The following is a 144179-nucleotide window of genomic DNA, read 5'->3' as shown; positions in this document are numbered from 1 at the left end:
TCTCATAAATGTCCAGAAATATTATATATTAATGTAAACATATGATATCTAATATAGCAGTTTAGCTTTTGGGCCTGTGTGTTTAGAAGGAGAAAATGTATGTAATGTCAAAAGAAAGTTAAAAAGACATTCATATAAGCTTCCTTTATTAACTCTGGAGAGTTGTCCTTTTTCACTTTCTGATTAGTCACCAGCTCTAAATTCTCCCATCAGACTTTCCAAAGACAATTGAACAATTAGCCTTTGCCTTTGAGGTTAATTATCAACAAAACCCAGCTGACCATTAAGGAACCTCATCATCAGTATTTAGGTACACAGGAGTTTAAAAAAAAAACAAACCAACAACCAAAAAAAAAAAACCAAAAAAAACCCCAAAACCAAAAGAGAAAAGAAAAATAAAAGAGTCTGGACAAGGCAAACTTCCACATTTTAGGTGTATTATGTTCATTCATTTGCATAGTCATATTGTATGTAATATTCCACTAGTTACTCAGTTGTCCTTACTCACCAGGAGTGTGGTGAAGGCATTTCTAGTAATTAATTTTTGATGCTATTGCTAGGGAAAAAAGTGCTCGTGTTGACGAATTTTTCATTGAAAAGAAATTACCTCTCCTCCAAACTGTGACAGCAAAGAGCACTTGAAATTGAAAGTGAAATTTCCATATCAAGCACTTGCAAAGGAACAAAAGAAAACAAGAACCAGCATGAAATAAAAATGACTGTAGTTTTTATTATCCTAAAGCATTTATCCATGAGATACATTGCTAAAAAGGTTTGAATTCTATGTGACTAGGCACCAAACCAAGATCTTAGTGTTGCTCTGTGTATAAATAAGTATCCACAAAAGAAGGGACTTTAACCATGTGGTCTCCCACCTCTTACCCAAAGCTGCAACGTCATGAGCGCTTACATCAAACGGCACACACACAAAGTCAGTTTTAACTCAAAGAACTTTCCCAAACCTGTTTGCCCTGCAAACCAGAAAGAAGCAAGAGCTTGAGGGCTGGACAGATAGCTGAGGCAGGAGGATGGCTTAAGCCCTGAGCTCCAGTATGGTGGTCCTAACCATAATGGGAAGTGTTTATTAAATGAGACTGACAAAGATGTCTAACATGGCACTTAATAGAGTTTCATAGTCTAGATTTCCCAGACATATCTTGAGATCATATAAGAGTAGTGGTATGATGTGGTCATTTACTGTTAGATTATTTGTGAAACCTATCCCTTGCTTTTCTTGTAAAGGAAATTTCAGATGTGTTTTAGAAGAGAGGTGAAACCAGTTTGTTTTCAGAGAAGAGATACAGTGTGTTTCTGTCTAATGATTTATATAGATCTATGAAAGATTGGGATGTAGAGTGTATCATCGAGTAGTTTTGCATTTCAGTATGGATGAAACTGAAGCCTATCACAGAGCATGCTATATGCTAGTGTAAAGCATACTCTGGGACAGATGGTAAGCTTTAGAAGAGAGGCTACACTTCAGTTCGTCACTTTGTAAAGAAATTAAAACTGTTGAGTTAATGAATAAAGACTGGTTCTGATACTGTTTCATTTTGGTTTAGATTTTTTTATATATATATTAATCCTTACCATTAACCAATCCCAAAAACTTTCACTGTCACATTGACCCAAATTCAAGACTGTGATTTACTATTATAAAAAAGTTCCCTCCTGACAATTCTTGGGATTAATCCTTTGTCTGCAAAAAGGATGCATGCAACCTGAAAGTTTTGTTATTCATTTGCTTTAGTATCTGTTTACATTGTCAGATGGCGTAGATGCCCAGTTTGGTCCTAGATTCTGTGTGTGTTAAATTCACACAGGAATGAATGTACTACCTCCTGTAAACAAAAGCTTAGGTATGATCCTCCAGTTTATTTCTCCTGAGTTGTCTTGAAAGGCCGTATAAAAAAGAAAATAAAAATAAATTGCTTGAGATTTGTATATTTACTATCCTTTGAGGTTTTTTGACATGTCCCCATAAGAGTCTGCATTTCTGAGCACTCCAAAATGCTTCCCGAGAATAAAATACCTGTAACTACTTCATTCAAGAAGCTGATGTTTATGCAGTCAGACTGGTTTATGAAATCTGCACAGACTTTATCTACTATTAGACTTTCTGAACTTAAAACCCTCACAAATATAGAATGTGGGAGTCATAGAAACACAACATAGTGCTGAAGAAATCCCAGTGCTAAGTGCTATCTGTTGTAGGAAAAACAAAGCAAAACAAATCAGTCATCTCTGGGGAAATGGACTCTTCTGCACTGTTCAGCTTGTGTGCCTGGCATGTAGTTGTAAAGTACCAAAAAGTAAATTCTCAGCATATCAGTTCATGAGACAGTTCCATCACCGTTTTTATAAATCATAGAATGGTTTGGGATTGAAGGGATCGCCAAATGTCACCTAGTCTAACCCTGCTACAGTGAGCAGGGACATAGATCAGTTTGCTCTGAGCCGTGTTGAGCCTGACCTTGAATATGTCCAGGGATGGAGCCTCAACTACTGCCCTAGGCAGCCTATTCTAATGTCCCACCATTGTAACAGCCAATAAATCTTCTCTTCTCTATCTTAAACCATTGACCCTTACCATCATCACTACAGGCCTTCATAAACAGTTCCTCTCCAGCCTTCTTATAGGCCCTGTTCTGGTACTGGAACGCTGCTATCAGGTCTCCCTGGAGCCTTCTCCTGGCTGAACAACTCAATCTCCCTCAGACTATCCTTTTAGGGAGTAGAGAGTCTTTTTTTCCTTTGGTGACAGATGATGCAGAGAACAGCCCTTCTATTTTGGCATCTGATATGCAAGTAAGTAAATTTGTGGTTCAAGCCCAGCCAGCAGCTGAGCCACCTGCAACCACATACACAAGTGTCCCCTACTCCCCCACTACATGGTGGGATGGGAAGAAGAATTGGGAGAAAAAAGGCAAAGCCCCATGGGTTGAGATAAGGAGAGTTTATCAGAGCTGCACAAAGAGGTAACAGCAATCAGGGAGCACACCACCACCAATAAAATAGGATATGCAAGAGATGACACAAAATGCAACACCATGATGGCCCTGCCTGATCCTGCCCACTGCTTGTGTCACACGACAGTCATCTGCTAAAAGCACGTGTGCTTGCCCCAGCCAGCCCTTCCCTTACATAGTGGGCATCACATCAATATGGTATCAAATAATCATTGGCTGATTCAGCTTCCTGTCTTGGCTGTGGCCTTCCCCAGCTTCTTTTGAAGAGAAAAACAGAAACAGAAACAAATACAAAAAAAAAAAAAAAAAAAAAAACAGAAAACCCCCCAAACCAAACCAAACCAAACCAAACCAAACCAAACCAAACCAAACCAAAAAATAACCAAAAAACCCCACTTTACCCTATTGCAGCCAAACCAAGGACAATAAGTAATCTTGTAATTCTTCCCCAGACTTTTTGGTCCTGACATAACTGAACATTTTAATTTTTGTTTCTATTGTTCTTTTTAAATTACTATTAATCCTATTCCCACCTTTCTCTCTTTTGTATTTTTCTTTCTACGATTCACTTGCTATATTTGGTATGTAACTATTTTTTTCAGATGTATTGTTTTGGCATATATACTTTGTAAAAAGTAATGTGAACAGAGACATGCAGATGAAAAAATCCCACAAAAACTATTCTCAATAGCTTCCTGTTTCTATATATTTAAGCCAGAGGTTTTTATAGAGAGGAACAGTAATAACCTCTTATAAAGTGATGTTGTGTGAATAAATTAATGAATATGAATAATTGGCTTTATATACTGTCATGGAAAGATATATGCATAATTATGGCAGAAAAAGAGTCTTATTCTTCATTATCATGATAGTATTCAAAGAATTTATTGTGTGTTAAAGTGAGATAAATAACATGTAACAAATCTTGTGAGTAATAAAGAAAACTAAAGTTTTACAGTGTTGTGTGATTTTCTAGCATTACAATGTAACTTGGAAGTAATTAAAGTTGTTGAAAAATTCTGTTTTTTTTTTTACAAGGGGTCTTTGAGCAGGCAAATTATTAGGTTATCACAGGCTTTCATAATTGTTTTGTGTTTCAGAATCACTGAACTGATGAGACAGGTAAGAACTTGTGGATTTGTTTTCTGTTGTGGTTTTTTTGTTTGTTTGTTTTGGTTGTGGTTTTGTTTGCTTTCAGTTTTGTTTGGTTTTGTTTGGTTTCCTTTCTTTTTTGATTATGTACCTTTCAATTTCCCTTCCAGGATTCTGGACAAAAATGCTTCTTGATGAAGAACTAAGTATTATCTTGTTTATAAAGGCAAATAAGAAGTCAGATAACAAAGAAGAAACAATGTTCTGTGAAGAAAAACAACTTTTCTTGCCTTGTTAGCGTCTGCCATGGTTGGGCTTTCACAGACAGAGGCAGAAACAGGTGTGATAGCTAAGTAAAGAAGAATAGAAGTGCTAAAATAACATGACCAAGAGCAAGCATTAGTGGCAGACAGTAGGCTGCATACTGCTTCAGATGGTGTTGGCTGATACATGCTGTAGATAATCAACCTGTCCATTCTGTTAACATTTCCAGGAAAGGAGGGGTTCTTTTGCACTCTTTTTGCAACAGCACAGATGACAGCTAGAAATAAACAGTGTTTTCATGGTTGAAATGTCTGCCAAGCATGGTCATGTGCATGATGGGCCTGAGGTAACACAGCACTGAGCAAAAAGGTTACGGTAGTAAAACGACTTGATGAGAGGTAGCTGTAGCCCCCCTTCACATACACAACTTATATTACTAATGCACATGGTTGTCAAGCACTGCTACAGGTAGAGCTCATGGGATCAATTCACCCTTAATTCATGATCCATCCTTTTCTGAGACCTTATCCACTTATCCTTTTGTCAATTATTATAATGTTTATGTGAAATAAATAAAAACTGTAATTAGAAAAAGAAAAGAAAAGAAAAGAAAAAATCCTCACAAGTCCTGACCTTACTACAGAGCTGAGAATTCAACATTCAGCTGAGGATGATAGCACCCACTGTGCAGAGCAACTGGCCAGCTGGTGAGAAATTTAGGCTGTCATCACAGTGCAGGGAGTTAACATATTTATCAGATACTTGAGATGAAAAAGTAGTAGTTCATGGGGAATTTTTTTTTTTCCATAAACCATCTGGTCCTGAGGTGCCTAATACATCTATTACTGAATCATTAAAGTCAATGAGGTGAATAACACAATTAAACTTGTTTACTTGTCATGTATGAGTCGGTTAACAGTGAAATGTATCTTTTACTTTCTGGTTTACTTTGCAATAAAAATACATCTTGGCTCCCCGAAGTGATACCTAAAATTATTGCCTGATAAATATCTTCTAATTTGTGGTCTAATTTAAAAGTACAGTATTTTATTTTAAACTCCCTTCTACATGTTGTATCTCAGCAATTGCAAAGCCTGTTCCTTCTAATTAAAACAGTAAAATATAAGCAATTGGCAATAACTACAGATATGTACACTCATCATTTCCCTCTACTAATCAGGTAAGTGCACATTTATGGAGGCACTGCCCAAGACACAGTTTGCTCATGCAGAATTATAAGAAAGGCAACAAGTTACAAATCTAATAAATATATAAAAATCCTATTTACATAAAAAGGCTTAGAGTATTTCATTAGATACACTCATAAAAATGTGAATAATCAGCTATTGTATTACCATAAATGGATTATATTTCTTTGTACTAAGCTGATAGTTAAATAATATGGATTGTACTGTTTTAATTAATTATTAAAGCCAGGAAATCTCACAGTGGTGAAAGTGGAATTTAGTGTAGAAGTTTCAACAGCAATAATGAATGTCAGCCTAGAAATTAGGAAGTAAAGGTAGTCTTTTATGTTTATGTTAAGACCTCTTTATGGGATCTGCAAATTTTAATGTGAAAATATTTTTAGGCTTACTGTAATGTATTTCAAGTCAAGGGAATCATGTTCATATGCTTCAGCAGGCTTTCAATCAGAAAATTAGTGAATAACACTATATAGCAATAAGGGTAATTATTCCTACTAAGAAAAGATGATTAAATAAAGAATCAGAAAAACATCAATAATAATAGTTATACACACTGAATTTATTTCAGTTATGTCTACATGATCAGATGAAAGCAGCCTCAATGCCTCTCATCAACCTCACACTCTACACATCCAAATATCACAACACTGGTGTTTGTTCCAAGGCAAAAGGATAGTTTAAAATCTTACACTGAAGAAACAGATCTTCTCCTTCTCTTGTCCTTTTAGCTGATCTCCATCTACCATTTTATTCATTAGGTAAAGAAGAGATAATTGGCACAATTATAGCCCATTGATGCAAAAGTGAAATACACTAACATTTTTGAGGGTTGTTTAACTGATTTGACTTTACCTAGAAATACACTGGGAATGTTCACAAGGCTGGTGATAGTTTAAAGATACGTCCCACATACTCTGAGAACTTAATGCTGAAATACAGTACCCATCCTATCCCTGGATGTTTTTAAGGCCACACTGGATGTGGCTCTGGGCAACTTATCTAGTAGAGGGTGTCTCTGCCCATGTCAGGGGGTTGGAACTAGGTGATCTTTGGGGTCCCTTCCAACCCTGACAATTCTGTGATTTCACTGAAGGGATTTTCAACATACATTTATATGGTTCAAGGGAATATTTTCAAATGTATACATGCTCTGCTGAATTAAGATATTGTGGATCATGATGAACCACGTTTAAACATAATATCCATGTCAATTACCCCAAGGTTTATTTGTAGTGCTAGTCTACTATGATGTGTTCCTCACATAAGGATGTTTATGAACTTCTGTCTTTCTGTCTAATAAAGATTTGCTTTATAATAATAATGTCCTTGTTTTCTCATTCAAGCTTTTTTTTCCATGCCAAGGGTTTTGTTTTTTTTTTTTTTGTTTGTTTGTTTGGTTGGTTGTTTTTTGGGGGGAGGGGTTGTTTTGTTTTGTTCCTAAAATTTTCCTTTCTGAGTAAGTTTTAAAGAGTAATTACAGTTGCGAAGATGTGTACTTAAGGATGCATAACAAAATTTATGGAAGAGGCTATTGGCCTAAATTCAGATGAAAAGACACTACACAGGTGTTTGTAATGAATTTACAAATTTATAATTAAGATACAGCAAATATTAATATTAATAAAATATTAATAACTTCTTATTAATATGAAAAAATGCCAAAAATGTATCAAATAGGATTGATGTATGTTTGGAATATATATTTACAATGAGAATATGCAATATTTAGGCAAATATAAAAAAATTAACAATTTTAAGCAAACTGGGAGGAAAAACAGAAAGAGAGAATCCCCGGGAGCAATATGGCGCTCGACCACAGTGAGGGGGAGACTCGACAAGAACTGCAAGTACAGGAGACAATGAATTAATTGCTCATGAAAGGTTCTATCCCAAATGGAGGGGGTGCTGCTGCTGTATATTAGTTGTTGAAGCTTTTTGGGGCACTCTCGTGCACCAGGCATGGCTGGTTGCCAGCAGGAATGCCACGCGGTCTTCAATGCTGGTCTGCCTTCAGCAGGGTGGCAGGCAGTTTAGAGTGCTATTACTGTGACAGGCTCTTGGTTTGTCCTGGGTAAACTGAGGCATGGCTTGAATTTTACTTGCAAGGGGAAGCGAGGCTTGGATCCTAGGCTCGTGGCTTCTCAAGCTTGCAGTGAGTAGGCTTGTGGCTTCTATCCCAGGCTCTGGACGAGCCAACTCAAGGCAAGGCAGGTCCAAGCAGGCAAGGCAAGCAGGCAAGGCAAGGCAACTAGGCAAGGCAAGGCAACTACAAATCATCCTGTATGTATATCTAGCCCAAGATTCTACTGGGCCAATAGGGCAACTGAAGCCAGCAAATAGTTACCCAATGAAAAGGGACTCTACCAGGCTGTGGCCATAAAATGCAGAAACATAGTCTTGGTCTGGGAGAAGCAGTACATGTGCCCCATGTACCCCAAAAGGAGACTTGTTTACCAGACATGTTAGGGCCACCTTTTCTCCCTTTTCTCATGTTACCCCAACTTCTGCAAGAGGGAGGGGGGAGAGTGGGACCATGTCTAGGCATATCAGGGCCTGTCTGGGTTTGTGTTGGGACCGTTTGGCCCTAACACCACCACAGCATTCGTGGTTGTATTCAGAACATAAAATGTCTTATATCTCAGCTATTCTTATTTTTACTGTCCATTTCAGCACTCCATATGGGGACAAGAGAATGGATTTTATTTTATGATGTTGTATTGGTTAATTTAATTTTGTTTCAGTTTTAAAATTTTGATAATTTTCTTGATATTATTTGAAAATTTTTATGATTTATTTTTAAATGTAATACTACAACTAAATATTAGATTAAAGAAATAATTAACATATTGCATCTTCCACTTTGTTAATTATTTAATAAAAATTACACAGCAGTTAAAATATTTTTTAAATGACTTTGAAACTACAAAATCAGTAGAATCAATCTAGAAGTTTTACACAGCTGTGGATAAGTGATACAGAGAGTTAACTGGATTGCAAAAGGCTAATAACTTTCATGAATATCACCTAGAAATATCCACTAGTCTTTGCTTGTAACTTTGAACCATTATAGCATTACAAAATTGAAAGTGAGCACAGAAGTACCATTATAACAATCTTTTCTGGTTTTCCATTTTGAAGACCAGATTGAAAGGTAATATATGGAAAAGTAACACAGGTGAGCTAGAACTTTATGATGACTGAGAATTTGATGGAGGCAGGAGACTGACCAAACTTTTGACATTCATAATTGATAAACATTTATAAAACCCCACATTCTAATGGTTTAAGCTACAAGAACCATTATATCTGTTCCCTATTGCCTGGTAGGATATTTGATAGGTTTGAATTTTTTCATATACACTTTCTGAGAGGAAAAAAAGTTGTTCAGCATCTATTTATATATTTTCAAACCAAGAAAGTTCCATATTTTAGAGCTCCCTCAGTAAAAAAAAAAAAAAAAAAAAAAAAACACCAAAAATACAGTAAAAACCAGTTGACACAATTTGGCTTGTAGTCTTCCAGCACCCATATTTCTCCATTTCTTCCACCTGGCAGCTTGGGAAAGCTGCCCAGGCTATACCAGAATGCTTTGGAACAAAACCAGTCCTTCAGCATACTAGGTGTTGACAGGCCAACCTGGTAAACACATGGTTCTGCCAGGAAAGCTGCTCTTTGGATAAGCTGAATCATATTAGCTTTGAATGTCATATGATTACTGGAAGAATGTAGTTACATTCATAATGTGATCCTGTCTGTACTATGGACAGAACTGAATGACTGAAAAAAATACAGAATCACAAAATGCCAGATTGGAAGGGACACCAAGGGTCATCTGGTCCAATCTATCCAGGTGATAGCATAGTTTAAATGAGATAGCCCAGCACCCATTCAAGCTGAATCTTAAAACTGACCAATGTAGGGGAACCCATTACGTCTCTTGATAGATTATTCCAATGTCTAACTGCTTTCATAGTGGAAATTTTTCCTCTGGATTCCAATTGGAATCTCCCCAGGGTAACTTTTACCCATTATGTTTTGTCTTTTCCATGTGACTCTTCTTAAAAAGGGAATCCCCATCCTCAGGGTAGCCATCCTTTATGTACTGGTATGTGGCAATGAGGTCTCCCCTAAGCCTTCTCTTCTCGAGGCTGAACAAAATAATGTCTCTCAGCCTTTCCTCGTATGGTGTTTCTTCCAGTCCTCTGATCATTCTTTTGGGCCCTTCTCTGGATGTTTTCCAGCCTATCCACCTCTTTTTGTACAGCAGGGACCAAAACTGTGCACAGTACTCCATGTGTGCCTGACAAGTGCTGAGTAGAGTGGGACAATGGTTTCTTGATCTCTGCTGGCAATGCCCTTGTTGATACAACCCAGCATCCTGTTGGCTTTCTTTGCTGCTGCAGTGCACCATTCACTCCTGCTGAGCTTGTTACACACCAAGACTTCCAGGTCCCTTTCCAGAAGGCTGCTCTCCAGCCAGGTGTTATGATTATGGTTAATCATATTTAATAGGTGCAACAATTAATTAAAATATTAATAACTTTGTTAATAAAAAAGAATAAGCTTATTAATTTAAAAAAATCCCATGGAAAATATTAATAAAACCTATTTACTAGCTCAAAATATTAGGTTGTGGAAAAGATATCTCATGAGCAGGAATATGTAACAATTTAAAAAATATTATCAAAAAAACAGAAACAACAACCAGTAATTTAAACTGTAAAGAATAATCCCCAAAATATCAGCAAGATGCTGGCTTTGCCCACAAGGGTGGAGACTCTAGAATTCTCCAGGACAACAGACCTTTCAACAGATGCTTATAAAAATCAGACTTGCTGGATTACTCACTGCAAATTGCTCTTTAGTCCAGTATATTCAGTCCCTACATTTATAATCCACAGATTACAGTACCATGCGGCACGCGCGGGCATTGAAACGAAACCAAAGTGGCGTTAAACACGTGAAAGCTGAAAGAGTGCACTTTCACTTTCTGTTGGCTTTTCCAGCTTGTGCTGTAGCCCAGTCATGGGGAAAGCTTTTATCTCCAAGGACTTTGTAGAAAAGTGGTTGCTGCTGAGGCTTGTGGGGCTCGGCAGTGCCGCTGCTGGTCCCCAGGGCAGTGCTCCTTGAGGCGTGTGGAGGCAGCTCTCTTCCGTGGTTCGCAGGATGCAGCAGGTTCCGGGGTGCGCTGAATGCTGCTGAAGGCAGGGTCACCTGGTGCAGGCTACAGGTGCGTGGGTTTCCTGGTGCTGGTGGTGCTGTGGAGTTTGCAGAGCACTGGAGGGGAGCAGTCTCTACAGCTCTGGGCTTGTCAGCCTTGTAGCTTTGCTAGTTCTGGAAAGGTTCTTCAGCTGCAATCTTCACAGCAGTTCTTGTTGCTTCTTCTAATAAAACAAAACTGTCCTGGAGTCTTGGCTCCTCTAGGGTTCATCCCTCACCCTGGTAAAACACATCTGTCTGCTCCTGGGCTTTTATTTTCAACATGTTACTTGGAGGCCACTTGCGTCTTTCTGGGTAAACCGAGGCATGGCACGGATTCCAAACTGCGTGGCAAGTGAGGCTTGGCTTTTTGGGCTTGCAGGATAAGGCTCGTGGCTTCTCTCCCAGACCTTGGACAAGGCAAGGCAAAGAACTCACTCTTTGGGCTAGTATTTATAGGTTTTCCAAGACAATGATGGCCAGTGGCAACAAAGATTAAGAGATAGAATCCTGATACTTTAACCTACAGAATCAGGTGTTCTCCAAACATGGCCAAAGGCACACACACCTGTCCCACTTGCACCCCAGGGCATGTTCAGACAAGCCTGGGCAATGTGGGCGATCTCCTGGAAAACCTGACCTCCTGGCTTCTGCTCCATTGTCTGGTCCATGGCATATTTGAGGTTTTGTCCCTTCAGGACACCAGGTGGATCCCAGTCTGAACTGAACTCCTGGGTTATGTATTCTAGGTTCAAGACCTTACACCTGTCCCCTTTGAAGTTCATTTTCCCCTGTTTTGAACTTCTTGCTAGCCCATTCCTTCAGCCTGTCCAGGTCTTCCTGGAGGGTCACTACCCCTTCTGGAGTGTCAGCCTCCCCACTTGTTTTGGTGTCATCTGCAAACTTCATCAGGATGCCCTTGTTCCCAAATCATCCAAATCTCTTTATTATCAGGTACTTATGTTTTGGTTTTTTTTTTTTTTCCTCTTTTATTTTCTTTCCTCTGGAGAGAAAGAACTTGGGAATCAGCTCAGAGAAACAGATATTTTGCATGGTATCTATACTTTTATCTCTGTGTTTACCCTAGGGTAAATGCATCATGCCCTGGAACTGATAGACTGGAGTGGAAAATTTGAGGTAGCAATTTACACTGATGACTTCTACAACTTGTTAGACAAGGCTTATGTTTGCAGACTGATACCCATGAGAAATTATAGAATAATATATTGTTTTATCTAAGTAGTACCCAAACCAAGTAACTGAGTTCCAATTAGAAACAATAATGTCATAATATTGATCTAATACCTGCATAAACAATTTTGTGAGGGTTAGCTTTTATTTTTTTTCCATTATTGTTTTTATTATTATTGCACTATTATTTTGTGGTTGGATTCTCAACTATCTAGAAAACTCCTAATCTTTCAAGATGATCTTTAAAGGTTTAGTAAGGCTTTCAGTTTTTCATTAAGAAAGTTTATCTTATTAATGAGACTAAGAAATTCTCTCTCCTTATTTGTCAATATCTGTGGCTTTTGCAAGTGAATTATATCTTTAAGGACAATCAGAGACATCACCATTTTTATCCATCAGTTGATAAAAAACATATTGAAGCATCCATCAGTGTCTGTGGTGTTTAAAATGCACAAAATATAACCCTTTTTTCAGGTGCATGTGCCATGGTGACTTTCTGGCAGGAAAAACTATATGACTTGATTGTGCTGTGTCTCTGCTTGGGTGTTCTACATGATCAGAATGTCTTTAGATAACAGAACTGGAAGATTTAATGTGCTGTTTCTAGAAAGCAATGATATTTCTGCTGTTCCTAGTGAACAATTTCATAGTCTGAATTCTCTGAAGAAGAATCAGTTCATATTTCACTGCCTTTGGTAAAAAGTTTTATAGAGCTGCCAAAGATAAAGCAGAGAAAAAAAAAATTCCCAAATTGTTCTCCTTTTCTTTGATAGAAAGATGCAGTTTGAAAGGTGTGTTAGAGTCTGTCCTTGGATGCTGTTGAAAGTATGTTAAAAAATCCTTTTTTTTGCACACAAGGAGATATAAAGGTGATGTCCTGTGTAAGACCAGCATCCTGTATCTCTGTTCCATAATTTTTCAGTGAAAACACAGTAAGGTTTCCTGTCATCCTGTTCTTTTCCAGACTAAACAATTCCAGTTCCCTCAGCTGTTCCTCATAAGACTTGTTCCCTAGAGCCTTCACCAGCTTTGTTGCCATTCTCTGCACATGCTCGAGCAATTCAATGTCCTTCTTGAACTGAGGAGCCCAAAACTGAGCACAGTATTCAAGGTGTAGCTTTACCAGAGCTGAGTACTGGGGCACAATGACTTCCCTACTTCTCCTGGTCACACTATTCCTAACCAAGGCCAGGATGCTGTTGGCCTTCTTGGCTACCTAAACACACTGCTGGATCATGTTCAGCCAGCACCCCCAGCTCCTTTTCCACCAGAAGATTATAATGGCTTTGCCTGTAAGCCAGATGTTTCAGTTGAGAGTCTACAGAAAGGTGACACAAATGAAGGTCATAGATAGTGACACAAAAAGCAGTTACATCTTTAAAAGGAGGCTTGACTAAGGTCTCTTCAAGCATAGAAATAATTTTTTCAGCTTAGACAAATTTTCTGTGGACAAATCTGACAAAAAATAAGTTCCTCTGGTAAGCAACTATGATAATTAGACAGGTGTCTGCAAAATAAGAAATGGCTTCGAATCTAATTGGGAACCCTCAGCACATATTTTGGTTACTGTGGGGAACAAGGTAAATTAAAGTGTGTCTTGTCTACACAGGAAAAATGCTTTCATTTGACTAAATCAGTTTAAAAGTGGGCCTAGTGATAAGAGAAAAATGTAAAATGGGTTGATTGAAGATGGCTCTTTCTGGTTTTCACATCTTTCTTTTAGCGAAAGCATATGCAATCTAGAAGTGCTCAGGTGTTATTATTTTCTGAAGCTACTAAATATTTTTTTTCATAAATAATTTTCCTAACAAATTTTTCTGATATTTCTTGAATAATTTGCCACATTTCTTGATTTACAGTGGAGATGTCTAAATTCCTGCCACAAATTAAACCTGTAAATAGCTGGATTTTCCAGTTCCCAGTTAACCAACTCCAAATTTGTAAGACCAAATATTTTGGAACATATTTTTTTGTGACATTTTAGTATGTATAATTCTTAGAGAGAAAACAGGGATTGGGAATGTGGTAGATGGGGGTGTTAATAAATTCGTGAGAGCTTTCAAAATATTTTCTCTACCATAGCAGTGTATTAAAATAGTTTGTACAATACAGTGATTTTTCAACATAAAAATAAATAATTATCCATCATAAAAACACTTCTGAACACATTACAATGCTTTTCAACATAAAAGTAAATAACTATCCTTAGGCATAAAACCAATTCTGAAGACACTTCTCTTAGAGTTGGTTAGCAGGTTTCCAGAAAAAGATATAACATACTAATAGCAGGGAGCTTTCCTCTTTTGATCCTTTCCTTGTAATTTAGATTCTAAATTAATAGTTTTAATTAAGGTACACTTATAAGATTTATTTAATGTTTCTTATATGAAGAAAAACTCACATTTTTCTGGCATGCCTTGCGACTTCTGCTGCATTGAAATTGTATTCCAAAAGTGTTTGCCATGCCTGTGTTTCTGTATTATTTAAACTAATTAATTTGATAGTAACAGTAAGGCACTGGGTTCTATTCACACAGAAAGTTAATTTATTCTTTCCTACTCCTCTCATTCCATTCATCCTCCCTTGATTCCTTCTACTTTTCCTTTTTTTGTCCTGTTTTTCCAGTGTTATCATCATCATTCATCCCTTTACTATCACTCTTTGTGATACTCTTCCAACACTCCTTGTCTTTCTCCATGTCTGTTTTCATTCCTTGTGTATATGAGTTCCCCACACCCCATAGTTTCCACATGACAAAATATTCTGCCATCTTTTCACACAGCTGGTGTTCCTCTGACTCCTGTTCACATACAAGGAATGTCAGTTTTCTATTATCTTAGTCCCTAAATCAATATTTCACTGCGTTCTCCTTAATCATTCATCTGAACTCATCAAGTCATACAACCTTTCAGTTTCTCACAAGCAGTCACCTCCAAATAGCTTCCACTAATGACTACTAGACATTCAGCTTGATCACCACATCTTCCTATCTTATCTGGACTTTCTACAAGGAATCATTTCTGCAGCTTCAAGACAGAAAAATGTTACTGTAGTACTTTGCAGAGTCTCATATCTAACATGTTGTATGCTTCTGTTCCACATTTTTTCCTCTCTAGACCTCTACATAGATTGTATATAAAACTATGTGTCCAAATAAAAATAAAACTTTTCTGACTGCACATGGTATTTCAATATAAACTCTCCGCTTAAAAGCAAGTCTACAGTTTGAGTTCCTATAGGAACTTTTCCTCTCTGAAATATTTTGTTCATTCAACCACCATTCTCTCACAGCTATCTCAAAGGCATTCAATCAAATACTTCTTTCGAGTTCCAGTAGGAAATGACTCCTACTTTCTGATGCCAAATGAATCATTAATGGGAACAGTCTCAGATTTTCTTGTATCTTGTAATAACAAGTAGCAGATAAAAACACAAGTTGACTGCGTTTGCAAAGTCCTTTTTCATCTGCAACTGGAAAATGGGGTAAATCTTTTCTTTCAGGAATGCATGGTTAATTACAATTCAGAGCAATGCTAAACGTTTGAGTTGATTAAGCACTATTCAAACTGACATGAATAATTTAATCCATTTTAAAATCTGTAATATAACATTCCAATGCGTTAAAGAAGAGTGATCCAGCACACTTCATTTGTAGCAAATGGCCTTGAAAACAGATTCAGTTTTTCTTCAAAGAAATACTGAAAATTTTACATATAGTTTCCTGTAAAACACAGGTTCTCAATATGAAAGAAAACAATTTTCCAGAGATTGAAGTCTTCTTTTATGGAAGAAAACCACAATTCAGCCCAAACTTTAAGGGAAAAGAAAAACATAAAATCTCTAGAAAATATTTATATTTATTTTTAGTTTTATATAACTTTATCAATGTTTAAGTATCAAGTGACTAAGTGACTTTTCAGGAGTAACACTGTTCATCAGCCCAACTGTTTGGTGCTGAAATGCTGATAAGGTTATCAGTTTTTACCTTATAATTTGGTACATCCTGCAAGTCTAGTTTTAGAACCACATTGTTATAGTTCTGCATCAAAACATATCATATTTCCTATTAAAAAAAATTGTTGACTCCACAACCCCCCTGGGCAGCCTGTTCCAGTGCTCCATCACTCTCACTGTAAAGAAGTTTCTCCTCATGTTGAGGTGAAATCTTCTATGTTCTCATTTGAACCCATTGTTCCTTGGCTTATCACTGTGAACCACTGAAAAGAGCCTGGCCCCCTCCACTTGACACCTACCCCTCAGATATTTATACACATTTATGAGATCCCCTCTCAGTATATATACACACACATAGCTTGCTAGAATAATATGGAGAATATATTACATCTGAGAAATTTAGCGGATTTGTGGATATGGAACATCTGCCTATGAGGCAGAAAACAATATGTTCCTGGGCTGGGTGGCTGCAGTGCTCCAGACTCCACTCAGAAGCAGACCTGTCCCTCGCTTAGATACAGATAAGTTGTCTCCAGATTTGGTTGTTCTTGTTTGTTGGCAGTATTCTGAAAATGCTAGCTCTTATAAAATAATTACTTCAGATGTGATTGGCCTTGACTATTCAGAATTAGAAAAATCTTACTGAATGTTGAGTAGTAAAACTGTAGTACTTCATCTTGTAATTGTCTTCAAAATATTGACTTCATGTCTGTGAATGTTCATCATCACTACAGGATAAACCAGAAAGGCTGTCTTAATGAAGTTTTATCAGCAGCTGTTAATGCATGTGTTCGAAGAACCTACCCTAATATGAGAGTCAATATGTTCAAACTTCCTGCCAGTCTGTTTTTTAGACAAAAGGAATCAACTGTTCTGTCACATGCTTTCATTAAGTATTTTTGAGAGTTCACTCCCAGGCTGAAAAACTACTTTTGCAATTACATGTTACCAAAAAAAAAAAAAAAACCCAACCAAAAAAACCCCAAAACAAACCAAAGAACAAACAAACAAACAAAAAACATGTATTGGGGATTTATAGGATGATCAAACTTGTTCAGGAGGAAAATGAGGTGCATCAGAATTTCAGAGCTGCTATGAGGGGTGAATGCATATCATATTAATATATTAATTATATTAATTAAAAAAATTTGTAAATCTCACAGGATGAATTGTGTGAAAACACTGAGACAGCAAAACAAACATATAAAATCACAATTTTTCCACTGTTTCTCTGTAGTACAATACTACCTGTGTTACAAATATTTTGTCCCAGGTCTTTTTCAGGAAATACAAATTCTTCTGTGCAGGTCACCTTGGTAGATGATCCTTTTATAATATCTGTCTGTCTTGTGTGTTATTGATAATGGATGGGGAGATAGTAGAAGCCCCATCCCTCAAGGTTGGATCTAGTATGAGGTGTCCCTGCCCATGTCAGGGGGGTTGGAACTAGATGATCCTTGAGGTCCCTTCCAACCCTAACAATTCTATGATAATAACTTTTAAACTCAAGGTGCCTACATTTCCATTAACTTCTTCTATAAAGGGAAAAAAATTTGTACTGTTTCATCAAGTTAGTCAGCAAATAATTTTACTCTGACTTAATTAGTTCAACAGAGGTTAAACTGTACCACAGCATAGATAAAGTTTGATAATTAGGCAATTAGAAAAAAGAAGTGCTCATAGTGCATGAAATTACTAGTAATTTTCCTTTCTTCCTTGACACTATCCCTATTTCATTCAAACTGCATATATATCACCAGCTGGAGAAATGTGGGAAAAATAACTTCCACAGGGTAATATAAGTATCTGTTTAGGGCCATAAAGAGTGCTCATAAGAATTAAAGGAAAAAAAAAAAAAAGAGAGAGAGAGAATTCCAAACAAACAAAAAAACCCCAAAACCCATCAACTCACAAAAAAGGGGAAAGGTCATGTGACAATATCTACTAAAGCAGCTGCAATATTCAGGCATGAAACCAGACTAAAGTGAAAAGAAAATCCAAACATTCCTTCTTGACAGATTTTGTATCAGTTGCATAAATCTGTTACAAATCACTTGATTGCCATATAAATATTTGTGATTTAAGAAGGTAAAAATAAGTTAAGAATCAACAAGTAACATTTTATCGTGCTCAGCTGAAACGTGTCTTAAAATCATTCTGTTTTTATGGTTCTTAGAAAGCAGTAACATAAAACACAGCAGTGTGAGGAATTTGACTTTGCTTTCTGTTCTATACCATTTTATCTTTTCACTAAAGGTCAAATTCTAATTATCTATAATAATTAAGTAGCTTCACCACTAAGATGTTCTAACCTTCAGCAAGGGAATTATTCTATGACTTCCAGCAAAGGGCAACTTTCTATTGACTAGTTATTGATTAGGCTTTCTGTGATCTTGCAATGTGAAATTGTTAACAATTAAATGTTTTATGGGATTGTTGAATATCTTTTTGTTGTTGAGGAATGAGAAACACTTGGATGGAAATATATTTTTATCTCCTTAGGGCTTTTGAAGTGTTTTAGATATTAATTCAAACATCATTATTGTAAGACCTAATGTATACTTTATTGGTTTGAAACCCATTCTTGAACTCTTTTCTCCTTTTTAACCCATTTTTCTTTTCAGCTAAAAATAACGGTATTGAAATATATTCAAAATTCGTGAGAATCCTGAATTTTTACAGATAACTGAAGGAAACCAAAACTAAGTTATTCCCCTCACTTATTCCACCCAAAGACACAGAAGCTCTTAATCTGTGCTAAAGAAATGAGAATATCTATGGTAAGGGCCAAATAATTCTAATTCAAAATTGTGAAAGACAAAATATTCTCAAAATATTTTTTTGCCAATACTGGAAACTTTGGGTTTTTGATATACAGTAGCATTATTATGTAATTAGCTATGTCATTTTACCCATATTCCTTCCTGTTTCCAAATTTACAAGAACACTCTTTTAAAGATCCTTAATGATCCAAGTTGTCTCTCAGAATGCTTATTTTGACCATATCTCTGTCAAGACAAAATATTTTAAACCGAATAAAACTCCTTTATTTTTCACTTTCTAATTCTACATCTGTCAATAGGTAAATGAAGGCTGAAAATAATTCTTTTCATTTAAATAGGTATCTGAGACAACAAAATAATCACTGTAATATATGATCAGTACTAGTTTATAATAAGTAGTGCTATAAAATTACTCCCATTGTAGATATTCACTTCTATAATCAGCAGGTGATAATCATTCAGTTCTGAACCTGACATACTAGAACTGTCATCATAAGACACTTTTAATCATTATGTGAATGAACATTTAATCAAGTAGCTGCATATAATTACCTTTTGAATACACACACAATTAAATTCAAAATCTCAGAGAAACTTTACAAAGTCCTAGATCGTTTTTAAGAAGTAGGTACCAGATAAACAGCATTAAATGGGTTCAGAAATCTAACCTCACAACTCAGTTAATTTTCATCTGACATAAGTATAAATTCTATTATCTTTACAAGTAATAAATAGCATCTTTCCCCTGCAATAACATATTTTAGTGAGAAAATTACTAAGTGGTATATCAATAGCAAAATTTAATCTACAGTAAAACATTGGAAATAGTTTCTTAGTTCTCATTCCTCTAAAAAAGTGTTAGCCTGTAATTTGACACAAGAATATCATAGTGTTTGTCTTTGCTGACTAGGAGTGGGGGCTGATGGTTAATTCTTTCTTCCAACAGCTGCTGCTTGGCATAATCTGTATTTCCTCTGTAAATCACAGCATATTTGACCAGAGTGCTACTATTTCTATAGGAGGATAAATTTGCTTTGAGTCAGTCAACATGTTTTGTAAGTGTTTGTCTACTGGAATTATCACTTGTTATGGACAGTTGTGTATCATTTCTGTTGTGTAGAAGGTCACTCAGTCCCTTTAAATTGTGTGACCAGGTGTTTTCATTAGAAACTGAATTAGGGAAAATGGTAGACTTCTTGCAAAATGCCTGGAAGGAGGACATAAGGGATGTTTTTGAGTGAAATTTTGCACTTTTCAGAAATTCTTGATAACATAAGAAGTCTTAAATTCAAGAGGCAGACTAGAAGAAAAGTGCTCTCCTGGAAGATTATGTCTGTCTTTTAAACCTGACAGTTGCTTATTGTACTTACTTTCTAACTGGGCTAATATTATCCTCCCATTTTGCTTCACGTAGATCCTTTCAAAGTTAGAAGATGCTCCTAGGGGAATAAATCACTTGTAAAATATCAGCAGGAATAATTAGGGCAGTTTTTGTTGTTGTCGTTGCTTGGGTTGGGGTTTTTTGTGTGTTTTGTTTTGGTTTGAGGTTTTTTTGTGTGTTGTTGTTTTTGTTGTTGTTGTTGTTTTAGACAGTCAGAGTCAGAATCTGGATTCTTAACCTATCCTCTACAAGATTCTTTCATTCTATAATCACCTGCATCAGACAAATTTTAGCACACTTCCTGTGTCTTCTGGATTAAGACAACTCATTCCTTTAAAATTAATCACAGATTAAATTCTGTCTTTTTTTAGAGATCTCTTTCAGTAGGTAGCATGGATTACACTATATTGTGTTTATCTCCTTTCTTGCTTAATATTACTCTAAAGATATCACCCTTTATTTTACTCTGATATACATTCTCACATAGTATTTATACTGTAAAGAATCCACTCCAGTAGCCTACAACACAGACTTATTGCTACGGATACATTTAATGGCCTTTGATGATCTGATTACACCTGAAACGATTATATTAATAGGTGTGCCTGTCCATATGTGTGTACAACATTTCCAAACATTTGCTACAGTAAAGATTCTGTTCTAAATTATTACTGTCAAATGAATTTCCTGCTGTTCTAAATAAAACCAAATTGAAATGTTATTGATTTGGTGTTACAGATGTTTGGGTCACTACAGATGTTTATTCTCATTTGCTGTTTACCAGCTGTGAAGAACACTTCTTTGAGAAAAACAGTAGTGGCAAAGGCTTTATTATGTCAATGGCAATTTCATGATATCTTTACACATTCAGAATTCATTAAGGTTAGTAAAGAAAATTTCAGAAGAGTTAGCATTGCATTATGATTCTTGAAAATCTGGCTGAGCATGAGCTTTGTCCATTCTTACCAGAGCAGCAGTCGTCTTGAAATTGAGGCAGATAAAACTGTATGTTTACAGAGAACATAAATGACCACAGGATACCCACTGTGGGAAGCTCTCATTTTTCAGTCCTCGTAAATATTAAAGTGTCTGAGAAAATTAAATAGAAAGGTCTATTGATATGAACAGATAAACTGCAAGCCTTGTATAAATAGATGAAAAAGAACTCAGGGCAGAGTTAAGTGAAAAATTCTAATATAATATAAAGCACACTGCCATAAATCTTTTCAAGTTATTACACCATAAAAACAAACCAAAACAAAACAACAAAACTTACTTCTGACTGCTTGTTTCTCACTTCTTAATATTTATTCATCTTCCTAACTCCTAGAAGAGAATTAACAGAAAGTGAACCATGAGGGCTGAGGGACCCAGGGGAATGATGTATGTAAAAGAGCAGCAAGAGAAGTAACAGCAGTGATAAAATAACAACAGAATTTTGTGCCTTATGGCATAAATTTGTATCTCCTGTTCTGTTCTATCTGCTGACAACACAGCATATTCACATTTTTGGTCTTGGTTTAATTAATTGATCAGTTACTCACTTTCTCTTCCCATAGATGCACCAAATACAGGCTTCAATGTTGTGAAATTTAGGCATAATAAATTTCAGTCATTATGGAAGATAGAAGAGAGAAAATATAAACTTTTGGTTCCAAAACATTTTTTAATAATAAATGTAATCTCCTCGGATATACATATGAAGAAATGGTTTGGGATTTGTGGGGTTTTGTTTGGTTGTTTGTTGTTGTTTTGTTTTGTGTGTGGGTTTTTTTGTGTTGATTTTGTTGGATTTGTTTATTTCTTTGTTTCAACATTTGAAGAAACATTTGTCTGTTTGGTAAAATAGGTGTCCCTTTCATATTACAAACTGGTACAAAATTTCATGGCCTTGAATTATCAGTGGCTATGTTTCTTAATAAAATTGTCACAGTTATCATCTATTTATTTAGTCCTGGAAGCATTTTATAATTGAGAAAATTAAGATTCTCTCTTTTGTCTTTGTGTCTTAAATTTAAAATATATTGTGTGATAATTTTATCAACATTGCCACATCTGATGAACTTAAAACAGCTGAAGAAGTGCCATCTATTCAAGGCAATAGTTTGCATGTCCAGCCTTTCATAAATAGTTTGTAGTACAAGATATATGCAAGTCTTCTGAGTCAATTTCTCTGATGTTAGAGAGATGGACCCTACGTTTGGTGATTCATTTAGTTTGATGACCACAAAATTTGAGATTTCTAAGGAGTATAAGGGACTTACAAGAATTTAAACAATATAAAAATACACTATTTTTCTGATAAATATTGAAATCCATAATCTGCATTTTGAATATTACCAACAAATCAGAGAGCATGAAACTAAGTCAACAACAGTAAGTGTATTACTGAGAGATATAGATCTTTTTTGATAATTTTATCTTTTTAGTGCTGATGCAAAGATGTGATCAGGGTGCTGGTGAAACCCAACACTATTTTGTTTTTTATTTTGCTAGCCTTTTGAGACAGAGAGAGAGATTTATTACTTAAATAAAACTTAATACCAGTAAATAGAGGTTCTACTTATCATTTTTCTAGATGACACCAAATCTTCTTCTAGTTAATATGAAATATGATAATACATTTGCTAAAAAATGGCAATAGCTACAGTTTTGATTCTGTATCACAGATGGACCTAGATATAACAGCAGTTGAGTGTTGCAGCTTGATATGCAAATTCTCATTTATGTATTTCCTCTGGAATTTCATAAACATTTCTCAGTCATAGAATCAACTCATCACAGGATGGTTTGGTTTGGAAAGAACCCTTAAAGAAGATTTTTAAAGATCCTTCCCAGCTGAAAATATTCTCTGTTAGTACAAAAATAATTGCCCTTATTTAGAAAAATTAGTATCAATTTTGTATTAAAGCAGAACAGTTTGTGAAGAAAATGACCTTTTCAACCCAAATCATTATGTCATGAAATGATTCTATGACCATCTAGTCCAACCACCCCTGCCATAGGTTAGATCAGATTCCTCAAAACGAGACTGCCATTCGGCAAGAGAGTGACTTGGGACTGGGTCCGGTGAACTCTAGCTGAGCAATGCTTTATTTTGGTTTCTTTTAGGAGCTTTACCGGGGCGGGAGAGCACAAACAGACAGCGAGGACCAGCAGGGTCATCCTCTTGCATGCCTGCTCAGGAGGGTGATGCAGCTAGGGGTCAACCACAGGAAATTTAAGCATGGAGAGAACAGGAAAAACTCTGAGAGTACCATTCAGCAAGAGAGCTGTCACTGGATTGCAGCAAGCGGCGCATGCTGGGTTCGGTGTCAGAGTGGACAGCAATAGCCTGAGTAAAACATAGTCAGCAGTCAGGCAGAATATATATATTTTAAGAAAAAATTACTTTTCACATCTCATTCAAAATATAATGGTCTCTACCCAGCAGAATAAGATCATGCTTCTGATGCCAGCCGAGATGGAGTTGGGTACCCAGACAGAGCACCCACAGGAGGATACAATGATTCAGGTCACTGACTGTAGTGAATGCCTCAGTCTCTCCTTGGTAGTGGGGAGCTGTGCACACTGCGAGCAGGTAGAATATCTACTCAGCCATGCAGCAGAGCTTCAAAGACAGGTTGACAGATTGAAGACGAAGTCAATAAGCTTAGGAGCATTAGGGAAGCTGAGGACAAGACTGACTGGTGGAGCCATGCTCTGACTGCATTGAAGAGTCAGGAATACCTATTAAATAGTACTAAAGGGCAAATACCTCTAGACTGAAGGCAGTTACCTAAGCGAAAGGAGGGAGTGCAGGCAAGTCCATGGTCAAGGCAGTAAACAAACTCCTGCCTTGCCCACCCCTCCCCTCCCCCTCAGCAGAGGGGAGTGGCAACAAGTTCCTGCCCAGCATGGCAGGAGTGTTCAGTTATTCTTCCAGCCTCCCAGGTGCCTTTGCAGAACAGGTATTATGTCCTGCAAGTGCAGCCAGACAGTGAAAAAGATGATCCATCTGGCTTGGAAGTATTCCCAAGACTAAGGAAGTCAAGGCCAAGCATGCATACATCCATCAAAAAAAAGAGTCATTGGATTTACTGAAATATGGTGGGACAGCACCCACAACTAGAATGTTGTCATGGAGAGATATGTACTGTTAAGGAAAGACAGACCAGCAAGGAGAGGCTGTGGTGTTGCTCTCTATGTTCAAGAACAACTGCAATGTCTCAAGTTCTACTCCGGTGGGGGAGGTAGAACACGTGGAAAGCTTGTGGGTAAGAATTAAGGGATGTGGAAAGGGAGGCAAAACTATTGTGGGAGTTTACTATAGATCACCAGATCAAGCAGAAGATGCTGATGAGGCCCTTTACAGTCAACTAGAGACATCCTCTAGTGCACACTTCTTGGTACTCATGGTTGACTTCAATCACCCTGATATTTGCTGGCATATCCACACAGCCAGGCACAGCCAGTCCAAAAAGCTCTTGCAGTGTATCAATGATAACTTCTTGATGCAGGTAGTGGAGGAGCCAACAAGGAGAGGTGCACTGCTGGACCTTGTATTAACTAATAAAGAAGAACTGGTTGGGGACATTAAAGTAGGGAACAGCCTTGATGACAGCGATCATGACATGGTGGAGTTTAGTATTATACAAGGTAGAAGCAGGGCAGTAAGTAGGATTACAGCCCTGGACTTCTGCAGGGCTAACTTTGTACTCCTCAGAGATATATACTTGCAGGAATCCCTTGGGCTAAGACTCTGGAGGGTAAAGGAGCTCAAGAAAGTTGGACAATTTTTAAATGCCATTTCCTGCGATCCCAAGATAGGTGTGTTCCCTTGAGTAAAAAATGGGGCAGGTGTGCCAGGAGACCTGCATGGATGAGGAAGGAGTTTCTGAAGGAAATCTCATAGAAGGAAGATACTTAGAGTTCATGGAAGAAGGGACTTGTCACTTGGGAGCACTATAGAGAAGTTGCCAGGGCATGTAGGAAGGCAACAAGGAAGGCCAAAGCCCTCTTGGAACTGAAACTGGCAAAAGAAGTAAAAGAGAACAAGAAGGGCTTCTTCAAATATATCAGTAGGAAAAGGAAGAATAGGGAAGGTGTGAGCCCACTGCTGAATGAGGAGGCAGCCCTGATAACTGAGTATACAGAGAAGGCAGAGCTGCTGAATGCCTACTTTGCTTCAGTCTTTACTCCTAAGACTGAACTCCCCTCTAAATTCCAGGCTCTGGATGAAGGAGAAGAAGACTGGAGGAGAGAGGACTCAAGAGTGTTGAGAGAGATGCCTGATGTTGTCACTTTACCACTCACCATCATTTTTGCAAAATCCTGGCAGAAGGAGAGGTGCCTGAGGACTGGAGGAAAGCCAGTGTCACTCTAGTCTTCAAAAAGGGCAAGAAAGAGGTTCCAGGAAACTACGGAGCAGTGAGCCTCACCTCCATCCCTGGAAAAATGATGGAGCAGTTCATTCTGAAGGTCATCTCTCTAGGCACATGGAAGAGAAGAAGATGATCAGGAGCAGTCAGCATGGATTTACCAAGGGGAGATCATGCTTGACTAATCTGATAGCCTTCTCTGATGTCATAACTGAATGGGTAGATGCAGGGAGAGCAGTGGATGTAGTCTACCTTGACCTTAGTAAGGTTTTTGACACTGTCTCCTATAACAACCTTGTGAGTAAGTTCAGGAAGTGTGGGATAGAAGAACAGACACTGAGATGGATTATGACCTGGTTACAAAATAGAGTCCAAAGAGTGGTGGTCAATGATGCCAAGTCCAGCTGGAGACCTGTAACTAGTGGAGTCCCCCAGGGATCAGTGCTGGGTCCAGTCCTGTTCAACATCTTCATCAGTGCCTGCACAGCAAGTTTGCTGATGAGGCATGAGCCATGCTGGGAGGCTTGGCTGATACAGCTGAAGGCTGTGAGGCCATTCAGCAAGACTTGGACAGACTGGAGAGCTGGGCAGAGAGGAACTAAATGAGGTTCAACAAGGACAAGTGCAGAGTCCTACATCTGGGAAGGAATAGTAAACTGCACCAGTACAGGTTAGGAGGTGATCTCTGGAGAGCAGCCCTGTGGAAAAGGACCTGGGAGTCCTGGTGGTCAACAAGTTATCCATGGGTCAGCAATGTGCCCTTGTGGCTAAAACAGCCAATGGGATCCTGGGGTGCATTAAGAAGAGTGTGCCCAGCAGATCGAGGGAGGTTCTCCTCCCCCTCTACTCTGCTCTGGTGAGACCTCACCTGGAATATTGCATCCAGTTTTGGGCTCCCCAGTTCAAGAGCGACAAGAATCTGCTGGAAAGAGTCCAACGGAGAGGTACCTGGATGATGACTGCAGCATAGAATCATAGAATCATAGAATCAGTCAGGGTTGGAAGGGACCACATGTGCCCTACAAGGAGAGGCTGAGAGCCCTGACGCTTTTTAGTCTGGAGAAGACTGAGAGGGGATTTAAGAAATGTTTATAAATATCTGAGGGCTGGTTGTCAAGAGGGAGGGGACAGGCTCTTCTCTGTTGCCCCCTGTGGTAGGACAAGACGCAATGGATATAAGCTACAACACAGGAGTTTCCACCTCAACACAAGGGGGAAATTCTTCACTGTAAGGGTCACAGGGCACTGGAACAGGCTCCCCAGAGAGGTTGTGGAGTCTCCTTCTCTGGAGACTTTCAAGACCCATCTGAATGCGTTCCTGTGCGATTTCTACTAGATTCTATGGTACTGCTCTGGCAGGGGGATTGGACTCGATGATCTTCGAAGGTCCCTTCCAACTCCTAACATCCTGTGATCCTATGATCCTGTGATCCTCATCCAACCTGACCTTAAACTTTTCCGGTGATGCACTCACAACTTCTCTCGGACACCTGTTACAGTCTCTCCACTCTCACTGTGAAGAATTTCTTCCTTGTGTGCAATCTAAATCTAACTCCTTTTAATATAAAGCTGCTTCCCCTTGTTTTGACACCACATACCCTGGTAAAAAGTCTCTATCTTTCTTATGTCACCTTTAAGTATTGACAGGCTGTAATAAGATCTCCTCATGACCTTCTCTTCAGGCTAAACATCTCCAGCTTTCTCAGCCTTTCTTCATAGGAAGGGGTTTCATTCCTCTGATTATTTTTTGTGGCTATTCTCTGGACCCACTCCAACAGGTCTATACCTTTCTTGTGCTGTGGATGTCAGAGCTGGACTCAGTACTAAAGGTGAGGCCTTATCAGAGCAGAGAGGCAGAATCATCTCTCTTGACCTGCTGGCCGCATTCCTAATGATGCATCCAGGATACGATTAGCTTTTTGGGCTGCAAGAACTCATTCCTGTCTAATGTCCAACTTTTCATCCACCAGCACCCCTAAGTCCTTCTCCACAAGGCTACTCTCAATCTATTCATCCCCTAGTGTGTGTTGATACTGAGGATTGCTCCAGCCCATGTACAGAACCTTGCTTTTAGACTTGTTGAACCTCAAAAGATTCACGAGCCCACTCTCAAGCCTGTCAAGGTCCCTCTGAACAACATCTCTCCCCTCTAGCAGATATATCAGCTTAGTATCTTTTGTAAACTTCCGAAGGTGTCCTAATTCCACTGCTTATCTTGTTGATGAAGATACTAAGTATTACTTTTCCCAACAGGGACTCAAGGGACACCAATTGGTACTGCTTACATTTGGACATTGAGTGTAACACTTTGGACATGATCATCCATATAGTTCTTCATCTATTTAAAAAAACCCACACATATCAATCCTCTATCTCTCCAATTTAGCAGCAAGAATGTTGTGTTATATTATAATTTTGTGTAGTTCATCACATATGATACATAAATACATATTAGAAGTACAGCAGTACTTTTTAAATAGCAGATATTTTTTTTTCCAAACGTCACTTATCCTTTTTTCTCCTTCACAACAATGCAACTGAAAAGTGAAACTAAATTTATGAAAACCACATTAATTCTGGAAAAAAAATAATTGTGATTATTTTATTCTAACAGTTCTTGAGGATTTTATCAATGATATTTTCTTTGTTTATAGTTAGGTAGCAATAAGCAACATTGATGTGGTTCAACTGTGTTAAACACTCTCACCGGTTCTAATTTTTCATCATCCACGTTCAAGGTGTTATAAAGCAAAGGAAACACTTTATTTAGATTGTATTTGGCAACTGAATATATTACAATAGTATACCTAGGTTGGGAGCGGCTCTATGAAGTTATGAATTTTTATTCTCTAATAGTGAAATTGTTATTCTCTGATATATTCAATAGGGTAGAGATTCAGATATTTTTAATTCCTTAGTGGCTGATTTGGTTGTCCAAGGAAAATGCAAACCTTTGTGCCAGCGGTGTTGATGTTTGGTGAAATGGAACTACCAGACATTTTTGTTTTATGATGTGAACCAATTTGAAAACCTTCTTATAATGAAGAACTCTGGCAAAACAGAGATGCTTTGTCCTGAAAAAATTCAGCCAAGGTTGAAGGATGGAGAGAAATATTATTGTGAGAGGTGAAAGCTACAGAAATATAAAAAAGGGAATATTAAATGTTTAATTATTTTGCAATGTTTTAATCTGATTTATGTTTGTTACTACTTCCAGTAATTGTCGATTTGTGTTTTAATGACTATAATTAATAACTCAGCTCATGTTTTTCCAAACATGCATGAACTAATTTTTGGTCAGTATCACACTAATTTACTATGTGTCCAGTGTCTGGAGAAAGATTTATAATATTTCATTACACCTATGGAGAAAATGCTGATTAAGTCCTCCCACAGGGCACAAGTTTTACTTCCAAAAATTATGTGACACAAACTATTACAACAAAGGAATGAAATGGTAGGTCAAAAATGAAGCACAAAACTGCATGGTGGACAGGAGGTCACTAGTCTACCAGGTATGTAAAGGAAAAAAGAAACTAGGAGGAATGAGTATCAGGAAATTTTATTTTGGAGTGACAGCCTTATTTGGCCCTCAGCTCCTTCTGAAACTTCTCAGTGATCTGTTCTGAAATGCCTAAAAGACAGACTTCATAAAACAAAAATAAAAGGAATGTCAAAGAACTACTTCAGGTGTTACTAGTATAATAGAATAATAAGGGTGCAAGTGAGTTGTGGACTCCAGGAAAATGCACTGATTGTGAATAAAAACATCACAACCAAAGTCAGTTGCATTATTAAGGAGATGAGTTAACAAATACAATGTGAACTCTGAGTAGATGAAAAAATACAATTTCTTAGTGTAATACAACAAAATACATTGTTGGAGACCATGTAGGCAGAACCACATGCTGATGCTTCAGAAAGAAATTGTCATGATAGTCTCCACAATGTGGTGTCATAAAACACTGTACACCAGAAAGACAGATTGCAGAAGTTCATGGAGGTAGAAAGCATAGAATTATGGAGTGGCTTGGACTGGAAGGCATCTTAAAGATCATCTGGTTCCAACCCCTCTGCCATGGGCAGGGGCACATTTCACTAGATAAGGTTGCTGAAAGTCCCATCTAACCTGGCCTTGAACACTTCCAGGGATGAGGCATCCACAGCCTCTCTGGCTAACCTGCTCCAGTGCCTCATCACTCTTACAGTGAAGAACTTTTCCCCTACATCTAATATTTGTCCTATGTACATGTACATGCCTTTGTACAATGTCCTTCTTCAGCTTTCTTGTAGGTCCCATTTAAGTACTGGAAGGCTGCTATAAGATCTTCCCTTATTCGACATCTCCTATATAGGGCATCTACCCTTATAGAACATCTCCCCTATACAGTCTCCCCTTACAGGGCATCAAAGAACCATAAAAAATTTAAGAAGGAATATTAAAGATAACAAGTTATAATATGAGTCTTAGGAGGAAAATGGAGCAGAGGATGACAAGGCAACTAAGGTTTCCTCCTTTCAAATGTAGCTTTATTATTTCCAAACACTTTCCATGAAATCTAGGGACCTGCTGCTTTGGGTTTCATTACCTTTAACTAGCAAATAACCTATTTTTTTACTTGATTACAAATTTCCAAAACTATTAGATAAAACTTGCATTTTGTTACTACATGAAGAACAAACAAGAAAGAAAGAATGAAAGTCATGGAGAAGAAGAAAACCAAAGTACAAAAAAATGTTTGTCAAGGTAAGATTGCGCCATGTTGCTTAATGCTCCTCTCAGTCATTTCAGACCAGCAGTCTGAAAAATCTGTAAGGTAAATGTATATTTGATCCCTATAGCATGGAGCATGTGACAGAAATTCAGGCCAGTACATTCAGGTTCTGCTACAGGCATCTTAGCAAGAGAGCATAACCTAGGCAGTCCGAACAGAGGCTGCAATTGTCTAAGGTGACAGACGTGTTTTAAGTTACAAAATGAAACAAAGATGAGTGAGTCCAAGTTAAAATTTCCATATGGTAGAAACTATTTCACAGACTGAAGGACAAAAGATCCATCTCACCCTTCTCACCAATTGCATTTGCTCGAAGATGTTAATATTTTCCAGCTGCCACTGAAGTGAGAGTTTTGAAAACTCCTCATGACCTAATTAACTTTCATAGCTGAAGTCTGTTCACAGGCTTACAGGATCATAGGATATTAGGGATTGGAAGAGACATCAGGAGATCATTGAGTCCAACTCCCCTGCCAGAGCAGGACCATAGAATCTAGCACAAGTCTCACAGGAACACATCCAGATGGGTCTTGAAAGTCTCCAGGGAAAGAGACTCCACAACCTCTCTGGGGAGCCTGTTCCAGTGCTCTGTGACCCTCAAAGTGAAGAAGTTCCTCCTCATGTCAAGGTGGAACTTCCTGTACTGCGGTTTATATCCACTGTCTCTTGTCCTACCAACTAAGTAGAGCCTGTCCCCTTCCTCTGGACACCCAGCCCTCAGATATTTATAAACATTTATTAAATCCCCTCTCAGTCTTCTCTTCTCCAGACTAAAAAGCCCTACGTCTCAGCCTCTCCTCATATGGCACATGCTCCAGTCCCTTAATCATTCTTGTAGCCCTCTGTTGGACTCTCAAGTAGATCCCTTGTTATCCTGTTGAACCTCATTAGGTTCTGCTCTGCCCATCTCTTCAGTCTCTCACTCTGCCATTTAGTTCAATCAAAGATTAGAGTTTTTTGTTTGTGAATTGTAATAAAAAAATCTTTTTACAGATTTTAAAAAAATCTTTCACTACTGTATGCTATGCAAATTGCAAATATTACATCATTCATGGATATCTCACCTTACTAGACTGGTCTAGTTTTAAGAAAAACACAAAACAAAATGAAACAAAACAAAACAAAAAATAACCCCCCCCCAAAACACAACCAAAAACTTTGAATGGATATATTGTCTTAATGTTACTGGAAGACTGTATATTTCCAGTGCTAGAAAACAAGAATGTGCATTTTCCCATTGACTTCCCTTGCCCCAAACCAGCTCTTCAAGATAATTAGTGCAGAGAGTAATTGTAGACTATAAATGTTTATAGCCAGAGAGCTAAACTAGCAATTAGTGATAACACAGGTGTGAAAGGAAGTTAAGTGAATTTACAAGGGAGCTATGCTGGAAATATACATCTACGTTTGCTATAAAATATGACAGTGCATTTAGAGAGGTCTAGAAGTAAAGTTAAATATACATGCATCAAAAAACCAAAACAAACAAATAACCAAGACAAGACTGAAAGAGCTTAGAAGGAATTTATCAATAGCAACATTCTGGAATAAAGCTTTTGTACCCTTGACTTGGATTTCAGATCATCTGAATGAGGCAGTGCTCTACAGGAAACTAACTCAGGTTTGACACACAAAAAAACCAAACCAAACCAAACCAAACCAACCAAAACAAAAAAACAAAACAAACAAAAATGGTGAAGGCTGTCACAGGAACTTAGTCTTGGTTATGCTGATGTTTCAGATACAAAAAAACATCAACCTATGTAAATTCCATAGATAACTATGGAATTGAAAGTTAACTTATCAAGGCACTTCCTCCCTAAAACTGTGGCATAGCCTTATAATGGTAATTACCTTTCTAACACTAGAACCAGGAGTGAAAACAGGAATTGGTCTAACAGCTAGAATCTGTTTGGAAGCACAGAAATTGCCTTTTCAAAAAAAAAAGAAAAATCAAAATTAATGTATTCTGATTACCCTGTAAGAATTAGTTGATTAGGTCTTGATTGCAGTCATGACTACATAGAACTTCTTAGATTTCTAGTAAGTCTTGTTCCCTACTGTGTGGAAGGAACACACAAAATGTATAATCTTTACATCTAATATTATCAAAATCAATTAGTCTGAAAAATAATCCCTTTATACACATCAAGAATCACACAGATACATGCCAGACAAATTGATAAAGGGGCTGTCTATATTTGCATTAAACTTGACTTAGAAAAGATTGCTTTTAATTTCTAAAGTAAAATGTTTGAGTTTTAATTAATTTGTTTTAGAATGTCATGGGATTTACATAGTTCATGTAAAGCATGGAAGGTCATCGTGACTCATTCATTACTGGGGAGCCCAAGGTGATTTTCTACTTTTTATTTAGCTCTCAGAAAAGAAGATTCAGAAAACAACTTTGGGAGGAAAAACAATGAATAAGGGAAAAGAAAAGAAAAAAGAAAAGAAAAGAAAAAAGAAAAGAAAAGAAAAAGAAAAGAAAAGAAAAGAAAAGAAAAGAAAAGAAAAGAAAAGAAAAGAAAAGAAAAGAAAAGAAAAGAAAAGAAAAGAAAAGAAAAGAAAAGAAAAGAAAAGAAAAGAAAAGAGAAAAGGAAAAGAGAAAAGGAGAAAAGAAAAGAAAAGAAAAGAAAAGAAAAGAAAAGAAAAGAAAAGAAAAGAAAAGAAAAGAAAAGAAAAGAAAAGAAAAGAAAAGAAAAGAAAAGAAAAGAAAAGAAAAGAAAAGAGAAAAAGAGAAAAGAAAGAAAAGAAAAAAGGAAAAAACAGAAGCAAACTTCCTTTCCTCAGCTGACCAGCATTCTCTTATTAAAAAATTGTATGCAAGCATTTTATTGTTCTGGATCTGTGTACTTGAAATTGCAACTGTTTCATTTTTCAAAAAATTCTGCATATATACCAAAATATTCAATTAAATAAATATCTTCAGTATTCAACTTCAATCAATTATGAGACAATGAAGTAAAAATATTTTTCTGTGTTAGCTTGAAACTTTGGTTCTGTATCTTCTGTATTACAACAGAAAACTAAAGAAGTTAACTGTTTTTCAATAGTTATGAAATTATTAAGTGTTTTCTGTAACTATTTATTAAACTGTTAAAAGAAAAAATATATTAGACATATTTTATGCCTTCAGGCTAATCACATTCCAATTAAAGCTAAGCATTTAGAAGACATTTAATCTCTAAATGTCTTATGAGCTGTTATGAGCAGCTTATGTTGCAATATATGCCTCATCATGCTGGTCCTGGTAGAATTACAACATTACTTGAAATGCCCCAGAGGTAGCCTGAGGCAAAAGCTTTTGCTTTTCCTTCCACTGTTATAATCCTTTTCCTATATATGACCTACTGTGAGCTACTCTAATAGATCTGGCTCCAGGTTTTCCAGTTGCTTGTTCACACATTTTTGAGCAATACTACTGTATCCTCAAGCCCAGCTAAATGAAGCTTTATATAGGGAAGATTCATTATTCTTTATTTTACTAGGTAAATGATTGACTGCATTAAGAGCCTAGAATGAAGCTTTATAGCTTGCAGTACTTGAAGAAAGGAAAAGTGGAACAGCTGTTATAAACAATCGTGCCAGATTTAGTGCAATGAAATAAAAATCTACACAGAGAGAGGGTTGTTTTCTCTTTTATTACAACAGATATCATATGGTAAAATAATCTCTTTAACTGGATGTGGAATTAAGGACATGAGAAGCTAGAAATTGCAGAATTCCTTTCTTCTCTTTCTGAAGCAGTCAGCATAAATAAAGAAACTAAGCAAGAAAATATATCAATGAAAGAGACCTTTTCCTAGGATATGAATAAGGAATTAATTTGAAATTAATTAGAACAGTGATGACAGAACACATTTCAATTTATCTAGAAGAAGAGAAGAAAAAGTCCCCTATCATTATTATTATATTTAGGGGAAAAGTCATCAGGAATGCTCACATTTAGGATACATACAACAAAAAGTAGTATAAAATTTAAATAAAATATTTAAATTTTTTTTCTTTAACTCCCTTATCCTTCACAATTTAATACTGTAACAAAAGTATACTTAGAGTCAGTAAATAGTAACAAAAGTATTTAAATGTTATTGTTTTGGTCTTTTTTTTTCTTTCTTTTTTTTTTTTTCCAAAAAAATCTCTGACAGTGCCAAACATTTATTGGCTACTTTTCTGTTACATGTCATTATCATGATCAGAAAATTCTGATGATGTTGGGAAAGAAAGCACAGAATCACAGAATGTTAGAGGTCGGAAGGGACCTCCAGAGATTGTTGAGTCCAACTCCTCTGCCGAAAGCAGGATCACATAGCGTAGTCCATGGGTTCTGAGTCTCCAGAGGAGACTCCCCAACCCCTCTGGGCAGCCCATTCCAGTGTTCCATCACCCTCACTATAAAGAAATTTCTCCTCAAGCACCTTCAATGCTTTTGCAGCATTCTTCTGTCTTATTTTTTTACCAGTTAAATAATTCTTAATGTTTTGTGCTTTTCTTGAAAAGCTCAAAGAATGAACATCCTGCAATCCAAGTGATCTATTTTATTGCCACTGAAAGGCTCCCTTTACCTAATATCTAATCTGAATCTCCTCCTCTGTTATATATGTCCATTATTTCTTGTCCTAACCTCAATGGCCTTGAAGAATGCAATTCCTCTCTTCTTTACCTCAAAGATTTACAAGTCTATAGGTTAGAACTGAGTTCTCTCAGTCTTTGCTTGTCAGCTAGATATTGAAATCTCAGATTGTACTTGCTTCTCTGAATGTTATCATTGCAGTCATCAGAAACGCTACCATGCTCCAGATAAAACATACCAGAATTAAAAACAAAGTGTTCTTGATAAAAAAAAAATACATATCTTTCATATGAAATCGGTAGAATTCAGGATCTAAAGACTTTGCTAAATCCAGAGCTCTTATTAGCAAATTTAGCACATCTTGAACTGTTCTGTAGCACTGAGGCCAGCTGATACAGAAAAGTCTATGACAGCAATATTGAACCTTTTTATTCACAAAACAGTGTGATTGCAAACTGACTTTTGGAAATGATCCCTGTGATAGCTGAAGATAGATGCACAGAAATTCTTTAGAAAAGTGATAATTAACACTGGCCACAACTGTGACACAATACCTCTGACATGTTGCAGTAACCAGAAACATTCCCTATGGATTGCTTAATAACCTAGTATAAGATTAGTTTATATTTAAGAAATATCAATCATTCCTTATAAGAATTGATGAACATATAACATTACTGTGTATACCAAGAAAACAAATCAGTAAAGTCTTAACCTAAGTGAAAGCATGATCTTAAAAAAGACAGTTATGCTAATTAATTCTTTGACTCTCTAAGGATAACTGTAGTTATCCTTTCCTTGTGTGTTTAGTTAATTATCCAGATGTCAGTGAATAGGGGTCTGCTTGGGCCAAGAGTTTTCCTTTCTTTCCCCACAGGTCTTTTATTGGACTTCCTCTGAAGCATTTGTAATTAGAAAAGGAAATTTATTAGTGTCCTGTGACTATACTGATACTGGAAAAAAAAAATCGTGTCTTTTTCCCATATTCTTAGGACTAAAGAATCATTTCATTTTATATCAGGTAATATTTTTTCCTGATTTGTATTCATGGGATTTGTTCTTCCTTTTAATATGAAGAAGAGACATCTTCAGCTCCTTAACTCTGAGATTTCAGAGGCTAAACTATTGTTGTTTCCCAATCTAACCTTCAGCATTATCTGTGTTGTTTGGGGTATTTTGTTTGTTTGTTTTGTTTCATTTGGGTTGTTGTTGTTGGTTTGGTTTGGGGTTTTGTTTGGTTGGGGGGGGGGGGGTGTTCGGGGTTTTTTGTTTGTTTGAGGTTGGGTTTTTTTTATAGATTCTTGGCCTTCATGTTCTAAAGATCCTAGATACTAGGGGGAGAGCATTATCATAAGACATGTTCTCCAGACCCTTCACCATCTTTGCTGCCCTTCTCTGAACACACTCCAGAAACTCAATGTTATGTTATGAGGGGCCCAAAACTGAACACACTATTTGAGGTGTGGCCTCACCAGTGCTGAGTACAGGGACACAATCACTTCATGACTCCTGCTGGCCAGACTGTTCCTGGTAGAGGCCTGGTTGCTGTTGGCCTTCTTGGCCACCTGAGCACACTGCTGTATCATGTTCAGACAGCTGTCAGCCAGCACCCCTTTGCTGGCAGGCAGCTTTCCAGCTACTCTTCCATAAGCCTGTAGCATTGCATGGGGCTATTGGGAGCCAAATGCAGCACCCAGGACTTGACCTTGCTAAACCTCACACAACTGACCTTGTCCCAGCAATCCAGCCTGTCCTGATTCCTCTGCAGAGCCTTCCTGCTCTTAGACAGAACAACATTACTGCCCAATATGTGGTCATCAGCATCTTTTTATAGTTTGTAATATGTTACCAACCGCATTTTAAAATTTCTCTCCGAACATCTGTTCCCAAACCTCCGTCTCTGATCTTTTTTGCATACAAAATATTTGGGGTAATATCGTATTGACAAAATGAAGGGAAGAGGGAGTGTTAAACTAGACTTTCCTAAAAAAAGACAGCTGATGTTTTCCAGTTTCTTTTACAGGTAATTTTTAATAAGTGACAATGGCAGAGAGTCTGTTTCTGGTCTATTTTAAGACCTGCAGTCACTTGTCACTTATCTCAATTGAATGTTAGCTAGTTCCAATAGGTCAGTTAATTATCCTGATCATTAACCTTTAAGAGTACAGAGGCTATAGTAATCAATTGCACCCTTGGTGTGTGGCACATCATCTAATGAGTCTGTGTCAGAAAAAGAACTCTCTGACCTCCCAATGGTGCAGTTTTTCATCATTAAATTTCTTTGTCATTTGGTTTCTTAAAAGAAGATGAGAAAAAGTGGCACCTGGCATGAATCAGCTTGTTAAAAGGAATGCATAACATAAAGCTGATTGCTGAAGATAGAATAAAGGAAGAAATAATTTCCGAAAAGCTGTATGAATCATGGTATAATTTGAAAGCATCTGGAAGTTTTAATACTCAAAAAAAGCAGGAGAAGGTAGTGATTAGTGAAATATAAGAAAAAATCAGCTGTATGTAAATAGTTTATAATATATGTTTGTGATCAGGTGAAGAACATTGTCAAAAACATACTATTGAGCAGAGATTTTTAAAAAATCCACCTTTGATGAATTCACTACTGCAATTTTTTAAATACATCTTTTTATTGAGTTTCATGTAAGTCATAAGAGGGTAATATTCTCTGGTCCCCAAGGAATATGTAATGTAAGAATGAGTGCATAGCCTAATGAAGGGCATATAACACTTGAAGGAGAGCATATGAATCTTACCTTATCTAATAATCAAAGGAGTGAGAATGACAGACATCTCCAAGAGACAATTGACCCTTTAACTTACATTCAGACAAATCACTGCCTGGAAATATCTATATATCTTTCAAGTGTCTTTTGATTTTATGCAACCCTCTTAGTCTCAATGCCTATTTTTCAGTGGGCTGATAGCAGGAAGATGAAACCCAGCTACATGTGAAGAGAGAAACATTGCCACTGAATTGAAAGCTGAGCAGGAAACATTTTTCAACAGTTTTTGTAGTGTTAGACTCTAAAAATTTTTTCCTTTGACATCATGGACTGTTTTCACTGAATAGGCAGATAGGGCACTATCAGAACATCATGACTCTGAAAAATTTGTACCTCTGATCAAATAGACATTGATTCCATGAAGACACCTTCCAGGGGAAGGCATGGGCTACTGTGCTATCCTTCTTCCTTCCTAATGCCATATTATTTGTCAGTGTTGACATGGAATCCAAGACACTTTTGGAAGGTCTGTCTTTATTCTTAAGCCATGTTATGATCATTGACACCATCACAAAAAATTATGCAATTCTCTATACACAGAAACACCTCTTACCAGAGGATTTACCTATGATGAGGACTGGAAAATCAAAAATGCTATTTTCACTCACATGAGGAATGAGTCTAACAAAACTTTTTATTTTGAGGCCTGACAGCGAGGGTAAAGGAGTTGCTGTGAATCTGAATCTCAGCATAAATTCTTTGGGACTTAAGGATTGTAATGTATTGGTGGCATTCTTACTGAGCAGCTGCATGAGTGTGCAGGGTCTGGAACAGTGCTGAGAAGACTATGATTGACTACAGCAGAAGCTCACCCCAATCTCTGTCTAGACCCCTGACTCCTCTCACTCCAATTGCTGTTCACAAAATTAAACACTACAGCAAGATTCCAACAAGAGTTTTAATTTAAATAAGAAAGCTAGCAGCTAATGAGAAAATACTTCTAAAACCTGTAATAAGACATGATAGACAAATGAATGTTAAAAAAATTTAATGTCTTCTGTCTGGTCTTACTCTGATCTCATGTCCTATGCCTTTAATACTGATTCATGATGCCTGATTTATCACTCTTGATTTCTGATGTTGAAGCATATCTATAATTTGAGGACTTGAAATAGATCCATCTTCTGATCATAGAGAAAAGGTTTTGAGATTTTGCTCAGTAAGTGTAAAGACCATGTTATACTTTAGAAATATTATTTTTCTATATGTAAAACACCTGGAAACAGAGAGACCAAGTGAAAATGTGCACATTTCTATTGAGCATATTGAGTATAAAATCTCCTAGTTACTGTTTTGAAAAGCTAAATTATTTGCAACAAAAATGTTTGTTGTGTGAAATTAGTTAAATTGGAAAATGCTAATAGCTGCTAGAAATGCAAAGCAGTAAAAGATGACCAATATGTTAGAAAAGCTTCTGATGGAAACCTATGCATGAAACTTTATTTAAAGAGGATCATATACTAACAGATATATGTTAATAGACTGAGCAAACAAAATCAAGCTATGAAGTATGTGGGGCTTGCAAAAAAAAAAAAAAAAAGGAAAAAAAAAGACCTCCAAAAACCAAACAAACAATATAGACTTTGGCCAAACTACAAACTCAGCTATTATGGAACTGTATTTAAATATAATAAATGGTACTGTGAAGCTTATAAAAAGGTGTGTAAAAAGCATCACCACAGAACCCTGTTTGTGAAAATTAGGATCTGTCATGGAACTTTGGCATAAATTTGTGTAATTCCTGTTATTTAAATGCAGATATTACACAGAGGAACATTGGAAACTTCATTAGTATGGGAAAGAAAAGGAGATAAAATTAACAGAATAAAATGAAGCTTTGCAATAAGTAATCTGGCCTGTAAGATAGCTATCCATCTGATATAGAAGATAAGAAAAATACCACCACAGTCTATTCAATGATGCAACAATAGAACTGCTAAGAAAAAAAAAATCCTGATCAGTATAAAATATTTAAAAGAATCCTTTTACAATCCTCAGATGTGTACTAATAAAACAGTAGGCATTTTTATTTTTCATTTATTAGCCCATGTCTGTCAAGGCTGAAACATTTTGCTGAATGTATTTTTAGTAGTAACTTCACTAAAAATACACTTAAAACTATTTGGAGGCAAATGTGAATGTGTTAGAATTACCTTTTCTTTCAAAATATGGTAGTTGTTCTCTATCCTGGAATATACTCAATTTTATTTGAATTATCGTTCCTTGGCTCCTTCCCTTCAGATGACTACAAGAAAAATATTGAGTTGCTGGACTGTGTCCAGAGAAGGACAACAAAGCTGGTGAACATTGTGAAGAGCAGGTCTTATGAGGAATGGCTGAGGGAACCAGGATTGTTTAGTTTGGAGAAAAGGAGGCTGAGAGGAGAACTCACTGCTCTCTGCAACTACCCAGGGAAGTGGTGGAATCACTGTTTCTGGAAGTGTTCAAAAATACGTAGACATAGCCCTTTGGGACATTATTTACAGGGCATGGTGGTGTTGGGTTGGCATTTGGACTTGGTGATCTTAGAGATCTTTTCCAACCTTAGTGATTCTGTGATTCTGTGACTGCTGGTTCTTCAACACCAGCCAGCAGCTCAGCCCCCCATGGCTGTTCACTCACTCCCTTGAATTGGGATGGGGGAGAGAACTGAAAATATAAAAGCGAGAAAAATCATAGGCTGAGATAAAGGCAGTTAACAATCAGTAAGGGAAAATCTGTGAGTGTAAGCAAAGCAAAATAAGGAATTCTTTCACTACTTCCCATCACCAAGCAGGTGTTCAGCATTTTCCAGAAAAGTGGGCCTTCATCACATGTTAGTTGGGAAGAAGAATGCCTTAACTCCAAATGTTCTTCTCTTCACCTTATTCCCCATTGCTATTATTGCTTAGCATGATGTCATATGGAATGGGATATAGCTTTGGCCAGCCAGGGTTGGAGATCCTCTGTGTCTCCTTCAAAGCCTTTACACTGGCAGGGCAGCGTGGCAAGAATGTGATGCTTTACTGTCCCAGGAAAGACTGGTATGTGAGCTGAAAGAACGAGTCCTTCTGTATCTTAGTAAGCAAAAAATAAAATAAATAAAAAAAACCAAAACTAAACCCAAAACAACCACAAAACCCCCAACCAACCAACCAAAAACAAAACAGAAAAACCCAACCAAAGCCAAAACCAACAAAAAACCCCAAAAGATAAGAGATTAATTTCCAGTGTAGTTTACATGACATACAAATTTATATATATCTATGACCATATATTTTAAATCTGACTGCTGAAGGGAAGGAATACTTTAGAATATGAAGGGAAACCAAATACAAAATTGTTATGCATATCATAATGATAGCAACAAAAATAAGGATGTTTGAAATTGTCAAATAAAAATTTAGAACAAACAAAATTGGTTAACTTGTGTATGATGTATAATTACACTGTGGAGCTCAAGAATAGCAAATGTTGCAGACAAAAAGGAATGTTTCTTAAAGAATTAGACAAATTCAGAGAAAATAAGTCATTTTTATTGATTTAAAAAGAGGGTTAGATATAATCCCTATTTCAGGAAGCATTTGAAACATTGATTATTACAGTTGGAAGAGTGTATCAGTCAAAAAAAAACTTGTGGTTACATCAGTCATGGAATAAGTCTATGATCTATAACTCTGTATTTGTCTTGTTTCTTAATATCTTTTTTTTAGTTTCTCCTTCAGATTGCAATCAAGAAAGAATTAACTAGCTGACATGAGCATTTATCGTGAGCCAGTAATGCAGTTCTCATGTTTTATGGAAGTGTAGAATGGAATAAAATGGTGAAGTAGAGCAATTCCTGTTGACAGTCGAAAAAACTTGCAATTTTGTGACTATATCACAAATTGATGGCTTTATAGAATGATAAAATTAACAAAATAATGGAGCTAATTTGTAGTCATAGTAGTGGCAGAACATGTAAATGGAGGTTGGCAGTGAAGAACTATTGATATTCAGGGACAGTGCTTAACTAATAACAGTTCTCATGAATCCCAAGGAAATGTCTAGCAAGAGAATTGCATTTTATTGAAACAGTGTGATTGGAATACTCAGAAATGGAATTAAAATTAGGGCAGAGGTTACCAACTACATTTTTTAGCCTAAAGCCTAGATATTCTAAATCTTTGTGGCCTTAAATTTCTTCTAGTAAAGTCTCAAAAGACTTAATGCTTCTGTGCCTGGTAAATTAACATAACTGGGTTGTGTGAAACCCTGGGATAGATTCAGAAATAAGGATTACTTACCATCTGTTTGGTGTGATCTAAGCTATGTCATGGATCATAATTCTAAGTCTATAGGGCCTGACAAGATGTATCCCACAATCCCAAGAGAATTAGCTGATGCAGTTGCCAAGCCATTCTACATGGTATTTGAATAGTCATGCCAGTTAAGTGAAGTTCCTGGTAAGGAGTAGTCTGGAAACTACCTACCTGTCAGCCTCACCTCTGTGCATGGGAAGATCATGGAACAGATTTTCCTAGAAGCTCTGATAAGGCACATGGAAGACAAAGAAGTGATTTAAGAGACTATGGTTTCACTAAGGGCAAATCTCACCCTACCAGACTAGTGGACTTCTGTAATGAAAGGACTACATCAGCAGATAAGGAAAGAGTTATGAATGTCACCAATCTGGATTTCTCTAAAGTCTTTGACACAGCCACAACATATTTCTCTCTAAACTGGACAGATATATATTTGATGGGTAAACTTTTCAGTGGATGATAAACTGCTTGCATGGTCACATCCAGAGGGCAGAAGTTAATTGTTCAATATCCAGTTGGAGATCAGCAACAAGTGGTATCCTGCAGGGGTCTGTACTGGGACCAGTGCTCTTTAACATTTTTGTCAGTGACAAATAGTAGGATTGAGTGCATGCTCCACAAATTTGCAGATCACATTAAGCTGAGTGGTGCAGCTGACATTTGAGCAATGGGATGCCACCAAGAGGGACCTGCACAAACTTGAAAAGTGGGCCTGTGTGAATCTCATGAGGTTCAACAAGACAAAGTTGTCCTGGTTTTGAGCCAGCTTCTCAGTGGCTCAAGATGTCAGTGAAGAGCAGTTTCACACAGCTTGGCACAGCTTGGTGAATTCAGTACCATTGTACAGAACATAAAGGTATCATATATTAGACCATGTCAAGGACTCTGTCAAAGTAAATATGTGCAACCCTCACTTCTCTCACCTTCAGAAGACAGCTAAGAATCTCATCATAAAAGACAAAAAAGCAAACCAAAACAAACAAAAAAACCCAAACCAACAAACAAAACCAAACCAAATGAAAACAAAAAACCAAACCCAAACCAAAACAAAAATATAAAACCAAAACAAAACCTCCCCACATAATTGATCAAATATGATTTGGTTTTGGTAATTCCTTAATATCTGTTCCAAATCACGATCTCATTGTTCATGATCCTGGACATGGCTCTCAGGTATATTTTATCCATAACTTTTCCAGGGACCTAATTTAGGCTGATGAACCTATAGCTTTCCAAACAGTCCTTCTTGCTCTTCTCAGTGGTGTTGGCTTTTTTTCAGCCTTTGGGAAGTTTTTCTGACGTCATGACCTGTCAAAGATGCACAAAGTAGACACACAATGACATCAACCATCTTCCTAACCTTCAGAGACATCTCATATTCTGTGGTCTTGCATATGTTCCATTTGTTTAAGTTGGATAGATATATATGACTATAAAAATACAAAAGTATACCTTTAAGTATTTACTGACATACGTATTTAATAATATTCACATATTGTCTCTTACATCACTGTGGTTTCCTTTTGGATTCCTTTTGATCAAAACATGAGGTTGGCTCAGAGAAACCAGTTCTGCTTTCTGGAAAGAGAGAAAGAAAACAGTGTAGGGAACAACTAACTTCAGATAGATTTCCCTAGTATTTTCTCAAAACAAAGTTCTAAGAAGATTAAACAAAGACATTTTTGTAATAATACAAGAAACATAAATCTAAAAGTAAGAATTAACATTTTAATACATTTAAAATATGCTATTTATAATATGCAAAATATTCTAGTTGCCCAAATTTTATGTGTTTGTTTTGCTTTTAAGTTCATGACTAATTACTGAAAAGTTGAAGATTGGGGAGAGTTAAGGCTGTGTTTATTAAAGCTCTATTTTCATGTTATTTGGATGCACTAAATAATGATGTTTGAAATAACACACTAATAGAAGTTTTGAAGACAGAATTTCAGAATTAAATTTTGCTGGGATAATGAATGTTTTGCAAGATGGCTGAAACTGTTAGTAGGGATGTAGAAGTAGTCAAACAAAGACAAGTCACTGTCATCTTCTGTGTACAAGTACCAAGAAAAGAACGTATCAGAAAATGCTTCATATGTCAAGTTGCCAGCTTGCTGAACAGAGCAGAACAAAGACATCAAGATTCAAGAGAAGTTGCATTCATAACAGCTATTTGTTGCCTAATTTCTAGCCTTTCACTCTCATTATGTGTCAGCATAATGTTGATATAAATATCAGAGCATAGCCCCAAGGCCAAGTTCTTCTCCCTTGGACTGAACCTTAGGGGGTTGTCAGCCCCTTAGGCTGTAGCCTAAGACATACAATTACCTTCCTATATAGAAAACTACTAATATGGACTACTACTGACATCTGAAAGTGGAAATGCACTACAGCAAAAGAGTGACATGTATCCCACAGAGGCTACTATGCTCAGTAAGTTTTTCAATGCTCCTGAAAGAAAACAACAACATCCATCTCTCTCTCTCTCTCTCTCTCTCTCTGTAAAATAATACTTGCCTTCAATTAGGTGATAACACAGAAAATATTTTCTTTTCCACATCTTGGAATTAAATTTGGCAAATTTAATTTATTACATTTTTTTTTCTTCTACAAAACCCACAGTATTATTTTCCTTGTGGATAGGAACATTAGTGGCTGTGTCGGTGTGAGCTGAAATTCCCCCCCCACCGACAATAACCAGGCTAGCCCAGTCTGGAAGCAAATGAAAAGCTGTATTTACAAGCAAAGTCTAAAATCTACAATGAAATGCAATGAATATGTACAAATATACAAAATTCACAACATTCACAAATATATACAATCAACAGAAAAAGCACAATCGATCTCCCTTTGCTTCCCCCCAAGGGGACCCTCCCAAAGGGGGCCTCCCTCTCCCAGGAGCTTCCCCCCCAGACCCCCCTGGACAGAGAAGCAGAGTTAGTTAAGCAGAAAGTTGTTAACTTAGCTGCCAAGGTCAGTGTGTTATCTTCAGCCAGAAGAGAAGAAGAAACAGCAGCCAGACAGCCCAGCAACTGCCCCCACTGCCGAACGCAGAATGTGCAGAATGCCTACTTTGTTTTGGGTAATAGTTCTTAAACATTTCTATCTATCCAATGGAAGTGTTTAGAACAATCGTTATTTTGCTTTCTTACACCCAATAGTGACTTATTTACATTCTTTCACTTTCTCTGTTCTGAACTTTGCAAGGAAAAATTAAAAAGACAGTTTCAAACCATCACAGTCCACCCCTTCTAAACAATTCCATTGGCTGCTACTATCATTTATCTAATCTAAAATAATATCTACAACAATAGGTGAATAAAGACCATAGTCCATTCCGGCTATTTCAGATGTAGATGATTCAAAAGAGTCAAATCACAGGAAAAACAGCAAACAGCTTGTTTCCTCGCAGATGGAGCGAAGAAAGGAACAGGGACTCTCAGGTGACTCAGGGCTCTCAGGGTTCGTGCACCGTAGATCTCATGAACTCTCCTCTTGGGCGCGATGCTGTATCTGCGCAACACTCTGAATTTAACCTCTCTCAGCCAAAGTTAGATTTCTTTGTGGAATACACTGAATTTCACCATTTTCTTGCATCACCCAATAGGTGTGACCAGGACCTTCAGCAGAAACCACCCCTCGGACAGGTTTGGCCTCTCCTGAAGGAGAAAATACCCAAACAGTTTTGCCTAACAGATTCTTTTCTCTGATAACAGGAACTCTATCACCTTCTTCCTTTCGCAACAAATCTGATTGGGCAGGTCCAGCTCGATTCACTGAACCTCTACTATTCACCAACCAGGTTGCTTGTGCTAAATGTTTCTCCCAGTTTTTCAAAGATCCACCCCCCATGGCTTTGAGAGTGGTTTTCAGCAAACCGTTGTAGCGTTCGATCTTCCCTGCAGCTGGTGCATAGTAGGGAATGTGGAATATCCACTCGATGCCGTGCTCTTTGGCCCAGTTTTTTACAAGATTGTTCTTGAAATGAGTTCCGTTGTCTGACTCAATCCTCTCTGGAGTTCCGTGTCTCCACAGGATTTGTCTCTCCAGGCCAAGAATGGTGTTACGTGCAGTTGCATGAGGAACTGGATAAGTTTCCAGCCATCCAGTGCTCGCCTCTACCATAGTCAGCACATACTGCTTACCAGATGGAGAACGAGGTAGAGTGATGTAGTCAATCTGCCAGGCTTCACCATACTTGTACTTGGACCATCGGTCACCGTACCACAAGGGCTTGATCCGCTTTGCCTGCTTAATAGCAGCACAAATGTCACAGTCATGGATGACTTGTGTGATAGCATCCATGGAAATGTCAATGGATCTGTCACGAGCCCATCGGTAGGTTGCATCTCTGCCTTGATGTCCTGACGAGTCATGGGCCCACCGAGCTAAGAACAGCTCACCTCGGTGTTTCCAGTCAAGATCAGGATCAGGATCAGAGTTTGTGTCCACCTGGGAAACTCTTGCAGCTAGATCTGCCTGATGGTTGTGTTGTTGTTCCTCTGTAGCTTTGCTCTTAGGAATGTGAGCATCGATGTGTCTCACTCTCACTGGGATTCTCTCAATGCGAGCAGCAATGTCTTGCCACAGATCTGCAGCCCAGATTGGCTTTCCTTTCCTCTGCCAGCCATTCTTCTTCCAGTCTTTCAGCCAACCCCACAAGGCATTGGCTACCATCCACGAGTCGGTGTAGAGATAAAGCTTTGGCCATCTCTCACGTTCAGCTACGTTAAGAGCTAGCTGGACAGCTTTTACCTCTGCGAATTGACTGGATTCTCCTTCTCCATCTCTCGCTTCTGCAACTCTGCGCGTTGGGCTCCACACTGCAGATTTCCATCTCCGCTTGTTCCCAACAAGACGACAGGAACCGTCTGTGAACAAAGCATATCTCTTTTCATCATCAGACAGATCACTGTAAGGAGGAGCTTCCTCAGCACGAGTTACTCTCTCCTCTGGAGGTTTAGCACAGCTTGTGCCTTCTGGCCAGTTTGTGATCACCTCCACCAAACCAGGCCTTTCGAGATTTCCCATTCGAGCTCTCTGTGTTATCAGAGCCATCCACTTAGACCAGGTAGTATCTGTTGCATGATGTGGTGAAGAACCTTTGCCTTTGAACATCCAATTCAGAACTGGCAATCTAGGAGCTAGAAGAAGTTGTGACTCAGTTCCAATCACTTCAGAAGCAGCTTTCACTCCTTCATAAGCAGCTAAAATCTCTTTCTCTGTTGGAGTGTAGTTTGCCTCTGAGCCTCTGTAGCCACGACCCCAGAAACCAAGAGGACGTCCTCGTGTCTCCCCTGGAGCTCTTTGCTATAAGCACCAGGTTGGACCATTGTCACTCGCGGCCGTGTACAGAATGTTCTTAATGTCTGGACCGGTTCGGACAGGTCCCAGACCCATGGCTTGGACTACCTCTCGCTTGATCTGGTCAAAGGCTGCTTGTTGCTCAGGATCCCATTGGAAACTGTTTCTCTTTCGAGTCACATCATAGAGAGGTTTCACAATCTGACTGTATCCAGGAATGTGCAGTCTCAAAAATCCCACTATGCCTAAGAAACGCAGAGTTTCTTTCTTGTTGATGGGATTTGCCATGGTGGAGACTCTGTTTATCACATCCATTGGGATGTGACGGCGACCATCTTGCCACCGCACTCCCAGAAACTGGATTTCTCTGGCAGGTCCTTTCACCTTGTCTCGCTTGATAGCGAAACCGGCTTGCAAGAGAATGTCAATGATTTTGTTACCTTTCTCGAAGACTTCTTCAGCAGTCTCACCCCAGACGATGATGTCATCGATGAACTGAATGTGTTCTGGAGCTCCACCTTTCTCCAAAGCATCATGGATCACTGCATGGCAGATGGTTGAACTGTGAATCCACCCCTGGGGCAAACGATTGAATGTGTACTGAATGCCTCTCCAGGTGAAAGCAAACTGAGGCCTGCATTCCTCTGCTATGGGAATAGAGAAGAAAGCATTAGCAATGTCTATGGTAGCATACCATTTGGCCTGCTTGGATTCCAGCTCATATTGGAGTTCCATCATGTCTGGTACAGCTGCACTCATGGGTGGAGTTACTTCATTCAAGGCACGGAAATCAACTGTCAGACGCCACTCTCCATTCTGCTTTCTCACAGGCCAGATTGGACTGTTGAAAGGTGAATGAGTTTTGCTGATGACCTTCTGACTCTCCAGCTGACGAATCAAGTTTTGAATGGGCACCAAAGAGTCACGGTTGGTTCTGTATTGTCTGTGATGCACAGTTTGAGAAGCAACCGGCAGCTTTACATCCTCTATCTCATGTTGTCCCACAACTGCAGATTCGTCTGAAAGCTCAGGTCTAATGGACAACTTCAATTTTCCTCCATCAATTTCTACAGTTGCTATTCCAAAAGCCCATTTGTAACCCTTAGGGTCTTTAAAACGCCCTTCTCTCAGAAAGTCAATTCCCAAAATACAAGGTGCATTAGGACCTGTTACAATAGTATGTTTCTTCCACTGCTTCCCAGTTAAACTTATGTCAACCTCTATCTTAAACAACTCTTGAGATCCACCAGTGACTCCCTGAATAGTTATAGATTCTCCCCCTTGATAATTTGATGGTATTATGGTGCACTGAGCTCCTGTGTCAACCAAGGCCCTGTACTTCTGAAATTTTGAAGTGCCAGGCCACTGGATGTACACATCCCAATAGATTCTGTTATCTCCATTATCCCTTACCTCCCCCTGGCGGAAGGCAGGGCACCCCTAATGGTGGGGATTACCTCCACATGTACAGCTGGCACAATGTCCAGCACCAGAATTAGGATCACTGTTGGAGCTATCAGAGTTGTTCTGGGAAACTGAGGAAGCGACAGCTACCCTCCTGGTATTGCTACCTCGGGATCTGCCCCTCTGCAGCTCCCGTAACCTCTTGAAAAGATCAGAAGTTGGTTGACCATCCCATCTGTTCATGTTCTCACCAAACTGATCACGCAGAGTTATCCAGATACTGCCACGTGATTGCCTCTGCTGTCTGTTTTGGTTTGACCTATTCTGGAATGGCCTTCTTGGAGCACGTCTGTTTCTGACAGCTGAAACTTGTATCCATCTGGAGGAAGAGGAATTAGAATCATCCCCCTTCATCAAGTTGGATATGGAGGTTTTAAGTTCCTCCTTCAGCTCTTTCATGCAATTCTCCATCTTTCCAGACAGAGTTTCAATGACTGAAACCAAAGAAGTACGTGCAAGACTATCCTCCAACTGCCTCATTTGGTCAGTGAAATGGCCAACAGTGGGAGGCACTCCACCATAATTTCTTGCCACAATCCTGCTTGCCAGAATAGTAGCATAATTAGGAGGAGCAAGCTTAATGAGCTTTTTGGCAAGGCCTGTTCCAACAGGAATTTCATCAGGATTCAGAGTCTTATGATCTCCATACATTACTTCTCTCACAGCAAACTCTTTCAGACGCTTGATTCCCTCAGCTATTGTGGTCCAAGGCTTAGGGTTCCATGGTAAATCATCTCTGCTGGGGTACCTCAGCGAGACTGCCAGTAGGAGGCGTGCCCACAGAGAAACTTTACCAATGCACTTGCCTAGGTGCCTGTCTATGCCTGTATCCTTTGAGAGCATCCCCAACTGAGAGGCCGACTTGTCACCTACCACCAATGCTGGGGCTCCCATATCAAAACACCTGGCTAGCCAAGACAGGACTGGCTCATTATCTCCTCTGATGTAATCCTTCCTCACATGTCTAATTTCCTGTCTGGGTGCATTAGCTGACTGTATGTCATCCTCATCATCATCATCATCATCATCATCCTGAGGTCGCTGTCCCCATAATCCTATTTTAATCCTCCGTTGAATTTCTTTGAGTTCAGAGGCACTACCAGCAGTTGCTAATCTACCAGGGTCTACATCCTGACCTACATCTCCATCATCCATGTGGGGTCTCAAGAGGTCTACCAGAGTTTTAAGGCTAACCCTCTCTTCCTCATCAGAAGGATCTTTCTTAAGAGAGGGACCCTGAGTAGAAGGACCCTCATCTCCATCTGCACCATCTCCTGCAGCAGCTGCATCTCCTCCTGCATCTCCTTTACGCTTTCTGGTTACAGTGGCCACCAAATTTACTGGCTTGGTTTTCACATTCACAGCAGAGTTGGAAGAGCAAGTAGCCTTATGTCTTTCTTGACACAGTGCTATCAGTAGCCATATGATTATTCCAAGAAGCAACAAAATTAAGGCAAGCACAAGATATTTAGGGTACCACTGGTTCCAAAGACCCTCTGTAGTTGTAAGAGGAGTAACAAACTCATATGTGTCTGCTAGCAGATCCATAGTTGAGTTACCATAGCTTCTTAGCCCAATAAGACCATAACAGAATTCACCAACATTCAGTAACTTGTTCTTAACCCAAAGAAACGACTTATATGCCACATATCTCACAATCTTGTCTATCATGCAGGAAACAGCCCATCTGTAAACAATCACACTGATAACAGAGGAAATAAAATTACTCAAAATCCAAAACAGCTTCATTTTGCTTCCTAATCTGAGCAGAAATAAATCAAACAAGCAATCGAGCCCCACGTTGGGCGCCAAAAATAAAAAGTGTGTCGGTGTGAGCTGAAATTCCCCCCCCACCGACAATAACCAGGCTAGCCCAGTCTGGAAGCAAATGAAAAGCTGTATTTACAAGCAAAGTCTAAAATCTACAATGAAATGCAATGAATATGTACAAATATACAAAATTCACAACATTCACAAATATATACAATCAACAGAAAAAGCACAATCGATCTCCCTTTGCTTCCCCCCAAGGGGACCCTCCCAAAGGGGGCCTCCCTCTCCCAGGAGCTTCCCCCCCAGACCCCCCTGGACAGAGAAGCAGAGTTAGTTAAGCAGAAAGTTGTTAACTTAGCTGCCAAGGTCAGTGTGTTATCTTCAGCCAGAAGAGAAGAAGAAACAGCAGCCAGACAGCCCAGCAACTGCCCCCACTGCCGAACGCAGAATGTGCAGAATGCCTACTTTGTTTTGGGTAATAGTTCTTAAACATTTCTATCTATCCAATGGAAGTGTTTAGAACAATCGTTATTTTGCTTTCTTACACCCAATAGTGACTTATTTACATTCTTTCACTTTCTCTGTTCTGAACTTTGCAAGGGAAAATTAAAAAGACAGTTTCAAACCATCACAGTGGCAAAGCTAAGGAAGCTGCACATAATTGAATACTTGTAAGTGAAAATTTGTATTAGTTGAAGTTATCTTTTCTATATTTCAGGCTATAAGATACTATCAAATCTTCTGAATAAATTGTTCCCTTCATGATGTTGCTGGGTTTTGAGTTGATTTGGGGTCTTTTTGTGTGTTTGTTTGTTTGTTTGTTTTTTCCTAGCTGGCAGGTTAACCTTTGATTGACATAAATTTTTCTGGCAATTTTAGATGACCTAAATGTAGATTTTGAAGAAGTTAAATTGTGGCACTGCTTTTTCTCCAATGCTTCAACTGTAATAAAAGATAATCTGACACTTTTTTGGTTGGTGGGCTTGTTTTGGTTTGGTTTGGGTTTTTTTTGCTCAGAAACCCATGCATCTGATTTTTTTTTACAATTCAAAGATTCTTGAAGTAGAAAATATTTTGTCTTCTGCTTGAAAGTATAAAGAGGTCATTAATACTGATCATATATTTAGGGACTTAACAACTACTTCATTCATTGATATTTAGTACTTAACAAGGACTGTGTAAATTAAATGTTCAGAGCACTGGAGCGCATAGCAGCTCCCTGCAAAACCAGAAATTGATATTTGACTTTCTTCAGCTTGAGTTATTAATTTGGCTTATTAATGCAGTGGATGAAAGAAATAAAGGGGAACAACTAGAATTTCTCTATCAGCCACCACTACTTGTCCCTGAGACAAGAACTCAGCTCTCAGAAACCTGAATAGACTGATTCAAAGAACTGTGAAGATTCAAGGGCTGTGTAGGAAATGCAAAGCCCAACAATGCACCTCAGAGCATTATCAGCTTAAGCAGGCAGATTTATATTCATTGGGCTAAAAACCCAGCACATACTTAACTTCTGTAGTAACTTGAATACAAGTTGCTGCAAATGGTATATCAGAGGTGAAATGCATAAATGAAATCGAAATCACTAGCAGTTTTTAAATTAAGAAAACCAGGATGTATTTAGTTGTTGTTAGTAGCTTCCTTGGCATTGCATAGAATATATGTGTTGTGTAGATACTACTCTACATTGTAGATTTTCAAGGGCACTTCTGAACTCAGTCACGTCATTGTAGCTTGGAAAACAAACTGGAAACATTTCCTATTCAACAAATTAATTTTCAAAACAAATTGTTTCCCCACAAGGAGTCCCAAAGAGGTTGTTACAAATGTTCTATAAGCAACAATGGCAAGCAAATGAAAACATCATATATTTAACTCATTCTATTTTGCCTATTGTATGCGCCAAACAATACACTGAGATAGAAACAAACCTTTGATTGATAAACACCCTAGATTATTTTTTTGTGTCTGAAAACACAGGCTCAATGATTGTATCAGTCTGTATGGGGCTTGGCTTTGTAACTGGTAACAAGCATTATTCATACTAAAAAAAAAATAGCACTTTACAAGCAGAAAGTGCTTCAACTCTTTGAGGGAAAAAAAAAAAAAAAAAGAAAAAAATCTTTTAGCTAATCAGACCACAGAAGCATACAAGCATTCTCATCAGCATATGATTCTTTAACCCTGAGTTAACCTCTGTAAGAGACATTACTCAAAAAATGCCAATAACAAATGCATAACAACAGCATAAAATAAATGAATGAAACCGTAACACTTCTTTAAGATGAATGATCATTTGGGTGATAAATGTAAAGCTATGGGTGTGAACTTACACATTAAGATTGGTTTCTCTTGGACCTTATATTTTGGTAAGTTATGCTAAATTTTACTTTGTATGGCTCCTACAGTCAATGTTTTCCTTAATCGTTCCTGTATGAAGCTGTATACAACATGCATAGATATGTACAAAGTTTTGTGGGGACAGATGTGAGATTCACAGATTCATGGATTTACAGACTGCATTGCATTAGAAGGGACTCCTAAAGGTCATCTTGTCCAGCGCCCCTGCAGGGACACGTCCACCGAGATCAGGCTGCCCAGGACCATAGCAGCTCTGACCTTGAATGTCTCAAGGGACAGGGCTTCAACCACATCCCTGGGCAACCTGTTCCAGTATTTTAACATTCTCCTTGTAAAGAACTTCTTCCTTATGTCCAACCTAAATCTACTCTGCTCCAATTTAAAGCCATTGCCTCTTATCCTATTACTACAAGCCCTTCTAGGCAGTCCTTCGCCGATCTTCCTGTAGGTCCACTTCAAACACTGAAATGTAGTTTTAAGGTCTTCCCAGACACATCCCTTCTCCAAGATGAACAACACAAATTCTTTCAGTCTATCTTCAATGGAGCTACTAAGGGAATTCTCAAAATCCAAACCAGTGCCTTCCCTTCCTGTACAATGCATGGGAAGATGCTCATGTCTGAAAATATGGTTTATAAAAGGAGGGTTAGTATGGTTTTTTACAGTCAGATGTGAGATTATTATCTTTCTTGCAAGCACCAGCCCAGTAGAACCGTTAAGTGAACAGATGTGATTTTGCAGACAATGGATGTCAGTTCTATTAGACACCAATAAGACAGAGAAAGCAAGGTGAGGCAAAGTGAAGTGAGACAGGCAAGGCAAAGTGAGGTAAGGCAAAACAAAACTGAAGAAGGGATAATCTTAAAATAACTTTAAGATATTTAAGTACCAAAATGCATAATATTTCATTACGTCAGTATCTTGTAATTACAGGGCTGTAAACTGAGGGTCTCTCATCTGTCTTTATATGTAGAGTTCTCATTTCAAATTCTCCCTTTTGTAGTTTATTAAAAAATTGCATTTTTACCAAGATAACATCAGTCATGAGAGTTTTTGTAAGTAAAAGTCTAGTATCAGACTTTCAAGAAAACACAAAGTTTGTTCAATAATGAAACCAGTTATTCTTGCCTTTCAACTTTAAAGCAATTATATATTTATCTATTTTCCTCTTGCAATTAAAGAAAAATCTGATGAAAAGTTATTACACAAGAAAACTCTTTCACTCTTCCATTTCAGTTTTCTCACTCATAAATGCCACTATTAGTTATAGGATTAAAAAAAAAATCCTTTTTTGTTTATTTGTTTTTGTTTGGTTGGGTTTTTTCATATTTGTACTCACACCTGTGCTTCATTTTGCTTATTATTTCTACTGGTCTATAACAGGTCACAGGTTTTTACCTGGCACAAACTGATTCTACTAGGAATATGCCTGTGAAGTAGTAGTGCTCTTGATTTCTTGTAGCAATCAAGGTCAGCAAGAGAAGTGGCCTGAAGCTCTTCACCTCGAATCTTGACCTTCACTTAGTGATTGATTCTTTAGTGATTTGGGATGGACATGAAAATTAAATAGAATTCTTGCCTATTTTTAATAAAGGGCACCGAATTAAACTCTCTGCATGTTTGATGAAAAGTGAAGTGATTGTTTTCCTCACTTCAAATGTTTCAGTATGCCTTTCCATTAATGTTTTATCACTTGTGTACTTAATTAAGACACTTTTGAGAGATTCTAAGAAAAAGAGAAAAAACCCCAACACCCTTCCTACAAAACTGTAAATCTTCTTTTGATGGAAATTCTTTCAAAGATAGTCTTTACTTATATACACTTCATGCAGACATTTGGAAAAGGTGACAGTTTCCCTGATAAAACTAAATAAAAATCAGCCTGGAATCATAAAATATTTTAAATAAATTACAGTCACAAATTCTTTCAGTATTTTAATACAATAAACCATATGACATAATCAAACTTAAAGTGAATTAAATGCTCTTATGATTTAAATTGTTCTCTAAAGCCACTGAGTTACAAATGAGCTTTTGAAGAAGAGATGATGAAATATTTATTCCATTACAGCTGAAATGACAAACATCCTGCTGTTCATTTTATTTTAGTAAAAAGATTTAAGAAAGCAGTTTAGCTTCCAAACATGTCGCTGACAGCATTCATCAGGCAGGTCTCTTGCACAGCATATTATCAGTAGAACAAGAGGCGACATGTTATGTAATGAGCAGAAAAATGCCAGTAACATTGTCAAAATGGAGAAGAAACTGCAATTATTTTGAGGCTGAAATTCAGTAGAATCTCCTAATCATAGTGGACTCCTGATAGTGAAAATCAGTTGCTATCAGACACTTTCAATTTATGTGCATCCTCCTTTGTATTCCCTGTATTCTTTTCAGCTCATTTTTCAGTGTTCAATTAATGCATCTGTAGAGTTCCTTTTGGAACCTCTTCATAATCAGTGTGGTATCATATACAGCTTAATGTGCAGGTTTTTCCTTTGCATCTTGAAAATTCTGGGATGTGTGTCAAGTGTCCAAGATATTTAGAGTATTCTTCTATTCTTTGGGTTATTTAAATCAAGAATAAGCTTTAAAAATTAGTACAAGCTGTCTTCAGGATGGTTATTTATAAAATACACCAGGCAAAACAAACAATCCCAGCATTTCGTTGTTACTATAACTATTTATTTCCTGTAAACTCTGTAGGAGACCAAATTCCAAGAGACTGCCTTGAGCTTGTTGGTTTACTTTTGTCCCACAGGCAAATTAGATTGCTGTGTGTCTCTATTTCTAGCTCTTAAGTCTCAACTGCTGCCCAAGAACATAATAAAGCAACCCACCCAGAGAACACTGCAAAATCTCTTTCCAGCTTTCCAAGGGATGATGCTTAAGTGGTGTGCATTTATTGCTTCTCGTACTTTTTGGACATATCTGGAACTGGAGCACATTAACAGCTTGAATTTCTTCTATCTCTTGTGCCAGGTTTTATCACTGTTTGAACAAATGTCTGTCAGTATATTCTGCCTTCCAGTCTTCACAGTAATTTTAACTCATTTGCTTCATTACAGTCTCTTGACATTAACAGAGATGTTATTTCTGTGTGCCAGTTACCTTTCACTATTAAACTCTGCAAAACTTTGAGGTTTTTGTATTAACCAATGATCTATGTTACTTCTCTAGTCCACAGTCATCTACATGCTCTTTCACGGTATGTCTAGTTGTCCTGTATAGCCACAGTCTTTTCTATGGCCTTCAATAGTGAACTAGATAGTTTAGGAATATGACTCCAAAGACTTCCCAAAGCCACGTTTTGTAACTAAATTGATTCCTCACACTAAGGTTCATAAAGGCTTTGAGCTAACTTCTGTCTTCTGAAACTAGGCTAACCAAAGGTCCCAGTTCTTTAAGCAGACCGAATCCATTATCTTCAATTTATTTAACTGGCATATTCTTCAAAAATGTGATACAGCAACATCAAAGAAATTTGAGATTTTTGAGCTCTGGGAGATTTCTGACATACTGATTCCTGTACCATGTGAACCCATTTAACTTTGTGAAGCCTAGGGAGAGTTACCTCAGTTGTAAACAAGTAAAATGGGGAAAAAAAACTGCATTCAAACTAAAAAAAAAAAAAATCAAAGGTGTGTACTGTAAAGATTGTTAGACATCAGTGATAGAGGAGTAGGAACTGCATCCACTCCAAAAGAGACTTTGATAACAAAACCCAATGCATATTTTCTATTCAAACTTCTATTTTTGTTGTTATCAGTCTTCAATTAGACAAAAAATTAAAGAAACAAAACTAATCTTTCAAAACTTCCTACAGTAATTTCATAATTTTGGGTTAACTTGTCCATTTCTTTTACAAGAAATACCATACTAAAAATATTTTGTTTTATTTAAAAATACTTTACATAACAAGGCAGGAGGTAAAAGTAGATTTTAATGAAAATAAGCTGCAGAAATCTCAATCAGCTTTACTTTAAAGCACAGATACTCACTGTTTTATAGTCACCAACAGCAAAGAAATTTGTTCAAGTTCAAATTTGTATTAATTTGTTGTGTGTGTCATACACAGATATATTAGTGTCACTGATCAATGAGAAACTAGGTAAAGGTTGTGAAACATAATGCCTCTACTCTGCAATATCGAGCCAAGGATGCCCGGAGAAAAGAGATAAATGATTTCTACATCAAGCTTAAATAAGCAAGTGTGGAGCTCCTTCAGGTTGTCTGTGGCTGCAGCTTTGTCACCTTCACAAAATAACCATAAATGTGCTCTCACTCTCTTACCTTTAATGGTTAAAGGAAGAATGAAAATACAGTAGGCATTCTTGACTAAGGATTTCACCTAGCTTGAAAAATTCTGTGTGATAAGGGTAGCCTTGTCTCAAAGAATAGGGTACAGCTGCTTTGTAATTATCAATTTGCGAAGAATTACAGTGGTAAGATGGCAATAATTCTGAAATCCCTGTTTTCCAGGAACACTAAAGTATATTTGCTTCAGCACTTTCTCTTCACAACTGCGGTAAGTTTAAATTTAAGTCCTGCAGTCAGGGTGTGCTCTATGATGCTGCTAAACTTAAAACATATTCTATTTTTCATTATTTGATTCCTGAGTTTAGGTGGTATCATTTCCCACCAGTAAATCCAAAATATTGAGATTTTTTTTTTATATGTGCTAACAAGGAGCACCAAAGAACCCCTGCAAAGAACACCAGAGAAACTAGTTGCCTAATTTATATCTGTACTTTCTTTCTAAAATGTGGAGAATTTAAAAAACAAACAAACAAATAAATAAGCCAACCTGAAAATAAAAATAAAACAACAAAAAACCCACAAAACTTCAGTGTCTATAGTTGTATTAATAATCAGAAGTATTGTATTAGAGAGAAAGAGAAAGACATTTGTCTTTTTCATTTGTAGTCCAAAGTAAATATTGCAGCAGTGAGTAAAAGTGCCTTTTAAAAGGAACAGGGGGCTGGAGAACCTCCACTGTGATAACAGACTGAGAGTTGGGATTGTTCAGCCTAGAGAATGGAAGACTAAGGGGAGATAGATTTCTATTAGATGTAAGGAAAAAGCTCTTCATTGTGAGAGTGGTGAGACACTGCAGGGTGTGGAAGCCTTATCCCTGGAAGTATTCGAGGTGAGGTTGGATGTGGTTTTGAGCAACATGATTTAGTGGAAGGTATCCCTGCCTATTGCATAGAGGTTGCAACTAGATGTCCTATCCAATTCAAACCTTTCTATGATTCTGTGAACGTTAGTATTTATAAAACAAGTTGGCTTTGCTTTTTTTTTTTCCCCAAAGATGCTAAAAGAGTTATGTTTTCCCCTCCTTAGACTGAAATGAACTATGTTACTGAGGCATTAATGTTGCAAATGGGTCACATTGTGTAACTGTGATTTCTATATCCTGGTGCATAATACATATATGAAACTTAATAATGGAAAAGTCCATAGGGAATTTCTTCAATCTGACTGTTAACCTTCCCTTCACTACAAACTGACCTCTCTCTCTATGAAATGTTTTTTTTTCTTCTATTCTGTTTTGAAATATTTGTGAGATCCTTCTTTCATAAATTTCAAGAAAAAAGACACAACAAGAACTGCTGGATAAAAAAATATGGAAAACACTTTTAAACAGCTATTATTCTTCTATTTTTCACCCTTATCTGATATTTCCTTGGGGTTCATCAATGTTGATTGTAGTGATTTTGTAACATTGCTAAAGGTAAAAATCATAAGAGACTTTAAGATTTCAATTTCAGAGAACTCCATAAATTATTTAATTGAATTAATACACACAAAAGAGGTATACCAAAGATTTTATATGCATATTTCCATTGTCCTTCTCAGTGAACTGAGTTAGCTGTATCTTTATTTACACCAGGTCCAAACCACACAAGGCTGTAGAGAACAATAACTGAACAGAAGATAAAATCAGTAGCAATTTTATGTAGTTTCTAAAATTACTTAAGTAAATTGCATAGATATAGAGTAAAGGATTGCAGGTTCGTGAACACAATCTTTAGAATTCACTTATATAAGCGTCTTGTAAAGACCATGGTAAATAGCTTTGCAGTGCAGAAGAGCATTCACTGTCCTCTGTCATCTTCATATAGGCTCTTTCTGTTGACTTCCCAACAGTGATGAGGTCTTATATCCAGGTATATAATAAATTGTTTTGCAAGTAAATTCTGTACTCAGCATTTTTTTTTTAGCTAAGGACAATATACACGAGTACAGGTTTCTTGATGTCTTTAAATTATTGCGGGAAATTTTAACTGCCAGTAAGTGGATAATATTGTTCAGCATTAATATAGGCAGCCATTTACTTAGTCACTTTTGTTGTCTGGTTGTGATCCTTTTGTGCCTTTTCCTAGTTGCTTTTTTTATACACTTTTTTTATACATCTTATTTGTTCAAACCCTTGTATAAGAAATAAGAATATAATGTAAATAATAACTCAGAGGAAATTAAATTCATAACTCTTCAAAAATAAACCTGAAAAGGATGAGATTCATCAAGGTAATTTTAAATTCATATGAACTATTCATAAATATCACAAAACCACTGAATGTTCCCCAGTAGTTTTTTACTTTGGTTCAGACTCTGAATTTTATGATACTATTCCAGAGAAGTTTAACAGCAGCAAGACCCTGTTCTCTGTCTTCCTAGATAATAAAAAATATAAAGTTGTGATTCACAATCTACAGTCCACAGATACCCAGACTAGTGCTGACTCCACATACTAGTCTTCTGAGCATGTTGAAATAGAAAGGCTTGCAAACACCCCATAGAACCTTGTAACATGCTTGATTCTGATGATTTCCTATTATAAGTAGAATGAAAAATTTGAAACTGAGAAGTCATCCACGGAGTTTCTCCTAATAGGAGTATTAATGCTGAAAAATAGGAGACATTTTAATTGTTTGGGCTTATGTATCTTTTTTCCAGTTTAGGTATAATGCAACTGATAGAGAAGATGTTGCTTAATTTTCCAAGGGAATTTTGAAGATATACAAATTCCCACTCTAGCAATACAATTGATTTGTACAACTTCTACCTCCATTTTTTTTCCTGTCCACATATAGTCAGGATTCTATTTATTTATTTATTTATTTATTTATTTATTTATTTATTTATTTATTTATATATATATATCTCATTCCTTTTGGAGTCAGGATTCTTTTAAAGAATTTAGCATTTCTTTCCTCACAAGGGAATCTCTTTGAGAGTTTAACTCTAGTGTTCATAGGTTATGCAACACATTAAGGTTGTGTATTTTGTTAAACCATAATTTCTGTTTTGCTGTTTTTTACGAAGAAATATGTCTTACCACCTTGTGGATAAACTATTCAATATTTCTTGTTACAGGTCTTTTCAGTACATGCAGTGTTTAAGACAAAGTCATTTACCTTATGTTTTGACTGTCCTATAGCTGTAATTTGACATATGATATGGCATAAAACGTGTACTCATCATCAGATGTCTGATTGAATCCATGATGTGGATTAAAATTGCACAAAACATTCATAAAATGAAATGAAAATTTCATGTGCTATGCATAGAATTTTCCCAAGATCCTCCAGCTAAATAGTCATGAAGGAATACAGAAAGCAACTTACTTCAACAGTTTTATTGCTATTGCTCTATGGGCTTTACTGTTGCTATTGGTATTTATCTGTTAGTTAACATTGGTGGAGTAGCAGAAGTGATACGCTTGATTTATAACTGAAAGGCAACCCTGTACAAGATTGATTTCCCAAAAGGCTGTTCAAAAACTTGAGTGCAGTGCCCTCTGTCCGTGTGTTTATAGAGAGAAATTTTCCACCTTGCCATGTTATAATTAGCTATTGAACACACAAAATATGTGATATGTTGATCAATAGGATATGGCACAAGTTCATATATAAAATGTTGAAGATGTAGCACACTGTTTGCCAAAGCATCATATGTGTAACAGATTCATCAGTTTTCCTTTTTATTTCTTTTTCTTCCCAAGTGAAGCTAAGCCCAAAGACAAGCAAAAGACAGATGTCTGAGCTGACTTTCACCCTGTGAATTCTAATGGTCCGGGTTAATAACTTGGTCTGTATTTGTGAAAGAAAACTGAAGCCATTCTTTCACTTGGTTTTGATACAAACTGAAAAAAGGAGGGTATCATAAACAATGAACAATCCAGTCCTTCAATGCATTGCAATTCCAACTCAGAATTTCAACGTGACCTTAAATAAAGCCCACTATTCACTGGTTGTAGAAAACTGTAATGATGCTGGTAAGAAGACATCAAAGACAGTTAAGCCTTCTTTGGTAATAATGAAAGGAAAGTATTGATACAACATTTCAAAAGCCACATTCTTCAACAGACCTGGCTAAGAACTGACAGCAGCTGGAATTTAATCTGTTTCTCCTTTAGTGAAACAATACTTACAGGATGGGAAGTGTCAAGTGGAAGGGGAGAGCTCTAATTTTCACAGAACTGCAAATCTGGCTTTAACAATTCTTGCAATCCTTGTTCCTGCTTTGAGCAGCATCAATCATTTTTTTTCTTACTAGAGGTGACACTGTTTCCCAGACACTAGAAGTTTGAACTCTTCTTCCTCATAAAAGTAGATCTACCTCTACACCTTGTCATTCTTCTAAGTGACTTCACTAAGTGAATGTATCTATTTGAACATAGAGGCCAAACCTCATTTTAAGTAAAATGTGTGCATGCATGTACGTAGACATGCATATAAAGGTCAATCTGACCTGGGAGGCAAGCAAGAAAACTATCAAAAACCTCTACAAAGCACATTATATAAGAAATGCTGTAATTTTGGCTTGGAATATTAAGCTTTGCTTATGTTCAGGTTGAAACACCAACTTCAGCTCAAAATTAGGCAGCGTGGTCTAACCCCACTTTCTTGTTTTAACCTCAATCAAACTGTGTTTCCCAATTTATTGTATCTAGATGCATCTCCCTTAGTGTTTGACATGGATGTTTATTCTGCACTGATTTAAAATGTGTTAAGAGAGAGCTGGTACACAGCCATTTGTGTTTCCACTAGTGTTAATGAGAGCACTTTGTGTACATCTTCATACACCCACATGAAGCATATTTCTCTACTGCCTTCTGCAGAAAAGGAGAGACCCTCAATATTTTACAGAATTTTAGCCTGCCCAAAGGGAATTGTACTTTTTACAACAATCTTTTCCATATTTGTTGGGAATAGGAGGAGGATGGTTATTAATTTATGAATTATGAAATATGAATTATGAAAAGTAATGTTTATTAATTATTAAAATGATTAACAACCTATTAATCACCTTATATATATATATTGATTCTAATGCACGGTTGTGAAAATACATTCCATAACTGGTTTAATATATACAATTTGACCCAATTAGAATATTTACAGAATTAATTTAAATTAAAGGAACAAAGGGTGCAGTTCTGCTGCTTGTCCACTAGATGAAGACTCGACAAGATGCTTGGTGGCTGTAGCTATATACAGACATATTTACAATGCTATTCAGAGGCAATTCAAGCTGGAGAGCCACGCGGCTATGTGCTGGTGCTTTGAACTGAGTGTTGCACGTGTGAAAAAATGCATTGTGTCTTTCTTTGTAGCGAAGCAAGTTGCTGGATCATGCTAGCTGCTCGCTGCTGCTTGTCTGTCCAGGGCTAGTCTATCCGGGTGGTGACTTTCTTTCTTCTCCCGCCTCTGTGAAAGGGGTGAGGTTCTTTCTCCTTCCGCCTCCACGAGAGGGGCAAAGCTTTCTTTTTCCTCCCATGGCTGCGGAGGGGTGACTTTCTGCCAATTGGTGGCTTCCCTTGGCAGGGTGGTCCCACGGCACAACTGTGGTGACCGGGGACTGGCAGGATCAGTGTGGCTCCCTGAACAGAGTCAGCCCAGTAGGGCTGATCTGGGGGAGTGGTCCTGCATGGTGGGGCCGGGTCCTTTGGGGTCGGCCCTCGTGGTCGGGGTGACGGTTCCCAGTAGGAGGGGTCAGCCGTCTCCGATCCCTGAGATGGGCTTTGGGGAAGGGGCACGGTGGAGCGGTGATTCCCTTTAGTTTGAAGTGAGCTGACTATGCCGATCTCAGCGACTGCTACCCATTTAAGGTTATGATGCAGTCCTTGGTTTGCACTCAACGGAGAGGATATCTTTCTCTCTCCCTTTCTCTCAGGAAATCCCGGGTTACTTTGCCCTGATGGCTCAGGGCTTTGGAGCAGTGGCAGTGGGACCGTTTGTCTCCTGCAAACATCAGGGGTCACACAAGGCACGTTACTCCTTGGTTAGCTGCTTATGGCTGCTGCAGATGTGCTGGACCACCAGGCTTGGGCTAGTCCCTCCCCCTCTGGGCTAAAGCTTACTCTTGGGGTTCCAGTCCTCTTGAAGATACAACTGGGCTTATGACGCTGGCTTTCGTAGCTTCAGCGAAGGGATCTCCTATGTTGGTTCTCAAGCAGCTCAGGAAGCTGGCTTCTTTCTGTGTTTGCAGAGGCCTCTAGTATGCCTGCACGTGAGTGTGAGAAGACTTAGGTGCTGTGAGCTTACGTAGCTTGAGCAAAGCGAGAGAAAGCAAAAGGAGAGAGCAAATTGGTAAACAAATGGGGTAATGCTTATAGATTTCTTAAGGCTGGATCTGGCCAATGGGCAGGTTTGTCAACAACCTGCTTTACCCTATAGAAAGGATGAAGCTAGAATTATGCCCTTAGAAAGAGCATGATCATGACATGAGATGGGTGCATGTAGTTGTTTACCCCTTAGGAGACAGGTTGGTGCCTGGGCCTTTGTCCCCCACTCCAGGAAGGAGGGTGGAAGGGGTGACTTGCCAAAACATGTTGGGACAAGTTTGCTGGTATTTGGGGGCACAATTCTGGGCATAGGGTGTCTTCACCACAATATTAAAAGGAAAAAACCCCAGAGATTCAGCTGAATAGTTTTGTAAAATTTATTTTGCTTAGATTTACGACTACAAAGGGGAGTGTTTTACTCTTAAGCTCTAGACACCTTTTTATGCAGCTTAAAAGGCAAAATTTTGTTTATTCTTTTTTATTGGTTTTATAAGACAACAACTTTAAAGAAAAAGAAAAATTATTATACACATATTTGTTAGCCTGTTCCCTTAACAACAGTCTCTCAAGTCTGTTTAGCATGAGCTGTTGTCCTATAACTGTGGATAATTTGGGACTGTTTCTTTTTAATTTTTCAGTTAATTATATTGCTTTCCCCCCCACATCTTCCTAGATTTGTGGCTTCTAATTTTATTTGTTTTAAAAAGAGATTACCTACCTATCTATTAACATGTTGTGTCTTATTCAAAATGGAGAACAGGTGTTTTTTTTTTAATTTTTCTCTGATTATCTTGATGATTAAAAGAATATTCCTTCACTCTTCCCTCTTTCCCCTTTCTCATAACACTTGATCATAATTTGACAAAAATTTCACTCCTAATGCTACGGAAAACCCCATTGCCAGTAGGATCGGAAAAATAAAAAATCAGAGGTGGGAGGAGGAAATGACAAATCCTTGGTTTGGGCATGAATGGCAAGTTTAAGGAGAAGAGTGCTTCAGGGATTACTTCTGTTGAGGAGACCAGGAAATTCCCTGTCCTGGTCCCAGATGGTCCCATCCCAGTCTGACACAGGTGTGAGCAGGCCACTATCAGCCAAAACTTCCACCTGACATGATCCCCCTGGTACATCAACTCAGACATGCCTCAGAAAGAGCAGCAATCATGATGGACAGACAGGACACACATGAGAGGATACAAGAGGAAAAATGGGAAAAGGAAGAGGAAATGTTGTTGTGGACAAGGATGGAGACACACTCTTAGAAGCAGGCACTCCAGGTCAGAAGAGGAACAAAGATCATCCACAGCAGGCCAAGGGCATCCCTGAGGACTGCACCCTATGGTTGACGCATGCTGGACTAAAGAACGGATTTGAGCCTGGGGTACAGGAAGGAAAGTTGTTTCCTTATATTTTTTTGTTTCACTCTTTATATCTTTATTTCATACCTTAATTGCTAATTATATATTTATGTTAGTTGGATGTAACTTAAATTAAGTGAAATTCCATGCAACAGCCCCAGAGGAACAACAGAGAATAAATGTTATGTTTGTTGTAGCTCCATCAACAAAAGCTAGAAAGTAAAAGCAAAAGAAAGGTGACATGAAAGGGAACAGCCTTACTCTGAATTATTCTCCTGTCTACCTTTCCATCACTGTAAACAGAGCAGAAGATTGATTGCCTTGGTTTAACAGTCTGCTCTCAAAAGCAAGCACCTGCCTCCCCAGATGGGGAAGGAAAATAACACACACACAAAAATGAGCTGTGGTTGAAATAAGGAGTTTAATGGAAATGATACCAAGTACAATTACCTTAGCTATTTTACAGAAAAACAAATGCAGTAGCAGCAGCAGAAGCAGAATCCATGCATACCAAAAAAACAACCAAAACCCAACAACCCCCCCCCCGAAAAACAAACCCAAAACCAACAAACAAAAAAAAGCAACCAACCAACCAAACAAACAGAACAACAAAAAAAAGAAACAACAAAACCCGAAAATACACCTCACAAGTCCACAGCCCAGCAGAAATAAACTGTCTAAGACTGGAAACCCCAAACAGCAACCAGCAACCTCTCTTGTTCCAATCCAAACTACAAGTCCCATGTTGCTTTGCTCCAGCCAGCATTTATTTTAAAGCTGGCATCGTGTGAGCGTGGTAATTAATACTCATCACCAAATTCAATTGCTAAACCCATGACAATGATGTCCAGAATGGACTTGCAATTCCTGCTGCTGGGGAGACCTGCATCAAAAAGAACTGTCAAAAGAACTGGTTTTCTGTTTGTGTTTAATAAGTCTGGGGGGAAAAAATCTCTTTTGTACATTTAAAGATTCACTAAAGAAGACTTTTCTGCCGAGAAATTCGCTTGCTCCCTACATCCTTTTCCAGGCAATGCTTTTCAGACCTCGAAACATCCTTTACCCCTGCTCCATTTCTCTATTTGGCTTTTAACTTATGAACTATAACCATTAAAATGCCTTCATAAACATAATGCATTATAAAATATTTAAAATTATTGTTTATATATTTTTGTATTGTGTTTATTTGCATATAATTCACAAAGACAAAAATATATTTAAAATATCTAGGCATTAAATGTGCTAATTCATTTATGGACAGTGTTAGAGCTTTGGCCAGAAACAAATCACCACTGAAGTCTTCTTATCGAAGATTACTGAAGAGAACATTCACCTTCACTGTTCACTCTCACTATCTATCCATAAGATACTGTTACTCCTTTCCCAAAATCTTTTTTCAACATGTTTCATTTCTCCCCACTGTTTTTATCAAATTCGTTGTTCTCAGTAACTTTTCCTCTCCCCCGTGAATTCTCTGTCCTCCCAGTAACTACTCTAAATCTCTGCTTTTCTGCTTTCTTTTTTAAGTGTAAAACACCTTGAGTAACATAAGGAGGATAAAACATGTAGTAGTCTGATTTACGGAGGTTATATGAAGGATTTTCTGGTTAATTCTCAGAAGAATTACTGGCATTGCATTCTGCAACACATTGCATTCTGCAGCACATTGCATTCTGCATCACTGCCCAAGATTTCTGCTCTCTGAAAAAACCAAAACAACTTATTCATCTTAGGCACCTTTCATTACTGGTTGGTGCCATTTCATTAAGAATCAGTGAAAATCATAAAACAGCAACTTTGCACAGCTTGCACATTCCTCTAGAATGATGAATAAATCACCTGAGGATGAGGAATTATCATGCGAGATAATTCTATCAGCATTAAACCTGGCACACCTGGGTTTTCTATGTGTATTATCATAAAGATGGACACATAGGGATCAAATCAGTAGAATGACACTGTACTGAAAAATGCTATGGACTGGAAAATTGACTCTTTCCTGTGTCTGTGTACAGCTACATATTGCCTGTGAAAGACTTGCTATCAACAAGTCAAAATCATTCATTATTTCTCTTCAGGGCTTTCTTTTCTTATTTCTACTTTTTTAGCATTAGTGGTGATAAAATGTAGGTATACAAGAAGAGAGAAGGGAAACAAACTTTGTGAATTTAAAGCACTCAATAATTCTTGAAAATAAATGGTGAAACAATTATAGTTAAAAATTTCAATTATTTACAAATCGGAATTTAGACCTAAGAATTTCAAACCAATCACAAAACCTTCTGATAGCCATGAAAACTGTAGAATGTCCAGCAAATATTTCACAGTGTAAATAAATTCTAAAATAATAGGCTAAAACAACTAATTATATTGATTTAGAAATTTCTTCTTTATGCCAAACTAATAAAAATGATGGAAAAGAAAATAAAGGAGCTCCTATTATTCTTAATAAACTGTACATTTCTTTCAGCAACACATCACTATTCCTAGAAACAAACTTGCTGCATATTTTGATTTTGTTTTTAAATAAGAAAGAACAAATCTACCACTCACAGATAGAAATACAGTTCTTTTACAATTATTATAAAAAATACTATTTGAATGGGAAAATGCATTTTATGTATTTTCTATGCAATAAATAATTTCCTTCCTTCTTGTCTTTCACATATTCTTCATTGTTTACACACACACACAAAAATCCAACAACAAAAAGAATTAATGTTAAGATAAATTTCTCTATAGCAGAATATTCCATTTATCAATTAATTTCAGTTTTCAACTTCAAATTAAGAAAAATATTCTGTTTAAACATAAGAACATTTATTTCTAACATTAATTTAAAAAATAAAGTATTTTTATATGAGTACAAATATCTGGCTAAGTGATTTATAAACTGTATGTTGCGTATTTGCTTAGGACTTGTAGAAGTCCTAAGACACTTTCTGTCCCTGAGGCATTAAAAAAGATTTTAAAAATTTAATATGTTGTGAGTCTTGGTGACGTTCATGCAACTAAAGCACCAACAGATATTTTTTTTGTCGCACAACTTAGTGAGAAGTATTAAAAATGCTGGTGACTGTTGAGTGCTTGAAAGCAGGGAAGCTGATATTACCGGAAGTCTATCTGATCTCTTCTGCTTCTTATTACTGTGTAAATATTTAGGTTTACTGGGATAAAATGGAAACATTGCTCACTTAGTCTGATTTCAACATTAAAATTCACATTTCACTTTTTTCCAGACTACCTTATGTAAAGATGGAAAAAGTTATGTATTCTGCTGTCAAGCATGACCCTGACAGTCTGTTTCCTGATATTATGGGTAAACTTGTTATTGAAAGTTTCAGTTACCTATTACATTACTTTACAATATTTAAAAGGGTTTGAATGCTTCCTTTCCTTACTCTAAGTTTCTCTCGGTATACAAGTTCAAACATTTGTTTGTTTTGCTTTTACATATTACAAAAGGAAAAACAAAACCAAACCAAACCCAAAATTTAAAAGAAGCTAGACAAGATAGACAAGAGGGCTATCCTCCATGCTTCGAGTTTCTCAATAAATTCATATCTCATTTAATGAATAATCAGAATTAAATCAAATTGCTTTATCACATCTCTAAGAAAATTGCCTCTGTCTAAATGCATTTGGAATGGGATGGCACTTCTTAATTAGATGAGATCTTTTTCTCTAATAAGATGAGATTATCTTTTGCAGATAATTTTTACTTGTATTTAATTGTTATAGGAAACATATCAGCTGGGCCATGTGCTGGTAGTTAGGTAGGGGTAGAATAGGACAGAATTAATTTGAACCCTTTTAATTTCATTTAAACTGACATACTCTGTGATCAAGCTGAAGTTAACTATGTGGCATGGAACATAAGCAAGAGAAAAGCATTATTCTAGACATCTGTCTTATATCAATTTCCTCTCTATCTTCAGCAACAGGAAAAGAGCTACCTGAATTTTTGATTAATTCTTCCTTAAGCTTTTGTGTGAAGTAGGAGGTAAGACTTGTACAGGCCAAACTTAAGCCTCCCCTGCCTTTTTTTGTGTAGATCCCTATATGTAGATCCTTAAATGATATTCATAATTGCACCAGCTCCATAACACCAAACACATTATTCCCAGGTCTGAAGCTTTCCTTTAATCCTAACATCCTCTATGGGCACTAAAAAGAAGCTCCAAATATGATGTACTCCAAAACTCCAGAGCATCCCAGAACAAGAGAACAGGGAGAAATATTTATGTGTAAAGATACACTTGCACACACGCGTAAAGGTTAACTGAAATTTAGAACGTTAGAAAGAAAAGGTGGCTTAGTCAGGATACCAATTATATACAGAGCAAAGCTGCTCTTTCAAACTTACAAGAATACCTGAACTCATTTTGACTTCTTATACAACAAAGATTCATCCATAATGTATAATGAAAGGTACACCTCTCTACCATCTAGTTTAATCTATCCATCATTAATTTTCTCCTTATCAAAAAAAAAAATACAGTCTAATCAACTTTTATTTTTAAAACAGCACAGAATACAGACTGGTATCACAAGCATGCCACCCCAGTTATATGTCATTCAGTCAATATAAATTGTATGCATACCTAGATATTTTCTGCTCAAACTTATTAATGAAAGGACAGAAACAAAGAATTCTTTCAGAAGTGGCATAAAGCAAATAATCACACTTAACCAAAGCTTTTGTCCAATACTATTAAGCTCCAATTACTTCTGTTTTGAATAAGTAGATAGTCCAAAATTTCACTGTTGTTGAAAGATGGAGAGTTGCTATTCAGGGTGCATATAATATACGTGTCTGTCTTCTGATATGTATAAACTTATTGTTTTTCCAAATTCCTTTGTGCTATTATAAATAATTTTGTTATTTCTAGCTAAAGAAAAAGGTAAAAGCCAAAAATAATAGATTGCTGAGCCTTTGAAATTAAAAACTGGTAAGTAGTACAGGTCTTCATCCTGTTACAGTATTCATTCTTAACAGTTTGTCAAACATCCTAAACCACTTTTATCAGATTTCTCAACTGATAATGTTCTTAATTTCTCTTAGACGTACTGATAGATTGCACATCAGTTCTCAGCTGTTCATGATTTGCAGCAGCCACCTGTTTGGATGTTGATTTTGGCCTATTAAGTTTTTGTCCATTTTAGTAAAGTAGAAACTGGCAAAAATAATTTCCACAGGGGGAAGTTCAAAGTTAATAAGACAACTCAATACATATCTTGATGTTTATATATCTATGCCCTACAACACAGATATCTGCTTTTGATGCAATACATATTATGTTGAAAAACAATGTTTAATTGTTTAATGCACATTTTAGTAAGTGTTTTGATTTTATTTTGAAACATTTTAGGAATTACAGTTTTAAAAGAAATCATTTGTCAGAGATCACATACATCTAAATACTATTTAAGTACTATAAACCACACAGATTTTTCGTTGCCCAGTTCTCTACAGGAAAGATATTTGCATTTTTTTCTAAAAAAACCCAACAAACCTAAATCAAAACAACAACAGAAACAAACAAACCAACCTAAAATGCACATATCCAGTTTATAAAAGCAGTGAAGTTTAGCTATATTGTTCTAGGGTGCTTGTGCTCATATTGCGTCAGACTAAAGACCTCTACAACTGACAGCCAGTATCTGCTCTTCAGAAGTTGCTTTGAGTTTTTCTTTCTTCCTTTAGTCGACTAATTTTGCTATCCATTGTCTATGCCTTTGAGACCTTTCATGAGGATTTCTTTCCCATTAAAAATTATGAAAAATGTTCAGACTAGATTTCTGACTAACCATATCATCTTAGCAAAATGGAATTTTACAAGTCCTCCTATAAAGTTTTCATGTTCTTATCAAGAAATCTAAACATTTTTTTGGTTCACATTGCCTGTTACCTAATATCAAGGAATTCACTAAAAGCTTCTGTCTGAAACTGAGCACGGATTCACAGCAATAATTATTCCATTTTCATCAGACATATACATTTGTTCACAAATTTGGCTTTAAAAGTATCCCATGTATGATACAATGGCTTGCACCATATCCCTAAGTTTGAGTTACACAGGAGTCAAACATATCGGTGTCGGTTTCTCAGCTTGGTTAATCTCAAATAATCAATTCATAACCAATTTTTCTACTGCTGCCATTGTTTTCATTACCTAAGTCCTAAAAGCAACACAGCAATTTGCATGATTTTTCCACTAAATCATATGCCAGATTGCTTCAGATACTCTAGCTAACCTTTCTATCCCTAATACTGAAAAACAGCTGAAAAAAATCTCAAACAAAATCCTGTAGTGTTTCTAAGGGATTTGTAAAGCTTTCACCTACCAGATAGATTACATGGGTTAGGCTAGCTAGGATTGTGACAGTACAGATATATCAGCTTTTCCATGATAGCACCACTTGTGTGGCACATCACAGGATCACAGGATTTTAGGGGTTAGAAGGGACCTTCAGAGATCATCTAGCCCAACCTCCTTGCCAGAGCAGGGCTGTAGAATCTAGCATAGGTCACACAGGAATGCATCCAAATGGATCTTGAAAATCTCCAGAGAAGGAGACTCTACAACCTCTCTGGGGAGCCCATTTCAGTGTTCTGTGACCCTCACAGTGAAGAAGTTCCTCTTCATGTTGAGGTGGAACCTCCTGTGCTGTAGTTTATATACATTGCCCCTTGTCTTATCACAGGGAGCAACTGTTCCTGTTCCTGTTCCCTCCCTCTTGACACCCAACCTTCAGATTTTTATTAACATATATTAAATCCCCTCTCAGACTTTTCTTTTCCAGGCTAAAAAGCCCCAGGGCTCTCAGTCTCTCCTCACAGGGAACATGTTCCAGCCCCTTAATCATCCCCTTTTGGACTCTCTTGAGTAGAGCCCAGAACTGGACACAATATTCCAGGTGAGACAACATTCAAAATAAACATATACCTATAAATAGAATAAAAAATTATTGCTCAGAACAACCAACTCTGTTTAGATATGACTTCTGCTTGGACATTTGTTCTTTACTTCATATGCTAAGTAGAAAACTCCTGTCTTCTTTTTTTTCTTTGAAATGGGATGATCATATGAAATGTTTTTTCTAACAGAAGCATTTCCTTTTCCTGCGAAACGAGTATTCACAAATCCAGTAGACAAGACATTCCAGTTCATCACTGTTCTTGTAAGATTGTGAGTGTGACTGAGTAATCAATCTTTGACAGCAATGTGTTTTCATGTGTGCCTCAGCCATTTGGACGTCATCCAGTACTGGTTCTCTAGAAGTCAAAAGATTTTTCTGCACTTTTGAACATCTAGAAACTCAACTTGGTTTTGCTAGCTGCCTTGCCTGGCATTTCAGTAAAGAGTCTAAGAACTCTTATAAGTTCTTATGACAACTTGTCAATATTTTCTTAAATAGATATATCTGTATTATAAAAATATTCTACAGTTTGGTAGGTTTCAGAAAATATATGGGGTGGTGGGGAAAATGTGACCTTACAGAGTCAAAACCTTTCCATAAAGATGCATAGAGTCCTGGGAAAAATGAATCAAAGCGACCTCAAAGCTGTAGTTCTGAGTCATAACTGTGAAATCCACAAAATCATATGAACAACACCAGAAGATTCAATCACAAGATTACAAAACATAGGTAACAAGAAAAGCAGTAGTAGAAAAGAATATGGTCAAAGGAACATTTTTCACCTGTATTCACTGTGTTCCATATATGGTTTTTTTGTTTTGTTTTTATTTCTGTTTTATGATGGTTGTTATGTTGTTGGTTTGGGGTTTTTTGTGTGGTTTTGGTTGGTTCTTTGGTTTGGCTTTTCTCTTTTTTTTTCCCCTCCAATCCTTCTTTCCCCTTCTGTCAGCAACTGTTTACTTTCATGTCTTCCTTTAACTATCACCCTAATCCTTTTTGAAGGCTCCTTTTCTTTTTTTCCTAACTTAGGTACTTTTGACTTTCATTTTCTGTTTCCTTTTATTTCTTTTTCTCTGCCAAAATCTTTAGCCAACCACTTTGAAAGCCACCCAACTCTGCATATTCCTTACTTTGAATTCATTGTAGCTGGAATACTTCCCAAAATCAGTGGGTGTATAGATGTGTTTGTAGAGAGGAAAGGAGTCAATGAGCTCAGTACGTGTTAGAAGAAATAACAGCTCTTTTTCCAGTATTTCAGTGTCTTGTATCAGAGACAATAAGAATCAGCTTTGACAAACGGGAAGCCATAGGGTTACTGAGATCTCCAACATGAAAATAAAGTGTGTAACTGATCTTTCTTTCACTTTTAGTTAATAATTACTTCACACACCACAGAAACTTCTGATCAACTTAACTGTGCATACAATATTGCTTATAACTTCTTGAGAGTCTTGTAACTTCCTTAAGAGGAACTTCTGTTCTCCTACAAATTTGGTATGCCTGTGCAAGTAACAATTACAGGGGGAAGGGAGACTGTCTGATTTCTGTGACATTATCCAGGGGATAAGGCCAGCCATCAAATACACTCATTTATCCAATTCATGGAGACATTTGCAATTCTCCTTGTAAATTATGATAAAGTAGATGCTGACAGAACAGCATGGGAAGGGATATCTTATTTCTTATGGGATATTTAAAAGGTTGCATTAAGTTTGATCCAATTAATTCCAATTCCTGTTAGTGAATTCCATTTTGAATTATTTTTTTTTAAATAAACTCTTTCCTTTATGCCAGTAGCTGGTGAACAATTAATATTAACATAAAAACACTTAATGAGGGTTTTTTTTCAATTACTGGGAAAATTGCAAAAGAAAATGTTACCTGCAATGTAGCCATTAAGCTGTCTATATTTATGCACGTATATTTGAATTTCCTTTCCTACCCATTCTATGTTAACACGTATAATCAGTTTTGTCAACATTTTTTGTTGTGAAAATTATTGCAGTATAACATTGTTGTAATAGATTTCAAGCATTTGTAGCAAGTCTGGTTTGGGGTGGGTTTTTTTGTTGGTTTTGATTGTGTTTTTGTTTTGTGGAGTTTAGTTTGGTTGGCTGGTTTATTGTTGTTGTTGTTCTTTTTCCCTAAACATCAAATAACTGCAAAGGTAGGTAGGTAAGATAAGGTAGGTAAGATAAATAGTCTAAACTCATTAAAACAAGCACCACACCCACAAAAATAATGTTTGCTTTAACTAAGTGAAGTTACTCTTAAACAATCTTGGTTGTTAGCAGAATAATGAAGTTACTGTTAAACAATCTTGGTTATCAGCAGAATCATATCTTCCATATATTACTCTTGAAAAACTAATCTACAAAAAAGGCTATTCAAAGTTAAGAACATTCAACCCCCTAAAATCATTGTGTAAGTAAACAGACTTAAGTCATAAAAAAATTCTTCTAACAAGTATTAACCCAGCATTGAAATACATCCATTTTGTAACTTCCCAGTGTATAGATATATGCATTTTACACAGTCATTAATAAGTGGTGTTTAATTGTGATACTTTCTTAATTATTATTGCACACACACATATACATATATATAGAGAGAGGATAGGTTATGAATTTCTATATCAAGAATTGAAAAAAAAGGTTGAATTTTCTTGCATATTTGTTTGGTTTTAAGATTAATTCAATTTCAAGTTCAGCTGTAACTAAAGCCTCTCTGGATTAGATCAAGGAACATTCAATAACTCAGTAAGGGTTATCCCCACCATTTTTAACAGAAAGGAATATTTGGAACATTGGCAAAGGTTGACATTATATCAAAAACATTTCTGCAACTAGCACTTATATGACAATTTAGATTAATTCATTCATACTGTTTAGTACGAGAAAGTGGTAATGACTGACACAAGTATCACAACACATATATTTAGATGCTGCTCTACTGTCACAGCACTAGATCTTAAATAAGACTTGGTTTTGTTTTTGTTTTTGTTGTGGTTTTGTTTGGATATTTTTGGTTTGGGTTTTTTTGGGTTGGGTTTGTTTTTTTTTTTTTGGAGGGGGTTTTGTGGCTTTGGTTTGGTTTGGTTTGGTTTGGTTTGGTTTGGTTTGGTTTGGTTTGGTTTGGTTTGGCTGGGGATTTTGTTTGTTTGCTTGTTTTCAAATGGACTAGAAATTAATGTTAATGTGGCAACATGTTTACATTGTGCTTTACTGTATTTCAATTTTTCAAAGCCCTTCAGTTTCACAAAACAAGTTTTTTGAGCTGAGAAATTTCAAAATCAGTTATTTTCTATATCAGTAAGAATCAGAATAATTTTGTTCTCTATTTTGTCAAGGTTGACTGTTTTCCATTTGAAATTTAATATTCCCATCCTCTCTTGTTTGTTAAGTTCTGAGAATAGCAGATAAATGTAATATCTCAAGGGCTTACTTGCTAAATTATTTTTCACAATTTTCCACGCTTTCCACTCAAATTCTGTTCTCCCTGATGCTGATATTGAGTTTTCCAAATGACACTTCAACCTGCTAGAAGATCTCTGTAGATCTCTGACACTATAACATTTTGAAATTGCCAATTTGTCAGGTTTCTGAGCAGCTGTTAGTTCCTGTCAGCTGTCAGAACCTATATCAATTTATATTCCCTCACCTGAAACTCTTGCAAGCATTGAAGGTCTTGGCAAGCATTCTAGAGTTCTAAAATCTGTTCCAGTAGACTGTATATTTAATGTAATCTACTAGATCATCTCTAATAGTGTCCCACTGTTTATTTCTTATGGAATTCTCATGTATATCTAATGTTTTTGCCACAGAGTGACTATCCATCGTTTCGCCATTTTATCAGCTACTATTTTCAAAGTCATCAAGAACAACTGGACTGAATTCAGAGGGAACATTTTCTGTCTGTTTCTTTCTTTTTTTTTTTTTTTTTTCCTTCTTCTCAGTGATGTTTTCTTTCCTAACTTACAGGTCTTTCTGGATTTTGCTGTTGTGTCTTTACTAAATCAGATGGATCTTTGCTGGCCTTTAGCCTTAACGAAGAATTGTACTGTTTTCAAAATAAATCGTCCATTGATTGTTTTACAAAGTATGGCTGAATGTAATGAACATACTCTTTTAAAAATCAACAAATGTTTAAACACTCAGATATATGTTATTCCCATTGCAGTAATCCTGAGAATAATTTATCATAAGCAATGAACTAGGTGGTTCCTTTGAGTATTAATGTATCATTATGGACACAGATTTTTCACCTCAGAAAAACAGAAAACTAGAAAACTAATTCTGTTTCTTTGGACTTCATTCTGTGTCACACCATGTATGTTGGCTGCAGTTTTGAAAATGAAGAGTCAGATTCAGGTATAGATTCAAACATCTAAGGTTATGTATTTGCCATTTTGGCATCTCCCTTTCAAAAGTGGCTTGATCTGCTTGCTCTCGCATTTCTAGAACCACCTGCTGTGTCCTGGCTTTATCTTACTCTATTCTAATGCCATTATGCTCCTGTGCTTAAGATGTTGAAAACTGTAGTTTTTATAGGTTTATGGGCTATCTATTTTCTCAATTTTTATCTCTACTGATAAGGTGAGTGTCTTCCTACTGTGTGTTGCCAAGTCCTGCGTAAAGATCTGGAACTCTAATTACTCTGATTAGTTTGATGGAATTTCTTAACAAACACTAACAACAGGAGAAGAAATTTCTGTTTATTGGGATCCAGGTAAGTTTTGAAAGTCTTCAGAGAAGAAGACTCTACAATGTCTGGGCAGCCTGTTCTAGTGTTGTGTCATCCTCACCGTAAAGAAGTGTTTCACAGAATCACAGAATATTAGGGACCTTGATCTTCTAGTCCAACTCCCTTGTCAGAGCAGGATCACCTATACTAGATCACACTGAAATGCATCCAGGTGGGTCTTGAACACCTCCAGAGAGGAAGACTCCACAAACTCCTCTGGGCAGCCTGTTCCAGTGTTCCATTACACTCACAGTGAAAAAATGTTTCCTCACATTTCCATGGAACTTCTATGCCTCAGCTTCCACCCATTGCCCCTTGTCCTGTCACTGGGCATCACCAAGAAGAGCCTGGCTCCATCCTCTTGGCACCCACCCTTTACATATTTATAAACATTAATGAAGTCACCCCTCAGTCTCCTCCTCTCCAAACTAAAGAGACCCTATTCCCTCAGTTTCTCCTTGTAAGGAAGATGTTCCATTCCCTTAATCATTTTTGTGGCTCTGCACTGGACTCTTTCAAGCAGTTCCCTGTCCTTGTTGAACTGAGGGGCTCAGAACTGGACACAATATTCCAGATGCAGCCTCACCAGGGCAGAGTAGAGAGGGAGGAGAAACTCTCTCAACCTACTAACTACAACCCTTCTAATACAACCCAGGATACCGTTGATCTTCTTGGCCACAAGAGCAGATTGCTGGCTTATGGTCAACCTTCCACCCACTAGGACCCCCAGAGGTCCTTTTCCCCTTCACTGCTCTCCAACTGGTCAGTCCCCAACCTATACTGTTACATGGGGTTGTTCTTTCCCAGGTGCAAGACTCTACACTTGCCCTTGTGTGGTGGGTTGAAATCACCCCCAAACTAGTTTGAGAGAATTACCCCACAAAATAAAATTGCCAGACTATCTTAGTAGGATGGAAGCAAGCAAAACTACAATCTAGAAATATGAAATGCAATGAATATGTAAAAAGTATACAACACATACATGTATTTACAATTTATAAACAACACAAGAACTCCCCTGGACAAACCCAGGAGGCTACCAATAGCTTCCCCTCTCTTCCCCTCCCTGGACAAGGGAAAGAGGAGAAAATCAGAGTTAGTACTTAGCCACAATGAAGAAACGCAGCTAAGGTCAGCAAGCCAACAGAAGCAACCAGCTAGAATCTGCTAGAGTGAAGATCCAAGAAAGAGAAAAAGTTGGTTTATACAACTAACTTCATGTTAGGTATCAGGCCAATGGGATTATTTAGACCTTATAATTATTTTTGTTTGTCTCCAATGTTAATTTATTTACATTCTACCACTTTCTACTCAGTCTTGAAAAATTTCCTAGGCATCAGTCTAAAACTACTACACCTTGTTTCCTCATGTTGTGGTGGTGTTGACTACATACTCGTCTTCTGAAAAACATTTGTCAGTCTACTATTTTAATTCCTGATATGAATCACTGAGACTCTATTCAAAATACATAATGAATCCTCTTTTGTGATCTAGAAAGTCCAGCTTCTTCTCAGCTTGGTTCTTGTAGTCTCAGTAGTATTTCTATATATGCAAATTACATATAATGATTTTAACTTCACATTTTCATTGTAAAACTGTAGGCATCAATAATTGTTTCTAGACAGATTGTGACTTCCTGCATTTGTTCATCTCATCAGATCAAGAAGCTGTGAAACAGTAACACTGTACCATGAAAAATTTTAAGTAAACACATTTGAAATTGTAAGTGGATTTTCTTTATTAAATTCAGTGCCAATTTAGATTCAACAAATTCTTTAAAATAGTATTTGAACTTCAATGAAAGGAAGAAGAAGGAGCATAACATTACTAACAATAAGGGTTGAAGGACAGTGATTATGTAAGAGCAAGTACTTCAAGTGGTTGATTATAATCAGGAAAGTGTACAAGATTTTGAAAAACATTCAGTGTAGGTTACAGATCATCAGGAGAATAAGCTGGGCAGCTACAGTACTATTGCATGGACCAAAGCAACCAGTTGCAGACCCTTTTTTATGCTTCTCACTGTAAACTAATTTCATAGGTTGTCTTTGTTTGGTTTTTTGCCAATCCTAATTGTTAATAAATCATGACCTCAGAAACATATGGGGATTTTTCTAAAATGCTGTATTTGAGATACATGGTTTTGATGGGTCTTTTTGGGTTTTTTGTTTTGGTTTGGGTTTTGTGTGTGTTAGTACTTGAAGAGCCATATTTTCAAACATTCTCAGTTACAACATGGAGTAGAAATATATTTATTTTAAAATCAGAGTCTGTTATCATCACATGACTCCAAAACCTGACTCTCTTAGAAAAACATCACATATCATGAAACTAGCAAAAAAGATTATTCAAGTTGACACAGTACACTTGTTTATTTTATTTCCAAAAACTTGACTAAAAATGACTGTTAATCAAAATAAATGACAAATGTTTCTATATGGTCTCATTGGCCCCCCAGGACATTCAGGCAGAAACATTTGAATTTCATTTAAATGAAACCTCTGGTAAAATACTGATTTAAAATTGCTTTAGAGGATTCAACTTTAAAACAGTGGATTTTGTTTTGGACCTCAGTATCAGTATAAGTTACATCAAGATTCTTCTGGTTTCTTAACAATTCCTTATAATTTCAAATATTCTAAAATATAGTAATTTTCCGTTGTAAGTGCATTTACTTAAATTCATGCTCTATGTACAGTTCCATAGCTCTTCCTAAATTAATATTCTGGTGATATCAGAATGACAAAGGAAAAAGAAAACAGGAAAATTTGCTTGATGATGCACCTGATTCAGGACTGCTTATTAAGACTTGTGATTGTGAACTTTTTACCTTTACCAAAAACTGTTTGTTTTGCCTTAGTTAAAAATTCCCAAACATAAATCTGTTATAACAACACAACAGGAAACCTTTTGCTGTTTAACTAACAAATAGCAAGAATTCTTGTTCCATTACTGAAAGAAAGCAAAACAAAACAAACAAAAAAACAACCAACCAACCAACCAAAAAACCATAAAACTGAGGACTTGCTACCAATAGGTTCTACAGAATCACAGAATCAAAGAGTCACAGAATAGTAGTGGTTGGAAGGGACATCTGGGGATCATCTAGCTCAAACCACCTTCTAAAGTATATTTGCTTAAATCAGGTTGCACAGGAACACTTCCAGTCAGGTTTTGAAAATCTTCAGAGAAAAAGCCTCCACAACATCTCTGGGCAGCCTGTTCCAGTGCTCCATCACTCGAAGTAAATAAGTGTTCCCTCATGTTGAGGTGGAACTTCTTGTGTTCCAGTTTATTCCCATGCCCCTTGTCCTATCACTGGGCAGTACTTAAAAGAGCCCAGCCCCATCCTTTTGACACCTACCCTTTAGACATTTACAAGCATGGATAAGAGCCCCTTTCAATCCTTTCCAGACTAAGCAGCTCCAGGTTTCTCAGCCTTTCCTTGTAAGAGAGATGTTTCAGTCCCCTAATCATCTTTGTAGCCCTCCATTGGACTCTCTCTGGTAGTTTCCTGTCTCCCTGGACACAATACTCTAGATGTGACCTCACTAGGGCAGAGCAGAGGGATAGTAAAACTTTCCTCAACTTCCTGGCCACACTATACTGAATACATCCCAGAATACCACTGGCCTTCTTGACCACAAGAGCACACTGCTGGCTTATAGTTAACTTGTTCTCCAACAAGACTGCCAGGTCCATGTCATGGAACTTCTTTCCAGTATGTCAGAACTTAACCTGTACTAGTGCATAGGGCTATTCCTGCCCAACTCTCCAGCCTGTCCAGATCTCACTGAATAGAAGCACAGCCTCATGGTGTGTCAGCCACCCCTCCCAGTTTTGTATCATCAGCAAACTTGCTGTCCCTTCATCCAGTTCATTGATGAAGATGTTGAACAAGACTGGTCCAAGTACTGACACTAGGGGAAAACTACTACAAGCCTTCAACAAGACTCCAGGCCACTGATCATAATTAAGGAACATGCATAGATTTTTGAAGGTATTCTAATGCTGTTCCTAAAAAGAAAAAAAATAATGCTCAGTCTCCTGTGCAATGACCAGCTCATGAAAAAAAAGGTTTAAGATCAGATTGCATGTCTGATACAAGGAGTCCTCCAACTTGAGGGTGGTGCTCCTCACTCATCTATAAACCCTTGTCTTCTACTTGTCCACTAACCCTATGCTGCATACCTCTAGAAAGCATGCTTCTAAAACTGAGTGCACACAGTCATTTTTTCATATGCCTTTCAGACCATATCAGCTACTGTCAGCATCAAGGACCTCCTTCTCAAGTTTTCTCAGGTTGCCTGAGTACAGCAAGCATTTTCAAGTACACACTTGAAAATGTGCAAAAACTAAACATAACATACTTTAAGTAGCAAAAATAGCATTCTGAACGATGCACGATAATTTCTGGAGCACAGATGTCAAATGGTTTCCTTGTGAAATTCCTTCCTGTGCAGACAACCAATATCAGCTTTATAAAAAATGCAAAACCTCTCAAAATACAGTAAAATAAATTTAGGTGCTGCCTAAACTCTGTTCCAGATCTTTGTCTGGGAAAGAGTTGCATCCCAGATGTTATTGTTATAATCTGGATGTGGGCAGACAAAACAACAAAAAACTGACTGGAAATGCTTTGCTCTTCGTAGAATAATGGGGGGGAAGGAAAGAAAAGTAATCTACCTCAATTAGAATACTGACATCCAGTAAAAGAAATCAAACAGAGAGTGAACTCCAAACCACAGCATTTATTTAAACTGCACAATCATTAAAGATTTTTATTGTTGGTGGGGTTATTTTTGTTTGGTTTGGCTTGGTTTTTCACTTATTTATCATTATTTATGATGTTTCTTCAGACTTTTTTGAATTATCCACCCCTGCTACTCCTTCATGCAAAAATCCTAACATTTTTTAGCACATATCTTAACATCCAGCTTTCACACTTGCCTGCAGTTTTCCTGGAAGCTTAAGCGATACACCAAATATAATTACCATTTTTTATTTTGAAACACGAAGTTTCCCCTTTTTCTTTCTATTCTTTATCCAGAAATAATTGCAATTTTCATTAGATATAAATTGCACCCTCTATTAGATCTAATCTGTTAAATTATTGAAAGTTTATTACATTTCTTGATACCTATCCCACTGCAACTTGCCTATTTCCTGCTTTGTCCTATTCCACAATTATCTAGTTCATGTCTACGGATGTATGCAGACCCAATACCACATCTAGGTATTTAACTTTAAAATGTCTGTATTCCAAACAACTTGAAATTTCAAACTTTAACATTCTTGCTTTGAAAGTGCACAACTGGAAGTGTAACTTATTTCAGAAAAAAAAACACAAAAACAACAAAACAAAAAAATCATAACAAACAAAACCAAACCAAAATAACTCACCAAAGTAAACCAAAAAAAAAAAAAAAAAAAAAAAAAGCCCACCAAGTAAACAAAGAAAACTTACATGATGAAGCTCTCACATTTAACTAACATCTTTTTTCATGGCATTAACATGGCTATTAATGAGGTGGAGGTGTGAGTTGGAGTCTATTTTATTTCATTTTATTTACGACATAAAACTTCATCTTTTTATGCCTCTTTCCCCTTTAATCAGAGAAATAAGAGGTAAATGTTAACCACAGTTTTAATTCTCTTGGAATTTTGTGAAGGAAAAAGAAATCAGACAGGACTTCAATTAACAGTAAAACTTTATTATTTGCCCATAAGATGACATACAACAGGCAGGGAAAAGTAAGAGGAGAAAAACGGAAAGGAAAAATAAAGTAGGGTAAAGTGAAGAGAGAAAGGAGAAAGAGATTTTATAGCTACCACCAACGTGAGGGTCCAAAGCCCTGATAATTTCTTGATCCTGCGGGGAAAGCTCTTTGAGTCCCATTGCTAGGGAGACATCTTTTATTATCAGTTTCACCCCTGCCAATGTCCAAACTCTGTCTCTCTCTGGCCCTCATGCCCCCCACAAGTAAGGTTTCCACACATGCCTAAGGAGGAATGACAAAAAACAAAGCAATAACATTCCATGTGCGCCAAGAACAACATCCTCACATTGGCAGCCTTTGATTGGAACATGTTGCAGAATCCACCTCCTTGACATGGTGGAACTTCTTATTGGGAAAAGATTTTAGCTTATATATGTGCTTGTATTTTACTGGTAAAGGGATTGATAACAAAGAGTATAAAAGATACTCACTCTTGGGTTAGGGACTTAGGTAGGAACGGCTTTGGTTAGGGCTGCTAGGGACTTCTGCTTCTGTTCACTACTTCCTCTGGCAAGGGCTTTGGTGTAGGGATACTGCGAGGGATATGGTCGGGACTTCTACTTCTGTTAGCTGCTTCTTCTGTCAAGGGCTTCCAGAACTTCTGCAGTAAATGGGACTGTTATGATTTATAAATTTATGAATGAATTAATATGGCAAATATGATATTAATAAAATATTAATAACTTTTTATTAATATGAAAAATTGCCAAAACACACCAAATAGGTTCAATGTATGGCTGGAATATGTATTTACAGTGGTAATGTTCAGTATTTAGGCAATATAACAATATTAAGCAAAATGGAAGAAAACTGGGAAAGAGAATCCCTGGTGCGATATGGTGCTTGACCACAGGGAGAGACTCAGCACAAACCGTTAAACAAAGGAGGTGATAAACTCATTACTCACGAATGGGTTCCACCCAAGTAGGGTGGGTGCTGCTGCTACAAATTAGCTGGTAAGGCTGCGAGGGGCTCCTGTGTGCCTAGCACAGCAAGAGGCTGATGCTGGTTGCCGGCAGGGATGCCACGCTATCTCGATGGCTGCTCTGGCTTCAGCACAATGGTGGGATTTATGCCGTGTTTCCGTGAAGGGCTCTTGTGTCTTCCTGGGTAAACTGAGGCACAGTACGAACTCCAGTTGGAAAGCAAGTGAGGCTTGGCTCCTAAGACTCATGGCTTCTTGGGCTTGCAGTAAATAGGGCTTGTGACTCCTGTCCCAGGTCTTGGACAAGCGAGTCAAGGCAAGGTGACTCAAGGCAAGGCAAATACAGTCTGGCTTGCATTTATCACCTGCCTGAGATTCAGTTTGGGCCAATAGGGCAACTGAAGCCAGCAAAAGGTTAGCCAATGAAATGGGATTTTTCCAGGCTGTGGCCATAAAAGTCAGAGACATAGGCCTGGTCTAGGAGAAGCATAAGCAGTGCATCTGCTCTTACTTTAAAGAGAGATTTTGTTTACCAGACTTTTTGGTGCCTGTTCTTTTGTCCCTTCTCCCGTGCTTCCCCAGACTCATGCAGGAGGGAGAGGGGACAAGGGAAGCATGTCTAGGCATACCAGGACATGCCTGTGTTTGTACTGGGCCTGTTTGGCCCTACCACTACATGGACTCTGAGACTTTAATGTTGGGGATTCTACAATACAGCAATCACAGAATCACAGAATTAGCCAGGTTGGAAAAGACCGACTTATCACCCAACACCATTTAACTAACTAAACCATGGCACTAAGTGCCTCATCCAGTCTTATTTTAAACACTTCCAGGCACGGGGACTCCACTACCTCCCTGGTCAGCCCATTCCAATGGCCAATCACTCTTTCTGTGAAGAATTTCTTCCTAACATCCAGCCTATAATTCCCCTGGCACAGCTTAAGACTGTGTCCTCTCGTTCTGTCAGTGGTTGCCTGGGAGAAGAGACCAACCTTCACCTGGCTACAGCCTCCCTTCAGGCAGTTGTAGACAGCAATGAGGTCTCCCTGAGCCTCCTCTTCTCCAGGCTAAACAACCCCAGCTCCCTCAGCCACTCCTCATAGGGCTTGTGCTTCAGAACCCTCATCAGCTTTGTGACCCATCTCTGGACACGTTTGAGCAACTCAATATCTTTCTTGAACTGAGAGGCCCAGAACTGGACACAGTACTCAAGATGTGGTCTAACCAGAGCTGAGTACAGGGGAAGAATGACTTCCCTGCTCCTGCTAGCCACACTATTCTTGATGCAGGCCAGGATGCCATTGGCCTTCTTGGCCACCTGGGCACACTGCTGGCTCATGTTCAGCCTACTGTCAATCAGTACCCCCAGGTCCCTTTCTGCCTGGCTGCTCTCCAGCCACTCTGTCTCCAGCCTGTAGCGCTGCATGGGGTTGTTGTGGTCTCTTCCAACCTTCTTGATTCTTGATTCTTGATTCAATGTGTAGAACCTGGCACTTAGATGTGTTAAATCTCATGCCGTTGGACTCTGCCCATCTGTCCAGCCTGGCAAGGTCCCTCTGCAGAGCCCTCCTACTCTCTAAGAGATGAACACCTTCCCCCAGCTTGATGTCATCTGTAAACTGATGATGGACTCAATCCCCTCATCCAGGTCATCAATAAAGATATTGAAAAGAATTGGGTCCAACACTGATCCCTGGGGGACACCACTAGTGACTGGCTGCCAGCTGGATGTGGCACCATTCAACACCACTCTCTGGGCCCATCACTCCAGCCAGTTCTTAACCCAGCACAGAATGCACCTGTCAGCCATGGGCTGACAGCTTGGCCAGCAGTTTGCTGTGGGGGATGGTGTCAAAGGCCTTGCTGAAGTCCAGGTAGATTACATCCACAGCCTGCCCTGCATCCACCAGGCAGTCACCTGATCATACAAGGAGATCAGGTTGGTTAGGCAGGATCTGTCCCTCCTAAATCCTTGCTGGTTGGGCCTGATCTCTTGGCCATCCTCTAGGTGTTGTGTGATTGCCCTCAAGATGATCTGCTCCATAGTCTTGCCTGGCACTGAGGTCAGGCTGACAGGGCTGTAGTTTCCAAAATCCTCCATCTGGCCCTTCTTGTGGATGGGCATTACACTGGTCAGCTTCCAGTCATCTGGGACCTCACCAGTGAGCCAGGACTGTTGAAAAATGGAGAGCGGTTTAGTGAGCTCATCTGCCAGTGCTCTCATTACCCTAGGGTGGATCCCATCTGGTCCCATAGACTTGTGGCGATTCAGGTAGCTCAGCAGGTCTCTAACTTCTTCCTTCTGGATTACAGGGGGACTATACTGCTCCCTGACTCCATCTGCCAGCTCAGGAGGCCAGCTGTCTGGAGGACAACCTATCCTATTATTGAAAATTGAGACAAAGAAGGCATTAAGTACCCCTGCCTTTTCCTCATCTTCTGTTACTATATTCCCCTCCATGTCCACTAAGGACTGGAGGTTGTCCTTGCCCCTCTTTTTGCCATTAATATATTTATAAAAACATTTTTTATTGTCCTTCACAGCAGTGGTCAGTCTAAGTTCTAAATGGGCCTTTGCCTCTTGTCTCTCTAATTTTTTCCTACATGACCTAGCAACATCCTTAAAAATTTCATGGGTTACCTCCCCTTTTTTTCCAAAGGTGATATACCCTCTTTTTTTCCCTTAATTTGTTCAGAAGTTCATTGCCCATCCTGGCTGGCTGTCTACCCCATCGGCTCCTCTTCCAGCACATTGGGACAGCCTGTTCCTGCACCTTCAAAGTTTCTTTCTTGAAGTAGGGCCAGCCCTCCTGGACCCCTTTGTTTTTAGAGGCTGTTTCCCAAGGTACCTTCTGAATTAGTTCCTTAAGTAATCTGAAGTTTGCCCTCCTGAAGTCCAGAGTGGAGGTTTTGTTGATGCCCCTCTCAGTTTGACTGCATACCGAAAACTCAATTATCTCATGGTCAGTGCACCCCAGGCAGCCTCCAACCACCACATCTCCCACCAGCCCTTCTCTATTTGTAAAAAGAAGGCCAAGCAAAACCTTACCCCAGTAGGCTTGCACAGCAGCTGCGATAAGAAGCTATCCTCCATACACTCTAAGAACCTTCTAGACTGCCTCCTCTCTGCTGTGTGAAGTTCCCAGCAGATATCTGGCAGGTTAAAGTCACTCACAAGAACAAGGTCTGGCGATCTTGAGACAGCCTCTAGCTGCTTATAGAATAATTCATTAACCTCTTCATCATGGTTGGATAGTCTATAACAGACTCCAACCAGGATGTCAGCCTTATTGGCCTTCCCTCTAATTCTCACCCAGAGACACTCAACCTGATCATCCTTAATCTCTAGTTCAATGGTGTCTTGAGCCTCCCTAATGTACAGAGCCACCCCTCCACCCAAGGACTTCTGGGGACAACTTCTGAGATTCTCTGCTCTCTGCATTTCTGGAATCTCCTTGCTATATGGCAATGGGGTTCATGAATTCATTCATCACCCAATCGGGCCTGAACAGGGTGGAAAAACAGCACTGGTGATCCACTTGTTTCTTGCTTCAAAGGGGATTATATACACTCTTTATGATGGAATATAACTCCAATCTTAGCTGGAATCAACAAAACCATAATTGAGTAGTTTAAATAGTTTAAACAGTATATTTTTAACTCCTATCCATGCAAATGGATTTATGTACATGTTGCTATAGATTTATAGGATCAGAATTAATCACATGATGGTTATCTAATGTTATTTTCACAGCTGTGGCACTGAGGTGCCATAGATAAAAAAACCAACATATGTTGATATATGCTGATGGAAAGTATGATGTTGTTTTGATTTGGAACAGATTAACGAGGTGGGAATTATAAAAAAATAGTTATCTTTATTTTCCAAAAAAAAACACCCCAAAATTATGTACAAAACTGATTAAATTTTATTTACAGGTTCTATTCAGTCACGAATTCTACAAGGATGCTTATGGGCAACTTTAGTACAATTTAGAGAATTCAGGAAATGGAAAAGGCTAAGCCACAAAATGGCTTTACCCCACTTATAAAATCAGAGGCCGTCCAGGACCCTAGGGAATGCTGATGAGTTGGATTTTACTCACAGGAACAGAGTAGGAATTTGGAGATGGTCCATGGATCTCTTCTCAGTGAATTCTCTTCATGTGGCATAAATCCAAAGGAAAAAGGGACCCAGCAGAGTTAAAGTGTCCTTAGACACGGCTCCCACGAGGCAAATCTTGTGGAGCAGCGCTGTCTGAGCAGCATAAGAGAAGCCGCACTGCTGGCGTGTTTTTAACAAACAGCCGCCGTTTACAGCAGGCAGGGTCACAGATCTAGGGCAAAGCCAGGTTCGGGTGCTGAAGGCTAATATCACTGTGAATATAGTGAGTCCCAGCACAAATCCCAGGAAACTGAGCCCAGAGTGAGTCCTAGACCACTTTCTGGTCACTCTGTTTAAGATTTCGCTAGACAATGTGTCCAGTGCCAATATATACTGGGCTTGATGAACCCAGCCAATCACAGTTCCAAATCCCAGCACAGGTGAATACACAGGAGGGACTTCAGCCATCAGTGGGAAGAAATGCATCTTTTTTTACCTTTCCTCGCTCAAGTCCCTGGGGGGAGGGAAAAGGAATTTTGTGCCTTTGTCTTCCCCCATTCAAACCTCTGCAGATGGAGGTAGGGAAAGCGGGTTTGGAGCACCCAGATGTGTATCATGTAAGTGTATACTACAGTTTGATTGATGGGATTTATAAATGTTATAGTGATGCAAATACAATGCTGAAAAGAGTCATTATGCAGAAAATAAAAATCTCAGGCAGGCCAATTATAGACAAAACTGAAGTGTGGTCTTCAGCATAGCCCTTTGCGCAGAAGGCACTTAAAAACTGAAGTAAACCTTATAAGGACAGTTACAGAGGAAAAGATTAATATTTCAGCCTTATATACAGAGTTAAGAGCATGCATTAGAAGCCATTATTGAAAATTTACGTAGCTGAAATGAAAAGCCTGGACAATATAGATGTAGAAGGTCAAAATGTGTGAGCAAGTTACTTTCTACTTAGCATCTCTCAACTTCTGACTGCATTCCTGTAGTACTCAGAAAGTAGGATCTAAAAAGTACGATTATATCTTTAATCTTGTTATTAAATAATCATTTGATTATGTCTTCACACCGAATCCTAACACAAAAGTTACTATTGAATTAATTATAGTTGTGAGGGTTTACTTTGTTTTGTATTTGTAAGAGAGACAAGGATAATTTCTATATTTAATAATTATCATTTTGAGTTACTTGAATTGGTTATGTCTATCAGGGAAAAAAAAATGGAGGAAGGTGAAGTGTGAAAAATTGTCATCTTTCACAGCTTTAAAATGTTGGCTCTGTTGTCTGGCATAATTAAGTCAACAGTCTGCTGGTCTGCTTCCAGGCACTTTGACAACTGTTCTCTCACTGCCACCACTAAATTAATAGGATTGTGCTTTTCCCAAGGGACATTGTATGCAGAATGAGAATTCTCTTGTCCCTTGGTCTCTGCTGGTGAAGCGATCATGGGCAGTAATTCTGGGAGGATAGGACCTGTCAGATCATTTGCTCTATTATAGTTGGACCATTCACACTATTATATTTAGATGTGGTAACACTTACACCCTTTATCATGAGGGGTTTATTGTATCCCAACTGTTAGCATTATCTCTAAGGTAATAGCAGCTCTGAAGTGGGTTTTTTTGTTATTTGTTTGTTTGTTTTTCTCCACAAAACAAGAGGAGAAAGGAGTCTTTATAGGCATTTGCGAGTTGTTGTAAGTGCTGTTGCTGCTTGATATTCATAAGGGTTTTATAGAGACTCATAAGATTTAATAAAATTCTTTATTTTACTTTTGGCTCATGCAGCTTTTTATCCCTGGAGCATTTTTCCCCCAGCTTTGTTTTTAAATTAATCCGAGTACTACCAGCTTTCACCTGTTTGTTTGGGGCTTTGGTTGGTTGGTTGGTTTGGAATTTTTTGTTATTGTTGTTTGTTTGTTTGGGTTTTTTTGTTTTGTTTCTATTTGTTTGTTTATTTGTTTTGTTGTTTGTCTTGGAGTTTTTGTTGTTGTTGGTTAGGGGTTCATTTCTTTCTTTTTAAATCAGATTCATATAAACACTGGTGTTTGTGATCAGTTAATTGGAAAACTATAGAAGACTTTAAATTTAGATTCACAAATTCCTTGAATCATACAGAATTGTCGTTTTCACATTTAAGAAGAAATCAATTATTAGATGAAAACATTGCTAATTTTAGTTACAAGTTTCTGCTTTAAAAGATGTGTACTTGAACAACTAATAGTTTGGTATCTGGGAGATAATTGTCCATTATACACTGGCAATCAGTGCTGATCAGTGCTACAATTTTGAAAGAAATAGTGAAAAGATGGAAAAAGAAAGAAAAGAGAAAAGTAACTTCTTTCTTAAATGTTAGTATTAGTTAGCAATGAATGCTAGCAATGACAGCTGCCCTGTATTATTTTTCTCCACTCCACTCACCACCTGGAACAACATTAATAACAGTACAATTCACTAATGATGCAATAGTACTACTCCTGCACCTTTTATAAAAAAGAAGTCAGAATAAAAAGGAGTAGAATAATGTCTCTTTAAGAAAAAGAGTTTTCAGTTATGTACAATTTCTTGTACTATTTTTTTAAACTTATTTATTACTCCCCTATATTGATTACACACCAGAAAATATTTAATCGGGGAAGCAAAATACTATGTACTTAGCAAAACTGAAATTAGGCAGAGATGTCATAAACTTCAAAAAAGGGTTCTTCAGGTACGTTACCAACAAGCAGAAACACAGAGAGTATAGGTCCACTAATAAACAGGAAATGTAAACTAGTTACCAACAACATAGAAAAGGCAGAGGTCCTCAACACCTTTTTCACCTTTGTCTTTACCAACACTGTTGGGTTCCAGACCATGAGACTGGTCCTCAGAGGAAGGGTTCATGGCAAGTGCTTAAGTGATATCTAAGGAGTCAGTGAGTCAAACTGACACCAAAATGGATAGAAATGATTGGTAATATATTGATTACAAGTTAGTGCAGATCAATTTTTTTATACAGTGGTTCTTAAGGCAGGTGAGGCAATTACCTAGTACATGCCAGAGAGAGAGAAAATGTGAGACAGTGAGTGAGAGACAAGAGTGAGGCAAAGAATGGCCTCTACCATAGTCAGCACATACTGCTTACCAGATCAAGAACGAGGTAGAGTGATGTAGTCAATCTGCCAGGCCTCACTATAGTTGTACTTGGACCATCGGTCACCATACCACAAGGGCTTGATCCACTTTGCCTGCTTAATAGCAGCACAAATGTCACAGTCATTAATGACATGTGTGATAGCATCCATGGAAATGTCAATGGATCTGTCACGAGCCCATCGGTAGGTTGCATCTCTGCCTTGATGTCCTGACGAGTCATGGGCCCACCAAGCTAAGAACAGCTCACCTCAGTGTTTCCAGTCAAGATCAGGATCAGGATCAGAGTTTGTGTCCACCTGGGAAACTCTTGCAGCTAGATCTGCCTGATGGTTGTGTTGTTGTTCTTCAGTAGCTTTGCTCTTAGGAATGTGAGCGTCGATGTGCCTCACTTTCACTGGGATTCTGTCGATGCGAGCAGCAATGTCTTGCCACAGATCTGCAGCCCAGATTGGCTTTCCTTTTCTCTGCCAGTCATTCTTCTTCCATTCTTTCAGCCAACCCCACAAGGCATTGGCTACCATCCACGAGTCGGTGTAGAGATAAAGCTTTGGCCATCTCTCACGTTCAGCTATGTTAAGAGCTAGCTGGACAGCTTTTACCTCTGCAAATTGACTGGATTCTCCTTCTCCATCTCTCGCTTCTGCAACTCTGCGCGTTGGACTCCACACTGCAGATTTCCATCTCCGCTTGTTTCCAACAAGACGACAGGAACCGTCTGTGAACAAAGCATATCTCTTTTCATCATCAGGCAGATCTCTGTAAGGAGGAGCTTCCTCAGCATGAGTTACTCTCTCCTCTGGAGGTTTAGCACAGCTTGTGCCTTCTGGCCAGTTTGTGATCACCTCCACCAAACCAGGCCTTTCGAGATTTCCCATTCGAGCTCTCTGTGTTATCAGAGCCATCCACTTAGACCAGGTAGCATCTGTTGCATGATGTGGTGAGGAACCTTTGCCTTTGAACATCCAATTCAGAACTGGCAATCTAGGAGCTAGAAGAAGTTGTGACTCAGTTCCGATCACTTCAGAAGCAGCCTTCATTCCTTCATAAGCAGCTAAAATCTCTTTCTCTGTTGGAGTGTAGTTAGCTTCTGAACCTCTGTAGCCACGACCCCAGAAACCAAGAGGACGTCCTCGTGTCTCCCCTGGAGCTCTTTGCCATAAGCACCAGGTTGGACCATTGTCACTCGCGGCCGTGTACAGAATGTTCTTAATGTCTGGACCAGCTCGGACAGGTCCCAGACCCATCGCTTGGACTACCTCTCGCTTGATCTGATCAAAGGCTGCTTGTTGCTCAGGACCCCATTGGAAACTGTTTCTCTTTCGAGTCACATCATATAGAGGTTTCACAATCTGACTGTATCCAGGAATGTGCAGTCTCCAAAATCCCACTATGCCTAAGAAACGCAGAGTTTCTTTCTTGTTGATGGGATTTGCCATGGTGGAGACTCTGTTTATCACATCCATTGGGATGTGACGGCGACCGTCTTGCCACCGCACTCCCAGAAACTGGATTTCTCTGGCAGGTCCTTTCACCTTGTCTCGCTTGATAGCAAAACCGGCTTGCAAGAGAATGTCAATGATTTTGTTACCTTTCTTGAAGACTTCTTCAGCAGTCTCACCCCAGACGATGATGTCATCGATGAACTGAATGTGTTCTGGAGCTCCACCTTTCTCCAAAGCATCATGGATCACTGCATGGCAGATGGTTGAACTGTGAATCCACCCCTGGGGCAAACGATTGAATGTGTACTGAATGCCTCTCCAGGTGAAAGCAAACTGAGGCCTGCATTCCTCTGCTATGGAAACAGAGAAGAAAGCATTAACAATGTCTATGGTAGCATACCATTTGGCCTGCTTGGATTCCAGCTCATATTGGAGTTCCATCATGTCTGGTACAGCTGCACTCATGGGTGGAGTTACTTCATTCAAGGCACGGAAATCAACTGTCAGACGCCACTCTCCACTCTGCTTTATGAAGAAAGGTTGAGAGAAGTGGGTTTGTTTAGCCTTGGGAAGAGAAGGCTTAGAAGAGATCTTATTACCGTGTTTCAGTACATAAAGACTGTCTACCAGAATGGTGGGGACTTCATTTTTATGTCAAGTCACATGGAAAAGACAAGAGATAATGGGTACAAGATGCTTGTGGGAAGATTCCAGCTGGACTCCAGAAGAAAATTTTTCACCATGGGAACATTTAGACATTGGAATAATCTCCGAAGGGAAGTAGTGGATTCCCCTACATTGGTCAGTTTGAAGATTTAGCCTGTCAGGGTGCTGGGCCATCTCATTTAAACTACACTATCACCTAGAAAGGTTGGACCAAGTGATCCTTGGGATCCCTTCCAACCTGGCATTCTGTGATGCCGAGTAAACCATTTCTATTGGTTTTCCTAAACAGCATGCCTTAACTCAGCTCTACCTTAAAATATTTTTTTTAAAATCTAGAAAATATTGGTATATCAATAAATAATATGGCAAAATTTACAGATTCAGATGAAACTACTCTCTAGATTCATGCAATACTTCATCTCTTCTGAGTACAAGTATGCCAACATTCCATTCTTCTATTTATGCCTTTCTGATCAAAATACTTATTCCTTATGAGCTTTGGTCAAAAATTTATTAATGCTGGAAATAAGAAACTGATTTTTTTTTTCCTTGAAAACATAATAATGATGATGTTGCTTATGAAATGCAAAATTTAGATGGCTAAATTAACTGTTTCCTGTATTTGGTTTATGACTAGAGAGAGACAAATTCCAGTGAGGTTCTGAAAGTCCAATATGAACATTTATTAAGCTCCAGGTAGATTAATTTTGATCACTTTGAGGGATTTCCTTCTAGTTTAATGCATTAGAGGAAGAAAAGAAAAAAATAGGGGAAAAAAAGGGAAAAGAAGGTTATTCTTCTTTCTAGAATACTCTCAGAAATCTTGGTTGATAGTCCTGACAGTTCTCTGGAGTACTAGATTAGAAGATTTTTTATATACTGTAGAAGTTCTGATGAAGATACAGGGAAAAACACAGGGAATATTCACTGTTTCTGCTGTAAATAGTCATGATTTTGGACAAAAATGGATTCAAACAGGTCAAGATCTAACTATAGACAAATAAACACACACACAAAAAAACTCCAGATAGGCTCATGTCAAAACTACCAAATCTGTGATGCACTCACTATTTCAGTTGTTTGAGGTTTTTTTCCACAGCAGTTTTAGTCCAGGCAGTTCCACAGAACTCATACCTATTTGTGCTTGGAGTATATTAGGTACACTTCTAGAATACATTTTTCAGTTCAGTTTTGTCCTAAAAGAACCCAGTTCATGAGGTCCAAGACCTCTCCATGATGCAAAGAAAGAGCAGTAATAAGTAGAGATGATCAGGTGTTTTGCTCTCTAAGCATGCATGCATTCTAAACTAAACCTAAGCATACACTTTTTCTGAACTAAACCACTAGTGTATACATTCTGCAATGTATAACTCCAGTGACTCACAGCGATGTTCAATAAACCAGAAGATCAGATGTAAAACTGCAGTGGTGAAACAATAGTTTGCTCTGAAGTGCCTACCTATAAGTTGGGGAGGAGCTATGAGCTATAAGGAAGAATAGATGGGCTTGATTAGTAGTCAAATGGGTTACAAAGCAGAGAAGCAGTTGTCCCCTTTTAAATACTCCAGTGCTTCAGTAGTTGTGGAAGTACTTAATCATGTAAAAGGCCCATGGTTAATTTAAACTCAAACACCTAAATATCCTGGTGAATGCCCTAGCAATCCACAGTTATGTGAAGGTGGGGAAGACCTCCATTCTTCCTTGAAGCTTTGCCATTATTCCTTATCAAGTGAGCCTGGGATGCATCAAGACAGGTGTGTCCAGCAGGTCGAGGGAAGTTCTTCTGCCTCTCTCTACTCTGCCCTGGTGAGACCACACCTGGAATACTGCATCCAGTTTTGCTCCCCAGTTCAAGAAAGACAGAACTGCTGGAGAGAATCCAACAGAGAGCCAAGAGGACAATTAGGGGACTTGAGTGTCTTCCCCATGAAGATAGACTGAGATCCCTGGGGCTGTTTAACCTTGAGAAGAGAAGACTGAGGGGATCTCATAAATGTGTATAAATATCTGAGGGGTGGGTGTCAAGTGGAGGGGGCCAGGCCCTTTTTGGTGGTTCAAAATGGTAAGACAAGGAACAATGGGTTAAAACTTGAACATAGAAGATTTCACCTCAACATGAGGAGAAACTTCTTTACAGTGAGGGTGACAGAGCACTGGAACAGACTGCCCAGGGGGTGTGTGGAGTTTCCTTCTCTGGAGGCTTTCAAATCCCATCTGGATCCATTCGTGTGTGGACTACCCTAAGTGATCCTGCTCTGGCAGAGGGCTTGGACCCGATAATCTCTCGAAGTCCCTTCCAGCCTCTGATATACTGTGATACTGTGACAATGTGATCAACGTCAAAGTCTGTACCACAACTTTAAAAAATCTGGGCCAAAACCATGACCTTTGCAAATATTTTAATGGGTCTTAAAAGTAAACTAACTTAATAAAGAAAGCTTGCAAAGAAGTGAGAGGTGACCTTTGGGACCTCTGTCCAGTTAATACTCATTCTGCTTTTACTCTCTGCTTTAACCATTTGAAATATTAATATTATGCTTCTTTGCTTAGTTTTATTTTTCTATGTATACCTTTTTAATGTAAATATTTTATTACTGATGATTATCATGAAAATGCTCTCTATCAGATATTTGATATGATGTATGACAATAGTATGACTAACAATTCAGACAAAAATTTGAATCTTTTGGAGATTCATGCTAATGACAATAAAATTCAAGATATTTTTTCCAGAACAGTATTTTTCTAATAAAAGTTTAAATTCAGGTTTTTCTCAGAAAAAAAAAACAGTTAAGAGTGCAGTGGCTTTCGGTGAGCTCAGTTAGAAGTGAGTCTAGTCTATTTACTTTCAGCTTTTCAGAACTGAGAAAATCCTTGTTTTCACTTCTTCACTTCTGAAGAAAGATCTGCAAAGGAAAGATCAGGAGTCATAAACCCAGCGTGGGCATAACAGATAATCACTGTTTTGTTGCTGTCTTTTGCTCAAAGTTCTGTGGCGAGCTGACTGGTGTGCAAGGTGATTTGAATGTAAGGGGTGTCAGAGAACTTAAGATACAGCTAAACCTGAATATTAAGCACAGCAGATCTATAACATCATCCTCAGAAAATGCAGCATGGGTGATATTGTAGCTGCACAGAATTATACCTGACAAAGTTTAGTATTTTTCTCTTCTTTGACCTTAGTCAGGATTTCAGAGCTGAGGTGATTTTGAGTGTTGGCAGGAAAACAGAGATTGTGTCATCATGGAAATTCATTTCCTGACTTGACTTTCCAAAGAGGTCAAGGAATTGAACAACAATCTCTGTCAGGGTCTAGTGGCATTCTGTGGGAAAAATTGGTATTTAAGGCCTCAAAGCAGAATTTTATCAGAGGCTCTTAATTTGCCTGCAGGCAAATTAGCAGCTCACAGCAGATTGGGTTATAGCTGGTTTATGGTGATGTGCTGTTCTATTTATAAGTTGCTCATTTCAGCCAATGAGAAGAAAATTTTGCTGAATGGGGAAGTATTTGCTACCAGGCACAATTATTTTAGCAGAGCATTAATAATGAAAAATCATGGGAGCTTGGAGCCATACTCCTTAAGAATACTGACATTAAATAATGCTAATAACATTATTTTCCAGGCTAATGCTATTATGTCAGAGCATACCTAATATCTGCAATTTGAAACCTGCTATTTATTTATCATTTGTGTCAAACCCAAAAGAAAAACTAAATTCTTCCATAAGATTAATTCAGGTTCACCATGTAAGAAACAAATGACGTGCAGTTTTTAACAAATTATAGGAAGATATTTTCTGAGCTGTTCAAATTTACCTATGAAGAAATTATGAAAAGTAGTTATGGAAAACGTTGCACCCATTCAGAAAATGCTTTTGCAGTATTTCAAATACAATTTGAAATCCTCATGATAGTAAACCACCAGGTCTGTGATGTACTGGTATGTGTGATAAGCTCCCTGTTTAGCTATGGACTCTTCATCTGTCCTCTCTGTGAGTTTTTCAGGGATAGCCATGCATAGAAGTGTGCTTTGGTTTTGGTAATGCTGGCATCTCCCTCCACCACAAAAATACAGAAAGAGCCAGGCATCAGTAGAGGAAACTGGCAGAAGCTGGATGGCTCTTAAGGGCTCCGATCACTGCAATCTTCTCCTTTCAGTGTCAGTAACCACCAGGTTTGACCTTGTATGCACCTTTTGAGAAGAATTATCTCACACTTAATTTGACCATGCATTAAGAAATTATATCACCGTTTTCATGAAATTGTTGAAATGTCCCAAAATGCTTTCCAGTCCAGTAAACTCAGATCTGAAATGGGAGCACTGGACTGAGGAGTAGAAGAAGAGTTATTCTTCTCACTGAATTGTCAGTAAAATACAGGGCAACAGAGTTCCTATAAATCTAAAATGACATTAGAATTCTGCTTCCACCGTTCTGGCAGCATAGCCTTTTAGGCTACAAAGACCACGACAGTTTCTATATTTGAATATGAATTCTAGTGAGTGAAGTAGAAGAAAAAAAAATCTTTTATAATTGAAAGGGACATAGCAAAAGGAAGAAAGCCATTTCCTTCATTTTTGATGTACCATGTAACAGTTTTCTGCAATTAGACCTTGCCAACCATATGCTTATGTAAAAATAATTTACTTATCGTGAATATAACTCATATTTGTAGGAGCATTGTGCTTTTTCTAATGCATTTTGTACTATTCCTTAAGTTCATATTCGAGGGGGCATTGAGAATATAGAACAGTTGGTTGTATCTAATAACCTTAAAGACACACACAGGCTTATTTACTTTGTGCTATCTTGGTACTTTAGGAAGATACTAGCTACAAAGGAAAGAGTAGTCTGAAAACAAGGTGCTTGGAAAACACTTCAGGAAATAACATTTTATAAAATTTGCATAAGGTTGCAAAGCTTGCTATCAGTCAGACAGATTAACTATTACTTTTGAAAGCAAATAACTTTCATCTGATTTAATTACATGTACATGACATAATTGAAGTATGCTACACAGCCTCTTGTTATTCATTATTGTAATAAGCAGAAGTGTTTTAGCTATGCAAATTAACTGTAGTTAAATATAATCAATTTAAAGTGTAACAAAAGAGTCAGTGTTGCTTTATTTTTCAGAACAACTGCCCTTTCTTCTCTTTGGAAAATAGAAATTATACGAAGCATCCATTTTACAATAGTATTTTTTAAAATGCAAACAAATCAAAAGGGGGAAGATAGCATATTTTTAAATATATTTTAATTATTTCAGTCCAATAAAGACTACATAGTATTAAGTATTAATTCTGCCAACTCTTCTTTAAGACAAAAAAAATTCTTCTATTCAGAAAAAAGTAACCTAAGATACTGTTGTATAAACTCTAAGTTTAAGCTGGTTCATAAATTTAAAAGAAAAAAATAACATATTTCCAAATTATACCATTTAAAATGTATAACTATATGAAATATAGAGAATGTATGATATTGACTTCATTATAGCAGTATAATTTAAACATAAATGTTATTATGGTCATCCCACATCATTTAAGCATTGTTATTTATAGCAAGTGAAATCTGTTGTCCCCTCCATCCACCAAAGAAAGAAAGAAACAAAATCCTCAATGAGAATTTTATAGCAAAGACATGAGCCAGATTCCAGGAATAGGAAGCTAAACATTTATACAGTTAAATGAAGGTTTGGAGAAAGATATTTTCCTTTTCATTTGAATGGAATTGAGGGTCTTCATTATCTGAGAATATAATACTGTATTTATTTTAGCAAGACGATCTTTGTTGTATGTATAGTGTAGAGACCACTTATTAAAAGCTATGTTCTTTAAGATTTCAGTTTAAGGAAATAATTAAATAACTTGATACTTTGATGTAGTTTCCTTTCCCCCATTGTTATCCACTATATGTCTTTTATTTTCTCACCTTTTCACTTTCTTGTCAAATTTATTTCTTAGTTCTTCAGCCTGTCAGTAAGGTGAGAAACCAATAGCATGGTTGGTTTATAAGCTAAAATTACCCAAATCAGCTGAATAATTATATATATATATATATATATATGTATATAAAACGCTTTGGTGCTGACTAGATTGATCTTATTCTTTTATATATTTTACACTGCTTATTAAGTTACCTCAAAACAAAACAACAACAAAAACCAAACCCAAACCCTATCCCTTAACCAGGCACTAATTACTGTCTGTCTCCACAGTGACACCAACAGGATGGTCTCTATTTTACTGACTCATTCATGTCACTGTATCATCGCTAGGACTGTGCCAATTTATTGCTTCACTTCAGCGATTATTTATTTAACCACTTTAACTATCACTTGTTGATTCCTCAAATAATAAAAAGAAACCAGAGTTTCAAATCTAAGCAAGTAAGGATATTTTTGAAGGCTGTAATGTGCTTTCTTTGGCCAAAACAAGAGCATGTTAAGATTTGGGTTACTTCCTGCCACATTTTGGCTAGAATACGTCAAAAGGCAGCCAAGATTTTTTTATATGGGATATTATAATTAGATGCTAATTACATTCCATTAATTACATTTGAGTAGGCACCCAAGGATGATTCATGTTTAATGATTCTACAGGCATCCTCCCTATGACACATTTTTCCAGATTCCTATAAAACCACCGTCATTGTCATTAACATGCATAACTATGTCAAACATGAGTCTTTATAATTAATCACCAGACTGGAGTCCTAAGGAGGTTGCCAAAAACTGCCACAATCCTTATTCTTTAGAAAAAAACATAGAGCTATGTGAACTCTAATAACAGTACAACATATGTCAGAAGCAAAGCTATTCCATTCACAGATTGGAAACAAGAGATGTTTATTGTGTGAGGCAGAACCTAAAATTAATCTGGGAAGTCAAACAGGTAAAAGTATTGTCTGGATTATCAATTTTAAAGTTTTTCTGCTCAGTTGAAAGCTTATGCATTCATATGTTGATGGATTTTTTTCATTCTATATTTTTCAAAATCGCTCTATCTGCACCTCAACATATCTCTTTAGCAAGATTAATATACTTCTTAAAGTCCATACTGAGATGAAATCTCATTAACTTCTTTTAGCCCTTCTAGTGAGAAATGTCTCATTACACACTTATGGTTTGATGAAGAAGACCTAGCAGGCATTCTGCCTTTGTCAGGACACCACCTGAAGCTTTCAGGAGGACTAAAGCAGGCACTGACTGTGTATCATAGAATGATAGAATAAAACAGTCTGGCTGGAAGCGACCTCCAAAGGTCATCTAGTCCGACATCCAAAGGTCATCTACTCCAACCTCCCCACATTCATCAAGGACATCCTCAACTAGACCAGGTTGCCCAGGGCATCGTTGAGCCTCACAAGGCTCATGTTGCTGTTGGTCACCTCTGCTAGGAAGGAAACAATTGTGATAAATACTGGAAATTGTGAAAATACCGGAACAGGTTGCCCAGGGACATGGCTAAGGCACCATCTCTGGAGACATTCAAGATCAGACTCAATGTGGCCCTGTGCAGCCCAACCTAGTTGGAGGTGTCCCTGGTCATGAAGGGGGTTTGGGCAAGATGACCTTTGAGAGTCAGTTCCAACCCAACAATGTAGTGTGTGAATCTGTGATGGCCCCTTGAATTTCAGATCATTCAGGGAATGCAAACCGCTCTTTCTTTAAAGTAATTGACATAACTATCTTGGTTTGTTAAGTTCATGCTTATAGTTTGTGCTCTGTTGCCTTTCTCTTGTTCAAATTATTCTCACATTCCTCTCTGCAGGACAACATTAAAAGACAACTAATTTGCCCTTCACCCTGCTCACTACATTCCAAAGAGCACATGCAGAGCAGATTAACTCATTGTTTTGTGAGGTAAAAAAGATGCATGTGAAAATTGTCAAAGTAAAAAGGGAATTGGCCTCAAATTACTTTCCTACCCAAGTGGTCTTACTGATGGGAACAGAAGATCAGTTACCTCTGTTATTCTGCTTAATTCTAAAGAAGCAAGCAAATTTTACATCCACTTTGTAACATGAATTTTAAGGAATCTGCACAGTCTCTTTCTGGTAACATCACTTGGGCAATAATAGATGAGTGAGAGCCTGAACACTGCATCTCTGTACCACACCCAGTCCTATCCATTCTGAGGGTATCTGCCCTTCTGGTAAGATAGTGCACTAGGCAGGAGGAACGTATTTACCTTACTGATCTGGCCGGAGACTGAACATCTCAACATTCCAGAGAGAACATACAAGGAATGCTCCTGCACATCATAGTTTCCTCTGAGAATCTGCACCTTATCCCTGAATGTTTTGTAAATCTGAGCTCTTTCTTCTGTATTGTTCTCCTAGGTTTTAAGGAAAAGAATATACTACACTCCTTTTTCTTTGTACAGGTAACGAAGAGTAGATTTCTGCCGAGTGTTGGTATCAAGTACAAGTCTAAACTTACTGTGTAAATGTGTGTGAACAAAGAGAAAGAGACCGTGGTGCTAAAAGTGCAGTGAGGTACCATACATTTCCCTTATATTATAAAAAAATGAAAAGATAAAAAAAAAAAAAAAAGAAAAAAAATATAGATAAAATGATTGCTGCTTACAAGAAATCCATACAAAATGGGAAAAGATAAAGGTAACCGTTTCACTAAACAGTAGGTACAATTAATCATGGTTCAGAATAAAAACCTTGATGAAATTCTGAAGTGAGAAAAAAGAAAACAAAAACCAATTCCCCAAACTTGTATGTAAACTCAGAGTATAATTGGCTATATATTTTTTCCCTTCCCTTCCCTTCCCTTCCCTTCCCTTCCCTTCCCTTCCCTTCCCTTCCCTTCCCTTCCCTTCCCTTCCCTTCCCTTCCCTTCCCTTCCCTTCCCTTCCCTTCCCTTCCCTTCCCTTCCCTTCCCTTCCCTTCCCTTCCCTTCCCTTCCCTTCCCTTCCCTTCCCTTCCCTTCCCTTCCCTTCCCTTCCCTTCCCTTCCCTTCCCTTCCCTTCCCTTCCCTTCCCTCATCAGACAAAGATAATATACATAGCATCAATTAAAGCCATTAAAGAGGAAAAAGAAAATATCATTGCTGTGAAGGAAGAACTCTGAATATGAGATGCTTATGTAGGTGATTTCATTGTCATTGGTGATATTCTATAGTTGTGGAAAGAAAAGAGAGTGTATGAGACTAGAAACAGGTACTTCAGTATTTCATATCTCTTGAGCCTTCTCGCGATACCAAGTACTGCAAACCAAGGAGGACATTTTGACATTTGGCACTGATTCAAAAGGAATTAAAACAATCTGTAACACAGTGTATAAATACTGAGTGTAATTTTCAATAATTCCAAAAGTATAAATGATGCCTTTTAAAAAATGTCTTGACTTGTTTTGTTTCCTTTATCTCTTTTCCTTACTCTTTGCTTTAAGGTGGATAAAGCTATTACGCTTTTCCTAGCAGATTTGAATCCCCCTTAGGGCTTTTAGTGACTAAGAACTGTTAAAGTATTCTGGTTGTATTCAATTCAGATTAATAGCTTGGAGTCTCTGGGAAGAAGAACAAAAATATAAATTGCAATCAATTAACATTTATTACAGACAGCTTGTGGATGCATAAATTTCTGCTGCATATTAGACAAGTTAGCATTTCTTCCATGTGTTTTTGCTGTTTTATCATGATCTTCGTAAAATTGTCCTCAAACCTAATTTTATACAAAAGTGTGGTACTAAATTTATCATTATATAAATATTATGTTAACTACTTCGAATAAATAATAGTATGCAAGGTGGGGATGGGGTTAAAGTGCATGTATTTGGCTCCTCAAATCCCATGAAGTTTTACTGTCTCTTATAAATAGGAACGATCCCAGATATGAACCTGTGTTGCGCATTCCCAGGAATAGATGGAAAAGTCCATTTTATTTTCAGTTCATTCTCAGTTAATCATCTATTAACCCAAATACTGCATTTGCTCAGCTATTTGGTGTGTAAATATATTTTTAGAGTGACAAATCAAATTGTTGATCAACTACATATATAAATGACCAGCCAGTAACATATAAATAAACACAGATGAATATAATGGGGATCTGGATACCACACTATGAGCTCAAACAAGATTGGATTCATCAACTGCAATGTGATTTTGAATGCCTAAACTGCAGACATTCCTTTGACCACAATATTTACTTAACTTTCACAGCCAAGATTTCACTGAAGAATTGTTTTCAGATATATCACACAAACCAAAAAAAAAGTAAAAAAAAAGTAAAAAGTAAAGTTTATTATTTAAAATAAAAATCCTACTAGATCTGCAAAGCATAACATATAAAATTCCTTTTATATATTAGAAAACAATCCAATTCTTGCTTAGAATAAGCACTTAATTCCATACATTTTGTTCAGTTGACTATCACTAGGCTTCAACTGAATATGCAGTAAGCTTTAAATAGGCTTTGCACTCAAGAAAAAGAAAACACTAAACAAATTCAAGTTTTGCTTTTTTAAAATCAACTAATCATGATATCCCATTCTTCTATAATATGCTTATGATATGATGACTTTAAATAATTTACAATGATTTACACAAGTGGAAGACATGACCGTTTCTGATTTATTTTGGCAAAGAACAGTCTTTATATTTCTTGGCACTAAAGATGGTCTATGATCACCAGTTACTAAATCTCTAGCAGTATTGAGAAGGTACTCTGAGCATACACTTTTAAATGACAGTCTAAATAATGACTTAACTCCACATTTCTAAATTTCTAACCTTCATATATCTAAAAGATTAACATTTAGAGATGGATCTATAGTGCTACAGTTTGCTAGTAAATTCTTTCACCTTATTTATTTATTTTAAAAAGTGGTTCAAAAAAGGAAGTGTATTTAACACTTTATTTAAATTTTTTAATTTAAATGTTTAAACTTAAAGAAATACACTCCTCTGTTTTTACTTCTAATTGCAATGTATTTTATTTTGCCACAGGCAAAAAAATCTCTATTATGTTTTCACTCTTTTACTGGAAAAGAAAAATGAAATATAAGAAATGTTCAATTTGCTTTTATGAAATAAAGCTTAAAAAATTTCCATGTGCATTTGGACTGCACAGTTAGGATGGAGACTCATCTACTGCTTTTTTGGTGTTGAGATTTGAAGTCCCTTAGGATGAAGTATCCTTTTATAAATATATCTCAAAACTCTTGGGGGTCTGTAATATCTGGGGATAGCTCAGGGCATCCCCTATGGATTTTGGATTGGAGATAGGTCACAGCCAGCAAGTCTTCTGGAATTCTTTCCAGTATAGTCTTCACAATTAGTTGCTTCTACACAGTTCATGTCTGAATCTGTTTTCCAAGAATTTCTGGATAGTCTTTAATGAAAAGTTTTACCTTGATAAAGAAGAATTTAGCTCTTCTATTCCATTCTTCTACATAAATCAGCTCTTGGCTAGAAACCATATTAAGCTAATAAGCAAAATACTCTAAATAAGAGGACATAGATATTTATGATCTGTTTATTTGGGAGGCTTGTTTGGGCTTTTTTTTTTTGTGTGTGTGTGGTTTTATTGTTGTTTGTGGAGGGCTTTTTTGTTTGCTTCTGTTTGGTCTGTTTTGTGGTATTGGAATTTGGGGTTTTGGTTTGGGTTTGAGGTTTTTTTTGTTGGTTGGGGTTATTTTCTGTTTTTTTTTTTTTTTTTTTAATTATTATTTTTGTTACTGTTTTTTAATACAGTGGAATGTGGGTGAAGGATGGAAAAAAATAAGGAACAGGTATTTCTTAAATAAGAACATAATACCCAGAAAGGCAAAAGACAACAAAATTAGCTTTATTGTTTCTGAGTAAGAATAATTGATTCATTACCCACATTGTTGTATATACTGACAATTCTTTTACCTTAAAAATATGCATCATCTGAGCAGGGATATCTATCCTGTAGATGGAGAGATCACAGAGTACATATGACTTCCTAATGTCATAGAAGTTTCCAAAAATCTTTCAAAGGATAGTGGCTCTTTTAATTTTTTTCATTCTTAAAATAGCCCTGTTATAAAAATAAAAGTGCTGACATTTAAAATTACTTGACTGTGCATTTTTATCTGTCCCTGAATTTAAGGCAAAGGCATATGTATCTGATTTCTCTAACCTGCTTACTTAGAAGAAACTTACATTTCAGAGCACACCTTCAGTCAATTTTGTCATTGCTATTTCATAATCTCCTTTGATATTTAACTTATATTTGCGTAATACAATCTGTGAAAGCTATTTTGAAGAGGAAAACAAGGTTTTTAAAGTTTGAGATTTTAGGAGTCATATTTTTGTTTTAGTATTTTAGATTTGTTTGTTTTGTTTGTCAATAGCAAATGATTGAAGGAATAGAAACACAACAGTAAAAAAAAAAATCTTTGTAAAGCAAACTCTGCAATGTCTTAAATTTACATAGATACGCCAATTTAACTGTTTAATTTTTCACCGGTAAAGGATTTGTTCCAGTTCTTAAATGCTTACTTACACCGTATGGGCTGTTGAGGTGATCATCTCAAAGCAAATTAATCTAACCATTCATTCAGAGAGATGGAGATGTTCTGGAACCACAGAGATGGAAATGTTCTGGAACATATGCAGCCTAATTCTCAAGTTTGTTCTAGTCAAGATTCTTATTTTGCTGTCCTATTTTCTTACTACTGGTCCAACACAGAATCAGCAAATGTGAATACATTATTTGTAGTTTCCATCTGATTTGATCTCTTCTAAACTATCTGTATTGTTTTTAGCTGTCTGGTCTTACAAGGAGGAATGTGGAAGACTATCCCTCCACAGTGACACAGCAGATGCTGGGACTGCGGCTGCCGAGCAAGCCAGGGCAGAGCTATGCTGCAGCATTAAAAACTTATTCAATACGATGTTGACATCATGCTCATTGTAAAAGGAAAAGCTAGCTGAGGTTGAAAGGGTTTTATGAGATTTGGAGTTCATCCTATAGCTGGTGAAATTTCTCATTTCAGATTTTTGTTGCCTTTTTTCCCCACTTCTGGGCTTGGGTGCTTCCCTTTATTCCTTTGTTCATTTGTGGAATGAAGTTTTTGTTTTGTCTGTTCCCCTGCCTGATACATAGGTATTTTTCTTTGTATTATTTTGTATCATTTCATTAATTTCTCCTTATCTCAATTTGCAAGTGTTTTCTGTTATCTTACCTGTGTCCCAAATCTTTGTCCCAGCCAGGAGGGGGCAGGTAGGGTGTTGTGGTAGTGCTGTGCACCGCTAGTCCCTAAGGGTTCCGTGATTTGGTCAAACCATAACAGCTTTTTTCCTGCTCCTGTTCATGCTTGTGAGCAGATTGTGTTAAACCAGCACAGAATTTAAACTGTCTTAGTGAAGAACTTCAATTTCCTTGCCATATATGTTACAACCAAAAATTCAGTAAAAAATTGTCTGGATCTCAGAAGACTAGAGGTTCTCTCAGTATTCAGAGAGGCATTACAGTTCTCCTAAAACCAGACGGCACTGCCCTACCCAAGATACTTTCAGGCTAACTACCCTGGAGCTGCTGGAATGAGAGGGAAACAAGAAAGTTGTGTGGGAACTGGAGGAGAAAAAATGGCAATAACATCAATAAGATTATGCCGCATGAGGTAGTAAAGAAGAGAGTGTTTTTATGACTCAGTATGTGTGTGTCTTACATATTTTAAAACTTGTAATTGCTCAATAAATTACAGTATGCTCTATTTACACAGGGGGAAGCAGAAATAAAAATAATTGGAGATCCAAAATCAAGCAGTCAAGACTCCATAAAAAACACATTTAGGATTTTGACTATAGTCTCGCCAAAAAAATATCAGGACATGGAAATATTTGGGAATAATGATATAGTTAAAAATCCAAACATCATATTTTTTTAGGCAGTTCTGTATTAGGTATGAGTGCAATTAAGGATATATATGTGTTTGTGGGCACATTTTCTTAACTTGGATTTGACCTCATTGAAATTATTATCTCTTTCAAATTATTAACCTGACACTGGCTAATGTTGAAATTAAAGGCCTATCAGCCCTGCCATCATAAATGTCAGTATTTAGGAGTAAAACTTTCCTTTAGGCTCAAAGTTGGCAGTGAAGACTATAAGCCAGAGCTTTTTTTTTTCCCCAAAAACCATTGGAAAGTATATTTGGACTAAATCTGAGGATATTGGAGCAAACAAAATATAGACATTAAGCACTTTTTTGATCCTTTTTATGACTTGCATAAAACTCAAGAACATCTTGTCACAGGTTTAGCTAATTGAATTTGGTGGTGAGAATTCAATCCCATGATTACATCATAGAATCATAGAATGGTCTGGTTTGGAAGGGACCTCGAAGGTCATCTTGTCCAATCTCATCTGCAGTACGCAGGGGCACCCTGAAATAGATCACGTTGCACAGAATCTATAGTTCCCTGGGTCATCCTTCTTCCCCTTTTTGAAAATGGGAGTTATGTTTCCCCTTTTTTCAGTCAGTGGGGACTTCCCTGGACTGCCACAGCTTTTGGAATGTAATAAAGAATGTTTAGGCAACCTCATCTGCCAGTTCTCTCAGCACCCATGGGTGTATTTCATCGGGTCCCATGGACTTGGACACTTTCAGGTTCTTCAGATGGTCACAAATCTGATCTTCACTCACAATGGGCAGTTCCTTCTTCCAGTCCCTGCCATTATAATTTGTTATTCTTGGAGTGCAGCTGGAGTCCTTGCCAGTGAAGGCTGAGTTAAAGAAGTCATTGAGAACCTCAGCCTTCTCCACGTCATTGGTTGTTGCACTTCAAATCATCCAGCCAAACGTGGTAGTGAGGTGATGTTCCGTGAGCTGGTAGATTGAGAGACCTGCTTCCCCGATTTCTCTGTGCTACTGGGAAAAGACCTTTGTCTTTAAGGAAACAATCAAGGATTTTGTTGAATGAAAAGTTGAATTAGCCTCCTAACTTGTGTATTTTATTGTTTTATCCTATACATTACAGAAATATGTTTTGTAAATCATATTAAGTCATATCATAGTTTGAATTCAAATGTAAATTACTGTAAATGGGAAGCTCTTTTTGGTCTTGTGAATTGTCTCAGTAATTTAAAGCTATTTCATTTCTCCAGGACCTCTTCAGTGAAGATATTTGTGTGTATATATATATATATATATATATGATTAAATGTTACTGGTTTGATTTTATTTATGTATAAATCTATATTAAATAGAGTAATAAATCTTATTTCCTATGATTTTCAAATGCAAATGGCTATTTTAGGACCTATAGCAACCAGTGTGTTTTTCTGATAGGCTTTTAGCTAGGCTTAAAATGCACTTGGTCATCTCTTCGGTTTACAGCAAACTTTAATTGACATGATGGAAATGTCTTGGACTAAATCCCTTATGAAGAAAACAACTGTAGAAGTTGCATTCCAGAACTGCATCTATGCACACCAGATCTTTTTAAGTATTTAGTCCAGAACATCAGACTAAAGGTATCTGCAACTAGGTGCCTTTGATATTAATACAACATCATATGGGATCCTCAGCAGCAGCTGCTTCACCGCATAAATCCTCTCCAATTCATACTACCTAAGGATACAGATTCAGAGAAAGTTGGAAAAGATGTTGAGCACCACACAAAACTTAAATTCGTGTTACACTACCTGCCTTTGATTTGCTTAAAAACTACTGTTCAACCACAGAGATTAGGGTTGGTCAGAAGTAAGAATTCCCTTTTTATGTTATGGAAAACTATTGAGAAGATTTAACATCTTCACATTCAGCTTAGAACTTCCATAACTGACTGAGGTTTTTTTATGGAGCAGCAGTTTTACCTTATAGCATAGATTTTATGTTAGCACTTTACATAAGGGGTTATGCAGCTATAATTTAAGTGTTATATGATGGAGTTTAATTAGGTCAGATGTGAAGTGATAATATTAGAATAGCAAGTTGTACTCATTGTGAAGAAAAATTCTGTACTTTATAGGTGAAAAATGTATGAGTACTCTTGAAAACTTTGTCATCAGCAAGTATTTCTTAAAGAAAACTCTATAATTTAAACTATATAGAAGAATTTATATACATTGTTTATGAATTTCATCTGACTAAACTCAGAAAATGATCAACAAAATTAGAGGGAATCTGATTACCAGATAATGTTTCTTGCCTTTCCTACTAGTCAAATACAAACAATTTGAGTTGCAGAACACATCAGTACCAAGCTTCAAAACATATATGCCCATCCTATAATTTAATTGACATTACAATAAGTGCATTTAGATAAGGATTATGTCTATTCACAACTATTTCATTTGATAGCCTAACTAAATACAGATCACATGACAATTTTGGAACTGCTTGCTGAGATTACACTAGTGTGGTGGTTTGCTCCTGGCTGGGGGTTAAATGCCTGCCAAAGCAGCTCTATGACTCCCCTTCTTAGATGCACAGGGGAGAAGGGAAAACATAACAAAAGACTGGTAATAAGGTAGAAGCAATTTAGTAATATGGAGCACAAGCAAACACCACACTTGTTTGAATGAAAAGTTATTCTCTACTTTGCATCAACACAAGATCTTCAGTCACTCTTGTGAAGCAAAGTTCTACATGTAGCAGTTGCTCTGGAGGACAGATGCCATGGACAAATATCCCCACGCTTCCTTCTTTGCTTATATGTCAGAGGTGATGTCATATGGCATGGAATACCCCTTTGGTTAGTCTGGCCCAGCTGTGTCCTCTCCCACCCCTCAGCATACTCTTGGTGGGGGGAAATGAAAATGCTCAGCCTCGGTGTTCATTCAGCTGTAGCCAAAATACTGGTGTGTTATCAACACCCAACTACAGCACTGAAGAACACAGCACTAAAAAGATGCTCTGAGGAGAATTAACTCCAGCTCAGCCAAACCTAATACAACTAAATATCAGAAATAATAATTTGCCTTTGTATTTTATCTTTTAAAAATGTAATTTAAGATTTTTCAGAAATTATTCCCTAAAGTAGATTTTATAGATATACCCTTTCCTTCTAATACACTTACGTTGTTTCAAGAAATAATGAAGTAATTCTTCCATATACTCCTTAAACCACTCAGAAGAGCACCCACAGTCTGACAGACATATAGCAGATAGTACCTAAAGCACTATGCCCACACCAGGACACAGAGTATCATAGAATCATAGAAACAGTCAGGGTTGGAAGGGACCACAGGTTCATGTAGTTCCAACCCCCCTGCCATGGGCAGGGATACCTCACACTAGATCAGACTGGCCAGAGCCTCATCCAGCCTGGCCTTAAACACCTCCAGGGATGGGGCCTCAACCACCTCCCTGGACAACCCATTCCAGGCTCTCACCACTCTCATGGTGAAGAACTTCTTCCTCACGTCCAGTCTGAATCTCCCCACTTCCAGCTTTGTTCCATTCCCCCTAGTCCTGTCATTACCTGATATCCTAAAAAGTCCCTCCTCAGCTTTCTTGCAGGCGCCCTTCAGATACTGGAATGATACAATAATGTCACCTCGGAGCTTTTTCCTCTCCAGACTGAACAGCCCCAATTGTCTCAGTCTGTCCTCAGAGGAGAGGTGCTCCAGCCCTCTGGTCATCCTTGTGGCCTTGCATTGGTTCTCAGATGGGAGGTAACAGGTTCATGACTACGTACTTAGTGAAGACCTACCACAAAGTGAATATGTATTGAAAAACAAGTTTTTTATATACTCTGTGAAATGTTGAGGGAAACCCACCCCAAAAAACAGCCAACATCCTCCTCCAGAAAAAGTCCCAGCAAACATCATTCCCTTCACTGCCATTTATTCCCTAATATAGTTGTTGAAGTAGGGGACTTTAGAAGAGTCTTTGTAGGCTCTAGCTTGGATAATAACAGAAGCAAACCTTTTTATATGCGTCACAGATAGAACAAAACAGATTTCTTCTCTCATATCCACATCCTGGCTATGTCTATTAGGCTTATACAGCAATGTTTTGGTAATGAGGGTGCTGCAGGGGTAGCTTCCATGAGAAGTCACCAGAAGCTGCCCCTATGACAAACAGAGCCAGTTTCAGCCAGCTCCCAGGCAGACTGGCCACTAGCCAAGGGCAAGTCATTCAGCACCACTGGTAGTGTCCTTGTGATAACATATTTTGGGAAGGGTTAAAACTGCTGCGCAGAATCTGGGAGAGAGACAATGTGAGAGAAACTACCCTGCAGACATCAAGGTCATTGAAGAAGGAGTGGGAGGTGGAGGAGATGTTCCAGATGCCAGAGAAGAGATTCTGCTGTGGTCTGTGATGAAGACTGGGGTGAGGCAGACTGTCTGCCTGCAGTTTGTGGTGGTTAATGGTGAGGCAGATATCCATCTGCAGCCCATGGAAGACCCCAAAACAGTGGAAGTCAGTGTGCCTAAAATAAGTTGTTATTCTGTGAAATCCATGCTGGAGCATGCTCCTGGCAGGACCTGTGACCTCTGTGGAGAGGAGGCTATACGTGTAGTAGCCTTTTACAGAAGAACTACACTACATGGAAAGCAACCACACTTGAGCAGTTTGTCAAGAACTTTCTAGAAAGGCTACACCTCATGGGAAGCACTCACACTGGTGAAATTTGTAAAACAGAGTATCCTCTAGGAGGGATCTCATATTGGAGGAGAAATATGAGAAAGAAGCAGCAAAAAAATAAAGAATCATAATCCCTATTAACCATCCTGTGCCACTTAGGGGGAGGAGACAGAAGCGTTTAGAATACAGTTGAGTTCAGGAAGAAGGGAGGGATGGAGGGAAGGTATTTTTAGATCTGCTATTTATCACTGTCCCCATCTGCTATTAAATGACAATAAATTAAATGAATTTCACCAAGCTGAGTCTATTTTGCCTGTGATGGTAATCAGTGAGTGGTTTCACTGTCCTTATCTCAACCTGTGTGCTTTCATCATATTTTCTTAATCTCTCCTGCTGAAGAGGAGTAGCGATATGGCAGCTTGGTGGGCACCTGACAGCTAGCCAAGATCAACTCACTGCACATTTATCCACATGGAAAAAAAAGTCAATGTACCTAATGCATAAATAAATGGCATTGAAAATACGTTTCCTAGAAAACTGAAGTAGAAATTATTTCCACTCTGTTTTTCTCCCTTACATCTGTAGTTTGTTGTTAACATATTTATAAACAAGTATCTGGTGATTATTCTGCTATAGAAGCAAACCACCATTTTATAGGAAAAAAAAATTAATAAAAGACATGGACAGGTGTTATATAAAAAAAAAGAAAAAGACTCAGGCAAATCCAAAATTTATCAGGGTTGATTTATTTTTTTAAGTAGAAACTTCAAAATGGATTCATGGTAGTTTACCAAATGAACGTGGAAATACAGCAAAACAAAGTGTCTTTATTTCTTCTGCATCCTAATCTCCACTCAGGCATTCATTTAGGACTGAATTTATGTTTATCCAAAAAAAGTTTTACAATGTGAAATACTAGTAAGGATTTTTAAGTAGTAGGGAAATGGTTGCTTTTTTATTAAAATAAATAGGATAATAAACATGCCAGGGAAATTATTTTTCTGACAGAACAAATCTAACAAAAGGATATACTCATGTTCACATTAAAACAAATTATTTGTGAATTATTGTATCCCTATGGAGTGATTTCTGCAGCTTCTCATATTGGAAGCTCAAGTTTAGACAATAAAAATATTCCTTACAAATGAAAAATAAAAGAGTACTCATAATAGTAGGTTATATATTTTATGCAGTGACATATGACAGTATAGGTATATTCTATAGTTCTATTATTAAAATAGTCACATCAGTAGTAATTTTACAGAGTTAAATGAAAACTACAGCAAATTTTGGTTGCTTATTTACACACACCACAAGAATCCTGGAAAAGTTGTTTATTGAATTTTATAAAATTTAGCTAAATAGCCACATAAAGTACATTTTACCATACAAAGTAAAAAAGTGACTATTTAGGTAGTTTGATAGGTTTATAGGAAATGATGGATTAGGATCATTTGCAAAGGAACTTGAGCAGTGAAGTACATAATGGTCAGGTGCTCTGTGACCTGTGAAATACACAATTCAGGTAGCCTAGAAGTGCCATGCAAAGTAAGCTTAGTTATCAAAGGTGCTGAAAGCAGGTTAGCTGAACCATTTGCTGCATTAAGTATGGAAAATCAAACTCTTTAAACATCTCACAGAAGCCAGCCAGACGGCTGGCCTATAAAGACAGTAACTTTTTTTTTTTTTCCTTCCTCTGTAGCCCACACTAGAACAGTTTTTGAGTTAGAAAACTTCACCTCAAGAAGTTAGTTTATGTTTGGTCATCAGACTGATATGGAGTGATCCCTACTGAATCTTGAGCTACAATCCTTTTTCAGGTAGAGGATTCAGCAAAGTAAGTAAGCAAGCAAACAGGACCACCCTAACCCCCCCAGCAGTGAAACAAAATGACCCACAGACATAGCCAATTGGTAAAAAAAATAGAGGAAACCAGGCTTTTGGTTATGTGAGATACCTGTGAATATTACATCTGGTGAATAATGTAATGTACCTGATCCATAAAATCAAAACCTTAGAAGTATGTGGCTTTTTATGCACAATGTATTCTCAAACTGAGTAAACTGAGCTATGTTACCTAAGCAACATGCAGAACAAATGGGTCCAGATCTAAGCTTTTCTCTTTTTTTCCTATAGTGTCATAGATCCTGAATTGTGTAAACCATCTCCAAGATTAGGCATCAGCCAAAGTTGCTAAACTTCACTTATATGTTTAATTTACAGTGCTGAGAATCTGTCACATCCCACAGAGAGATACTAAAAGCAAACAAGTCAGATTGAGGACTTTGATGTCTCAGTGTACATGAGATCTTGAATTTTTTTTCTATAAATCACAGAATCACAGAATGTTAGGGGTTGGAAGGGACCTCAAAAGATCTTTTAGTCTAACCCCTCTGCCAGAGCGGGGTCACCAAAGTTGTCAACCCTATATATGTATATACACATATGTACATTTAAAATAACTCTTCCTGATGGTTATAGAACAGGTTTACATGAGCTGGTGAGGACATCAAAACAGAACGTCAACAACGTCCTACACTTGGGTCACAAAAACCCCATGCAATGCCACAGGACTGGAGCAGAGTGGCTGAAAAGTTTCTGGCAGAAAAGGATCTAAGGGTGCTGGTTGTCAGACAGCTGAACATGAGCCAGGAATATGCCCAGGTGGCCAAGAAGGCCAAGACCTTCCTGGCCTGGATCAGCAATAGTGTGGCCAGCAGGAGTAGGGAAGTGATTGTGCCCCCATACTCAACACTGGTGAGGCTGCATCTCAAATACTGTGTTCAGTTTTGGGCCCTCAGTACAAGAATGGCACTGAGTTTCTGTAGGGTATCCAGAAAAGGGAAAGAAAGCTGGTGAAGGGTCTAGAGGACAAGGCCTTTGTGGAGAAGCTGAGGGAACTGGGATTGTTTAGTCTGGGTAAGAGGAGACTGTCATTGCTCTATACAACTGCCTGAAAGAAGATTGTGGTGGAGTGGGGGTGATAGAAAGAGAGGAAATGGTCTGAATTTGTGCCAGCAGAGGTTTAGATTGGATATTAAGGACAATTTATTTATGAAAAGAGTGATCAGGCACTGGAATAGGTTGCCTAGAGAGGTGGTGGAGTCACCACCCCTGGAGGTGTTCCAGAAACACATGGACATGGGACTTTGGGACCTGGTTTAATGACCATGGTGGTGTTAGGTTGATTGTTAGACTTGATGATCTTAAAGGTCTTTTCCAACCCAAACATTTTATGATTCAATGATACTGTGAATTCATCTATTGATTCCAAATGGCATCTACAGAAACGCTTGCAATCTTGCAGAATCTGGTCATTTTCACCTTCCCCAAAACCTACACCCAGGCATCCTTCAGCTAAGCCTCGCACCATCCCATGATTACAGAATCCACTTTCCCCATGATTGTGATTAAAGGAATACAGAGTGCTACAAGGGATGGAAACACTTCTAACAGAGGAGTATTTTCTGTCTGCTCCAATACTATATGCAGAGGAAAAAAAAAAAGACTGCCATTAGTCACAGAACAAGATTTTGTGCTGTGTGATAAGATATATCAGCCACTTGAGGATAGTCTTTGTCCTGATTTATCAATGTTTTCAGTATCTTTATTTGAATAAGTTTAATACCTTGTCACTCACTACTCAGAACAATGACTAAAAACATAACCAAACACTCAAAAATAAAAAGGTCTCCTGGGGAAAAAAAGAAAGTTCAGTATGGCATAAATTCACTGACACTATTTTTTAAACCTGTCTATGTGATTTTGAACTTCCCTGTGTTTTAAATGGAAAATATTATTTAATTCTGGAAAAATTGCCTGCAAAGAGGCAAAATAAACTTCTTTTTTGCATAATCAGTTTTGGAAAATGAAATAAACTAAATAAAAAATAAAGCAGAGATCTTTATATACACTTACATGCTCATACTTTATTGAACATGAGTCTCAAATAATATGTCTTCTCACAAGTCAGAAGTCATAGGACAGAGGAAATTGCATCAGGTTACACCAGGAGAGGTTTAAGTTAAACATTAGGAAAACCTTGTATTGGAAAAAGGGCTATCAAAGACTGAAACAGCCTGCTCAGGGAAGTCGTTGAATTTCCATCCCCAGATGTATTTGAAAGCTATTAGATACAGTTCTCAAGGATATGGGTTAGTAGTGGCCCTGGTAGAGTTAGATAATCGTTGAACTTAATGATCTTGAAGGTCTTTTCCAACCATAGTGATTTTATGATTCTATGATAATATAATGAATCTAACAATCATAAAGAGATGACACAGTGCTTGTTTAGAGTTTTTTAAGTACCTAAAGTAATATATGACAGGTGGGGGTTGGCCTTTTGTCCCAGGTAACCAGCATCAGAACAAGAGGACACAGGCTCAGGCTGTGCCAGGGGAAGTTTAGGCTCGAGGTGAGGAGAAAGTTCTTCACAGAAAGAGTAACTGACCATTGGAATGTACTGCCCAGGGAGGTGGTGGAGTCACCATTCCTGGAGGTGTTCAAAAAAGGATTGGACTTGGCACTTGAAGCCATGGTTTAGTTAGTCATGAAGTGCTGGGTGATAGTTTGGATTTCACGGTCTCTGAGGTTTTTTCCAACCATATTGATTCTATGATTCTATTATTCTATATACAGAATGCCTTAAAGCACTTTGTGATGAAAGTTGTGTGAAATTGCTAACAAAATAATTTATAAGTAATATAGGTATAAAAGCTAATAGTTACAAAACCTATGTGTACACATGCCTCTGTGGGAGATTTCACAAGTTTTCTAAATGTATTTCAGTTATGAAATTTTTCTTTCTTCCATGAAAGCTTTGAAAAATTTTGTAAAAATCTGAGAAATCTGTTATTCTGTCACATTTATAAGGGCACATTTAATGATAGTATATCCAGTGAAGTACTAGGCAGTCACAGGACTTCAAAAGTTTTATTCAGAAACATTAAAACGATTTATGTTAATGCTTGAAGCGCAAAGTCAGAAACTGCAGAGATAAACATACACTATGCTACATCATAACCATACTATGATTTGAAACATTTTCAATTTATTCTTTATGTCACACTTTTGCAATACCCTGAACTGTGCAAGAAGAAGGTTAATACTCCTACCTTTAATAAAGAAACAAGATACAGTACACTGTTGTATGAATTCTTTGCCTCGTTATTCATAGAGATGTATTAACTTATAGCTCCATAAGGGAGGATCAAAAATAATTCTCTTTCTAATGGCTCCCAATTCAATCCACAAGAGTGAAAAACATACATTTTTGTCTAAATGTTAAACAAACATTTTCCTGGAAAGAGTCATGTTTGCAGTTATGTCTTCTTTCCAGGGTAAAACTGAGCAATACCTCTTCCACCAAGGTTTCAACCTGTACAAGTAAGGTATATAAATGTGTGAGAAAGATTGCTCCTGCAAGAAAATATACTGAGTATAACTGTAGATCAGCATTAAAAAAGTGACATTACAAAGAAAGATATTAATTCATAGAGCAAATCTCGCAAAATCTATGAAGTCTAGCATAGAAGCTCAGCTGAAACAGAATCTTAGGTTTTTTATTAATTTTCTTTGTCCTATGTGCACATTTATGCATACCCTTTTGGATAGGAATAGCAAGGAAGAACAAATTAAAGAACTCAGCAGTTAAATGCAGACAGATATTGAGACTGTTTAAATATATAGATATAAATCTAATTTATTTTGCTTTCTGCATACATTGATTAATTAGGTATCTTTCTATTAAGTAGCACTGGCAGTCTTTATTAAAAAGATATTGATAACGTCTGCCTGTCAATAAATTATAGTCATAAAGTCTTATGAGTGTTGCACTTATCAGATGCCAGCTATCAGAAATATTTACCTTCAGAATTCTTATGAGACTTTGTCAGAGTGCCATACTCCCTAACCAAGTTCTTTTAGATATTCCATATGTGGAGGGTGTAATGTTTAATATCAAATATACCTATTTGAAAAGATTCGCTATTACGTAGGATTTCAGATTTAGCAGAGTGATTCAAAATATACTGAAAGCAATACACAAGTAAATCACACTTTAAAAAAATAAAGCAGTTGCTATACACATTCCAGTCACAATGTGATTCCCTTTACCGGTCTCTGTAGTATGCTTAGCATCATGATGCTGGGCATCCCTGATTACCAGTAAGTAATATGTGTATTGAAGCCACCTCAAGCTCACTGCTGTCTCTGAAATTCCCTCATTAGTAACTTAGTTGCATTCTTTCTGTTGGGCTGGGCCATATTGTGGCAGGTTGAAAATTCCCCCCAACATTAAATTTGCCAGACCAGCTCAGGTTGGAAGCAAATGAAGCTGTACTTACAAGCAAAACTACAATCTACAATGACATGCAACAAATATGTACAAAATATACAGTATTTGCAAATATTTACAGGTATTTACAATTGATAAACAGCATCCCCCTGGCCAAAGACCAGGGGAAGCCAATAGCTTCCCACTCCCTGCCTCCTTCCTTACCCCCTGTACAGAAAGGGACTGGAGAAAAGAGCAGGGTAATAGTTGTTAATAGCAGTCACAACAAAGCAGTGCAGCCAAGGTCAGTAAAGCCAGGAGAATCATCAGAGCAGAAGAAGCGAAAAGAGAGAGATTGTTTTTTGTACAACTAGTTTAAGTCTGTAATCTCTTCCAATGGGATTGCTTAGAACTATCATTATTTTCCTTTTTATACCCAATAGTGATTTATTTACATTTTACCACTTTCTGTTCAAGATCTGTGAAAAATTTTAAAGGTACAGCCTAAAACTTATTCACTCCAATCATGCTTGCCTGGCTAACTCAGGGAGACATTCACACTGTTTGACTAAATGTAGGGAGAAACATTTATACCACCAGCTGACCCACTCAACTTACACAACTGTTTATCTAAAGAAAAAGTTAATCTTCAGTCTCCTTTGTGCTGAGATGCTATCTGCTTCTTTGCCACAACTTTGGTCAGTCATAGGCATGGTGCACTCTATTTAGTGCAGACATCTAAATTTTAGGTATGTGGTGTCAGGGAGTCAGTCAGTGTAAGAAGTACAAGTATTTGAGGATATCTAAAGGAATATCACAGTTCTCCATGTTGTATAGAGACTACTCCAACAAGGACATATTAAGGCTGGAAATTATTCTAAAACAAAAACCAGTTTAATTTGGCTAACAGGTTGCTTTTTATTTTTGTCTGGAACATTATTCTTACCAATTTGTTATCAAAATTAAATGACATTATTTGTCTCAAAAGTATAATATTTTAAAAGTGAATAAACCTCAGTAAATGTCCATAATTTGCTGTTTGTCAGAAAGAAACCAGAAGAAACTTCTGCTATATTCCATTAAGTATGTCTCTGCTAGTATCGTATCTGACCTTTCAAATTAAGCCTGATCATGTTATCTGTTCAAGGGGATTTGAAGAAGGATTTTGAAAGTCTTACCTGTTTTCCCAAACAACATAGCAGATTGATTCAAATCAATTAAGTTACCTTTAGAAATCATAATGTAAACCTGCAAATAATTGATTTTTTTTTTGAGTTCTGTATTTATGAGAGAAGGAAAATTAGTACTGAGCATGTAGTTTTAAAGCCCATTTTCTTTTGCTTTGCATACATCTTCTATGAATTACTGATTTCCTTTACAGGCCAGAATGCCTCATGACATTCTAAAGTCAAAGAAAGGCAATCTTTTTGTCAACCTTATATTCTCCTGGAACATGGACTCCTGCATTTTCACAGCATGGATTAGAATTTAATTAGGAGATAGATATATCATTACTCCTCTAATTTTCCCTTGCACATAGCACCATCACTTCTTGCAGTATTCATATTTGCATTATTAAGACTGCATTTCCTATGTCTGTGGATTTCCATGAATGTGGCTTGATAGATGAACAAAAAGAGTCACATCCAGACCTGAATTATCATGTGTTTGATAGATCCATGTAGTAGGAACTTACCTGCTCTTTCCTTCATCTTTAATCAGAGAAAGAGATAATTCCAGAGGACATTTCAGCCTTTGTGACCTGATCTGTATTCTTTGCAACATACAGTGCTATGTTTCAACTACTTGTGACCTCTGCCTGTGCAATTTGGCACAGTCCAGCTGTGTGTCCTTGGCTTAATATTAATGAGAAAAAATGTGGAACTGTAAAAGACTCTGCAAGCTAGGACCTTGCAAGATAAAGGAAGTGAAAACATAGGCAGAAGTGAAACTGTTGAGACTAACAGTATTTTAGGACTTAAAAGAAAAATACTGACATGAAAGACCATAATAGTGCAAGAAAAAAAGGGGACTCAGGAGGTAGCAATTCAGCAGAAAAAAAAATAAAAAGGATCAGACCAGACCTTTTCAAGAAGCACTGGGGGAAAATATTTCCCACTTGACTGTCCAAACAGTAAATTTCAGAGGGAGTCTCTGCTGATACTGCAAGCCTGATTATCTGAATGGTATTACAGTCTAATGCTCATGTCTGCTATGTGTATTAGTCAATACATAGCTCTGTGTACTCTTTTATATATACTTACAGAATCCTTATGGTAAGAGATGCCAGAAAACACAGTGGTATATCTAGAGTTCCCAATTTCTCTTCACTTAATAGAAGAGTTAGAAAATATGTTGATATCAAAACAGATAAATTCCGTATGTACAATGAGGATGTGCAGGGTTTTATGGTGGGTTAGCAGTCTGTGACCACTCAGATTTACAGTGATAATTACAGATTCATCCAACACAACTGAAGTACTGCTGTTCTTGAGCTTTCTGCTTCGTATAAAAAACAGAAATTGATTTTATATGATCAAGCCATATGCTGAACATTTTCTATTGACTATTTCCCACAATTTCATGAGCTTTGAGCCTGAAAGTGTGGGGTTAGGGTGGGATTTTTTTGGTTTTGATTGTTTGTTTGTTATAGTAAATTTCCAATAACAACTACCTGATGGATATTTATTTGACTTTTCAAATAACTTTTGAACTATGAAACATAGATTCAAATTGCATTCACCTTTTCTTGTGCTCACTGGCTCACAGGTCTCAGATATCAATTCTGGTAGCATTGCTTAATGTAGACACTGATTTTAAAAGGCTTTTTTGTTTGTTTCTCCTAATATGCAGCCTTTTGGTAATGTTAAGCCTTTTATTTATTTTTATTTTTCTGAAAGAATTTCCTTCTTTCATTTTTATTTAATTTCCCAATATATTTAGAAACATGTCTTTATTTCTCCTGTTTTGTATTTTGCCTTTAGTTGCATTCTCGGTGTAAACCCTGAAAAAAACTAACAACCAACCAGAAACGAAGAGAATATAGGCATTGAAAATAATAAGGGTAAAATGATACTAAAGGAATTTCATGCTCTTCATCCTTGCAGAAACGGACACACTAACACTATTTTAGTTTGTAAAGATAATTATAGAATTAATTTTTATATATGGTTTTATTTTGCTCTTTTACTATATATTAGTCTTGTATTTAGAGAAATTGTAACAATTTTTCCCTAACTTCAATATATATTAATGTATTCTGCATAATATACAATTAAAATGAAAAAAAAAAACCACTAGTAAAACATAAAGCTGATCTGAAATTTTAAAATCTTACCTAGATATCATCTTGATATATTCTGAACATGATTTTGCTGAAATTCCACCCATTATCCTACAGAAAATGTTTCAAGACATTGTATTTCTGAAATCATATGCATCAGACATGTCAGGGCCTATGGAGCATGAAGTCAGACTGTCCACTTTGAATCATATCTGGGAGTAAAGCATAAGTCCAAGATGATTCTGTAATGAAACTACATTTATTAGATGTAAACTGATGTTTTAGTTGATTCGTCTTCAACCATATATGGAGTTAATTCCAGATACAGACACAAGAGACAAAAAATATGGAGCTTGCTCACATCTTAGAAGAAATATTCTAGTTCTTGACCAAACTAAGAAAATATTTGTGTCTATTGCTATTAACTAAAGGATCTGGTATTATTTATGGGTTTAACAATTTAAAATTACAAAATCAAAGATAAAAGGAAGTGAGGTTGGGCTATCTGAATTTTTGCCATAGATGAACATGGCAAAAGACACCAAAGACGTACTGCCTGTGTTAGAACTAAAAGTAGTAAACTAGAGTAGATAAGGGAGTTCTTTGAAATGGAATCTATGCCTGCTGAGCTATCAGCACAGCATAAAACCTTTCTGATATGTTTGCAAGAGAAACTTGTTTCGGATAAGCGCAGATTAACTTCAGAGGAGACATCCCCCAGTCAGAACTGTTGAAAAGCATCATCACAGGTGTCATCATCACAGCCTCTTTTAGCCAAATGCTCTGTATTAGTTTTAAGAAAGACCCCAGGAAAAAAATACAGTTTGATGATGTTTACTTACACTGTGATCCTGATATAAAGCACAGAGGTATCAGCAAGAAGCCAAAAGCAGATGGGTCATGTGAACACCATGGCCTGCACCACTGCATAGGGGAACAGGTAGCACGTGGTGCCTGCAAAGTTGCTTTCTGGCCATCCTTCAAATCAGAGACAGACCTACTCCTGTTGTTTTCTTCAATCTCCCTCAAGTTCTAACTCACATCTAATATGAGATTATTTGTTGAGAACTTGAACACCATTAGAGCTGCCATAGGGCTGTAGAAAGGAATAACATGATATTTAAAATACTGGTACCAGGATCCTAATACTGACTTGAGAAACAGCTAACTCTTCAGCCCTTTCTCATTATTACGGCAATCACCAAGGTTCATCCACCAGGCCCACAGACAGTTGAAGTCAACTATCATTTCTGTGATTATAAAGCGTGTGTGAGAAGCCAATTCCTAATATCAAATTTTCTGCACACCTTGGCACAGATGCAAGTAAATATATCAAAGTACATGACTAAGGCCTTCAGAACAGGGCCATGTGTAAACAAGTGTTACTTTGTGTTAATGACTACAGTGATGACAGAAAGTTACAGCAGTGCACTTGGTATATTTTACTTGGAACGGGATACTACTTGACATGACATTCCCCAAACTTCTGGCTTAGCCCTGGCAAAGAGACAAATACATGGGCCAGGTGAGAATCTGACCTTACCTTTTCAAAGGCACTGTTACCTTCACAATTACCTTGTATGATTGTGACAAGACAAAATAAAATTTTAACTGTGCACCCAGCCAGTAAATCTTTCAGTAGCCTGTTTTCTCTAGCAATAACACCTCACCCAAGACATGGCTTGTTGAGAAAGAAAAATCATTTAAAAATTCCAAAAGTCACTAGTATTCCATGAGCTTTAACCTGTTCATTTTCCCTCTTGGAGTTTCAGAGCCTCAGTAACTTCTTTGAAGGTTCACAATTATAAACTTACTCATCCAATCAAGGACTGGGAAGTATGCCATTTCTTTCAACAAATGATACTATAACACTCTCTAAAATGTTATTTTAGTTTTGAACTATGAGTATCAAATCCTCTATGATCAATATTTTCCAGGGAAAACTTGAGAAAGCAAGCTGAATAAGGAGGAAATTTTGAGAAGCTACAGCATGCTTGAAATCTTTCAGTGAGCAGAAAAAAAGGACTAATTTACTTAGTAGTGTGTCAGAATGAATAGACATCACAGATGATCTTAGATAGAAGAGGAACTTTTATCTGTAGGCAGACTGAAAAGGAACAGAACCAACAAACTTCTAAATTAGAGTACTGCAGCTGGGGAGGAAGAGTAATGTGAGAACTATCTAAAATAATCAATAGTCTTGTGGTTGATGTGGTTGCTTAATTGTAAGAACAGTCAAAATTTGTTCTCTACATTAAAAATCAGAAATAGAGTCAACCTGCACCACCATCACTAAAAATATTTTCCAAACCTGTATGCAAACAAATGTCTAGCTCCATCAAGCTCCTTCTCATTAACATAGTATACAGATCTTGTCACTTTTGAAATGTCTGAAATTATAGCAATTACTTATGTCATGAGACTGGAATGATCTTACCATCATTGCTAGCTTTGAAGGGTAATATTAAAAATGTGTGAGCTTCAAGAACATGGCATTTTTAATTCTCACTTCAGCCCCCTACTGTGTCTCCTCAAGGCTTCATATAGTTCATTTAACAATGTTGCATAGTGCTTTTTCCACACTTAGTAGAATAATTGACATGCCATGTTTTGAAAAGTGACTGGAGGATTGTGGAGGATGGGTAAGAACAAATGTCACCACTTTCTGCTCAATAATTCCCTTAGAAGAAAAATAAACTAGTACAAAATTAATTAAAATTTTATTTAATTTCACAGATTGTTTCTTACCTTCTGAATGAAAATAAAAAGCACTACAGGGTTCCCATTCCACATTCTTTTGAGAAATGTGACAATATTTTCATTGGTTTATGTTTGGCAGTGGTGTTCTTCATAGAAGAGAGAGGATGGGGTTTAGGTGTTATTTTTCTGTGGTTTTGCAAGGTGTCCTGGTATTATGAATTGTTTTCTACGTACCAGGTGCTGTCTACTGATTCTACTATTTACTTTATTATTCTTAATTTTGCGTGTTTATTCTTGCAAATACTAGGGGAAAAAACAAGCGAAAACAGAGGAAGGGAAGGGGAAGGGGAAGGGGAAGGGGAAGGGGAAGGGGAAGGGGAAGGGGAAGGGGAAGGGGAAAGGGAAGGGGAAGGGGAAGGGGAAGGGGAAGGGGAAGGGAAGGGGAAGGGAAGGGAAGGGGAAGGGAAGGGAAGGGAAGGGGAAGGGGAAGGGAAGGGGAAGGGGAAGGGAAGGGAAGGGAAGGAAGGGAAGGGAAGGGAAGGGAAGGGAAGGAAGGGAAGGGAAGGGAAGGGAAGGGAAGGGAAGGGAAGGGAAGGGAAGGGAAGGGAAGGGAAGGGAAGGGAAGGGAAGGGAAGGGAAGGGAAGGGAAGGGAAGGGAAGGGAAGGGAAGGGAAGGGAAGTTACTTGCATGATTTCAAAAAAGAGAGAATAAACTTATAAACATATGATTTTCATATGAAGATGATATTTTAAGTCCTATCACTAGTGACAAGAAACAGTAGGTTTTAAAGTTTAACATTTAACCTCTTCTAATGAAGAGGGGATTTTAAATACAGTGAAATTCAATGTTCATGAGCAGTTGACTTTCCTGGTTATTATTTTTGAGATGTTTTCTCCTAGGGTGTTCAAAAGGGCTTTCTGTTTGGGGTTTTGTTTGTTTTCCTTTTTTAAATTTTTGTTTTTGTTGTTATATATACTGTAATATTTCATCATCAAAAACTATCAATGAATAATAAGGTTTGCTACAGGGAGTGTTTTTTTGCATTTTTTTTAATTCTGTTTTTCATTTACTAATAGCTATGACCTTAAATTTGTGATAGACACTGGCACTGCATCACTTTGAAATCTTATTTGTAATGCAGTGCATACTGCAGAAACTTGTTTCTTTCACTCAATATCACAACATAGTTTAATAATAAAAATCAATGCTCTGAATTATATTAAACTGGTAAGAGTTTATGTGCATTTAACATAGTTGCTTTCAGACCATGTTTTCTCAGATAAGAAAACATTTCAGTAGCATCAGAACTATATTTTCAAAGCAGTTTATCTCAAACTGTAGAAGGGGAAAACCTACCACGTTTTAAAACATATATATATATATACACACACACACATATTATTCTCATCTTAATCCACTTCTATTACAGTGCTCAATCTGTGCTATTTTTCTAGCTATGGCAGAGACTATTTTGAGAGTCTACCTCTCCTGATAGCGTGGAAGTAACAATTTTTATGATACAACAGTTCTCATGCACAGGTGCATATGTCCATACCCAGTCTTCTTATTTAATGTCAGCATTCACCATTTATTTTTCTATACTTCTATGTTAATATCCAGCATCTCTAAATGTGTATGTGTATGAACTGTCTCCTCTGCTAGGGAAAGAATTACATTGAACATATACAACAATCAAAAGACTAGGAAAACAAGTGTCTGAATGAGTATAAGGCATATTGTCAGCAAAACTAAAACTAAACCAAACCAAACCAAACCAAACCAAAACCAAACCAAAACCAAACCAAACCACCAAAACAAACCAAAATAACAACAACAACAAAAAAGGCAAAAAGGAAAAAAAAAAGCTCTCACTGGCCAAAAAATAATTTCAAAAATGTTCCATGTTTTGCAGATACAACGTATAATTTTTCTTTGTATTTCTTTTTGAACCTTGTTTCAAGAGTATGTTGTTAAAGAGATGAAATATGCTGGACTGATTCTATGCACCATTATCCATCTTTAGTGCTCTTTGCAGAAAACTGAAGGATTTGTAACCTACTGAACCTACTTACCAGTGTTATCTGAATGACACTGAACAGCAAAATTCAGAAAAAGTAAGCTCTTCTCTTGATGTTCCACCAAATATGGAGACAGATATATGCTTTTACTATTGCCCAAGGTGCTTGTTAAGTGACATGGCACTGTTTTAACATGTCACTGTATCAGCAGCTAGGGAAAACAGGACAATAATACAACACAACCTTCCTGAGTACTTCAGCACATTTTGATGTGAGCTTGATGTGATTTAAAGTGTTTCTAAAACAATTTTTGAAAATTAGACTGAAATAATTGCTTTGTTCACTTGTTTGTTAGCGAAGGAAGAGAACATTCAGTTCACAAAATAAGAAGCTTTCAGGGTTCTGTGCACACATGTAGGCTCTGCAACCTATTTGCTCTGCTCCTAGAAGTTTGACTGCTCACTAGGAGTTCTGATGGAGTCCAGCTCTGATACCTAACATATACATGCCAATGACACCCAGGTAGTTACCACAATGGCATGTCATAGGAGGCAACCAAGATCTCCTTTGGCATCTCTTTGACCTTTAGACATTATTTTCTTCATGGATTTTTAACTCTTTCCCAAAAAAATGATAAGTAGCCATATCACTGCCTATTGGAGCAGTGTTTAAAATACTTTATTGTAATTTTAGTGGTCTATAACTGTCCTCCATCTTTTGTTTTCCTCTCCTCACATATGCAGTTTGCTGAGGCACTGATAGGTGAAACCCTCTAAATATTTGTTGTGGCAAGATAGGACTCTATGTATTCATACTATTAAATATCAAAAATAAACCTAACTTCCTTAAATTCAGACTCAAACAAAAATGAATACATATTCCTAGATGACAAGTCAACAGAAGGGAGTGGTTATTTATTTTTTAAAAATGTTAATTCTGACAAAACACGTTTTCTCCAGAAATATCAATACATGTACATATTTTTCAGAGAAAATAAAACTGTATATTGGATTGTTTGGGGATAGGTGGAGGACAGCAGTTGAGGGTGTCACATAGTATTTTTTACTCTGTGTGTTCTTAATGGACTTTACAACTAAAGTAAGAGAGTAACAGAAGACTTTGATAGCAGCATCAGTCTTCAAGATATAGCCAGTGGTTCTTTCACTTCCATCAGCTGGTTGCAACAGAATGGCTCAGTGAGCCATTTCAGCAATTAGAAATTGCAGCCATCTACTGGTAACTGCCAAAATGTCAGTCAGTCACTGACTTTAGAGTTTGGCATGTATTTGTTATTTCCCTAGACACATTCAGGCTTGTACAAGTAGCTGCTGAACACCACCTGAAGAGAGTGATATTTACAGTGTGATGTCTGGCCCCTTTGAACCTCTGTTGTTTCACACCTGTAATTTTTACTTTGTTTTTGCATATGCACATTCATACCATTTAAACATTTAAGATATTTTGCATGGTTTAGCAAAATAATATAATAATATGCCCTTTTATGCTTTCCTTGCCTCTTTTTTTTAAATTATTTTTCAGTAGTAGGCACAAGCAGAAATATTAACTGATAAATCTTTCTCTGTGGTTGTAGAAAAACAAATGTACTTGCTGTTTGAAAGAACAACTTAGTGGTGGTGGTCTGATTGCTTGAGACTGTACAGAGTGTGCATAATATAATAATATCTAATTTACTTTTATGACTAAAATACGGATTTCTCCTATAGCATTCAAAGTTTTATTTGCTTTCTATTAGACTCAGTTAATTCTCAATCTGAGGGTGAAAGAATCTTCAATATTATGATCTCCAGTGCAATTTCTTTCTGGTTGCTGGGTTACATTGCTTATTACCATGCTAGGAATGCAGAAAGATTCTCTCTGTTGCTTTGGGAATTCCATGTTTTTGTGCTTTAACAAGGAGTAGACTGCTTTGGAGGGGCTCCTAGACAAGGGAAATCTCAAGGGGAGCATGAGAGACAGAGAAAATATTTGGACCAGGTACAGGATATGAAGGAGTTTTCCTTCCTTAAATCTTTTAATTGAATGACTGTTTTATCTCAGCATTAGTCATGGCTGTCTGGGTTATTTCACTACTTTGCAGGCAAGATCCGTACCTTCTCTTCTTTTTCATCAGTCCCTGGATGGCAATTTCTTCTGAAGCTTTATGTATGTGCAGTTTAGATTTTAATGCTGCAGAACTTCTGGTGCCTTGAACGACACCCTAGCACTCAATGCTATTTTTTTTTTTTTGTTTTTCTTGTCTTTCTATCATTTGATAAGATGTAACAAGTACACATTTTTGGAGGTAAGGAAAGGTGATGAAAAAAACAGAAACCTTTTCAATGGCAGTTGTATTGGCTCAGTACTAAATAAGTACGTGTTACTATGCCTTGACAGTAAATTCTGACTTAAGTCATAGGGTACACTAACAGCTTAGTACATTTGACTTTGGTGGAAAGTTCTGTGTAGTTTAACTAACAAGCTAACTCTTGTCAAAAGAATAATGCTAAGTGAGGTTCAAGGCATGGACATGTGCCAATTTGAGGTTTTCTTTTCAACTAGGTGTGTAGTGAGCTTTCATGTCTGATAAATCAGTGGAGTCAAGTGTCTCTAACAGTTGTACCACATCAAGCAAGAGAAGGACACTGTGACTTAAGTAAGGTGTTTGCTGTGACAAAGAGGTGTGATTAATTATGCATGTCTTAAAAACAGTATAATTCCATGACCCTGGACAGAAAATAATTCATCTATGCTTGAAATCAAATTTCCAAGTGGAAAAATACAGTATAGTTTTATGTGAACAACATTTACATTGCCTTCACTGCCATGTCTGCATCTAAATGAAGAAAGAAAAGACAATTTTCCAGTTTAAGAATAATTCTGAATATTTTGTAAACTTTAATATATCTCTAAAAAATGATGGAATTTGCCCAGATTTATTAAAGATAAGAGTTTAAGACAAAATAAAACTCAGATGTAAACTATCTTACTCACGTTTTTATCTTCTCTTGGATGCTGTTGCACTTAAACACTCTAACTCCATCTCTGTATTTACACATCCTTCTTTGAAATTCTCCTTTTTTTTTCCTTTTTTCTTTTTTTTTCTTTTTTGGTAAGCATATGCCAGAAATACAAGTATTAAGCTCTTCCTGGTATCCTGCTCAGCACTATTCCATTACTGAAACTTTTCTGTTGAAATAAAATCTAGTTAATTGTTTGCAATGGTGCATTGTAATCATCCTTCTCTTGTCCAAAATATTAACTTTAAATATCACATACAGCTGCAACCTACTGAGTAAAGCAGTAGAGCTCATAGAACTACAACGATCGCACAGGACTGCCTAATGGAAGGGTAATCAAATATAATGACATATTCAAAGTGCATGTTGCTTTATTTATGCAGGTGTACCAATTAAGTAGACCAGTACATCCAAAAGAGTATACAATCAATACTTCAGTCCAGAAATTTCATCAATTTCCAATTCAGTTTCTGAGAAAAGAAATAGGTTCCCTGCACAGACTTTCAGAATGTGTCTGGGTCAGGGCAATCCCAAGCACCAATGCAGGCTGGGCAGTGACTGGCTGGAGAGCAGCCCTGAAGAAAGGGACTTGGGGGTGCTGGTGGATGAGAAGCTCAACATGAGCCACCAGTGTGCACTTGCAGCCCAGAAAGCCAATCACATCTTGGGCTGCATCAAGAGAAGCATAACCAGCAGGCTGAGGGAGGTGATTCTCCCCCTCTACTCCACTCTGGTGAGACCCCACCCAGAGTACTGCATCCAGTTCTGGAGCCCCTATTACAAGAGGGATATGGACATGCTGGAATGTGTCCAGAGAAGGGGCACATGGATGATTGGAGGGCTGGAGCACCTCTCTTATGGAGACAAACTGAGGCAGTTGGGGCTATTCAGTCTGGAGAAGAGAAAGCTCCGTGGTGACCTTATTGTGGTCTTCCAGTATCTGAAGGGGGGATACAAGAAAGCTGGGGAGGGACTTTTTAGGATGTCAGGTAGTGATAGGACTAGGAGGAATGGAAAAAACTGGAAGTGGGGAGATTCAGATTGTATGTTAGGAAGAAGTTCTTCCCCATGAGAGTGGTGAGACACTGGAACAGGTTGTCCAGGGGTGGTAGAAGCCCCATCCCTGGAGGTTTTTAAGGCCAGGCTGGATGTGGCTCTGAGCAACCTGATCTAGTGTGAGGTCTCCCTGCAAGGGGATTGGAACTAGATGATCCTGAGGTCCCTTCCAAGTCTACCAATTCTATGATTCTATGATCTGCCAATTCCATATAATGAAATGCATTGCAGGCATGAAAGAATCATCGAGTCACAGAATCATAGAATGCAGTGGGTTGGAAGGGACCTTTAAAGGTCATCTAGTCCCACACCCATGCAGTAAGCAGGGGCATCCATACTAGATCAGGTTGTTCAGTGCCCCATCAAGCCTGACCTTGAATGTCTCCAAGCATAGGGCCACCCTGGGCAACCTGTTCCAGTGTTCCATCACTCTTATACTAAAGAACTTCCTAATGTCCAATCTAAATCTACCCTTCTCCAGTTTTAAACCATTGACCCTTGTCCTGTTGATACTTGACTTTGTAAACAGTCCCTCCCTAGCTTTCATGTAGGTCCTCTTCAGGTACGGGAAGGAAGCTATAAGGTCTACCTGGAGTCTTCTCTTCTCCAGGCTAAACAGCTCCAATTCTTTCAGCATGTCTTCATAGGAGAGGTGCTCCATCTTTCTGATTTTTTTTCATGGCCATTCCCTGGATCTGCTCCATGAGGTCTATGTCCTTCTTGTGTTGGGGACCCCAGAGCTGGACACAGTACTCCAAGTGCATTTTCACCAGAACAGAGTGTCAGAATTATCTCCCTTCATCTGCTGGACAGACTTCTTCTGATGGCTTCAAGTGAACGTTGTTGGCTCATGTCCAGCATTTCATCCACCAGTATCCCCAAATCCTTCTCCACAGGGATGCTGTCTATCACATCTTCCACCAGCCTGTACTGATAACAAAGATTGTCCTGATCTATGTGCAGGACCTTGCACACATGAGGTTCACCTGGCTCACTCGTCTAGTTTGTCCAGGTCCCTCTGGATGGCATTCTGTCCGTATGGCATATCTACCACAGCATTCAGCTTGGTGTCATCTGCAAACTTGCTGGGGGTGCACTTGGTCCCACTGACTATATCACTGATGAAGATATTAAACAACACTGGTCCCACTACAGACTCCTGAAGACACCAGACAGGTCCCAGATGACTGGAAGCTGGCCAGTGTGATGCCCATTGATCAGATGGCCTGTAGCAGACATCAAGTACAAGATTCTCCTTGTTGCCTTGATCTCTAATTCCCACCCATAAGCTTTTGACTGTATCGTGGTTATTCTTTAGAGACGTGTGTTCACTCTATCCATTTCTTAACATAGAGGGCAACACCTCCTCTCCTCTTTCCTCTCCTGTTTCTTCTGAACAGTTTGTAGCAATTGATAGCCACACTTCAGTCATAGAATTCATCCAAACTTTCAGTAATGGCCACTATATTATAGTTTTCTGTTAACTTCAAACTCCTCAAGTGTTGATGACATTTCTGAATGACTACTTGAGAAAAATATTATAGCAACAAAGTAATTCCAGCTTAATGTTGGATTTATTGTTACAAAGTAAAAAAAAAAAAAAAAAATACAGATCACCTCAACAAATAGGCTGATAGAAACCAAAGCTGACCAGTTTTAAGATGTCACAGCTGGATTTCCTTCACTGCCTGTTACATAATCACAGAATTCTTATATTTTTTTTAGATGACTACATCTTCTTTCTCTGATTCTCTCATAAGACACTAGTTCTACTGGTTATGTACCTCATTAAATAGTTTCCTTGCTCAGTCATTATTTGTGCATCAAGTATTTTCTTTTTATAGCTATTATACAAATATGAATGTCTTGAAACTTTAGAGTTCAACTTTCCAGCAAAAGTATGATATCAGTATCTCAAACTGTGATTACGTTTTCCGCTGCTTAATCAAAGGCAATAATAAAATGGAGGAGGAAATTCTGAGAACCTGATGTCCTGCACTGGGACCCGAGATAGCCTAATTTTGCATTACTTTCTGCTGTGAAGATATAGTACATTTACAGATGATTCAGAGCTATCACACCAAGACATATCATAGTCATAGAATCATAGAATCTCCATTTCATCTCCACAGTTACTTGTTAAAATTCATTAAGGGAACCAGAAGTGCTACACATGAAAGCAGCAAAGATAAAGTGTGCCACAAATCTATTAAAATAAATTTTTTAAAAAAGTTAAACTGCAACTCAAAGAAGACAGTCTGTGCATAGAAGCCTGGCTCAAAACCTGTGCAGTGAACGGGACTTTCCATTACCAGTACTAAATCAAACCTATGTGTGATTCTAATGGTGACAACTGCCATTGGAGTCAATGTAAACATGGGCAGCTATCATTAGAAAACATTTCATTGTGAAATTATCAGTGAATCAAACAAACTTTCTGACTTTTTAGAACCTTAAAATTCTTATCAAAGCTTAATAGAGGCAACTAGCATAAATATTCACTCTTTCTATATGCATTTACCTTCAACTAGAATAGTTTTATGTACATTTATAAATGTTATTCTCATCTGAGAGAACTTTCAGGAAGGACTCTGATCTGCTTTTCATGTCTGGATTTCTCTCCCTATATTTACATTTAATTTTTCCCAGACATAATTTTTCTTTAGGCTACTCTCTGCTTCATTTTGTGGTCTCTATCCACTCTGTTATTTTAGCAGTGCACCAAATCCAGGATCTATCTATGCAGTTCTGACTTGTCAGTTCTCTGCTTTGTTGTACTTTTTAGATGGAGAAATCAACTAGGAGGTACCAGTTTAAAAAATGTGTGTGTACAGTTACTGTAAACCTAATAAGTCTTACATAAATAAGAAAATAGATTTCTTAACAAACATCTTTATATGGTTATTGCAATAAAAATGATAAGGAAAAAACCTCTATATTTTACTTTTCTTACTACTATCTTCTGATATGCAGTTCATCATCTTTTTGGTTTTTTGGTTTTTTGGGGTTTTTTCTGCACTGGACATGAAGTATATTTGCCCTTGAAAAAAATTTTCAGTAGACAAAACTTAATATGAACCCTAAAATAGTACATCTTTAACCAAAACTTCAAATAATACAGAAAATTTCCAGGACCTATGTATGTTAGCAGAGAGTAAGTCTGAACTGTTTAAATTCCTTGAATGTGTTTTTGAATGGCTTTAGGTTGCTTTATTTTGTTTTCTTTTTTGGAAGTAAAATAGCACTGAACACTATTCTTTTTGGATTTGATTAATTCTCTTGCTGAAATGGCTTTTAAGAAGTAATATTTTGGTGTTTTCAGCTGCCACGCAGTGGAACACAGAAGAGAGAGAAGTTTCAACTAAGTTTCTAGTGAGTTAATTTTCTTCTGTTGTCTCAGAAAGCAAACAAAACAGAATCACCTTGATTTGAAGTGTAGTGCAACAAATGAAACGAGATAAATGAAAAAATGAAACTTCAATCTAGCTAAAAGCTGTCTCTGAGCTGCAGAAACAGTCTTTCTATGTCGACACACCCACATGCTAAGTCTAAGCCCACCCACAGCTCACACCTATGACAGCAAGAACACTCCTACATGTATCACGTGTGATGATGCAAAGTGGAAATTTGAATCTATTTAAAAAGATTTTTCCAGCATTGAAGTCTGCATCTGTAAATGCCAGTTGGCATCTGCTGGAAATGTCTTTTCATTAGTCAGCCACCTGCCAGATAAAAACTGTTGCACTAGCAACACAGCATATGAGAACATGAATGCAAAGTTTGAGACCAGAAATTGGCATTGAAAGGGATGGAGTGTGCAGAGAAGTTGTTATTTTGACATATGCACAAACTGAAGTAATTCTTTACGCAAGTGTTCCTTGATGAACGTTTATTACTATTCATTATCTTCTCTTGCCTGCATATGGAATGCAGACTTTCAGGCCAATGTCATTGGATTTATGAGGACTCTTCAGTACCATGGATCACAATGTTCTGCCAGATCATCAGCTGGCCCTGGCAGAAACAGAGGACCAATGGCTAAAGCAATTACTTTCACAGAGAACAGATTGAACACAAAACTAACTAGTAGGCATTTTCATGCAGACACTTTCCCAACAGGGAGGAGTGTCATCTATAACTTTTTCTATAGTAAATTTAAACATTAATTTCTGATGATTTGTGAGATGTCCAATAAGGCATCAGAGTTTGTTACTAGGAAGTGAAGACCAGGACAAAATAATTGGAGCTCAGTAACATAAACCTTGAGAAACAGTTTACATTTTGGAATGAATTACTTCCCAGCAGCCAGCCAGTAAGAGTGGTTCATAATTGACAGAAACCTATAAATCCAGACTAGTGAAAATACTTGAGTTTTATGAGTTTGTATATGTTTGAAAGAGAGTGAAGTTGCTACATCACACTTTGCTATGTCACCTATAAAGGCTGGAAGAAAATAGATGGATTCCATATGCTGCTGAAAACCATGAATCTTGAAATGCCACATTCATACTGTGAACAGTTAAGGCAAGGGAGAGAAATATTTGACCTAGTTGGGGCCAAGTCTGTCTTCAGATAGGAATGCAAATACAGCCTGTGCAGGTTCCATTTGAACCATACCAGGAAGATACTTTGGGATAAAAAAATCTGACCCTAATAATACAAGACACTGGATGACTGTTTCGGTATGGAACCAAAATAGAAAGCACTGTCAATTTGGAAGATTAAATTTAATCTGATGTCAAATACAGAACCTTAACATCAATATGCATGTTGAAACTGTCATGAATGAAAGATCATGAGTGAAAACCTCTGTGTTCAGACAGCAGAGCTGTCTTCATTCAATCATATTATTCCAGAAATCAGTATGACATCTCTCTGTCCTACTACTAGACTTAGGATATCTTTATTCTGTGTTCACATAATACTACACTTTTTGCCTGGAGCTTTAGTACTTTTGGAACAATTTATTTATGACTTCCTAGTCTGTGGTCTGATTTGTTAAAAGGAGTTTCCCAAATTTCTCATGAAATTTTCAATGGATTTATAATGCCCATACCTCTAGTTAGTGCATCTTTCCAACAAAGTGCAGTCACTTCTTAGATCCAGCAAATCTAATTAATATTTGATTCTATCTGCAGCATTATTTAGTTGAACCAATGAATGACACAACAGGCCAAAACTGTCTTACACTACTCCAAAACCTCATAGTACTGTCTTTTGATCTTATATATCCATAATAGAGCTATGGCTGTAATGTGGTTTAAACAGTTTAAATAAAGGTCTGCAGATGTCTGATGATGCCTAACTGTTTCGGGTTGAACAGAAAGTGTGTTTAGCAAAAATTATTTGCTTTACAGGGAACAAATATAGTGCTACAAATGAGATAAATGTAGTTCATTCTCTTTCAACACATTAGCAGATCCTGTAAGAGAAATTATCATCTGTGCTTCATCTGGGCCAACATAACTTCAAAATTTATTCAACTGCACTAAATAAGACTATAGAAAACAAAAATAAATGTCCTATAATGTCACTATATAAAGTGAACAAAATATTTTCATACTAGAACCATCATGAATTTGATTTTTTTTCCCAATGGATTGAAAGTTTTTGTAGAAAGGTTGCTAAGAGACAGAACACACCTTTTTTTCATGGTAGTTCAGGAAAATAAATCCATATTTTAAGAAACTGAGGGTTGTGGTAACTATAATATTCAGTTGCTAACTTAGCATTTCTATTTCATTGGCCTTGAGGGAAAGCAAGGATAACTAAGCCTTAATTCAATCAAGATATATTCACATTTTTTCATCTCACAGCAGTAGTTGTCTAAATAGAAAATTTACTAGGAGTGGTAGAAGTTAATAAAAATAAAGTCATCTTTATTCCTTGCTTCACTATTTAATAAAAGCTTCCTTGTGCCCTACAAGTTTAAAATCCTGTAGGTATAGCAACAGTCATAATTCTTGCTTACAATAGTCATCTACAAAATATTCAAAAACATTTAACGATTCATTGTAAAATCATTCTAATTGCCTTAAAATATAATCTAAAACTTAGATTTAATTTCCGTACAAAATGATTCTAGGTTTGGCTTTACCCCTACACCTTAACAGTTTGTTTGTTAATGTAACTTTTGTGGGATACAATAATGAATTGGAAAGAACCAAACACTTGCAGAGGAAGCTTGCATGTACTTTGATTTTTGTCATAAGTCAGAAAATTTCCTTCTTCACTTTTTAAAAACTGAAAACTTTCTAAAAAATTGTTTGCAATGCTAACATTCCAGCAAATAGAGAATTATAGTAGTTGTTGTATACAAACAATTAAGAAAATTAAATCATAAAGTGCTTTACACCAATACATTTATAGAATCTTAGAATTGTTGACACTGCAAGAGACCTTGGAGATGATCAATTCCAACCGCTCACCTAGACCTGAAAATGCCACCACTACTGCTAAGCTACTACCACTATCCCTCAGCACCACATAAATGCTGGGATGATGACACTACCATTTCTCTGGGCAGTCTGTTCCAATGCCTGATCACCAGTGCTGCAAACTTTCTCCTGATATCCAGCCTGAACCTTCCTTGGCATAACTTGAGCCCATTTACTCTTGTTCCTGTCACCTGTTGCATGTGAGAAGAGACCAGCTTCTACCTCACTCCAGCCTTCTTTGAAGTAGTTGTAGAGGGCAATGAGGTCTCACCTCAGCTACCCAGCTACCTTTTCTGAAGGTTAAAAAACCCTGGTTCCCTCATCCATTCCTCATAAGACTTGTGTTCAATGCCCTTCAGCAGATTACTTGCTCCTCTACTTCAAATATTTATGTTAGAAATATTATGCTGCTTTAGAAAAAATCTTTTCTGTAGAGTATGTAAAGTGTCATTGATATAATTTAGATGAATACACCTGGTTCTCTCCCTACCTTTTCATCAGCATGTGAAAAGTGTGGTTGAGAAATTCTATGAGTCTGGTCTAGCTGAAGTTCCACTTTTCATCACACAAATTTCAGGACAAAGGCAAATCAGCTCCATTTTGCTTTGTAGTCTTGAGAAGAGAAAGCAATATTTCAATTGCCCTGCAGCTTTGTACCTTGCATCATTACAGTAGTCCAAATTTTGTTATTGATACTCTTCTGACCAAAGGTGTCGTAAATACCACACAGAGCATTAAGATTTCACACAGAACATATGCATCTTTAAGGACTGAATTCCATTTAGTGGTCTTTAATGAAGCATCTGTAGCCTTGCTGTAATGACATTGAATACCAGTTTAATAGCAGTAATCTTCTTAGTATTTTATTTATTTATTTAAATGAGGCTTTAACTGTAATAGTAGTTTTGTGTGTAGAAATAAGATGTTTGGGGGTTTTGTTTTCTTGTTTGTTTTATTTTAATTCTAAAACTATTCTTGCCAAAGTGCTCTATTACAAGTGGAAGTATCTGGTGATCTTTAATTTATCTGATTTGAATTTAGGATATTCTTGACTAATTTGGTATTCTGAGTTTCTAAAGTCATGTGATGTTCTATTTTGAAACAGTCTCTCTATGAACTGCACATGCATTAGGCATGAATCTTAATTGGCCTTTGTGAAAATTGCTAGCTTTTGAACTAAGAAGGGAGAAAAGTTACATATTGAATTTGCTAGAATTTTGACTTCTAGTTTTCAGTGTTGGTGTGGACATCTGTCGGAAGCAGGAAGTATGCTGCAGGCAGCAGCTTTCTTTACTTGTCTGTCAACCTGGACCAGAGCAGCAGTGACAGTTTCCTGAGGCTGAAAGCACTATCAGAAGATCTTGCAACAGAATGTTTCCAGTAAGATAGGTTAGATATCACAGCTTTAAAATCATCTGAGGGAAACCTTAGTTATGTTTTGTTGCTTTCCTTCTTTTCAAGATTGTTCTGTTTTTAGGAAAATCTAAAAGAAAACATGAGAATGGTTGAAAATTTAGCCATTACACATTATTCTCACAGTCTGAAGATACTCACTGAACTGGTTTTGAGATAAAAAGTTTAGTCTTAGCAACACTGACATTTCCTTAGTCATTCTAGTGTGAGGTGTCCCTGTTCATGGCAGGGGGGTTGGAACTAGATGATCCTTGTGGTCCCTTCCAACCCTGATTCTATGATTCTATGCTCTCCCTTCATTTGAGTGAATAGAAAACTGAGCCATGAAAATATTTGTTATCCTCTGTCCCAAACAGCCTCAGCTTGAAACAACTGCCACATTCAAAATTGTCACCACATGTCTACATGTGCATTGAAGAGTGTTTAGAGAGAAGTGGTAATTAAAATAAAAAAAACCAGAAGGTTAGTACAAGAGAATTTGTATTTAAATTTGAGAACATTGGAGAAACCAAACAAGAAAGGTTTCAGTAGGTTTAAGTATTTCAAAAGAGACTGATGGTTTATACTAACTCCAAATTCATACTTTTCTTAAATGGTTTCATGAGTATTATATCTTTTTATCTAGATGGATGTTAATGCTTTTTAGGATCAGCTAAATATTAGTGTCATTAGGCAATATTAGCCTTTGTATTCATCCTCTGCTTTTTCTTTAGATTCAGTTATGTTCCAGGAAGGGACTGCATAAATTTATGGTCCTCTGAATTTTCAGTAGTACATGGTTTCATCCTCATTCCTGAAAATAAAAGGAGGTAATTTGTTACTAGGTCATTTTCTGCTGGGTGCCTCATATTCATTCTGAGACAGCAAGCAGTCCTTTATTTAACTGTTGCTGAAGTGGAGGGTACTGGACTGTTAGGATTGCAGAGTGCCAGGGATGACAGAGTGTCCCTGGCAGGTGGTAATAGCCTGTTGTCATATGGAGAAAATCTGACTATATTCAGCCTCAGTCCAAATCGGTGACCTAAAATTAGGCATAAAAGTCATGGAAAATCACAGGATCTCAGAATCTCAGAATGTTAGAGGTTGGAAGGGACCTCCAGAGTTCATCGAGTCCGACCATCCTGCCAAAGCATGATCACTTAGGGTAGTCCATACAGGAATGCATCCAGGTGGGTTTTGAAAGTCTCCAGAGGAGAGACTCCGCAACTCCTCTGGGCAGCCTGTTCCAGTGCTTTGTCACCCTCACTACGAAGAAGTTTCCCCTCATGTTGAAGTGAAACCTTCTATGTTCAAGTTGGCACCCTAGCATTGCAGATGACATGCAAATCATTCATGACAGATAAATGTGATTCTTTAAAGCATAAAGAATAAAACCAATAATTAATTTTCCATTATACCCCCAGTCTCAATTCTGGAGCAAAACTGAGAGTCCTGATTCTAGCACTTGAACTGCTTTAAGCCAGTTTAAATGTGGGTGTTTTCAATGATAATAATAATAAAAAAACCCTCAACAAAATAAACCAACCAACCAAGACCCAAAACACAAAATAACCACTTTCCTTAAAAAAAAATACAACAAATAGAACAAAACAAAAAAAATCCTAACCAACCAAAAAACCAAGACAAAAAATTGGAGAAACTGTGATTTCTCTTCACTTTTTTCTTACTTAAGGTCTCACGTTCTCTTCTTTGCTTTTGAGTTAAATCCTATCCACAAGGGTCTTTAAAAGTGCTATTATTGGTGAAAACTGAAAAAACATAAGACCGAAAACACTTTTGGGGACCAACATTTTTCTTTCAAGCTCTGAAGGAGTGCAGGCATAACAACATCTCTGAGGATGGCCAGATTTCTAGACTCAATTTGGGCAGTTCATGAAATCTCTATGGCCCACATATAAGAGGAAATCTGTGAATTACTCTGTGATATTAGCCTTAGTGCCTCAGAATACACTCCTATGAAAATCTGAACTGAAATAAGGTAAGGTCATTGAAGTCCTGTTCTAATATCTCCCAACCTCCCTTTTGCCTTAATCATAGTTTGACAATGAGTGGAAGAATGCAGGATTTAAATAAGATGAAACAATCTGTCTGTAAACTGAGTCAACAAACGTGATTTTTTTTTCTTTCCGTGTGTCTCTCTGAACCAGCTCATTCAGTGTTTCAAGGTAGAGCTTGAGGAAGAACGTGACTGCAGAATGTAAAATTTAGACTTGTTTATACATGAATTTGTTTCCAATGCTCTTGTATAAAAAAAGGTATGGTACCTGCTTATCAAGACTGCTGTAAGAGTGAGGTCAAAATAAAGCCAAGTGATGTATTTTGAAACCTCAAGAGGTGTTCTTTCCAATTTTATTTTATTGAAGTTTTATTTTCTCTGTATCAGAAAACCCTCAGTTTCTCAAATCTTTGTTCACATTTTCAGCAATCCATTTTAGGAAAAATAACAGACAACAAATTGCTACAAACCAAAACAGAATAAATCACATTCTGAAGGAGGCTGCACTAAAATGATCTCATTTGGAACTTTATCCTTTGATTTTAGCAGCTCTGCTAGCTCCATCCTGCAGAGCAGTTTGAATTTCCCTGTGGCTTAGTGGTGCTTTTTAAGCAGATTTTTTTTTTTAGATCCTTTCTTCATTGAAGGCCTAATGGGTGAACAGCAGTTAGCATGGGACCTAAATATCATGAAGCCCACGGGGGCAAATGACTCACTACAACAATTGTTAAAAGGTACTTAGGGAAAGAATGACAGGCATTTGGTAAAAAATGTCAATAATGCTTATTACAGCCATACTATCTCACTGAACTTCATTAGTTGTGCTTGCATTCTGGAATGAAAAAAAGTTTAAGGGAGAGGATACAAGCTTTTGACATTTAATATGGTATGTTAAACAAATAAATAAAAGTTACGATCAAGGATATTCCTACCATATGTCTTGTTGTAGCCTGTGTCTGTGTTTTTCAGTGTCTAGTGTTTTTAATGCTTTCATTATTTTATATGTGGTTTCAGGCATTTTAAGCAGTTTGATTTTTGAGGTAATGGAAACCCTTTCAAGAGATCTTTAGACAAGCAATGAAACCCCAAGGAATTAATATTTCTTAGTCACACAAGAAAAATTAAGTTCTTTATGTTCCCGCCTGTCCCAGAATGATACTTTTCAGGAATACTGAGAATGAAGTACTGCTCAGAGCCAAGTCAGCTACTCATAGTCTAACAACTGCAACTGACTAGCTGGCAAATCTGGAATGGTGTGGAGAAAAAAAAATAAAAATATATATTCCTCAGTACTTGAGGGTTGTCTTGTACAATTGCTGTTTGAAGCCCATATCCAAAAACATAGAAGAAAATTTAAATTGTGTAAGTCTTACCATTTACAGATGTGAAGATATAATCTGTATGAATTCTTTCCAAGGAATTGGTCTTTCCCTGAATGATGTTGATTTATTTTCAATGATTTCAATCTTACTCTGCAACAGAGTATTTTGTGCTTGATATCTAAAATGTTTTGCCTTCTCTTATTCAAACAGTGAACATGAAAAACACCGTATTACTTAACTTTCATGTTTTTGATTTCTAAATGGCAAGTCTCAGGCAGTAAGAAGACATACAAAATTTTTATTCTTCTCAGAATCAATTATTTGCTTATTCATAATATTCATATATTCATGTAGAAGTTCAAGATTTAAACTTATATAGTACACAATTTACATATCACAGATGAATATTCCAATTGATGTGAATAATTACTAGTTCATGTCCATAATGTAATATCTAGATACTATTCCTTGAGCAGGTACAGAGATGGCTTTGAAGAAGCTTATGTTCCAGATGGAAATGGAATGATAATAGGATTTAACAAACTGTTCAACTCTACCAGAGAAAGGCTGAAAGTGAAGTTCGGTCATTACTCTCTACCAAAGTACATGAAATAAATTATCAAAACGGAACAAGATTTTAAGATGAAGAAATTTTGTTAAAGAAATTCTGTGTGGAAGGAAGTGCCTAACATTATAACAATTAATTTAGATGAACTGAGAGGCAATGTGATAAAAATTTGCTTTGTAACATTTACACGTGCCTACATATATCATGATTAGTAAGAAGTTGCTGAGACACTGTTCTGCATAGAAGATTCACTTTGTTACAGCAGTATCAGAAATTAATATTACAAATATAACTGTAAAAGTAGTGCTACCAGTTTCAAGCAATAGCCAAATCAGTGAGGTATTTCATATGATGTCTTAGCAGAGAAGTGAGATAGTACAATGCCTAAGCTTCCAAACACTTTACATGATATCTAAAACTTTTAATTAGTTTGTAAATCCAATGATGGAAGCAATTTCATGACACAAATTAGACTTTTCAAAGAATAATAGTTTTATGATATGATCTATCCTATGCCTGTGAGCTTACAATAGAGAAATGATTAAAAAATTGCAAGATAAATGAGGAATCCTATGAAAAAATAAATAAATAAATATTCATGGGAAAAGATAGTGCAATTGAATACAAGGAAATATTCATTGAATACATATATTAATGGAATATATATAGAAACTTGATTGAATTATTTGATTTCAGTTTACAATATTAGAGCTTAGAATTCACATATCATATCTTAAAAACACCTGGCAGCAGAAACTGTGTGGGTATTAAAATTACAGCTTCTGTGGTTTTTTGCTTATTACAGGATGAGCAATAACATCAGGAATCTTGTTGGACAGTGTTAGGAAAGAACACCACCCCAAAAATGCATGCAGTTCTGGATTTTTTAAATATCTGTAATCTGAAAATTATGACAGAAAAAGAGAGCTGTCATACAGATGACTCTCTTATGTAAACTAAATATCGTCTCCATCATTTCTTAATAGTGGTGATTTTATAGTAGACTGGTGTGGTGGTTGAAAATAGCATTCCAATATTCCAATGTGCAGTAATTAGAGTAATTCTCTTATGTTGAAGTTTTGTGTTACAGAAGGCTATGGTGATAGCAGAAAAATACGTTGATTTAACCGAGACATTCTGCTAAAGCAATTTCAGTCTCGGAAGGCTGTTAGTATAACCATGATTGTTAAATCTCTTCTTGATCATGACTCTCAGCTTGTACATACTGCTTTGGCAATGAAGAAGAGATTAAACTTGCAGCGAAAGAGGACAAAACCCAATCTATGAATTAGAAAAAGTTGCTTCTTAATACTCATGTTAAAAACATATGCCACTGAAGCTTCAGAAGTGAAAAGGCTATAAATAATTATTGTGAGTGGGTGAGATGAAGAACGGGGAATAGAAATTACAGAATGCATTTTGCATTCAAGTAAAATTGCTGATGTTTATGTGCTTAATGGGGCTTTGAAATTCCACTGTCGTTTTTTGTTACTAAAAGTTTAACCAATTGTGTCTATATGAAAATGAAATACAGTCTGGTCTTTTAGGGTTGCTTAAACACATTTTTGATGTTTAAGTATTGGTCCACAGAGAATTAGCATGGTAATAGCCGAGATTTGGAAACCAGAGAATGAGTGCCTTGGTACCAAATAGAATAAATTTTGTAGAATGATGAGTCAAAAGAAGTGAAGGGAACAAAGAGGCATGAGAACTAGCTTGTAAGTGCAGAAAGCCTGTTACTGTACAGGCTGTCTTCAGAGTCTGTAGGGTGATTTTAAAAGGTTCATGAGAGACAAGTAATTAAAAATAAATCTATTGTTACAAGTTTCAAACTACCTTTTCAGGGGTTTGCAAGCTAAGTTATACATAAAATTCATACATTTTACAAACAACCAAATAATAAGGTTAGTTCTTTCACTTTTTTGACAGGTAGTATTGAAGTAAAAGGTGCAGTAAATTTACTAAATGCTGTGATTTTTACTATTTCCTCCTCCATTGGAAAACACTTTTAGTACTCCTAGCTTAGTGTATAATGTATAATAGCTTATGCATTAAACTGTCACAGTCCTGCTTTCCAGGTATACCATAACTGTAATGGCAAGATGCATTTTCTGAAAATACTGGGAAATTATGCTAACATTTTCTCCAAAAAGTTTTCATTTCTGCTGTGTTCCCTAAGGCAAATCACTTAAAAAAAAAAAAAAAAAGAGTTAATATCTTTATTTCTTTCGAAGTATACTTCTGAACAAGTATGATATAGGACAGACTTACTTCTTCAAGTGAAAAGGTGATACAGATCTATGATACCATCAGCAGATGCATAACACAAAAGAGGTGCCATGTTTCTTGTTGATATAATTGCTAGCTTTAGCAGAATTATGCTAGGAAATTGGACTGTGTAAATATTCCAAGACTTGAGTTATACATAAAGGTCAAGAATACAGTTGAAGGCTCTGGGTAGAGGACACAGAGATAAGGAAATTTCTAGATGCAATGCATTTAAGTTGGTAATACCTTTTCAGAAAAACAGGAGGAACCCTCTACTCCTCTGTCCTTTGACAGTGTGACAAAAGCATTTCTGTGTTCTTCTCTCTTAAGCAATACCACCTTCCATACAATTTCTACAGCAGCTTTCAAACTTGGAGAGAGGTGAGAGTGGCCCTGTTTTGCTTATTGTTGGTCTAAACATACCTTTTGAAACACTTTTAGATTTTTCAGTTGCTGTTCTGTGCTAAACCATAATGTGATTTATAGATTTGTTGTCTGTCTTCCTCTGAGGAATCTAACCTGAAGTGTTTTGAGAAGTTACAGATGGCCCCAGAAAGAGAGAGTGGCATCTCTTCCAGTGCTGCAAAATGTGACTGTACCTAATCTCAGCTAATCTTGTTGAGAAAGCCCTGTCCTTTCTCAAGTACCATGATTTCGTATTGCATGCTATGTAAATCTAAGGATTTTCTCTGTAAGAAAAATTTGCCCTTCATTTTTTTTCTCATTTTTCTTATTCAGTATTACAATCATAGAATTATAGAATTGTTTTAGTTGGAAAAGACCTTCAAAATCATTGAGTCCAACCATCAACCGAACACCACCATGGCCATTAAACCATGTCCTGAAATTCCATGTCTACACTTTTTTTTTTTTTTTTTTTTTTAAATCTCCAGGGACC

The sequence above is a fragment of the Indicator indicator genome, chromosome 1, assembly GCF_027791375.1.
Source record: "Indicator indicator isolate 239-I01 chromosome 1, UM_Iind_1.1, whole genome shotgun sequence".
Classification (NCBI taxonomy): domain Eukaryota; kingdom Metazoa; phylum Chordata; class Aves; order Piciformes; family Indicatoridae; genus Indicator; species Indicator indicator.
Note: the sequence above shows the minus strand (reverse complement) of the source record.